The 143,061-nt window shown below is 46.3% G+C and overlaps 3 protein-coding genes and 1 non-coding gene across 6 annotated transcripts; 3 read left to right on the forward strand and 1 right to left on the reverse strand.

Moving 5' to 3' along the window:
* Positions 1-31,220: 31,220 nt before the first annotated feature.
* LOC111151272 (serine carboxypeptidase 1) lies at positions 31,221-63,525 on the reverse strand. Its single transcript, XM_022509150.1, has 13 exons — positions 63,426-63,525; positions 60,061-60,209; positions 55,404-55,493; positions 50,870-51,025; positions 50,478-50,552; positions 45,830-45,902; positions 41,566-41,603; positions 41,075-41,203; positions 40,377-40,470; positions 39,352-39,465; positions 37,236-37,373; positions 35,509-35,672; positions 31,221-31,816 (listed from the first exon to the last, which is right to left on the reverse strand). The coding sequence occupies exons 1-13, from the start codon at positions 63,496-63,498 to the stop codon at positions 31,754-31,756; spliced, it is 1,356 nt and encodes a 451-aa protein (XP_022364858.1). The 5' UTR covers positions 63,499-63,525; the 3' UTR covers positions 31,221-31,753.
* Positions 63,526-68,599: 5,074 nt separating this feature from the next.
* Positions 68,600-85,626, forward strand: LOC111151625 (coilin). Its single transcript, XM_022509737.1, is given in 8 exon segments — positions 68,600-68,799; positions 68,801-68,847; positions 75,971-77,084; positions 77,208-77,294; positions 77,721-77,768; positions 80,079-80,148; positions 82,882-82,970; positions 84,519-85,626. Coding segments are annotated over 8 exon segments (1,737 nt in total). The 5' UTR covers positions 68,600-68,601; the 3' UTR covers positions 84,603-85,626.
* A 28,447-nt stretch (positions 85,627-114,073) lies between these two features.
* On the forward strand, positions 114,074-133,174 carry LOC111151515 (tripartite motif containing 25). Of its 3 annotated transcripts, XM_022509551.1 has the most exons (10): positions 114,074-114,723; positions 117,722-117,817; positions 120,413-120,646; positions 123,368-123,539; positions 125,087-125,152; positions 127,086-127,112; positions 127,441-127,533; positions 127,637-127,735; positions 130,791-131,316; positions 131,650-133,174. In XM_022509551.1, exons 1-10 carry the CDS (start codon positions 114,121-114,123, stop codon positions 131,693-131,695), a joined length of 1,962 nt encoding a protein of 653 aa, XP_022365259.1. In that variant the 5' UTR covers positions 114,074-114,120; the 3' UTR covers positions 131,696-133,174. The 3 variants fall into 3 exon arrangements, with proteins under 3 accessions (XP_022365259.1, XP_022365260.1, XP_022365261.1); XM_022509552.1 differs by having other exon boundaries at positions 130,791-133,174; XM_022509553.1 differs by lacking the exons at positions 127,441-127,533; positions 131,650-133,174 and having other exon boundaries at positions 130,791-131,426.
* TRNAK-CUU lies at positions 118,270-118,342 on the forward strand. Its single transcript has one exon. It is a non-coding gene; the product is annotated as a tRNA-Lys (tRNA).
* Positions 133,175-143,061: the final 9,887 nt, after the last annotated feature.

Below are 143,061 nucleotides of genomic sequence, written 5' to 3' on the forward strand. Positions count from 1 at the left end.
CTGGGTTACCTGCTTAACTTTATCAAAACTGACAGGTTTAGAAAATCCTCTTTTTATTCCCTCCAGTAAACGGGTGACCATATGGTCTCATCGTTCTCTGCCAGATCTGTCCTCTTGATGGTTCCATTGAGGCTCAGCCTTAGGAACAGGGTCTCCTCCTACTGGACAATGATTTCTATCCCTCGTGGCCAGCTCATCTGCAAATTCTTGTGCCCAGCCCAAATCTGGGCCTTTTCTTCTGGGGTATGACATTGTATTAGAATAATTTAGATATCCTGCCAGGTTAAATCAAATATTAGAAATACCTGGTGAAATCCATTATAAACTTGGTTAGATTCTCTTAGTATTGTCCTAGTTGTTGTTTTTACTTGAACCAAATCTGACATGGAAAGTGGGACATGGACGTTAATGGTGCCCATTTCCCCATTTGCTACTTCCTGAAGTAGATACAATCCTGCCTTGGTCTAAGTGGTAGGTATGAATCTCCACTTCTCTGTGTTCTGCTGGACTAGAAGTGGAAGGCTGTGAAGGTTTGTGTGGAGGGGGAGTTACTAGGGGACCTGGGCTCAACTCGCAGGCTTATTTCAATTTTTTCTTCTACTGATTGACTTTCTTGTTTGTCTGACTCAGGTGTTTTCTTTGGAGGGGTAGTCCGCTTAAACTGTCATCATCTGAAACATCCAATGGCGGAGGGACCTGGAATCCTACCAGACACATCCTCCAAGTCTGTTTTGGATCAGGATGCTGACTCAATGGCCTAACAGCCTGAGTCAGTAGGGCAGTTTGGTCCATTTTCCCTGATGCCTATGAAGAAAGGTCTAATTGATAAATAGAACTGAAGTATTGAGGACTGGTTCATGGATCATTTTTCATCATCCTCCAGAGAATATTAAGGCCAGGCATCTTTACAGAGGAAGATGAGATGCTGCTTCTTTAAATCCTGTTGTCCACATGACTCCAATGTGCTAGGAGACAGGCTAAAAGGGGAATCCTCTGGGATCGAGGAAGTTGATCCCATAGTTAATTCCTATAAAGTGAAGAGAGTACTTTAATTAACTAGGAGTCCATTACCAAAATCCCCCTCAGCTTCCAAATGGTGTCCCATCAGGAAATTTGCCGAAGGTTCCTGGGGTTCAGAGTGGCAGGAGGTGTCCCTCTTTCTCAACTGCTCTGACACCTTTTTGCCACTTGAGAAGAGATGCTGACCTCGCTTCACTTCCCTGCTGCATCCTAGGCTACAGTAGAAGCTGGGGAATGGACTGAAATGCCTCAGAGACTGGGGCTGCCTCTACCCATTTTGAGGGAGTTGATATATTTGGTGACCAATGATACTACCCTTCGTAAGCCTCTAGAACTAGTATTAATGGATGCGGTGGAGGCCATCAGAAGGGGCAGCTATTTTATTTTTAAAGATTTTATTTACTTATTTATTTGATACAAAGATAGAGAGAGAGCACAAGTAGGCGAAGCAGCAGAGGGAGAGGGAGAAGCAGGCTCTCCATGGAGCAGGGAGCCTGATGTGGGGCTCGATCCCAGGATGCTGGGATCATGACCTGGGCTGAAGGCAAACGCTTAACTGATGGAGCCACCGAGGTGCCCCAAAAAGGGCCAGCTATTTCATATCATATTAAGCATCATGTCTCTAAGCTAGAGGTACTTTCAATCTGAGAGCAGGATGGAGAATGCTGAACAGATCATGGGAAAGGACAAGTGAGAAACATGAAAAAAACCCAAAGTATGGAACTCCTATCTAATCCAAGCAACTTTCTCATGACCTTTATCCATGATCCGTCCCAGGGGAGCAGTCCCGCCTTGGGTGAGTGCCTCAACTCCGTAATGGCTCCCACTGATCCCTTTCAGGTACATGACAAAGGCTAGGGATAAAGAAGACTTATCTAATCACACCAATGGTCTTGGATTCTCTCCATTGTCCCCATATGGGACACCAAAAATGGTGCAGTACAGTTGAAAGAATTCTTGAGCTATTCTACCGTGCAACTTAGTAAATTTAATTTAAGTGGTACGGAGGCAGGACCCGTGGGCAGAAAGAGCTGCACTTTGTGCTGTATGAAGCTGGTGGTCAGATGCTTTAGTGCCCAAGGAGGAGGACATGCAGGGAATATGTGATCATAAATGTCTTTGAATTTCTACATGTAAAACTACTTTTGCAAGATTTCTCTAGTGCTTATTATTCAGTTTGATATTAACTGTCAGTGAGTTAAGGGTCATCAGACCCTTTAAGAATGCAGCAACCAGCACATATTTGATCCTTATCAAAACTATGCAGGCCATAGGTCAACCTTCTGAACTGAAGATGAACATTTTTCTGCTTCTATCCCTCATATGATACAATATTATTAGCTATAATCACCATGCTATACATTAGATCATCAAACTTGTTAATCTAATAAATGGAAGTTTGTGCCCTTTGACCAATGTCTCCCCATTTCCCCACCCCAATCCCCTGGTGGCTCTTTTTTTTTTTTTAATCGTCAAACACTATTCTACTGTTGGCATGTACCAAGTTTATTTATCCATTCACCTACTGAAGGACATCTTGGTTGATTCCAAGTTTTGGAAATTATAAACAAAGCTGCTATAAACATTCATATGAAGGTTTGTGTGTGGGCATACGTTTCCAGCTCATTTGGGTTAATACCAAGAAGTATGATTCCTGGCTCATATGGTAAGACTATGTTTAGCTTTTAAGAAACTGCCAAACTGTCTTCCAAAGTGGCTGTACCATTTTGCATTCTTGCTTTTTTGGATTCTCATTTTTTTTTCCTTAATGTGCAATGAGAATTCAAAGTCATTTAGAGGAAATCTGAGTATAGACTCCTTCTAAATAATAAAAGTTTTATGTCAGTCATTCACAGTTATCAATCTAATTCCAGTGAATCAGACTCAATCAACCAAATCTAATTCCAATGATATTTTTTACATTATTGAGAAATTCCAAAACACCCAATTTAGAATTTTCTTCTTTTGTCCTTATTATCTTTTGAAAACCTTTTTATTATGGAAAATGCTGTATACAGACTCTTCAAAGAGCAGGTAATCAGTGTAATGAAATCAATGTGTAAACACCACCTAGCCCCACCAGCTGGGAACCAACTTGTGGCCAGCCCTGTCTCATCCATAACCCTGTCCACTTCCTCTCCCATTTTTGTTTTCCAACTGGTAATTTTATTGAGACATCCCTTTATTGAGATTATTTCCTTTGAGGTAATATTCATTTACAATAAACTGTATCCATTTTTGTGTACAATTAAATGAGATTTAACAGATATATACCCCCTTGAAACCACTGCAGTAATCAAAATACAGAACATTTCTATCATTCCCCAAATTCTCTTGTGCCCCTCTGCAGTTTCTTCCCTTCCTCCTTCTGCTGCTAGTCCCAGACCACCATGATCAGACTTTTTTCACAATATATATCCCCCCTCATATTATTTTGGAGCAAATGTCAGATAGCCTATCATTTTGTTTATAAATAATTTATTGATTTTTTAAATAAATTTTTTAATATGCATCTCTAATACATAAGACCTCCTTTAAAAAAAAACCAGCATAGGGTGCCTGGGTGGCTCAGTCAGTTAAGCATCTGCCTTCAGCTCAGCTCATGATCCCAGGGTCCTGAGATCAAGTCCCACATCAGATTCCTTACTCAGCAGGGAGCCTGCTTCTCCCTCTCTCTGTCCCTTCCCCTGCTCATGCTTTCTCTATATCTCAAATAAATACAGTCTTTAAAAAAAAAAAACAGCATAACTACATGTCATTATCACATAACACAATTAGCAATAATTTTTTAATACTATTAAAACACCCAGTGGTAGAGCAGGTGTGCAGCCTGTACACTAGGTTGAAGCCTCCAAAGGCTGGGAAAGGGGAGAAAAGCAGGGATCACGAGCAGATCAAGCCCTCCCCTCTGGTGGCCAGATTTAGGATATAAAAATATGGGATATTGAGTTGAAGAGTTAAATTTGAATTTTAGCTAAGCAATGAATAATGTTTAAGTATGTCCCATTAACACTTGGGACATACTTATACTAAAAAATTATTTATTGTTTATCTGAAATGTAAATTTAATAGGTGCTTATCTGAAAGTTAAATTTAACAGGTGTTTCTCTGGCAATCCTACACCTCCCCCTCCCACGCACACATACATACTGAAAAGATGCTCTTCTAGACCCTAAATACACGTCAGTGTCATGTGACTCTTCAGGTAAACCCACCCATCTCCACAAGTCTATATATAGAACACTGTCAGGAGCCCAGGAAGCATCTAGAGAGGGCTGGTAATTCAGAAAGCTGAGCTCCATCTTGACCAAGGTGGGACTAGATAGAATGAGCTCAAAATCCCCAAAGGAGATAGGACATCTCCTCCCAGTCCCTTCCCTCTTCCCCATCCTTCTTGTGGACAGAGACTGACTTCCAGATTCCTCTCATGTATTTCCAACTGGCCTGGGTCCAGAGTCTCAAACAAAACCCAATCCAGAAGTCCCCTCTGCCTTTCTTTTTTTAAAGTTTGTTTGTTTATTCAAGCAATCTCTTTACTCAATGTGGGACTCGAACTCACAACCCCAAGATCAAGTGTCACGTGCTCTTTTGACTGAGCCAACCAGGCAACCCCGCCCCACCCCCCTCACTCTGCTTTTCTGACAGGCTCAGAAGGATAATAAAGTAAAGCCTAATTAATCTGAGGTATGCAGGAGCGAGCTTTCCCTTGCACTTTTGTACAGAGTTGCACTTTGCTCTGGAAAGCTCCAAGTGGCTATTGCTACAACGTAAATGGGGTCTCACTCTTCAGCAGCCCTTTTAGGAATGATCAGACACGTTGGCTCAAATGGCAAGATGATGTCACCAAGCACTGTCCTCCTCAGAATTTATTTTGGGTCTAATGCACGTTACCATAGTGGTGAGCCAGGATGCAGGTGCACCTCTGTGAGACATTTGTGGAAGGCAAAAAAACCTTCTGCCCCTGTGTCTCTGAAAAAGAGAGCTCTTGACCTGCCATCACAGGCGCCTGCACACCTGGCCAATAACATCCCTCACCACACAATTGCTTGTTACTGTACTTTTATTTATTGTGAACTATGTCATCCATACAGAGGAGCAAACAGAACATATGTACAGTTGCATGTGTCATCATAAATCGGGCGAAGCCACCAGGTCCAGAAGAGTACTCTGCTCCCCAGGAGCCCTGTGGGGCCCATCCCTCCTCACATTCCTCTCTTCCCTTTGGAGATGGGCACCATCCGATTTTTTGCTGTTCTATTCAGTGTATCTGCTCTTTGTGTACCTCTAAGCAAGCCCCTGTTTTTGAAGTTCATGTAATTGGAATTACAGTGTATATATTCTTTGTGACTTGTTTCTTCCTCACAATTGTTCTTAGACTAGCAATGTTTTCAAGCTTGTGGATTCAGGAGTATGCTATCTTCACAAAAATTAGTGGCCTTGATGTCATCCTGACCAGCTTTGTTTGGCCTCCTAGCTCAGCCACTTACTTGCAAACCATGTGACCCCTCTTTTCCTCCTTTGTAAAACATGAAACAGATTATACTGCTGGACATGAGCACCTCAAGACCAAGAAGTGTACTTCAGTTGTCTTTCTCTTCTCAGCAGCTCAGCGCCCACTAGATGATGGATCCTGAATGAGTAAAGGAGTTGGGGGGCACCTGGCTGGGTCAGTGGGTAGACCATGTGACTCTTAATCTCAGGGTGGTGAGTTCAAGCCCTGTGTTGTGCTCAGAGCCTACTTAGAAAAATAATAAAATAAAAATAAAGGAGTAGGGATGAAGCCCTAATACCACCCCTAATTCATTTCAAATATTTAACACATGGTGGGTAAACTCATTATTATGTCATTATTGCCTTTTTTTTTTTTTTTTTTTTAAGTAAGCCCTACACCCAACATGGGGCTTGAACTCAGACCCTGAGATCAGAAGTCGCATGTTCTACCCACTGAGCCAGCCAGGCGCCCCTCATTACTGTTGTTTATTTGAATACACACCTGCCTATGGTAGGCAGCCTCTGAAAGGGCCTCTGAATACTCCTGGTATTCTTATAGTCGTACATCCCTTGAGTATGGCCTGGATTTGCTAGCTCAGTTCTAACAAATAGACTGTGGTAGAAGTGATGGGATGTCAAGTCCAAGAGTAGGTTATAAAAGCCATGACTTCCACCATAGATCCTCTTTCTCACTGCCTCTCGGATTGCTTCCTCTAGAGGAAGTCAGCTGCCATGTCATGAAGTAGTCCTGTGGAGAGGCCCAGGTGGTGAGGGTTCAAAGTCTGCCAACAACCACACAAGTGAGCTCAGAAGCCTGTTTCCCTTCCAGCGGAGCCTTTGGATGAGACCGTGACCCCAGCTACAAGTTGACCGCAACCTTACAGAAGACCTTCAGTCGGAAGCTCCTAGCTAAGCCATGCCTGGATTCCTGATCCACAGAAACTGTAAGATAATAAATGCTTGCTGTTTTAAGCTGCTACATTTTGGGGCAATTTGTTGCACCTGATAGATAAGTCACATACACCCTTCTCTTGGATGAAAGGAGCACTGGCCAGTTTTTAGAGCATGTGACAGACAGGGAGATGCACCGCTGAGATCCCCATTTAAGGAGATCCCAAGTGCCTGATGCCAGGAGTGCAGTTCACTGACAGCCTTGAGGGGCCAGCCCAGTTTTCAAGCCGAGGTCATGCTCTTCTTGGAGTGCTCTCCTCAGCCAATGGGTGAGCTGCAGTAGTGGCACAAGGACCCACCCATCTCTGCCCAAATGCAGGACCCCTTGAAATGGGCAGTCTTTGCTTCAGAGCTCCATGTTGGGCTGGCAGAGACTTTGGTCTGTGCTGGGTCTTGTCTATCTGTGGGTGTCACTCCCCAGTAAACCTCTCTCATTCTCAATCCCATTTTGGCCTGGGTCCACTATAGACTCCACCCTTTCCTCGCTCTGTGTCCCTGGGCGAGTTACTCAGCCTTTCTGAGCTTTTTCTTCTTGCATGTAAGTTGGATGATAAATAATGTGGGGTTCGAGTGAGGTATTTATAGAGTGTCACAGAATGTGGAGCACAAAGTGCTAAATCAAGGATAACTATTGCACGTCCACAGACCACACACCAGCCAGACACTTTACATTTTCTAGAAACTTGTATTGGAAATCAGTTTAATATATTGTGTAGTATATCTATAGTAGATGTTTGGCTTTCATGAGTTCCTTATGGAACTCCAAACTACCAAATGCCCCCATAGCATGTACTGTCACCCATAAAATGAACCAAAGTACAGCTGAAAATTATACATGACTTTTAGTTCCTTAACAGTTCTATAAATAGGGAACTAAACCTTTATAAATCTGTTATGATACGCCAAAGCAATTTGGTGAATTGTTTCTCTTGCATTGGACTTCATCACATCAGAGGGCTGAGTCACCTCTGAATACCGCCCTTTTAATAAACCCAGACATCTGAAATTTAACATGCCCAAACCTGTTCCTCCCACAGTCTGCCTCACTTTGGTGATAATTCCAAATGAGAAAACAGGAAGCCATCTATGGCACCTCCCTCCCTCTCCTTCCCACCTCTGATCCAATAGCATGCTTTGTCTATTTGTTTTCCTTTCCAAATGCCCTAAACCCACGAACCTCCTTCCAGCTCCATGGATGCAACTGGCCTCTTTCTTCTCTTTCAAGAACCTCCTAGCTAGCTTCCTCTTGCCTTTAGAATAAAGACCACAGTCTTTGCCAAGGCTGAGAGGCTCTGCATGAGCTGGGCCCTGCCCCTCCACAATACCACCTCCACTCCCCAAACACACGTGGGTGCCAAGCTCGCTCTTGCTGTCGGACCATCCTGCAGGCCCTTCCTGTGTCTGGAACTCCCCTCCACCTACTCTTGGCGCTGCACACTCCTTTTCCTCTGTCAGGTCTGGGCCTACATGGCACCTATTAACCACCTCCTAAAGTAGGTTCCACCACTCACGGCCTCCTCCCATTACCGTCAATCCTGGCAGCCAGGTCATTTCTTCTTGTTGCCTGCACCCCAATTTGTCACGACATATTTATTTGTTTATTGAAGGCTTTCTCCAGCTCGTTGCAGTTTCTTCGAGCGCACCAGTCTTTCGTACCCCTTTTGTTCATCCAGGGCCAAGCCCAGCGCTGGCCATAACACAGGCTTCGTAAACGTCCATCGGATGAATTTTCCAACTAAGAATATCGATTTTCTCTTTAACAGTCATTTTGCCACTATTGCAAAAGCCATACCTTTCCATTGTAGAAAAGATTATAAAATACAGATTGAAGAAAAGGATAAGACCATGTTACCCTACATTTAGAGCTAGCTACCGTTAGCCTTCACATACATTCTTCTGGGGCAATTGTCATGCACCTCTAGCCACCTGTATAGGGATATATATGTTCCCAAGTCCTTCAGCTTTCTGTGGTCACTCCTTCAACAGCCAAACAGAACATCCTTGGTCCCCATGCACACCCTGAGGGAAATCAAGCCTTCTGGAGGGGCTATAATGGGGCGTGGCTTCCTTGTTTACCAGGAGGAAAGAGTACAGATGGCGGCACTCCGTGACAGCCTCTGGGGAGGTCCCTGGAAGCAGGGGAGGCACAGCTCTCGTGGACAGCAACCCAAAGCTGGAGGAGAAAGGGAAACAGACAGCTCATAATAAATGTGCTTGACTTCGTGCTTTCCATCTTTGCCAGTTTGGATTTCCTAGTGCTTCTCAAGACAACCCACAGTACTTCTTGAGAACTGACCCAGGCCAATTTCAGCCAACCTGCCCGGCAAGATCTAAGCCGAGGCTAACAGCGTGTCCAGACAACACAGAGGGCACAATTACCAACAAGTGAGTTTAACTTCAGCCAAACTTAACCAAATGTGGGAGAAGTCTGAAAAGTCTAGGAGACCCCAGAGCTGTTTAGAATATGTATAGTCAAGTGGAGTGGGGTAGGGGAGCCACTGGGCCATTCCACTGTCAGACCAGAGGGACAGGATGTGTCCAGGCACTTTTCCTGGTAGTACGTCTTCCCAACAACCCTGCAGGGAGGTGGTTTTTACTCCTTTCACAGGGAGGTTAAATCGTGTGACCAAAGTGACACGGCTAGAGGGGCCAGAGCTGGGATTGGAACAAAATCTGTTTGACTCCAGAACCTGAATTCTTTCTGTGGATCAGGAAGATAGATAAAAGCATCAGCATTGCTGAATTCCAGGACGGTTCATGGCATAGTCCTGTGTCGCTAGAAAGTAAAGAAAATATGGGGCACCTGGGTGGCTCAGTGGGTTAAAGCCTCTGTCTTCAGCTCAGGTCTTGATCCCAGGGTTTTGGGATCAAGCCCCACATCGGGCTCTCTGCTCTGCAGGGAGCCTGCTTCCTCCTCTCTCTCTCTGCCTGCCTTTCTGCCTACTTGTGATCTCTGTCTGTCAAATAAATAAATAAAATCTTAAAAAAAAAATAAAGAAGAAGGCACTATTCTATTTGTTTTGTTTTTGCAAATGAGAGGATTGAAGTACAGAGAATCAGAATTATTTGTCCACGTTCGAGTCAATACCTGTGCTAGAATTCACACCCAGAGACTCTTGCTCCAAAACACACTCCTTGAGGCCCCCGTGCTATGCTCCTGCTAACAGAAACAGAGGCCAGCAGCCTTTCGGCCCTCGCTGCAACAGTTCCAAAGGCCCGTCCAGGAGGGACATGACCATTTGGGTAATGGAGACAGGAGCTGTGGAGTCAGGCCTGCTGAATCCACATCCAGCCGGCGACCTCCCCCAGGGGGCTGCCCCTCAGCTCAGCTCCAAGCCTGAACACTTTGGCTGCCTCCTCCTTCCTGCTATTTCCCAGGACTGTGATGTGAACCTGCAGAGGAACGAAAGCACCACAGGCCTGCTGGGACTCTCCTACCTCCCGTGTCCAACACCGTTCCTCTTTTGTTCACCCCATGTCAACAGACCACAGAGCTCAGCACCTCCTCAGCTTCCAGAAATATTGTGTTCACCCACACATACAACAGGGAGCACCACCAATTTGAATGAAAATTTGAAAGCGCAGCTGGGGAAGGGAACCTACAGCCCACGACTCACAGAAAACCATTATTCCATTTTCATTTTTCAACTCTTCTTCCCAGCCTGCTACCCATTTTATGGTCATTCCCCTCTTGGCCTTTTCCCCACACATGTTCCCTGCCCTCTGGGGTAGCAGATGGTGGTCCAGAAAGGCCTTCTCTCTTCCTTATGTCTTTGCTTCTCACTCTCCCCTCACACCCTGGGCACACACAGATTCTTCTTGGAGCTTTGCTTGGATTAGCCACTATCTTTTTTTTTTTTTTTTTTTTTAAACTTTTAAGTAAGCTCTACACCCAATGTGGGGCTCAAACTCAGGCCCCTGAGATCAAAAGTCCCATGCTCTAGTAACTGAGCCAGCCAGGTGCCCCAACCACCACTTTTCTTATACAGTACATCCTTTGGGCCCTCCTTCTAGTCCAAATAATTTGTTCAAGTGTTTGTTCCAAATAAGTGCTGTTCTCTCCCTGCTTGGTATGCTGGTTAATACATGAGCTCCCTCTACTGCCCCCTGCCCTCACAGAAGCTCTTTTAGAAAGAGGACAGTGGAGAAGTCTAGCAGAGCCATGGTGCCTGTGTTGGGGGGTGGGGAGGGGTTGTCCAGCTGCCTTTGCCGGCACCGGCCTTTTCCCCACTTCCTCCCTTTTGAAAGGTCATCGGCTCCAAAGGTCTCAGCAAGTTTGTCCTGAGCTCCTATTTTTCCAACTGTGGGTTTCTAGCTCCTCCTAACAGCAAGAGGGATTTGTCTCTGGTGACGGCTGCCAAAGGTAGTGGCAGGAATCTCTCAGAGAGCAATTACCTTGAAGAACCTTCCCTGGAGAACAGGCTCTTTCTCTTCCAAATTGGAAAATTCTCACATTGTGCCAATTAGTCCAGAGGGCACTTGGAACTTTACCAGGGGAAACACTATCAACTCTTAAAGGGAAAGTGAGCAAGGCACGAAGGCACCCTTCCCAGGGCTGTGACAGCAGGCAGGTGGCTTTTAGAAAGCACAAAATAATAATGAGCCATTATCCTGGCTGAACACACTGGAATATAATGTTAAAGCCCATCACTGATTCAAGTTCAATGTGGGGCTCACTGCTCCCCAAAAGGGTATAGATTTCATTGCCAGTGTCTCCTTTACCCTAGAGGTGAAATATCTATTCTGAAAAAGACTTGCAATACCAGAAACTTCCTAAAGTCCATACAGAAATGGACAGCTGGACCTGCTGAAGGTTGATTATTTATCACAATAAGAGAACGGCCAAGGATGGTTGCATGTTTCTTTTTTTAAAAAATATTTTATTTATTTATTTCACAGAGAGAGAGATCACAAGTAGGCAGAGAGGCAGGCAGAGAGAGAGGAAGCAGGCTCCCTGCTGAGCAGAGAGCCCAACACGGGACTCGATCCCAGGACCCCGAGATCATGACCCGAGCCAAAGGCAAAGGCTTAACCCACTGAGCCACCCAGGCGTCCCTGCATGTTTCTTTTTAATCACACTGGCTTTGGGCTGCATGGCATGATTTCCTTCGAGACAGATTTGCCACCTCCGTTCGGCTTCGCCTCAAACAACACTTACCTTTGTTTGCTTTCCCCAGGTGGGCGGCACCTGACTGGAGTCGTGCAGAGGTGTGCAGACTGGCGGGAGGACCGCTGGCTCGGGCTCACACGCTGCCGTGTGCAAAGTCACAGACTGCACGGCCGCTCTCCAGCTTGCTCCAGAGTGGACTGCACGGTTGTGCACACACCGGACACTTCAGTCCGCGGTGAGTCGGTGGGGGAAGAGGGGATCTTGCAGAAGCTGGCCAGACCCCTCCCATGTGGTTTGGTAGAGGGGACAGGAAGCGGGCCATTTGGAAAAGAGAGAGAGAGACCTCTGTACACCAGAGGACATGCCATTGAGCTAACTTGATGTTCCTATTTAATTCTGGAGAGAATCACCTGGGTGCAGCTCTTTGCTTTCGAGTCTGATCCTGATTTTCACTGCAGACCAGTTCTCCTTTTGGCAGGAAGAGGAAGGCACCAGGATCACTCTAAACATCACAGTAAAATATTGCACCCCCTTCCTCATGCCCACAAATCACTTTTTTTTCTTTAAAGTAATCTCTACACCCAACGTGAGACTCAAAATCACGACCCCAAGATCAAGAGTTGGACGCTTTACTGACTGAGCCAGCCAGGCGTCCCAATAACCATCTTTTTTTTAACTTTTTTTTTTTTTTTTTTTTAGGAACAAAACACCCTGATTCCCCAATCCTTATGTATTTTAGATCTGAGTCCCAAAGTGTGTTTTCAGCAAACTTGATTTACTGTAACCGAAGTACATTCTAACACAACCTTCTTTGGACTTGGCGTTTTACTTCCCTTTTAGATTGGTATTTTTATTTTAAAGTATTTTCTCAGTGGTTTCCTTTTTCCAGCCCAGATAAAAACATGGCTTGACTTGAGCTTTTTAGCAATTAAAACAGGTTATTCTTCTAGGAGCAGAGTTAAATGTGTTCCCAGAGAGATGCCAATTGCCATTTTTGGTTGTAGTTCTCTCAAGAGGGCCTTTTAATAGTTCTTGGAGTGGGGTTGGTAATCTCTGGAAACAAGATAAACCGGGAGAAGATTGCCCTGTCCCAGGTCCTTTCTTTTCCTTTACACTTGAGGCAAATATATTAGAGGTCGGACATCATGAATCTCACAGCTGAATTTGGAATTTCCTGCTGCTGACACTGGCTTTTGCGTTGGGATCAGGAAGACTTAAGAAATGAAACCTAATGCTACGGTCTCAAAATACATTTGAAATGCTTCCCATGGCAGTAACTCTCAACGTCTCCAGGCTTACGAAACAGAGGGTAGCAATGCCATTCCTAGTTTCTAAAACCAGACTGTATTAGAACTAGGTTTGGCTTGCTGTGGTAGAAAACCCAAACCATTAGAGGCTTAAGATAGAACTTTCTTGGGACGCCTGGGTGGCTCAGTGGGTTAAAGCCTCTGCCTTCGGCTCGGGTCATGATCCCAGAGTCCTGGGATCGAGTCCCGCATTGGGCTCCCTGCTCAGCGGGGAGCTTGCTTCCCTTCTTCTCTCTCTGCCTGCTTCTCTGCCTACATGTGATCTGTCTGTCAAATAAATAAATAAAATCTTAAAAAAAAAAAGATAGAACTTTATTTCTTTCCCTTGCAAAGAGGGCAGTGGTGGAAAAGTGGAATGGTGGCTCTATCCTTCAGAGTTCTTAGGGACCCTGGCTTCTTCCAGCTCCTCTCCCCACCATGCCTGTACTTTGGTCCTTATGCTCATTACCCCCACAAGGTGGCATCCACTTTCGAGCCAGTAAAATGAAAGAAAGGGGAAAAAGAGGGCAAAAAACACCTACTGGGGAAGGTTTCTAGCCACTACCAGAAGAACATTTCTGCTTCTATTCCACTGGCCAAAACTTAATCACAGAGTGGCACTGAGCTACAAGGGAGGCTGGCAAATGTAGACCTTTTCTTCTGCATGGCTGTGTGTCCAGTTAAAGATCCAATTTCTTTGTCATATCCTCTAGGGCTTCTATTCTTAAAATTCATCCGTATCTACCAATGTATCTTGAAAAAATTGGAATGCCTCTTGAGATTACTATATGACAACACAAGATGGCATAAAATCAGTATTAGAAATGCCCCACTCAGATGGGCAGGGGGCAAAAAAAAAAAAAAGAAAAAGAAAAAGAAAAAGAAATGCCCCCCTCTTCATACTCTCTTAAAAGTAATTTTGCTTTATGGGGCACCTGGGTGGCTCAGTGGGTTAAAGCCTCTGCCTTCGGCTCAGGTCATGATCCCAGGGTCCTGGGATCGAGCCCTGCATTGGGCTCTCTGCTTGGCAGGAAACCTGCTTCCCTTCTTCTCTCTCTGCCTGCCTCTCTGCCTACTTGTGATCTCTGTCTGTCAAATAAATAAATAAAATCTTTAAAAAAAAAAAGTAATTTTGCTTTTGGTAGTCCATAGTAATTAAATACCTCTAAATACAGAAAAAGTTTTAAACAAAACCATATTCATCACATGGTTATTTATAATCACACACAAAAAAATGGAATTAGAATGCCAAAATACGGGGGATTGAGCACATCAACTATGGAATATGTTCTTAATGAACTACTGTGCATCTGTTAAAAATTAAGTTTACAAAGAGTCCATAGTAAGAGAAAACTGCTTATCCTGTTAAATAAAACTACAGAGATACAGATTTGCAGTATAGTTACAACTAACCTAGAGAGAGGAAAAAAGAAACAAAAACAACCAAATACTGAAAACAAACCCCAATGACCTTTCTGGTTAATGAAACTTCTATTGACTATTTTTTTTTTACATTTCTTTATTTTTCCAATTTTTCTTAATGATTATACTTATTGTTTTATTAGAAATAAAAATAAATCCCATTCTCTGGTCTTTCTAGGTCCCTACATTCTACCCAGTTCATAGGGCTCAATTTAGTCCTTCTTCCTATCTGAAAGCTTCCCCTGATCCCTCCCTCTCTCCCCAGCATCACTGTTAATACCACTTGTAATGGAAAGTCACCACCTTGACTTGTCAGCCTCAAGGGGACTCCTCTGCTAGAGAAGTCTTGGGGTTTGAAGGGGGCTAGACCTCTGCCCTGTCTGCTCCTTGGCAGTTATGGTGCCGTCCTGTGACCCAAGCACACTCATCAAATAAAATAAAGCAGGCATATGCTTTAAAAATAATCCATTTTGGGGGGTGCAGTCAGTTAAGCATCCAACTCTCGATTTTGGCTCAGGTCACGATCTCAGGGCATCATGAGATTGAGCTCCATTTCCAGCTCCAGGCTGAGCCTGGAACCTGCTTACGATTCTCTCTCTCCCTCTCCCTCTGACCCTCCCGTGTGCTCTCTCTTTCTCTGTCTCAAAAAAAAAAAAAAAAAAAAATCGGGGCGCCTGGGTGGCTCAGTGGGTTAAAGCCTCTGCCTTCAGCTCAGGTCATGATCCCAGGGTCCTGGGATCGAGCCCCACATCGGGCTCTCTGCTCAGCAGGGAGCCTGCTTCCTCCTCTCTCTGTCTGCTGCTCTGCCTACTTGTGATTTCTGTCTGTCAAATAAATAAATAAAATCTTAAAAAAAATAATCATAATCCATTTTGGGGGGGCGGAGGGCAGAATAGGTAAAATAAGTTTGTTCATGCGTTGACCATTGTCCGAACAGAGTGATGGGAGCATGGTGGTTCATTATACTATTGTCTCTATGATTGTATTTGTTTGCGATTTTCCATAATATAATTTTGCTTAAAACGGTACCTGGGGAAAAACAAAAAAACAAAAAAACAAAAAAACACAACGATACCTAGGATTTACTCTTTTCTGAAACCGGCTAGCTAGGCAATAGCAACAGTTCATTTAATTAAGCATTAACAACCGCAAATAAGGCTGTGAAATTTAAGGCAGGAGGCAAATATGAATTAGATATCACCTGTATCATTTAGGATTATTTCAGTTGCAAGTGAAGGAAAATCTCACTCAAAATGGTTTAAGCAATTCATCAGATCCCGGAGGAAACGTGGGAGAATACTTCCCCCTTCAGATGTTATTTGACACAGGGCTCAGATATGTCGTTGCTCTGGAACTCTATTTCCCCTCACTTCTTGGCTCTGCCTTGTGCCAAGTTAGCTTCATCTGCAGGTTTCCTGAGGCGTCTCCTGAGGCGTCTCCTGAGGGTCACATCGGCTCTGCTCCAAGTGCCGCAGATAAAAGGTAGCGGTTGCTGTTGGTGCCCCGGAGGGCTCTCCCCACCCAGGCACGAGTGCACACACTATATTGTACACCCTTGTATCCCACCATCATCCCGTGCAGCCCGTGCACGTGGATGGCCTTCAACAAGTGCTTCTAAATGCTCCTTTGAATGGACAACTGTTTGCTAGTGTACAGCCACGGGGTGAGCCGCCAGACTTAGAGGAGGAATTCCCTGCACCACCCTAGGGGAAACGGGCTTTCATTAGGCCTGTCTGGTGACGAATGTCTGTTAATTCCATGGAGGATGACACCATTGGCAGGCCTCCTGAGGGATTAGCCTTTACCAAAAACAAAAACAAAAACACCTTCCTCCATCTGTGGAGTGATAGCAGCTAATGCTGACTGAGGGTTTATTGTATGCCCTTCACACTTAACCATCACAATAACCTAATGATTCATTTTCTTAAAATTTTATGTTTTTAAGTAATCTCTACACCCAGTGTGGGGCTCGAACTTAACAACCCCGAGATCAAGAGTCTCATGCTCTACTGACTGAACCAGCCAGGGACCCCAATTTTTATTATTATTATTATTATTGCTATTATCCCCATTTTACAAATGAGGAGATTGAGGCACAGGCCACCTGAGCAGTAGTGACCTGAACCAGTACTGAATCCAGGTAATCTGCCTATGAGATGATTCTTTTAACTTTCCTTCCTTCCTTCCATCCTTCTTTCCTTCCTTCCTTCCTGTCTTCATTCTCCTCCTTCTTCTCTTTCTTCTTTTTCTTTTTTCTTTCTTTTTTTTTTTTTGTATGATTTTATTTATTTGAGAGCACGAGCAGGGGAGTGGCAGGCAGAGGGATTAGTAGGCTCCCCACTGATCAGGGAGCCCAATGTGGGGCTCGATCCCAGTTACCCTGGAATCATGACATGAGCTAAAAGCAGATGCTTAACCAACTGAGCCACCCAGGCACCTCTTTTCAACTTTTCTGCTTCCTGGTCTTAGAGATGCTTATTTGCAAGCACTCCTGGCTAAACACCAGTTTCAAGTTTTTCCTACTTCTCCAAGTTCTCTTGCAAGTCCACCTTCTCTGCCTGGCTGTTCTGTGTTTCAGGTTCCCATAGGATTCTTCCTAGACCCCTCCCCCTCCTCACAGTCTGGACTCTCCCTGGGCTTCTCATTAAGGCCCTGGGGTTCAGGGGCCGTCAGTAGCCTGGGTAGCATTTGACTACATGCAACAGAAAAAGTGACTATACTAGTTTAACCACATGAGGGCTTTTTTTTCTAGGAAGACTGAAAACACGTGATGGGGGGCTGGCACAGCAGCTCTACAATGTCATCGTTGTCCCAGGGACCCTCATCCTCACGTGTGGCTTGCATTTACATGCTCTTTTTGCCTTTTATCACACGACAGTTGCTCTGTCTCTAGCAAGTTTACATTCTGGGCCAACAGGGGAAAGACAAAAATGCACCCAAGTCTCATCTATCCCTTTGTATAAAGTATCCTGGTAGTCTATCCACCTACTTCTGCTTACCACTCACTGGGCAGAGCTGGCCATTCTGAGCAGCCAGAGGTCGGGGAAGGTATCTTTAACTAGGCACACTGTCCTCTGAACAAATTTAAGACTGATGGAATGGAGAGAACTTACATAGATACAATGGAATATCATTCAGCCTCGAGAAAGAAGGAAATCCAGCCATTTACAACAGCGTGGATGGACTTTAAGGGAACCAGAAGAGAAACACTGTATGATATCACTTACATGTGGAATTTTAAAAAGCTGAACTCATGAAAACAGAAAGCAGAATGGTAGCTACCAGGGATTGGGAGATGGGAGATGGGAGTTGGGGAGACATTTAAGTTTACAAACTTGCAACTAGTAAGTAAGTTCTGGAGAGTTAATGCATAGCATAACTCTCCAGATCATTCAACGATATGAATGAAGCTGTATTACAAGCTTCAAAGTTGCAAAGAGACTAGATCTTAAATGTTCTCCCCAAGAAGAAATGATAATTACATGACATGAAAGAGGTATTAGCTAATGGCTACTACAGTAATCACATCGCAATGTATAAATGTAGCAAGCCAACATGTTGTACACTTTAGATTTACACACTGTTATATCTATTACATCTCCATTAGAAAATAAGAAGAGAATAAATTGGATGGACAGGCAACCAGCATGCCACCGATACACCACTGATCCCAAATTTACAATTCTATTTCAGACCCCTGCACAAACTGAAGGTGAGTTCTGTCCCCTAGTGCCAGAGCATTACTATCCTCAATCTCCTCTACCCTAGACCTACACTCACCACTTTAATTAGGGTCCAGCTTTGTTGATCTTTGACACCATCTGTTATGAAGGCACACATTCTCTGCCCTTTCCTGGAGGGGTCTTTTTGATTCTCAAATACCTCTTCTTTTCTATTGCAAATCAAAAGCTATGGTTCCTAATCCTTCTTTCTTTTTTTTCTTTTTAAGTAGTCTCTACACCCCCCCACACACAACCCTGAGATCAAGAGTAGCATGCTCTACCAACTGAGCCAGCCAGATGCCCCTACTTGCATTATTTTAACAACTCCAATCCGTCCTTCCTTCATTCATTTAAAGTAGGCTCCAGGGGTGCCTGGGTGGCTCAGTCGGTTAAGCGGCTGCCTTCGACTCATGTCCTGATGCCGGGGTCCTGGGATCAAGCCCTGCATCAAGTTCCCTTCTTAGCAGCTTCCTCTCCCTCTCCTTGCTCATGCTCACTCTCTCTCTCACTCTCTCAAATAAATAAATAAATTTTTTTTAAAAAAGAGGGCTCCATAAAAAATATAAATAAACAAATTAATTAATTAATTAAAAGCGGGCTCCATGCCCAATGTGGGGCTTGAACCCACGACCCCGAGATCAAGAGTTGCATGCTCCTGGGTCTGAGCCAGCTAGGCGCAGCTCTCCAGGCATTTTAGATGACCCTGGATGATCTGGTGAAGGATCATAAACTCAGTAAGATAGAGAAGAAAATCACAAGGATTAACATTTCAAAATATTATCTTGCTGTAGATAAAGAATGCTTGTGGCAGTCAATGTAAAGAGAATCTAACATAAAGACAAATGACATAAACCATTGTAAATCAATTTCATAGAATTACTCTGAGTCTAGAAAATGAGAACTGTAAAATTTACATAAGTATCTGGAAAGTTGTTGTTGTTTTATTTACTCTTGCTGATTTATTAGAAAAGGATATGACTCAGGAACAGCCAAATGGAAGGAATGCACTGGGCGGGGTATGGGGTGAGGGGTGGGGAGCTTCCGTGTTCTCCCTGGGTATGTCACCCTCCCAGCATCTCAATCTGTTCACCAATCTGGAAGCTCTAATCACTGGAGAATTTTCTGTGCAATACTCTTCAATGAAAAACAGGGTAGGGCATGAAATAGAAACACATGATGTTTAAAAACATATCAAAATTAAATTTCTGTAGCAATCAAAATCGGACGAGCTTATACTTCATCTCTCTAAACTGATTTCCAAATAGATAAAATGGGACAATTTTTTTTTAAGGTGTCCAGTTCATGAGGTCGGGGAATAAATAAGACAAATAATGCCTGTAAACACTTGGCCAACATTTCATATGGGGCAAGTGCTCAATCAATGTTAGTTGTTAGCACGGTATGGCAGTCAGATATGAAATTTTAATACGATAAGGCAGGAAGGGCAAATTTTTATTTTTTGCAAAATTATTTCAAGGTCAAACATTTTTAAGAAAAAAACAATCATAAGAAACTTGTTTCACTTAATAAAACACCAAAGTGTCTGCTGATGACCTGATCAGAGTCCTATGTATCTCCTGCAAGACGGGACAAGTCAAGAAACAATTCCTCAAGACCCTAATGAGATAATGGAAACGATGCAACCAAGTTTGGTTCCCAGTTAGATTGATGTGGTTTGCGGTGTTGTTGGGGCACGGGACCAATGGCCAAGAAAGAATTCTTGAGACATCTTTGGTGCGAAAAGGTGGTTTTATAGAACAGGACCAGTGGGCAGAAAGAGAGGTTGCTCTAGGACTGTGGGGAGCAACTGCTTATATACTTTGGGGTTGGGTAAGTAAGACAAAGGGAAGCTCTGAAAGGACTTTGATATGCTAAAGAAGATTCACCCGACTTGGGAGCTCTGGCTAAGGTTGTTTTTTCCCTCCAGCAAGGCATTCACGTTAAGATGGTTGGGAGTTCCCTGGAGGAAGGTTCTACTCTGTCTGCCTCAAGTATTTGTCCGTGGGCTACAGGTTATAAGGACATTTCATTTTATCTACATTTCTTTCTGCCTTTGTTTCCCATATCAGGTCATGCTAAAGATCAAACAGGAACAGCTCTCCAGGTGATACAAAGAAGGCGCACCTGGCAGGAGGGTATCCTGAGAGATGGGTGGAAGAGGAGGTATGTGGTTTCTCGTAAAGATGGCCGTCGGTGTCTGGGATGGACTGCATGGAGACGAGAAATCTGACATCGCCAAAGTCCCAAATGACACTGGACACGTATTTCTCCCTTTCTTCCATAGGCTCCATGCTCCAACATGATGCTGACATTTTAGTTCAGTTCAGCACAGATATATCTAGTGTTCTTTGTATCCAGGGACTTGGGATAGAGAGACGAGTAAGAAAACTTCTGTTCCCCTGAAGTGCTCTACAGCCCGCTGGGGGAAATGGATAATGGTGATTGCAGGGAGTCAGTCCTTCGTCAGAAGCTGCCCCAGGTGACAGAGAGTCTTAGTGATCTGGGTACAACATGGAAGGGAAGTCAGAGAGGACCTACCTGTCCCGGTAGTTGAAGTTTTCTAAGATGTAAGACAAATTCATTTTAAGGCAGAGAAAGCTTTTAGTTCTGGCATATTCAACCTGTTATGCCCCAATAATGGGTCCGTGATTAAAGGAGTGAGACTGATACAAAGCGAAGGTCAAGCAAAGCTTTATTCCGCGCCAAGCATCAAGAATCTAACCGAACGTTCGGGGACGCACCTCTTACGAGAGATCGCGACCCTTCTCTGTTTCACAGTCTAGTTTTTAAGGGCAAAGGCCATGCGGTCAGGCCTGGTCACGCACAGGTGACCAATGAGATTTTAACACACACAGGAAACTCCACAGTGATGCTAGGTGACCAATTGAGTTACAATTTACCCTAGTAGACATTTGAACCAGCCTATTACACCTTGATTGGGATTGGCGCCAAAAAAGGCTCCCGAAGGGCGGGGCCCATACTCCTTGGTAACCAGGGAGACAGTATGCATCCCCCCCACTGATCAGATGTCTCCACCTGGCCTGACCCACCCTTGTATCTGGGCTTTGTTACCTGTAGCTGGTTTCCGGGACTTGTCTCCAAGTAAATCCCCTGGGGGACAGGGAGGAGGGACAGTTTCTAAATAGGTCCTTACACAACCTACAACCTGTTGATTATCTACACCCCTGCATGGATATGGACCTCCGTAATGTCCCGCCTAGCAGCGGGAGCTCTAAGTCACAGCGCAGTTCCATGTGAGAAATGCCTTTCTTCTTGCTGTCGCTGAAGTCATTGCTCCCAAGGATCCCACCACGGGGAACCTCATCTGCCACGAGAGCTGGAAAAAAAAGTGGCACATGTAAGGAGCCCAAGTTCCTGGAAGGAGGAAATGTGGCACATTTTCATAAACAGATGAGGCAAAAAGTGGGTATCATCATGGAATGTTGAAATCCCAGCCAAAGCAAGTGAGGTAGGTCGAAGCCTGCAACAGAGCCAACTCCAGGGGGCCAAGAATGCAGCTTGGGGGCCACACTTCACACTCTGGAGGAGGTCCGTGAGCTCCTTCCTCTGTCCCTGCCCTGGAATGCCAGTCAGCCAGCCATCTAATGAACAGGGAAGGCCTGCCCTGTACCGGGGACACCAGGACATCATCACAAGAAGCCTGAGGATTACAGAGTACAGGGAGAGTGCTAGGAGGTCAAGGGAAGGGACTCTTAACCTAGTCTGGGGGACCAGAGAAGGCTTCTGGGAGGGGGTTCTGTTTCTGCTGAGACCTGAAAGGCAAGGAAGGAAGCAGCCAGGTGGGGAGGGGCAAGAGGTGGTTTGGCAAGAAGGCTCGTGACCGTTGCAGTGCTGAGTGCTGGGGTGAGGAGGAGAAATGCCTCTTCCCTAGTTCTGGTTTTAAGTCTTCCCTGAAGACTCCTGGCCTCTGGCCCTCCCTTAGCCCTCCCCAGGGTGGAAGGGTGAGTTATTTGATGGGGATCTGTTTTGCGATGGTCTGGGTGATGTGAGGCCAGCAGCTAGGAATGCCTGGGGGCACTCCCCTGGGCCCCTCCTCCTGCTGTGGGCCTCCCCTCCTCCTGCTGGAGGCCACCTGGCCAGCCAGGCTGCAAGACACACCTCCCACGACCTACAGGGAACCTTAACAAAACCAGGTCTATTACTCACACAAGCCCTGGAGAGGACACAGTGGCCTCAGGACCATGCTCAGAGGTCAGGGGTAAAGAGAGTGCAGCAGATCTGGGATTCTACCTTTTCCGGCTTGAAGATGGGGGCGGAGGGGTTCACGAGTTCACTCTTCACTGGTGAATTTAAAGCAAAGTTTTGAAGTTCTAACTCAGTGCATGGCAATTACAGTCAATTGTACTATAAAGTTTAAAGTGGCTGAAAAACATAAATCTTAACTGTTTTCACCACAAAAAAAAAAATTATGTGACATGACAGAAGTGTTGGTTAACGTTGCATAGTGTGATATATAAATGTATCAAATGAACATGTCGTATGCCTAGAGCTTACACAAAACTGCACATCAATTATATCTTGGTGGAAAAAAGAAAAGGAAAAACTTAAAAAAAAAAACATAAGAGTGAGAATTAGAGCACAGGAAGGGAAAGGCAGGGTCCCTCACGGGGCCAGGTACGTAGGTCACCCAGGGTGCTCTAGAAGGGGAATATCATGGACGGGGCGGCCTGGCACATGCCATCTGCATGTGTCACCAGCAGTGGGTTATTGGAGATGGATGTCTTTGAGAGGGAAGCCTTGAAATTCGAAGCCTTAGTTAATGGCAGGCGCTCCTGTGACAGTCTGAAAAGCTACCTGTCGGGCCCTGACGCTATGGTATCATTCAAAGTTTAGTGCAGGAAGCAGAAAGCTCTCTCAGTGTTTTGGGTAGAAAGGGGTTGACCAGGTATCCATGCTTTCGTCATTGGAAAGACTGGAAGGAGGGGAAGAGGGGCTCAAGGATAAGGTCTCCATGGGAGACTCCAAAAGCCCAGAAGAAATGGCCCACGAGTGGAGCTACTACTTCCCAGCCCTCTGCTGGCTGCTGACTGAACACAGACCTCCACAGCTACAAGTCGGGGACCCGGACACCTTAGTCAAGACGCTGCCACAACAGCCTGTTGTTACGTGCCAAAAATGGGCGCTGGAAGGTCGCTGCAGAAAAGTCTCATGTCTTCACACAATGCCTTGGTGGCAACAACAAAATCAAAAGGGGCTGCCATCAAATCTGCACCCGTTTCCAACCAGAAGCCTTGCTACAAAGGAGCCTATGACTACAGTTTTTGGCTTTCTGAACTCTGTCAGAAAGGAGCCTTTGACGGTGGGCTGGAGGTTGGAAGAGTTGAGCCACGGTGCATCACAGTGGGGTACACACACTGGTCTCCATTTCTTGACTGGGTAGATCCAGTCTAGCATAGGTCCTGGATCTCAGGATTTGGTTTTTCTTTTTCTCTCTCTAGTGGGATGAGTGGGAGGCGGTGTCTGCTCTACACATGCCACCTTTTCCTGAGATGGGCTGGTCCAAGGTCAAGAGTGGGGACTGTGAGGTAGCAAGTAGACTTTGATTCAAACACTGAGCTATGTCCTCCTATCTATTTCAGTCTTCTTACCTGCTGAATTTGTTTGTTTTTTTTGTTTGTTTGTTTGTTTTCAATTGTTTCAGAATGTGGGTAGGGAAGAAGAATACAATTTACAGGGTCCTCCCACAAACCCATCTTCTAATATGCTGCAGTGCAAAGAGCTGGGGGTAGAGAGACAAAACGAGACTGAAGAGGATGATTCTGTTAGGTCTTCTGGGTTTACTTAAGGATTGTGGATTTGAACATAAGGCCATGAGAAAGCATTGGAGAAGCATATCTGAAGGGATGAGCCTAAAGTCAAAATGCATTAGGGGTGCCTGGGTTGCTCAGCCTGATAAACATCTGCCTTTGGCTCAGGTCATGATCACGGGGTGCTGGGATCAAGCCACGCGTCAAGCTCCTTGCTCAGCAGGAAGCCTGCTCTGCCCCTTACCCCTACTCATGCTCTCTCTCACTCTCACTCTCAAATAAATAAAATCTTTTTTAAAATGCACTAAATGGACAAAGAAGCAAAATAAGGAGAAAATCATTGTAGGAAGTACAAAGGGTTGGTTTCCTTATTCTGCCCCTCATGGACTGTGTGACCTCTGGATCTCAGTTTCTTCATCTGTAAACTAGACATAATTAAATCTTTATCTTAGGAAAACAAAAAGGGAAAACTGCTTAGGATGGTGCTTGCCAGAAAAAGGTTGAATCTGAATCCAAATCCGACACTGTAATCACTAATGAAGCAAGTTCACAAAATGAATTTGGATGAAAACAGAGTAACCTAAAGCACCCTCTCTCTGCCAAACCCCCAGCAATGAGTGTGTTGGAGAGTATTTGAAACTTTACACGGTGGTTCCACATTTACATTCGGGAGTTGCCACTAACAGCCATGGGATCTCGGCTAGGTGATGTGATCTATTCAAGCCTAGGTATTTTCTTCTTTAAAATGGCACCAAATTATTGTACTTCACTTCAGAAGCCTGGGGGAATTAGATGTGAAAATCCACACAAAGCATCTGCTATAGAATAAATGTTCAAAGGCTATGAACGGGTTTTGTGTTATCTGTTGTTGATCTGGACCAAACCATCAGCGGAGGAGCAGGCGTGAGACACAGCTCCGCCCTTCACGGCAGGAATGCAGTGTGGTGCAAAGTGAGTGGAAGCAATTGCTAAGGGTCACACTACTATTCCTCCCACCTGTGAGATGGACTGTGAGTCCGGCAGGTGTCAGGACAGACGGAAAACAGCCTGGTGAGCTCACTCTTCCACCACAGGAGTGTGGGGAGTGAGGGGTGTGAGGAGAGCCTGCAAGGCCACACATCACCATGCTTTCTCCATGGACCCTGCTCCTGATAAGAAGTGATCTGAGGTGAAGAACGACAGAAGCAAGTATGAGAAGACGCAGTGTCGACCCACCATGACAGGCAGCTTCTAAATGATTCCCGACAATAGTCCAGCGCCTGGCACCCGTGCTCTTCTGTAATGCCCTCTGCTGCAGTGTGGGCTGGACCTGCTGACCTGAGCTTGCACCCGAGTGCATGCTTGTGATGAGCTGGACTGTCGAGATTAGCTATACAAGACGGTGATCTTGATCTTGCCCGCACGCTGACTCCTCTCTTGCTTGCTCCGATGAAGCAAGGTGCTGCACCGTGAGCTGCCCTCGAGAGAGGTTCCCAGGGCGAGTAACTGGGGGAGGCCCTCAGTCCAACAGGCCGGGAGGAACTGAATCTCGCCGACAACCTCCTGAGTGAGCTTGGAAGCAGGCGCTTCCCCACTGCTGTCTCGAGGTCTTAACCGAAGGCCCGGCCAACACCTTGCTGGCAGCCTCGTGAGAGACCCTCAAGCATAGGACCCAGCTAAGCCATACCCAGGTTCTTGACCCACACAAGCTATCAGATAATACATGTTATAAGTCACAGTCTATGGGTAATTTATTATGCAGCAATACAGAACTAATACACCCAGCAAATAAGTCCCTAAGTCTCTCCTGACTTCGCTTCTTTACCAAAGTGGTTGGTCCATCCTGCAGCAGGAAACACAATGAAATCTGAGTGTTTCTGCCATTAGTAGGCAACAAGGAATATGTTTCCAGTAATTACTGCCCAACCAGTGAGCATCCACTTCCCTCAGGCAGCAGAAACACTAAATGGGTCACATAGATCCACAATATCCAATTTTCCTGGATAAGAGAACTAAGTAGAAAATCTAAGAAATAACCAGATGAACTGGATGGGGAATTAGAGGATTCCCATAACCTCATTCAAACAGATGGAGGCACCAAAAAGGAAACGTGAACATGAGAAACACTCACAGAAACTGAAACTCAAGAAGTTAATGCGAGATACGAAAGATACATGAGGAACATTCTTTTGAAGGTTTGTACTAGGAAAGTCTAAATACTTTGTTCAGTCTCAAGGAGATTAGAGCAAACACAGAGTCCAGGATATAGGAAACGGAGAAGCAGACAAGGAGACTTCGGTCAAAGGTGAAACAGCCGCTGCCATAACCGAGGGAAAAAAGGAGAAAGATAATTACAGAAAACAAAAGCGCTTTAGAAATGTCAAAACTTGACCAAATTTGGGGCACCTGGCTGGCTCAGTTGGAAGAGCGTACGACTCTTGATCTCAGGGTTGTGAGCTCAAACCACAGGTTGGGTGTAGACAGGACTCAAATAAATAAAACGTAGGAGTGCCTGGGTGGCTCAGTTGGTGGAGTGTCTGTCTTTGGCTCAGGTCGTGATCCCAGGCTTTGGGATCGAGCCCCACATTGGGCTCCCTGCTCAGCGGGGAGCCTGCTTCTCCTTCTCCTTCTGTTGCTCCCCCTGCTTGTGCTCTCTCTCTGGCTCAAAGAAATAAAATCTTAAAAAAAAACGAACTTTAAAAAAAAAAATGACCCAAAAAATTGACCAGAGTTTACCAGAAATTGAAGTAGAGATGTTAATGTAGTCTTGTTTTTCCCAGCTCCTTTTTTTTTTTTTATAGATTTTATTTATTTACTTGGTAGCGAGAGAGTGAGAGAGAGAGCATGAGAGGGGAGAGGGTCAGAGGGAGAGGCTGACTCCCCGCTGAGCAGGGAGCCCAATGCGGGACTTGATCCTGGGACTCCAGGATCATGACCTGAGGCAAAGGCAGTCACTCAAACAACGGAGCCACGCAGGGGCCTCTTTCCCAGCTCTTTCTGAGATATAATTACACAGTGTGTGAGTTCTAGGTGTACACTATATTGATCTGATACATTTATAAGTTACAAAATGATTAGCACCATGTTAGCAGGTAGTAACCTGCTGATGGCAGTCTCCATTAAAAGTACCCAGAATGGGGACGCCAGGGTGGCTCAGTTGGTTAAGCATCAGATTCTTGATTTTGGCTCGGGTCATGATCTCAGGGCTGTGAGATCACGCTCCCTGTAGGGATCTGTGCTTAGCACAGAGATTGCTTGAGACTCTTTCACTCCCTCTCCCTCTGCCCCTCTCCCTTCACTCTCTCAAAAAAACAAAAACAAAAACAAAAAAAAACAAAAAAAGCTCACTACATATCAGGCAAAACTAATTAAAAACTATACACATCAGTGTACCATCTAAAGTTACCAATCTACAAGATTAAACAAAGAAGTGTCCAGCATCCAGGTATCAAAATTATCCGTTTACAAAAGTAAAAAGCAAAAACAAAACAAAGAAACCCAAAACCCAAAGTCAAGTTGGTTTCAAATTTCTCAGCAACAGCTGATGCCAACAACGAAGGCGAGATGTGACCCAGGGCTCCGCATCCGGTTAAGCTGCTGCTCACACAGACAGAACAGAAGGGCATTCTCACACGTGCAGATTCCAGCTGTGGGAACTCTGAATCTAACTTACGGAATTAGTCAGGATTCGACCAGAGAAGTGGAACCGTGTGCGTGCACGCGCGCATGTATGTGTGTGTGCATGCGTGTGTGGGGATTTGACTCATGCAGTGTGGGAGCTGGGTAGGCAGCTTCCACAATGTGATGCTGGGGATTGAGGGACACAGGGCTACCAGTCAGGAAGGGACGGTAAAGTAGAGAAAGGACAAGAGCACTCTGGATCCGGTGAGCTGGAGTCCATGAGGACAGTCCCTGGGACAGAAACTCGTGTCATCACAGAGCTAAGCACACTCACCTGGCCCAAGAGGCAGAGACGCTCCAGGAGGATCCAAGGGAATGTGAAGCCGTAGCGGGCCTGGCTGTGGAAGGGCTGAGGCAGCAGAGAAATGACAGCACTTTGAGCTAAAATTGGCTGCTGTCTCATTTCCAGCCTCCAAATCTCCATGAGAATCTCTAGTCTTGTGGGTTGTTCTAATAAAAAACATACAGGAAAGATAGTTCTGGAAAAATATAATTTGGCCTCGGCAAGTGGAAACATTACAAAGACCCCACGGTCCATCCCTTTTCAACTTGGCACCTGGACGTGTTGCCTTAAAGCACACTTACTCTCCACATAAAGACAGTCCAGAACCACACTTGTGTATAACACAACACAATATCCCCCACATGGCCAAAACCACACTGACCTTCTCCCCAGAACAGCACCAGAGTCCCTGGCTTGTCTCTGGAGAATGGGCATTCTTTCCCGAGCTGGTTCATACTCCTTTTTTGACATCTTGATACTTAAATACTTACACAGAGCGTTATTTATTATGAGCACATCTTAAATTAGAAGATAAAGGATTGAGAGATTTAAAAAATTTGGTTAATATTTATTAAAATATGTTCACATCACCATAATGGAGAAATACTCATACTATTACAGTCTTTTCTACAACAGGTCATGAGGTCACGGCTCGTGTTTGTACCTGTCATCATTCACCACTTATTCCTTATTCCTTTGCCCTCAGCAAGCACCTCGGTTCATCATCGTTCCTCACCTGGTGGAATGATCCAAACCTTTGTGGAAGGTGTGAGCCATTACCAGTATAAATTGGGTTATTACTGTTTTCCTTTGACTTGAGTCAGAGGCTATGGGAGTACTATAAGGTACTGCAAAGGATCTCTGGCATTCTCCCTCATTATCCCTACTGTGTAGTAATAACCCAATTTCCCTTTGATAGTCAGGATCAGTCACCCCAGCCTGTCCTTTGCCTGTTTATTCAGTGCCCAAAGACACCAGAAGGCAGCTTCCAACTCCACTTCAAGGCAATCTTTGCTGTGTGTCCTGGTGAAAGCATTTCTCCCTTTATAACTAAGACTTCTAGACCAGTAGAGGCTCAAGCTGTAGGAATGAGAAGCAAAAATTTGACTACTGGATCAACAGGGCGGATAGGGAGAGGAGCAACTCTCATTTTTGTGCCTTGATTCCCAGACTCCCAGATCCAGGGTGCTGGAGAAGCACGATGCCGATGGACAGCATGTACCACATGCTGAAGAACTCGGCCTCAGCCCTGCGAGGGATCCCCACCTAGCTGGTACCGTGGTTACTCACTCAACCACGTGTCAGGGCAGTTGCTTCAGGATGGTGGGGGAACATGGTAAAACTAGTGAATGCCAAGAGCATGAACCCACTTCTGTATTTCGTGTGCTGCAAATACCATGATGGCGGATGACACATTCTCTAAAGCCACAGATGGCAGTTTTGGCAGAGGCATTGTGGGCAGAGAAGGCGTATCTGTGTCCACAGCAAGTGTCAATTCCAGTAAGATCAACCCGCTGCCCTTTTCGTAATGAAAGTGGTCCCATGCAATCAACCTAACAGCGGGTAGCTGGCTGATCCCTCCGGGCACGGGCACCGTGTCAGGGGCTCAGCGTTGTCCCTCGCGCTGGCAGTTGAGGCACTCAGCAGCAGCTGTAACCAGGTCAGTCTTGGTGAACACAAGTCTCCACTGCTGTCACTATGGCCACTTCGGTTGGCACTGAGTCCACAGGTGTTGCTGGGGAAAGAGGCTGTTCCATGTCCATGGAACGGGCGATTCTCGCCATCTGATTATTAAAGATCTTCCTCTACCTTTTGGTGAGCATTCACATGGAACACAAGTTAGCTTCATAACCTGCCACTCAGAAGTCTATCCTCATACCTCTTCCTCAGGCCTTGTGATTTTTCAGTTGTGTTCATTCCAAGTTCAGCTACTCAGCCAAATGATGCCTTGGTGTGGACCCTTTCTTCTGACCATCTCTCCTTTCTGGCAAAATGAACAATCAGGTACCTTGTTCCAAGTTCTATCCACTGGGAGGAGTTTCACTCTGTCCATTCCCAGGTGATACATGCCCACCAACCTTGTAGAACGATCTGTAAATGAAGCCCCAGACCTCCTTCCCACGTGAACTGATCACAGGGAGTTTCCCATGAAGGCATGGCTGTGGGTTGAGAGAGAATGTAATGTAGCAGGAGGAGGGCTTTGGGCATTGTGGAATTGGTGATAGGATCTTTTTTTTTTTTTTTTAAAGATTTTATTTATTTATTTGACAGGCAGAGATCACAAGTAGGCAGAGAGGCAGGCAGAGGGAGAGAGGAGGAAGCAGGCTCCCCGCCAAGCAGAGAGCCCGATGCGGGGCTCGATCCCAGGACCCTGGGATCATGACCCGAACCGAAGACAGAGGCTTTAACCCACTGAGCCACCCAGGCGCCCCTGGTGATAGGATCTTAAGGCAGGAGAAGATTCATTTCCTCAGGCTGGGATGGAAGGGCTGCGTCTAGTGGCAAAAAAAAAGGTCAGAGGTCTCTAGCTTCACTGGAATCTGCCCATGTGCACATCCTAATGTTCAAATTCAGATCCCTTCCCAACTAGTACCCTAATTTCTTTTCCTCCTTTTTTCTTTTTTTAAAAGTTGGCTCCATGCCCAGCATGGGGCTTGAACTTAGGACCCTGAGATCCAAAATCTCGTACACGACTAACCGAGCCAGCCAGGTGCCCCCTAACACCCTAACTTCTATGAAAGTGATCCTGTGAGGTTGGGAATTCAACTGTGTTGTAATTCAGTGCCAGAAGGACTCACAAGATTCAGTAAGTATACTCACAGCTACCTTTTCTTCCAGCAAAGGACCCAGCAAAAGCAGCAGGAGAATATGCACTGGTGGGGTCCAGTGGGACCCAGCATAAGCCTGTCACATTCTTCCATGTCCAAGGGTACACAGGAGTGCTTTCTTCCCAACAGCAAATCATGGTTAAGTGCAGGGTAGCCCTGCCCCAGCGGCCCTGCGTTAATCTCAGGTCTGAGCCCCGGGGAGGGTCATGTAGACTTAACCCACTATTTCTTTTTTTCTAATTTAAATTCAATTAGCTAACATATAGCACATTATTAGTTTCAAATGCATAACCCGCTATTAACACTCTGTTCCACAGGAAGGCTCTGGGTTTGGTTTTCAGTATCTCAGCCCCACAACCACAAGACAGAGTGTTTTTTTCAGGGTTGTCACAGAAGCTATGACCTCCCTTCTGCAGACCATGAGCTGTAGATGAAAACTTGAAAATCCTGACTTTTAAGTTAAAGACATCATTTTCATTTTAAAAAGAGAAGTTACAGTTCTTTGACTAAACCATTGTGCCTTTAGGAATCTACCATACGAAAATAAGGAGGATATGTATAAAAATATAACTGTCAAGATGAATCACCAGAGCACTGTCTCTAGCAGACACACAGGCGCTGCTCACATGAAACCGTTGTGCCTCACGGTACATCCATGAAGTGGAATGCTCAGCAGCTATTAAAAATGTCACAAGAGAACATTTATTGACATGAAAAGGTGATAGGACAATTGGTATGTGTGCCAGGTAGTCAGACAACATACAGTAATGATTCCATTTCTGTAAAAAACATATATGCATATATGGCAAAAAAAAAAAAAAAAAGACTTACAAGGCTGGACAGTAAAAGGGTAACCGAGCTTGTCCCAGGGAAGGGAGTGAAAGGGTGTTTATTCTATTTACTTGTATTTCTTTTTTTTCTCCATAAATCACATCATTTTGTAATGCCAAAATGTCAAACCTATTTCATCGCTTCACTTTGATTAAAACAAATCCGTCGGGAAAAAATGGGAGTTCTTCAGAAGCAGAAATGATTTCCAAGTTGCCGCGGAGACAGCGAGTGTGTTCTCAGGAGACGCGGGCGGGAACCTTCACTCTGACAGGCAGGCGGGGTTCCGTGGGAGATGGGCAGGAGGCCGGTGCCTCCTACAGCGTCAGGGTCCTGGCTCTGCCTCCCATGCTCTGGGGCGGAGCAACTCACCGCCAGTCCGTCCTACTCCTGCTGAGTCACCATCCTCATCATCTTCAGAGCCATGTCCCCTTGGTCAGAAGGAACCTAGGACCAAACAATCTCCTGAGCCCACACTCCTGGTTCTGGGTTCAGGGGCGATATCCTGAGACCCCGCTCCCAGGAGGAGTGCCGGCTCCGCGACAGCAGCCTAGGAGGACATCGCACCCGAGTGCGCCCCTTACGGGAGGGTCCCATCTGTGGAATGAACCCTGTGCAGGACAGAAGCTTGTCAGACTGCAGGGGAAAGACCCTGCTGCTCCATTTGGGGCTGATCTGTTGATTCTTAGGAAAGACCCTGCTGCTCCATTTGGGGCTGATCTGTTGATTCATTTATTTTTAAAGAGAGAGAGAGAGAGAGAGAGAGAGAGAGCATGCAAGGGCAGAGAGGGGTGGAGGGAGAGGGAGAGAGAGAGAATCCCAAGATGACTCTCCAAGGAGGTCAGAGCCTCAGCTGGGAATTGGTCCTAGGACCGTGAGATCAGGACCTGAGCAGAATTTAAGAGTCGGACACTTAACCCACCGAACCCCCCCCAGGAGTCCCTGCTGATTTCCTTATAAGACCTGTGCTTAAGTTACCAGGACCTAGCCTGTTCAAGGAAGAACAGAGATTCTAAACAATTTAAAGGATTCTCTGGGACTGGAGTACAAAATAGCCAAGAGGGAAGCTAATAGCGAATCTGTCAACAATACAACAAACAAACAAGATGCTTTGTTTGGGTGGTACCCTATTTTGGTATTATTGTTATTATTCAATTTTCTTTTGTTTTTCCTTTAGATTTTTCAGATAGGTTCCACACCCAGCGTGGAGCTCAAACTCATGACCCTCACATCCAGAGTCACACACTCTACTGTCTGAGCCCGTCAAGTGCCCCATCCCTTAGATTTTTCAGATAATTCCTTTATAAACTCCCTTCCCATACACCATGGAAAAGGGGAGGGACAGCAGCCTCAGTTTCTCCCCCACAAAGATGGGCGTCCTGTTGATGGTCCCAAGTTCTGAGAGCCCATGGCTCCATGATTCTCCACAGCACACTGCTGTCCCTTAGGTCCCCTGGAGGCACAGGCACAGTGGGGTATACCAAAAAGACATTTCATCAACTAAAGGGGAAGTGGTTGGGGGTAATTTAATAACAGTTTCCAGGAGCTATTTTAAGGCTGCCCCAACTGATGTCTTGCTTCTCTCGGTGACAAGCCAGAGGAAATGGGCCTGAACTCCGGCACACATGCTCTCCTTCCCCTCCCTATCCCCCTTCCCCCCCCACCTGCCCCTGCAGGGCCCTTCTCACAGCACTGTGCCCTAAGACTTCCTACTAGCTCCCTCCCTTGTTGATGCTGAGGGTACTGAGAATACCTAAAGTCACTCAGAAGTCTATCCTCGTACCTCTTCCTCAGGCCTTGTGATTTTTCACAAGTGTCCACCTCAGTGGGGAGCCTGCTTCTCCCTCTCCCTGCCGCTCCCCCCTACTCTCTAACACTCTCTCTCTCTCTCTTAAATAAATAAAATCTTGAAAAGAAAAAACCCCGACAAAATGTCCTCTTAACCCTGGGTGCTGCTGCCTTGTTCATGGTCTCTCCACATAAAAGGGCAGGCTACTACCTCCTTCCGGTTTCTGAGAGGAAGCTGTCTTCCACCCACTCACTGCTCGTTCATCTGCTCCACCCCATCCATGCTGGCTTCCCGGCCAGCCATTGCCCTGAAAGCGCTTGCCACGAGCTCTACAGATACCACTTGGCCCGAATCCCCGCTGACACTTCGCTCCTTTATCTGAGCCAGTGGCAGCTTGGGACACCGCCAGCCCCTGGCGACTTTGCGCATGTCCAGGTCCCTGGTCTCCCTCTTCCTTTTATGGCTGCCCTTTCTCAACTGTCATTTGTATGCCCTTCTTTTACCTCCTGCCTCTTTTTTTTTTTTTTTTCCAATTTATTTATTTGACAGAGACAGAAGGAGCACAAACAAGGGGAGTGGCAGGCAGAGGGAGAGGGAGAAACAGGCTCCCCGCGGAGTAGGGAGCCTGATGCAGGCAGCACTCAACCCCAGGACCCCCGATCATGACCCGAGCCCAAGGCAGACCCCAACCGAGCCACCCAGGCACCCCCACCTCCTGCCTCTTAAATACTGGTGTACCCAGGGCCTGTCCCCAACCTTTTTCATATTCGACTCCCAAATCTCAGTCTCTAAGAACAAAAATTTGACTCCGGATCATATACACACAGTGTATTCAGTTGCCTTATGAGTGTCCCACTTGCCGGTTCTACAGGCAAACAGGTACCAAGTCCAGCCAGTTCTCCCTTCTGATGCTTTATCAGCTCCCTCTACTTCTCTTCCTCCTGGATTACTGTAAGAGCGCCTTAGAGGGGCGCCCAGGTGGCTCAGTTGGTTAAGCATTTCTGCCTTCGGGTCAGGTCATACTCCCAGAGTCCTAGGATCAGCCCCGCTGCATTGGGCTCCCTGCTCAGCTGCTGCTCCCTCTGCTGTTCCCCCTGCTTGTGCTCTCTCTGTCAAATAAATAAATAAAATCTTGAAAAAAAAAGTGCCTTAGATTGGTTCTTTGCCCCAGTCTCATCCCAGGCCCTTGGCTGCTAGAATGCTATTTCTTAGACAAATGTGGCGATTTCACTCCTTTGCTTTAAGACCCTCACTGGCACCCCGTTGGTTTCAGGATACGTGTGAGCTCCCTAACAAGGAATCCCCAGCCTCATCTCTCCCCCCAGTGCCCCTCCTGAGGCTCCGCCCATGCAGTTCTCCTTGTTCCTACACCTCCTCCTTGCCTAGCTAACACCCCTAAGGAGTTGGTTTCTGGAGAGGGCACTTCAGTTCCTGCTGAAATCTCTCTTAGCATCTCCTCAGCCATCCAAGTAAATACACTATGTGGGCTTGATGTACAAATGGAGCTTACAGACGAGTTTTCTAGCCAGACCACAGCCCCTCAGCCCCTTCTCTGTGGAGATTCTGTCCTAAGCACTAGGGGGCCAGGCAGAGAGAGCTTCCCAGAAGGCACCTTACCACCCCTTCCAATGAATCTCCTCCAGGAAACCACGTCCTGGGAAGAAGAGAGACCCTGCATTTAAGCCGCCAGACCAAAGCCTCACTGTGAGGGAAGCACCTGACCCCTTGGGCGCCTGCACAGGTGTCTGCATCCGTACGTGCACACACACGTGTGTTTACGGTGGATTTATCCCTCCAGAATCTCCCTCAGCCTGTGAACAGCCACTAAATCAACCTACGACCTAAGGGGAGATAGTGTATTCACTTGGCACGTGAAGACCACTTCATCTTTGCACACAAAGCCACTTCCAAACTGCAAATCTGGAAGCTACTGCAGCTCAAACACTCCCCCACACCTTGTCCCATGCACTGCAACTCAGCTTTCCAGGTCGCGGAACTTTGGTTTTCTCTCCCCGAAAATGTTAGGGAAAGACAATTTCTCCCTTCTTCCCCCAAGACAAACAATTAAGAAGAAAGTAACATTAAACTCATTTGAACTAAAAAATCAAAGATAGAGAGCCTGGTTTAATGCTCTCAGAAGGATTTAGCTTTTTTTAAATGAGACTCTCTAGAGCCAAAGGAATGAAGCATTAATAGTAGGACTTTAGTAGAGACCTGGAAACCCTCCCCAAACCAAAGCACTTCTTTTAAGACCAATCCAGGCACTGCACTCATGCATCATCAATCACACGTGGCCTCCCTCTCAGGACAGCTAAGAGTCCACGACCAAGGCTGAGGGACACAGCCTTACCATGTGCCCAGCTCTGAGGATCCAGTAGAAAGCCAGGTTCTTGTAGGACTTGACGAAAGCAGACGTTTCCGAAGACTTAGGGTCACTGTACACAGCCTTCCACTTCAGCTGCTTGAATTTGGGCAGCTCTGCCCACTTCAGTTTCCGCACCCAGGCCTCCTGACCTGGTGAGAGGCACAGAGCAGGGCCTGGCATCAACAGCTGGTTGGGGTAGAAACAAAATCTAGATCCCATCGCTTTGCCTTTCCCAAACTGTAACATGCATAGAACCCATCCTGAGATCTGGTTAAAATGCAAACTGGGAGTCAGTAGGTCTGGGGAGGGCCGGAGACTCTGCCTTTCCAGTGAACTCCCAGTGATGCCCAAGATACCCAGAAGAAACCTAAATGCTGAGAAGCCTGACTACGTTTACCTCTGTCTTTCCCACCACTGTATGCTCTGAAGGAAGGAAACTGGGGACCTCTGCAGGTGTAAGACTCTCTGGAGGACTGTGAAGTCTCAGGGTGGGGAGATGCTAACGGGGATCCCCTGGGCAGGTCATGGAAGAAACACAGAACCCTTTCAAAGTGGCCTTAGTGCCCTTGGCTCACAACTGGTGGAAATATTCAATCCCACTGACCTTAAGAGGTGCGTCATAGACCTGTCAGACCAGGTGCCTCGATTTACCTGCTGGTTCTGAGAACCTGTCTCTCAGTCCTTAGCTGGCCCTACTGAAACAGAACCACAAAGGCCATTTCCCTCAGGTCTTCAGGTTTAGAGCCAGCAGGGTTTAGTTTCAGTTCAGCCTGCAGAGCTTACCACCTACTGGGCCCATGACAAAGATTCAACTCAACAGTGCCTTGATCCCATGGCCAGGAAAAGGTCTCCCTTTCTATTTTTGGCAGGAGTAGGTGTAGTGTGTTTCTTAATCATACATAAGGGCCTCAAAATCTGGCAGGCCCAGGCTTCTCTAAGGGGTCACCATGATGAGGGAGCAGGAGGCTAGCCGAGGGCAAGCAGAGGCTGACACCCTGCAAATGCCGCCCCCCCCCCCCCCCCCCGGCAGGATCTGGGACACATTCTTCAGGCACTCCTGGCTGCCTTAAAGCTAAGGGAAGGAAAAGCAAATGATTCCCTAACAGAGATCACAGTCCAGCAAGACCTCTGCTTCCCTCAGTTTACAAATGTTTTCATGATTTACGAGAAAAAAGCATTCTTAGCAATCACCTAACTTCCAGAAGGAAACTCCCAACTGTCTTAATGTTAATGCTTTACTAGAGGGAGAAACACTTGAACTTGACAATAGCAAGGCCTCTAATATCTTGTAGGTCCTCTTTAGCATACAAAAGTTTTGAAAATCCCCCCCCTTTTCCTTACCCCCAACTCCAGAGTATATAATCAGCCACCCCTCAGAAGCCCAGGGCAGCAGCTCATTCTGCCTATGGGTCCTGTCCCTGTACTTTCAGAAAATCACCGTTCCGCACCAAAGATGTCTCAAGAATTCTTTCTTGGTGGTCAGCTCCAGACCTCACCCCACCAAACCTCACCTACATTCAAAAACTGTGTCAACACCTCTGTTCTCTTCAAAGAAGTCATGCAGATGAGCGGAACACGAACTGGCCTTCTTCCTGGCATTTCAATGTCACCAGCCCCAAGAATGGCATGTCTGGGGCCAGTTCCCTTCCAGCTCAACCTACCGAACTGCTCTCCTTGGGCACTAAGGAAAAGCACTAAGAGTGCTTTCCTACCTACGGTGTCCACGATGAGATCGAGCTGTCCATTATAGATGGTCACGTTGACCCCGGCTTCCAGCAGTTCGTCCACGATGCTGATGACCGGCTTCATGAAGTCGCCCTCCATGTTCTGGAAGACATTGGCAGACTGGCCTACACATGGGGAAAGAGAAAGAGGTGAGAGCCCGCAATCTGCCAGCATAAAGGGCACCTTTCAGACCAGAACATCCTGGGCTCCGGCACCCAAAAGTAACCACTGTGCTTCACCTAACAAAGGCTGAGCCCAAGTGCTTCACCAGCAGGGACCAGCCAGTCCAGAAATCCATGCCCTGAGCTGGTCACCTGAAGCCTAGTACCCACGCAGATAGAGCTTGTTAGGCCGGTCTTCTCAGGGAACAGTCTCTGCTTTGGGGCACGTCTTAGTTTCCCTCCATAGCTAAGTAACACCAGGGCCACACTGTAAGTCCTGCACAAGTGGGGCCACCCTACTAATAAACCAAATCAGATCCAAAGCAATGCGGAGCCTCCCTGCCAGGGAGCCACGGGGAGGACAAGCCCCAGGCAAGAGAGGAGATGGTTGGCACTGCACCCCAGGCAGATTCCTGTCATCTGTGACACTGAACCCCACAGTGACACCCCACAACGACGGCAACTACTGCGCATTTCTGTCCGCTCGTCATTGGGTTAAGCAAGCACTTTACAAACAACATCGCATTTTCTCTTCACCAATCCCGGAACATAAGGGGTCCTAACCTGTGCAGTGGTTAAAGCAGACGAGGCTCCAAGAGGCTAAGAAACATGCCCACAGTGACAGAGCTGGTCAGTGGCAGGTGGGGCTGTGGGCACAGGCCTGGCGGGCCCCACAGTGTGTGCGGAGCCTGAACTGCAAACCCGAGCTCAACGCCCTGGGTGTGGGTATCGGCCAGCCAGCTTGTCCTTTCCTAGACACAGCTGGAGGCACAAAGAGTTTTCTCTATCACTCATCGTCTGCCAAAATGTAGTCTCCTTGCCCGTCCAGCTGCACAGGGCAGGGAGGGTCCCCGGAACCAGAGAAGCTGGCGCTGGAGAACCCAGTCACAGGGATCAACGAAAGGGGCAGAGCAGGCTTGACCTTAGCTGCCTTCCTGTGACCTGTAACGGCTCACACCCCTATTCTCAGTGCCACCTGGCTCCCTGGGGGGGGTACCCCCCAAAAGCTCTGACATCGGATTATTTTTATTTGATCTAATTAACTCCCTCCACCCCCACCCCCATTTCTAGAAAACTCTAAGGGGTGAGGCAGAAATGAAGACACCGGAGCTGGGAGGAGTCCTCTGCGAACTGTAATTTGGGAGGAGGGCCCGTGTACCCTGAGGAAGCCAGGGCTGGAGCCGCGTCTTAGCCTCTCCGCAGCTGTCAAGGGGCTGCCCTAGAAAGGCATCGCTTTGGGGGAGCTCACACATAAAGGAAGCCCTCTTCAGCTTGGCCTGTCTCCCCTCCAGGGAGCCCCCTCCCATTGGCTCACAGCCTCCCTATAGGACTGAGTTCTGATCTCTGGTCCTGTTTTCTGAAGACCAATAGTTCCTAATATGGCCCCCAGAACAGAAGGCAGTAGACCCTGGAACCACATCCAGCATGAGGAGGTGGGGGGGGGGGGCGGGGGGGCCGAGAGGGGGGGGTGTGGAGGGGGGCTGGCCAGGGAGCTGGTCAAAACCCACCCCAAAGGATCTTGGTCTGGAAGTCACACCCACAACCCCCGGTGGCTTTAGGCTTGGCTTTTTAATCTCAAGTTTGTTTGTTTTTTTAATTATGGAAAACCTCAAACTGATAACAAACAGTCAGAAGAGTGAGAGGATTCCCAGGTGCCCACAATCTGGCTTCAACAATTATCAACGCCCACCCCATCCTCTCATTCCCCTCCCCACCCACTTCCCTACCAAGGTCTTACTCTGAACCGGCGTTGGCAGGTTATTTACTGTCTCTGCATGTGCTTGCTCACCTATAAAACGTGGCCAGTAATGCGGTCCTATCTGCAACCTGTCCTCACCATCAACAAAGCCCATTCTTCAAATGCAGGCCTCTGAACCCGCATCTCTACTGCCCCACCCCCCACAGAGGGCGCTTTATCAGGTCTCGGAAGTGAAGTACCTACCTCCCCAGGAGCAATCCTCAGGAATAATTTTGAGCTTCTTCCTAATGGGACCATTCATGAGCTGACTCAGGGAGTCCTGCTGGAGGTGTCTCACGTGGCGCTGGTAAAGATGAACTGAAACAAACTGGCACCCGGTGAGCCAAGGGACTGGAAATACCACCCAGAGAATGTCTTCCCCTGAGGCTGGGACAGTGTCTAAGAGGGAGGCTTTCAGCTGGAAGACTGAAAGCGTCACCTTCATTCACCCCAGATGGAGGAAGAAAGCCAGAAAGCCCCTGAAAGTGTCGAGATGCTTTATAAATTTTGATCGCTGCACTTTATGTACTTTGGGACCATTGAGACTATCCAGCACGGTCCAAGGCAGTCAGCTGAGACATGGAATGTAGAGGCTCCTGCAGCCTGCTCCCTATGGAGGGAGGATGCTGGGGCGTTCAGCATCCTCAGCAAAGCTGGCTCAGCTGAAGGACAGCTCAGTCCAGCCTTCAGAAAGACTGTAATGTGCACTGGGCAGAAGATGGTTTCCAAACGTCAAAAACAAGTGAAAGTAAAAATAAATAAATAAATAAATAAAAATAAATAAATATTTTAAATTAAAAAAATAAAAAACTAAAAAGTTTTTTTAAATTAAAAAATTAAAAATTTAAAAAATTAAACAAACAAACAAACAAACAACAACAAAAAAAACAAGGGAAAGAAGCCAGATGCAAAAGACCACCCACTGCATGGTTCCAGTTAGACCAAACTTCCATATCTAGAAACACAGACAGATTAGTGACTGCCTGGGGCTGGGTGTGGGACTGGAAACCAACTGCCAGGAGACACGGGATCTTTCTGGCATGATGGAAATTTCTAGAACTGGACTGTGGTGATGGCGGTGAGCACCTTTGTGAATACACTAAAACCACTGAATCTTACACTTAAAATGGGTGAATTTTGTGGCGTGTAAATTATGTCACTAAGGTTAAAAGAATTCTCTCTTGCATGGAGATGGACACAGGGGTCTCGCAACGTCAAGGTTCACTTACCTAGGGGGCTCTGGGTGAATTCTAGGCTGGACTTCACCACAGATGTGGGAGTGCTTTTAGTTAAGATGTTATAGAAGTTCACGCCATCTGTGTTCTGAAATACAGAATGGTAATTGGCTGTTTGTTTATTTATCTATTAACGAAGCTGCATAATAGAGAGGCAACTGGCTTTCCATCTTATCCGAGAACAGCTTTAAACTTTGTAAATTTGCCAGGACCAGAAAGAAATGCAGCTCCGAGGGCTGAGACCAGCCGTCAGCCTGATCCTGGGGCAGGGGGAGTGAGCAGTTAATCCACATGGAGCTCAGATGCTGGAGAAAACCAAGGGACCACGTGTTATTCTACAGGGAGAACAGGGCTAAGGAGGGTCCTGCACACTCGTCCTCAGCTGTGCATTCTTCCGTCCTGGCTCGGTGGGGGCAGAATGTTGCCTGGCAAGAATTCAAACATTCACTTCTGCAAGACATATCATTTCTCAGGATGTCCATACATTTGGTCAAGGGACAAGCGGGTCTGGCAGGCCTGGGGTGGTTTTCTGACCTCATCACTGATTCATCAGCTTTATTGTGTAGCACGTGACCCTTTTCAGATCTGCGGGGAGTCTCAGAATAGACCCAAACCCTGGTAGCACCAACCAGGGGGCCCTAGCTCCATGTGGGAACAAGGCAAGTGGGCTGCCCCCGAGTGTATCCCATTACCTGTTCAATGACCAATTCTGCTTTCCCCCACAGCTGGGTGGCCTCTTTGTAGAGCCCCTTATTCACGGCATCCAGGACATCCTCTGCAACCTGAGACACCTCCGCCAGGCCTTGGTCATCGAGAAGAGACTGGAATGCAAACCGAGAATGAGCAGGCCCGCTCTACTCAGAGACACAGACCCGGCATCACCACAGCTGGTGACAGGTGACAGAAAGAAAGAGAGCGAAACGCTGGCAGAGTCCAAATGGTGGGTATAGGGGTGTTCATGGGATCTTTCAACTTTTCTGCACATGTGAAAATTTTTCTCATAAAAAGTTGGGGAGATTTTAAACACTATGTTTCTTATACCTGGAGAAACAGGGAACTGGGCTGATGGTTCATTCAGTTTCCCCCAAGGGTGCAGTGTCAACTTCGTAGGCAAACCCAGCTAGCCTGTCTGTCCTGGGGACAGAGCCATGGAGGGTGCCGAGGTGGGGACTCATCTACTTACCATGCTGTATAGGAACGGTCCCCAGGAGAGCACCGAATCTGAAGGAAACCACACAGGTACAAAGTAAGTCCACCGTGGCTCTCCCTTCCAAAGAAGAACCCAACTGGGTTCCCTCCCAAAGTGGAGACAGAAGCAAGAAAGCTGGTGGCTTTGGGGCTATCGGCTCGTTAACTCACTGGTGCCCCTGGCAGGGCACCCCCACTCGGGAGGTGGCATGCTGTGGGGACCTTTCTGTTGATTCAGGGCTAATGACACGTTAAGTTGGCTTGATCTTGGAGCAGCGAGTGAGTCCTGGTCAGTGATGGCATCCCCCCAGGCATGCGGGGTGTGTGTGTGTGTGTGTGTGTGTGTGTGTGTGTGTGTGTGTGCGCACGCGCACGCACACACACACGCACACAGATTCCTCTCTGCTAGACCTCTGGGCTTTCCGACAGCTTAGAATATTCCCCCCACCCTCACATTTCTGCTCTGTATTTGCTCCTCCGGTCTGGGGACACTAGCTTCTGCCGAGGAGCTAATTAAGGAGGAAGACTATGGACTTTGTAATTCAAGCGCCTAGGACTACACTACCAGCCAATTCTTTTCTATTCCACAAACATATTTGAGGATTTACAAAGGGTCTGAAGCCAGCAAGGAATTTTAGAGATATAAACGAGTAAAATAACGCCTGCCCTCAGATAGAATAGTTGGGCTTGGTCTAACAGATTTGCAACTCCCATAATTCTACGTAAGGCTAGTACCACTGAGATGTGCCAACAAAGTATCAAGGACCACAACTTGCACACTGGATATGTCACTCCTTTGCTTAAAAGACTTTAATAGTTCCCTAAGGCCAAGCATCTCAAAGTATGTTTCAAGGAGCTTCAATACTGCAGGAGTTCAGCCTACGTATCAGAGAAGAAAAAACAATTCTTCAGTTAAATATCTCTGAGGCTATGCAAAACAGAGTATTTTTCCCCCCCTGCAGGACTTCTCAGAGCCTTTCACAGGCCTGTGAAACCTTGAAGAGGTAGAGCCAGTACTGAGCCCTGGCAACTTACCTGACCACGAAGCCCTTTGTATAGCACCTCAGTGGTCTGGTATTCTTCAGGGTACACCCTGAGACATGCAGACGTACCAGGGGACCTCACTATCCTTCATCTCTCCAACTTAACTGTCAAGTTTGTGCCTTAGTTTCTTGAAATAGAGAATCGTCTGCAACTTTCCAATGTGCCCATTCCCTGCTGGATCTGGACCAGGGAGGGACAAAACTTTTCTATAAAGGAACAAACAGTAAACATTTTTTGCTTTCCAGGCCAGGTGGCCTCTGTTGCAACTACTTGACTCTGTTGCGGCAACCTCCAAATAGCCACACACAACATGTAAATGAATGGGCGTAACTGTGTCCCAGTAAAAAGCTTCTCTACCAAAGGAGGGTGGCAGGACAGACTCAACTTGTACGCTGTAGTCCGCCAACCTCTGATGTGCAACAGAAGTTTCTGAGGTGATGGAAATATTCTCTATCTATGTGATCCAGGATAACTCTACAGTCATGTGTGGCTACTGGGTGCTTGAAATGTGGACAGTGTAATTGAAAGATTAAAATTTTTATTGTATGTTAATTAATTTAAATTTAGCTACATAAGGCTACGGCTACCATCTTGAACTGTGTAGATCTTCTTGAAGACATGGAGCATGTCTGTGCATCCTTCCTAGCACCTAGCAAAATGGCTACTACCTAGCAAATAATAATTGTTCATATAAATTAACAGTATTTCTCTCTCAAAAAAGAAGTACTTCTGGGATGGTAGGGTGAGTGGATCTGAAAGGAGGGATTCAGATCTGGGCAGAAGATTTCTTTTTTCTTTCTTTCTTTTTTTTAATTGAGAGAGAGTGCGCAAGTGCAAACAGGAAGTGGGGGGTGGGGGGAGGGAGGGGCAGAGGGAGAGAGAGAAAGAGAAAACACGGGGCTTGATCTCAGGACCCTGAGATCATGATCTGGAGCCGAAATCAAGAGTCAGATGCTTAATCCAATGAGCCATCCAGGCGCTCCTGGGGAGGAAGATTTCTAAGGGGAAGTTCGTCACAGTAAGGTGAAAAAAGGTAGATTTTGGACAGGATGAATGGCACTTGTTTTTTGTTGTTGTTGTTGTTTTGGTTTTTTAAACTTCTTTTTTTGCTTTTCATTTATTTGACAGAGAGAGAGAGAGAGAGATCACAAGTAGGCAGAAAGGCAGGCAGAGAGAGAGAGAAGCAGGCTCCCCCTCAGCAGAGAGCCCGATGGAGGGCTTGAACCCAGGACTCTGGGATCATGACCTGAGCTAAAGGCAGAGGCCTAACCCACTGAGCCAACCAGGGGCCCGATGAACAGCTCTTGTAAAGCCTTGTGTCTTGTGTGGTAGGTGCAGCGTCCTGGGTGAGTGCGTAGAGTCTGGAGCCTGCTGCCTGGACACGAATGCTGACTTTAGCTGTGTGACTTTAGGAAAATTGTTCAACCTCTCTGAGCCTCAGTTTCATCATCTCCAAAACTGTGATAATAATAGCATCCATCCCATGGAGCTGTCGTAAGCCTTAAATGAAGTTAATGCATGCCAAGTGGTGAGTGCTGTTAGGAAACTGTGATGAGACCCCAGAAGGCAGCATAAGGCCCATGGCTGTGACTTTGAGTGAGACAGGGGGCCTCAGGCCTCTGATCAAGGCTTCTGAAGCTTTATGTCCTAGGAGGTCTACCCAGGAAGGAAAAACAAAGAGAAGCTCTTCTCCTAATGCTAACTCCAGAGCTCTCACTTATGCCATTTCAGCCCCAGATGACGCCAAGAATAAGGGCAAGAGACACCATTCTCGGGAACCGTCGGGATACCCTGAATCCATTAGAGGCATGGCTCTATAACAAATCGAATCCCCACCTTTAAGGAGAAAAATATTGCTTTTTACAAATTACTATTTTTTTTTAAGATTTTATTTATTTATTTGACAGAGATCACAGTAGGCAGAGAGGCAGGCAGAGAGAGAGAGGAAGGGAAGCAGGCTCCCTGCTGAGCAGAGAGCCCGATGCGGGGCTCGATCCCAGGACCCTGGGATCATGACCTGAGCCGAAGGCAGAGGCTTTAACCCACTGAGCCACCCAGGCGCCCCTACAAATTACTCTTTTTTAAAAACCGAGGCATCATCACACATCAGAAATCATACATGCCAATTCAGACATTCTGATGAATACACACACCCACGTAATGACCACCCCAATGAAGACAGAGAGCACACACAGCCTAGAAAGTTCCTTGGTATCCCCTTCCAGCTCATTCCCCTCCCTTCTCCAGAGGTAACTTCTCTTCTAATTTCCTACTTTGTAGTTTGGTCTTGCCTGTGAAAAGTCACCTTCTGTTGGGTTCGAGTGGTTCTCAACCAGGAACATCAGGAGGAGCGTGTGGGTGTCACACTGGGGTGGGCATACTGACATCTGAAGGGTACAGATGCTGCTAATACCCCACAATGGACAGGACAAGTCCCACAACAAAGATTTATGTGGCTTCAACAGCCCTGAGATTAGAGTTAACCCCACCACCGTGACAACTTCTGACATGGGAAGCCACACCCCAGATGTCTGCATCACAAACCACTTTTATCTGTAGTCCCAAAGTGGACACTCTGGTCCTGAAACAATGAACTTGAGCGGCAGGACCTGATGGTAACATCTCACCACCACTGTGAGCAACAGATGGGAATTCCACCCCAGATGCTCATACAGACTGGGGTTTGAATCCTGATGGGGCCCCTCATGCTGTTGTGTCAGAGGGCAAATTCCATCACCTCTCTAGTCTTTAAAATGTTTTCAACTGTAGGGGCACCAGGGTGGCTCAGTCAGTTAGGCATCAAAATCTTGATTTTGGCTCAGGTCATGATCTCAAGGTTTATAAGATCGAGCCCTGCCTTGGGCTTGTGCTGGGCACGGAGCCTGCATAAGATTCTCACTCACTCTCTCTCGATCTCCCACTGTACCCCCTTCTCTTACTAAAAATAAAAGTCTTCAACTGTAAAATGTGATTCTTTTAGTGTAAGAATCAAATAAGAGAATTAATCTGGCCAGCAGCAATCCATGGTAGGAGCTCTATAAATGAGTTCTCATCCCCAAATTTCTTGGACACTCCTGGGGCAAACACTTTCTGCTTTGACATCTCTAAGGATCCAGAAAATTCTGTTTCCCCGTTTTTTGATCTGGACCACACAGCCCCAAGTCCCAGGGAAGGATGGAGAAAAGGAGTAAAGCATTGAAGGATTCTGGACTTACCAACAGGGGAGATCCACGAGTCACCCAAAGCGACACCGGCAAAGTTGCACTGGATGGTCCCTTGCTGAATGGCCTGAAAGAAGAGCCCGGAAACATTCTTGCCAAGGAAGCCCAGAGACCTTGTCCCTTCTTCAGCAGGAGGGAGCCAAGCCTTTATCCACCACCTTTCCCGAGCACAAAAAACTTCTGCCCATCCTTTCTAAGACTCCCTGGGTATCCGAAGACCTAAGAGACCCAGTGGAGAACCAGAGTAACTCTTTCCTGCTGCCATTTGCAAAATGAGGAAGAATCACTCGAGTTTCTCTCTACTGTTTTCACCAGAGTGTTGGCAGGATGTACGTGGGGTCTGGTGTGGCCCTAGCTTCTTTCCAGGGTCACTGGCACTCTTTCCCCTGAGGTCTGGGATCCTTCACAAGGTGCTGGGGTGGGGAGGACCTGGGTACAGGTCACTGTCCACATGGCAGTTGCTGAAGGGGTGGCGGTCCTCCTCAGGAGGTCCTTGAGGGAGGGAGGGATGCCTCAGAATTATACTATCATTTGTATAAAAATGAGAAAAGAAGAATATTGAGTGGACCCGTGAACACAGATAGGAATAGCACAAGTCCACTTACACACAGATTTTTTTCTAACAAACACAATACAGTAATGTAAATGTATTTCTCTTATGTTCTTCTTAATAGCATTTTCTTTTCTAGCTTACTTCACTGTAAGAATAGACTATATAATATACGTAACATACTTTATGTACTCAGCAAGGCTTCTGGTCAACAGGAAGCTATTAGTAGTTAAGTTCTGGGAGAGTCAAGTTATATTTGGATTTTCCATAGTCCTACTTATATGAGAAAATGAATCACTGTTACACACCTGAAACTAATGTAACATTGTGTGTCAAATGTACTCAGACAAACAAACAAACAAAAAAACGTGTTTAAAAAAGATGTATGTGGGGCACCTGACCTATTATAATATATGCTATCCAAAACTTTTTTTAAAATATTTTATTTATTTATTTGACACACAGAGAGAGAGAGATCACAAGTAGGCAGAGAGGCAGGCAGAGAGAGGGGAAAGCAGTCTCCCCGCTGAGCAGAGAGCTGATGTGGGGCTCGATCCCAGGACCCTGAGATCATGACCTGAGTTGAAGGCAGAGACTTAACCACTGAGCCACCCAGGAGCCCCTCTTTTTTTTTTTTTTTAATTTTATTTATTTGACAGAGAGAGAGACACAGCAGGGGGACAGGGAGAGGGAGAGGGAGAAGCAGGCTTCCCGCTGAGCAAGGAGCCTGATGTGGGGCTCGATCCCAGGACCCTGAGACCATGACCTGAGCCGAAGGCTGGCGCTTAATGACTGAGCCACGCAGGTGCCCCTGCTACCCAGAACTTTTACCTTGAATATATTAGACCTTTGTATCTAACTTACAGTTTCATAGGAAATACAATAGAGAGAGAAATAAGCTAAATAAAAAAACACAATGAAGATGCTACCAGACAAATCCAGAAAAGGAGACAAGCCATGGTCCGGTTTCTTCACCAAATCAGAGTCATAATAAAGGGGCTGCACTAGATGAAAACAGAATTTAGGGACACCGCAGCCAGATGTAATTCCTGCATCTGGGTTGAACAATGGCTTAGACTAACTGGCTATCAAGGACACGCTACTATCATTAATATTTGAGATGAATATCTAAGATGAAAAAGTACTGAAATGGGAAGGTGAGGACTAGCGACTGAAGAAAGAAGGCTGTAGACATTATGCCTAAGATGATCTCATATTGGTTTAAAAGCGTTTTATTACAGTGCAGAAGCAGATGTAAAGGCCATCCACTAAGGTGCTAGGGGGGCGCTCCACCTGGTGGGAAGGTGACGTTTTATTTAATTTGTGCTTGCTGTGGTTTTTTTTTTTTTTTTTTTTTTTTTTTGACAGACAGAGATCACAAGTAGGCAGAGAAACAGGCAGAGAGAGAGGAGGAAGCAGGCTCCCCGCAGAGCAGAGAGCCCGATGCGGGGCTTGATTCCAGGACCCTGGGATCATGACCTGAGCCGAAGGCAGAGGCTTTAACCCACTGAGCCACCCAGGTGCCCTGCTTGCTGTATTTTCTAATTTTCTGTTATGCACATATACTATTTCTTATGAAGTTTCATTTTTTTAACAGAACTAATAAATCTTAAAAAAGTAAAGGTCATACGAGCTCACTGGAAACAAACTGGAATACCGCAGGGGACAGGAGAAAATGTGGCGAACTTTCCCCTCTGTCCCACATGTGACCCCCTGCTCACCGGTCAGCCACAGTTCACATGGCACATACCTTAAACCCTTCCTTTGCTCTCACAAGCTTATACACACACATACATAAAGAGGCATCCATTCTTTATGACGGCTGCAAAGAGTTCCATGGAAAGATACACTTCCTTTACTTAACTAATCCTCTAAGGACAACCACTGACCTTATTTTCAGTTGACGGGCACGTAAACAATAGTGAATTAAACATCCTCTGACTTGGGGCGCCTGGGTGGCTCAGTCAGTTCAGTGTCTGACTCTTGGTTTTGGCCCAGGTTGTGATCTCAAGGTTTTAGGATCGACCCCCACACTGGGCTCCACGCACAGTGCAGAGTCTGCTTAAAACATTCTCCTTCTCCCTCTGCTCCCCCACCACCCCACACTCTCACTGACTCACTCTCTCTCTCTCTCTCTCTCGCTTGCTCAAATAAATAAATAAATAAATGTATGTTAAAGAAAAAAAATCCTCTGACACACACTCATGTAAGAATTCCCAAGGACAGGTTCCTGGAACTGAAACTATTGGGTCCAAGGGCATACAGATTTTAAAAGCTGACAGAGACTGCCAAATTGCCCTTTTATTTATTTTTTAAAAAGATTGTATTTATTTATTTGACAGAGAGAGAGACAGACAGAGAGCACAGGCAGGCAGAGTAGCAGGCAGAGAGAGAGAGTGAGAAGCAGCCTCCCCGCTGAGCAGGGAGCCCGACGCGGGACTGGATTCCAGGATCCTGGCATCATGACCTGAGCCAAAGGCAGTCACTTAACCAACTGAGCCACCCAGGAACACCCCCCCACACCCAAATTGTCCTTTTAAAATGTCAATTTTCATTTCCACCAAAAGTGCAGGAGAGCACTTATTTCCCTGACTTCTTACCAAAACTGGGTGTCACCAATATTTAAATACTTATAAGCCTTATAGATTTGGCTACTAACAAAAGTTGAGCATTTGTCCTATGTTCATGGCTGTTTGCATTTTTTCTATAAATGGCTTGTTTATATTTGCCCATTTGCTACTAGGATATTGTCCTTGTTTATGGTTATCAATATGAATACTTTTTTCTATCATATATTTGTGCACATATACATCTTTTGAAATTATCTATGGAACTCTGAAGTTTAAATGTGCATGGGGTCTAAATATGTCAACCTCATTCTTTTTGGCTTTTGGGTGTTCCATCCTATGACGGAGAGCGTCAGGGGCTCAGTCAGTTGTGTCCAACTCTTGATTTAGGCTCAGGTCAGGATCTCGGGGTTGTAAGATGGAGCCCCATGTTGAGTTCTGCGCTGGGCATGGAGTCTGCTTGAGATTCTCTCTCTCCCTCCCTCTGTCCTGCCTCCTTCTCTGGCTCACGTTCTCTCTCTCTAAATAATAAAAAATAATAATAATAATCATTTAAAAATGAAAAGAAAATTAAAACAATGAAGGAAAGCCTCAGGTTCTCTTACAGTTTGGGGTTTTATGCTTAGATTTTTTTTTTTATGTTTAAATTTTTTTTTTAAAGATTTTATTTATTTATTTGACAGAGAGAGATCACAAGTAGGCAGAGAGGCAGGCAGAGAAAGAGGAAGGGAAGCAGGCTCCCCACTGAGCAGAGAGCCCGACGCGGGACTTGATCCCAGGACCCTGAGATCATGACCCGAGCTGAAGGCAGCGGCCTAACCCACTGAGCCACCCAGGTGCCCCTTATGTTTAAATTTTTAATCTTGAACCAATATTTTATGAGAGAAAGAATTCCACATGATGGTTTTTCAAAGTGAGAGCCGTTCATTTCCATACCATTCACTGAGTATCCTATCTGCTGCCCAATGATTTGAAACGCCATCTTATCATTGCATATGATCATGCCATATGATCCTGTGCACGACACATATATGTTACTTACATACACGTATATACACATCATATCCTGCTACATTTAATCCATTAGTCTGCTGCTGTGCTAGTACCACATTGGTTTACTTGCTGCAGCTTTCTTTTTTAATTAATTAATTAATTAATTACTTTATTTGATAGAGAGAGACACAGCAAAAGAGGGAACACAAGCAGGGGAGTGGGAGAGGGAGAAGCAGGCTTCCCACTGAGCAAGGAGTCCAATGCAGGGCTCAATCCCAGGACCCTGGGATCATGACCTGAGCTGAAGGGAGATGCTTCACAACTTAGCCACCCATGTGCCTCATGGTGTAGCTTTCTTTATGGCCTGTTCCACATCTGCTAGGGCAACCTTCACTGTTCTCTTTGAAACCTTTTGTGGTTATTACAGACTTTATACAAGGTCCCACTCAAAGTATATTCAATATCAGGTGATAGAGAAAGGAACACAATCAGTTTTGTCTGAAACCAAAACAACAGTCCTCTCCCCCGTTACCTTATAAAGTTCTAGACCAATGCCGGCTGCCATTTTTCCTCCGTAGGACTCTGAGAAAATGTAGAATGGAATCGTCTAGCAAGAAAAGGGATTTACAAAGAATTAAACATGCTGAATGCCTTTTTTTTCCCCCCACATGAATTAATTTCACATTTCTACTGCATGTAATGGCCAGACAAATCTCTTTTCTTGGTCTTTTCCCCCATATCAAGCTCAAAACCACTTTTAGAGATGACAGAAACTAGAAGGCCACAACCTGCTCTTGGGTGTAGAAAGGTTTTCTCTGATAACAGCTGGACATTGAACTCCTGGGGAAATGGAAGTTAATTCAGATGGCTACAGCAGTGTGACTGCTACCCCCTTTGCTTAGCCGTCCCTGAGTCACTGTTCACCTGAAATTCCTTGTGGCAATCAAAGAAAGTCTTCAGGAGAACCATCATGTCTGACGCCACGGTGGCGAGGTCTTTGGCATACGCGTCACTCCTGTTCACGTAACTGAACCCAGTGCCCACCGGGTTATCCACAAATAGGAGACTGGCCGACTGGAGCTACATGTCACACAGGAAAGTCAAGTGGTACAATCAGTTAGTCACCAACTGTCTTTCCACCCTCTTTTTAAAATTTATTTTTATTTTATTTTTTTATTTCCACCATCTTCTATGCACTTGAACCCAGGCATATGAAAATATCAGTGAGTTTACAATCCTACTGCTAAAAGGGATTTCTTTTGTTTTTTTTTTAAAGATTCTATTTATTTATTTGACAGACAGAGATCACAAGCAGGCAGAGAGGCAGGCAGAGAGAGAGGAAGGGAAGCAGGCTCCCCACTGAGCAGAGAGCCCGACGCGGGGCTCGATCCCAGGATCCCATGATCATGACCTGAGTCAAAGGCAGAGGCTTTAACCCACTGAGCCACCCAGGTGCCCCTAAAAGGGATTTCAAAAAATAATAAGGGACAGGACAGGCGCCTGGCTGGCTTAGTCGGTAGAGCTTGCAACTCCTGACCTCAGGGTTGTGAGTTCAAGCCCCACACTGGGCCTGGAGCCTACCTTAAGAAAATAAATAAGAAGGGCCAGGAACATAGACTACTAAGGCAAAGAAAGGCAAAGGAAAGAAGAGGTATGTCCATATACATAGGGACCAAAGCATCCTAGCTGTCACTTTCACACAACACAGTGTCCTAAATGTAATCCGTGAGCTCAGGTAGGACCACACAGTGTCAGCAGGAGCCACGGCTCAAAGCAGAGACAGTACATCCCAGGTCTGAACATCACCCATCAGTTTTTTTCAAGATGAATCCAATTTCCACACCAGTCTGGCCTCCAGAACACCATGAGCACAGAATTTATCCTAATACCTTTTCCAAAGAGGCTCAGGGCTATAGACTCTTCTGTCTGGAAGGATCATCCCTGGTGACACAGTCCAGCCATGTCCTTTACCGATCAGGGAATTAAAGTTGAGAAAAGACCCAGGACTTGTCCAAGGAAGGTCACAAAGCTGGACAAATAATAGCAGCACCAGCATGCAGGCCTGGCCTCCTCACTTCTCATTCAGACTCTGCCGAGTCGTACTACGCTCTGAGTTCTGGGAAACTTGTGAACGAGCCAGTGTGGCACTTGGCTACTACACACGGGAGTGGTATTTCAGTCAGAAGCAAGTTCAGGAATGTTCCAGGCCAAGGGAACAGCATGTGCAAAGACCCTGAGGCAAAGGTAAACTGCACTTGAGGAGGACTAGCAGGGAGACAGACCAAGAGAATCCAAGAACTCCGAGGGAACCTTGAGGAAGAGGCGGTCCCGCACTGAGTCTTGAATGATAGACATGAGTACAGGAAGGCAGGAGAGAGTGAGGGGCCAAAGGAATGAGGTCCATGCCAAGGAACTGGCCAGGCAGAGGCCTGAAGGGAGGGTGTACAAAGACAGATGTTGGGACATGGGGCAGGAGATAGGTAGGGACCAGCTTATGCCCAGGAATCTGGCTCTGATCTTCTGGGAACTGGAAGATATTAAACTAAGGAACTAATTGCATCAGAGAGGCGCTCTGAAAGCAGCCACTAGAGAGGATGGGAAAGGGAGAGATGAAGGATGTTAACACACGTGGGGGTCTAACATAGAGTTGCCAGATGACCCAGCCACTCCACTTCGAGGTAGATCCCCCCACAAAACCCAAAACAGGAACTCCTACGAATGTTTGTGCCCCAGGGTCCCCTGCACTCATCATCAGAGCCAAAGGATGGAAACAACCCAGCTGTCCATCAACGGATGGAGAGACAGACAGAATGTGGTCCACCCATACAACGGAACGTTATTCAGCCGTACAAAAGGGGCTCTAGTGGCACATACGACATGGATGTACCTTGTAAATATCACGAGACGTGAAAGAAGCCACACACCGAAGGCCACATACTGTATGACTCCATAGTTACAAGACAGCTTACCCAGCCAAGTCGACAGAGACAAAGGTTGATGAGTGGCGGCCTAAGGAGAGACTAGTGCTTAATAGCTAAGGGGTATGTGGTTTTCTGGGATGGGAGGGTAGTGAAAATGTTCTGAAATTAACCGTGGTAACGGTTGTAAAACTGAATATACTGAAAGCCACTGAATCATACACTTTCAATGGGTGAGTCATATGGTGTGTGAATTTTATTTCAATAAGGCTATATTTTAAGAATTCGTTTTTAGGGGTGCCTCGGTGGCTCAGTCGGTAAGGCATCTGCCTTCGGCTCAGGTCATGATCCCAGGGTCCTGGGATCAAGCCCTGCGTCAGACTCTGTGCTCAGTGGGGAGCCTGCTTCTCCCTCTGCCCCTGCTCGTGCTCTCTCTCTCTCTCAAATAAATATAATCTTTTAAAAAAATAATTCATTTTTAGGTAAAACTGATTGGACAAGCAGGGTGAGGGGCAGGGGAAGACAAGGATGGCTCTCTGGTTTGGTTCAGGCATGTGACGGGATGGTGGGACCATTCGCCACAGCAAGGAACAATGGAGTTGGCTGGTTTTGTGGGTGGGCAGTCCAGTGTACTAATGACTATAGTTTGGGGTATGTTGAATAGGGAATTATGAGAGACATTCACGTGGAAACATCCCAGAAGCAAATGGAGAAAAGTTCTGGGGCAAAAGGTTCTGAGCTAGAGATAAGGACTTAGGAGTCATCACCTTCTATGTGTGATTAAAGCAGTCTGAGAGGACAGGGCTGCCTAGAGAACACACAGAAGAGAAAGTTACCAAGGACAGAGTACGGGACACAGAGTACGAGGCAAAAAAGTCCATGAAAAGAATCCTATGCAGGATCTGCCAGACTTGTGACTGGGAAGCCAGCAGGGCCCTGGGGACAGGCGCTCCAGCAGAGTTATGGGGAGAGAGTTAAGTGGGTTAGGACAGGGCTGCCCAACCTCGTCACGGAGACAGAGATTTGCGTACTCCCTCCTAGGGCTACTATGCATTACGTTCCCTAGCACCCACTCTCACCTGCCCCCAACCCCAGCCCCCAGCCCAGAAAGCTCCAGGTGAAGGCATAAATAGGAGGTGAAGACTAGAGTAGTGAACAGAGGCACACCTCATTTTACTGCACTTTCTATAAATTGAAGGTTTGCGTGCAGTCCCGCCTCGAGCAAGTCCACCGGCACCATTTTCCCAAAAGCACCTGCTCACTTCATGTCCCTGGGCCACATTTCGGTAATTCTTGCAACGTTTCAAACTGTTTCATTATTACTGTACTTCTTACGGTGCTCTGTAACCAGTGATTACCACTCACGGAAAGCTCAGATGATGGCTAGCACTTTTTAGCAACAGGGCCCTTCTTCATTAAGGTATGTACATTGTTTTTTCACACATCACTTCAGTGCCCATGGAACAGACCACAGTATAGTGTAAGCATAACTTGTATATGCCCCGGGAAGTAAAAACATTCATCTGATCCGCTTTACCGTGGGGGTCCGGAACGGAACCCGCAGTATCTCCAAGGTATGCCTATATAAAGAATTCGTTAAGAAAGGGAGGGAGCTGGAGGGATTGGTGTGGTAGGCTGGGGAAAACCCGTGCATGTCCATATCCCAGGGAGAAGAGAGTCTAGAGACAGCACAAGGACAGAGAAAGGTTGTAAATGAGTGGAATCTTGGAGGAAGTGACCTCCACAGAGAGGAGACTCACATGTTGTTCTGAGATGGGGAGGAGGCTAGAAAGGGGTAGAGAGGTCAAACCTTACTAGCAAGGATCGGGGCAGCTGGTTGCAGGGGATGGCTCTGTTCTCCTGGGCAGGCAGGGAGGGGAGTGGAGTTGCAGCACACAGCGGAGGCGGCCCGCTAAGGCCCGGCGAAGCCCACAGCCAGGCGACAGCCCCACCCCGCCAACACTGCCGTGTTGCCCACCAGGGCTGGGCACTTGGGAGTAGGAGCCGAGCAGGGAGACAGTGGGACGGACCCACGCTTGGGGGTGGCAGGGCTATTCTGGGAGAAGGATGAAGGAGCCAGGGGTTGAACACAGAGGGGTTATGGCAAAAAGTGAGACTAAGAGTGAGGGAGGGAGGGAGACAGAACTGGAGATACACCAAAAAGGCTGAGGACAAGGGGTCTGAGGTCTTGATGGAGTCAAGAAGCAAGGCAGGCGAGGGGAGAGGGGAAAGGATTGGGGGTTGTGGCTGGAGGCAGGGACCCTACAGTTGGACTACAGAGATGGCCAAGATGTAGGAAGTAAGGAGGTCCAAGCTGTCAGCTAGAATAGGCTTCTTCTGCCAAGTGGAGAGAAAGGCCAGGGATGTGGGAAGGCGAGAGAGGAAGCCTGTGGTAAGTAGGCAAGGCCCAGGACACACGGGGAAAGGGACTGGACAGAATGGCTAGACTTGCGATCCCACCCAGAATGGGTCAGGCCGGGTGGGGCTGAGCCCTGGGGAGGCCAAAGGGCACTTGCAGTTAGGGGCTATGCTCACGGTACCCAGGTGCTTCTTCGTGGTTTGAGATCACTATCAAGGGGCCCAATCTCCTTGAAATTTCCAAATCCAGTGCTGGAACCACCCGGGCCACCCTGTGGAAGAGAAAATAAACAAAAATAAGCCCAGAGAAAACATGGGTCAAATCATCATTACAACGACGACCACATTCACAACAACATATGATTTAGCGATGGCTGGGGCAATGTTATACCAAAGACCGACTCTGTCTGGACCAACAGAGCCCCCTCCTAACTGTTCAAGCCTTATTAAAGGGAAAAGACCCAGGGACGTCTGGCTGGCTGAGTCCACAGGGCACACGAGTCAACTCAGGTTTGTGAGTTTGAGCCCCATGTTGGGTGTAGAAAGTACTTGAAAATAAAATTAAAATTAGGGCGCCTGGGTGGCTCAGTCGGTTAAGCAGCTGCCTTTGGCTCAGGTCATGATCCCAGGGTCCTGGGATCGAGTCCCGCATCGGGCTCCTTGCTCGGCAGGGAACCTGCTTCTCTCTCCACCTCTGCCTGCTTGTGCACTTGTGCTCTCTCTCTCTCTCTCTCTCTGTCAAATAAATAAATAAAATCTTAAAAAAAAAAAGATTTTATTTATTTATTTGACAGAGAGAGATCACAAGTAGGCAGAGAGGCAGGCAGAGAGAGAGAGGAGAAAGCAGACTCCCTGCCAAGCAGAGAGCCCGATGTGGGACTCGATCCCAGGACCCTGAGATCATGACCTGGGCCGAAGTCAGAGGCTCAACCCACTTAGCCATCCAGGCACCCCAAATAAAATCTTTTTTAAAAAATTAAAATAGTAAATAAGCGAATAAGTAAATAAATAAATAAAGTAAATGGAAAGATGTGGCCATAGAGCCCCAGAGGGAACTTTCCTACTTCCAATCCTCTGAGGTTGAACCCTGGCCTGCCATGGGGTCACTGACCTTCAAAACACCTTGTCCGTTCTCTTTCATTTCCAAGATGAGCAGTAAGGGCCAGGGAAGGTGCATGGCAACGCAGGGTCTGCCAGGCCCAGACCTGGGGCCCTGTGACTCTCCACGCCACCACCCTCTCCTCAGTGTCCCTGAGGACTGACAAAAGACGCAGACTTGATCACGTGGATCCCCAGGATAGAATTTAGCAAATGCAAAAGTCCCAGAGCAGGGAGGACCCAATACTGTTGTGTACCCAGGACCAAGGGTGGGGCAGGATTGTGACCAGAGGTCAGTGCTGGTGCCCAACCATGAGAGGTGGAGGTCCTGTGGGTTGTGAAGGGCTAAGTGAGGGAGGGAGGCCCTTCCGGAGATGATGAGGGAAAAGCATGGTCAGTGCTCTTCTGGACAACGTCTTAGGGGCCAGCTGAGCTGAGGGGATAGGCCTCAAATAAAAGGATACTGTCTCCCTGTACGTGAGCAAGATGGATAGGAAAGAGAGACACAAACATGGAAGGAATAGCTCTGGCAAAACAGAAGCCAGGGCTATCTGTATAGGGAAATTTAAAGAGGAAAAAAAAAAAAAGTCAGGGAGCCTGGGGCGCTCAGTCAGTTAAGGAACTGCCTTCAGCTCGGGACGTGATCTCGGGGTCCTGGGTTCGAGCCTCACATTGGGATCCCTGCTTTGCGGGGAGTCTGCTTCTCCCTTCACCTGCTGTATCCCCTGCTTGGGCACTTTCCTCTCTCTGTCAAATAAATAAATAAAAATCTTAAAAAAAGAGAGAGAGAGAGACAACATAGGGTTAGGGTTCAGGGGTAACTGGAAGAGCCCAGCAGGGAAAGACTGTACGAAAGTATGCAATGTTTTGAACCTACACCAAACTATTATAGAGCTGGGTGGCTATAAATCCCTCTAATTATATGCCCTCTGTATCTTAGGTTTTCCTAATAGTGTGGTAAGACGCCCACCAGCCAGAGGCGCAGCTCATTGCAGCGATGCCTGTAATAGTGAAAGGATGCACCTCCAGTGTCCCTCACTTGGGAACAGGTTAGTAAATTATGACACATCAACAAGACAGACTTGAAATGGCCATTGAGAACCATGAACTATAGGAAACTGTGTGGCAACACTGAAAAATGCTTATAATGCAACATGCAGTGAATTAAGAGCAAGTATGTATCCTCAGGTGAGCGCTGGGCCCCTTTCTCCTAGCTGACTAACTGGGAGACAGGGGGACAGCACCAGAACGAAAGGAGTGAAGCTGGGAATCCTGGGATCCCTACTGGGATCCTTCAAATCCCAATTTCCTGTCCCGCTTTTGATAAGCTGTGGTTGGTCGCGGGTGACGACACTCCTTCCACTGTCCCCCCCCCCCCCCCCCCCCACCAATGGCAACAAGAAACTGGCTGGAGGATGTTTCTGTTCTGCTTGAGAACATTCCAATGCAAAATCCTTTTTCCTTTGGAACTTTGGGATGGGGTGCTGTCATGGCCCAAGACTACCAGTGACTGAAATATGGGAAATGTGTCAGCAGATCAACCAAAAGGCTTCAGTGACTTGCGAGTATACCTAAAATAGCTCACTGCTCCACTCAGAATTACTTCACTCAGGCAACATGACCTCAACTCTCAAGGACCTACCCATAGAACGCAGTATGTGCACCGTCAGCAAGCTGCTAAAACAGATCTCCTTTTAATCTAAATTAATTATTTCTTCCCTAATCATAGTCTTTTTCCTTCTCCCATGGGGCTTTGAGGAAATGAAAGGCAGGCTGGTTAGCTAGCCTGTTGATAACCTTCAAACAGTATCTCAGCTCAGAGGGTAACCCTAACCAAAGGTCACAAACTGGGCAGCCTGCGGGGGCCACGAAGAGTACGCACGGAGCAGAGAACTCAGCTGTGGGCAGAGGGATCCCCTCCTCCAGAAGCTCCTGCCCTGTCTCACGGGGGGCCATGGCCACTGAGCTCTGGCAGAGCAGGGTCAGGCCCCAAGGGGGCCAAGTCTCCTGATTTTTGGAAAAAGGAAAAAAGTATCTTGAATTTAAAATGTTGCCAGCTGGGGTGCCTGGGTGGTGCCGTCTGTGGTGCGTCTGACTCTTAGTTTGGGCTCAGGTTGTGATCTCAGGATCATGAGCTCAAGCCCAGGCGGAGTCAGCTTGGGATTCTCTCTCTCTCTCTACCCCGCCCCCCCAAATAAATAAATAAACCTTTAAAGAAATCCTGGCGAGTAATTCAGATAGAACAACCACCTCACTCTACAATCAACCAAAGGGAAGGTTTGCAGCTTCTGAAACAGAGGAATTTTTACATTCCTGAGAGCTCAGAAAGTGCCTCAGGGCAGCTCGTGACAAAGGGGAGCACCAGGCCTACAGGCCAGCACTTCTGCTTTCTGCTCTGGCTCCGTACATCAGCTTTCACTTGAGGGTAGAAAAAGTCTTGCTGATTAATAAAAAAGTTCAACACCCTCAAAATTCCTCAGACTAAAAAACCAAAGCTCAGAAAACGGAAGTGGGCCACATTCCCCCCCCCCCCCCCCACCGACCCCTACAGCCCGGGGTGGACAGAAGTTCCTGGGATACACACATGGGATCTTTCCTCAGACATTTTCCTATCTCTACCCTCAGGCTGGGCCTCACCTCCAGCCCCCAAGGAGACAGTTGTGATAATGCTACAAGAGAAAGGGCTCTCTCTACAAAGGGCTCCTCTGAGCTCTATCTCACCAGAAACATCTGCAGGGGCTAGCTGAGGAGGCCAAGGCCAGGGCACCAGCAGGGTGCCTGTGAATACTAACATTTTGGGAGAAAGTGACATCTGCACCCCATGGAGAGGAGCAGCAGGACACCTTCTTTACCCATGAGCAACCTGGAGCCCCATCCAGGCCATATGTCCAGTTTCCAGAGGCTGAAGCGGGAGCACATTCCTCCAACCCTCCCTAGACCCTGGTCCTCCAGGTGGTCGTGGGCCACCTCCGGACAGGTATTGTAGGAGGGCAAGAAACGATCCTCTGCCTGCCCCCAAATGCCCTTCAACCAGCTCCCTGCCTTCCATCCTACAATCAGAGCTCGAGATCAAAAGGCAGGGTGCTTGCGTGGCCCACATGGTAAAGCGTCTGCTTTCGGCTCAGGTCATGATCCCGGGGTGCTGGGATCAAGTCCCGCATCGGGCTCCCTGCTCCTTGGGGAGCCTGCTTCTCCCTCTGCCTCTCTCTCTCTTTCTGTCTCTCAAGAATAAATAAATAAAATCTTACAAAAAGAAGATTAAAAGGCAAACACATTCAGGGAGAAGGATAGGGTGCAACATTTAATACTAAGCTACACAAGGCTGAGTCCTTTCAAGATCAGCTTTTCTGCGGGCAAGGAGATAGGGTCAAGGAAGGACTAGGAGAAGAGGGAGAGGGAGGGCTGCTCAGGGTACCTCAACCTTTGCTTGGGAACCTCTGAAAACATTTCTGTCAGCACAGAGTTGAATGTGAATTTAGAGCTTCCACAAAGGCATCCTGCCACTGACTGGGCTTAATATAGGAACACCCCTGCAAAGGCTGGAACCCCTCACTCTCTGATCTGGCCCCCTTGGTATACCATGGCCTTTGCCTGCCTCAGTAGGACACTGAAGCCCCAAGCCTTGGCAACCCCCAACTGGCCACTGGATCAGATTAGTCCTTTACCGCTGAGCTGTGAGTCCTTAAGAGCAAGCGAAGTGGCAGGTGGGGAAAGCTGACCAGGCAGCCCAGCCACTGTTACCTGAAGCCACATGACCAGGGGCAGTTCTGAGAAGTTCTTGCAGGGGTTAGTGGCATAATAGAGCCACCAGAACATGTAGGCATCCTTGCGAACAGTCACATAATTCCATACTTCCTTTCCCTCCTCTGCGGGCTGGTCCGTGGCCACTCCTGAAACAGAAGCACAACGTGATCTTCCTGAAGAATGTGTAATGTCCAGGTAAATTCTAAGCCCACGGAGATGGCCATGATAAACTGGAGATGATTTGGTTTCTATTTTTAGGCACTTTATTCACTCTAATATACTGTAGAGATAAGGAAAAGCACTTCATTTAGGATAAAGCAAACCAGGAGGGCCTGGGTGGCTCAGTCAGTTAAGCATCTCATACTAGATCTCAGCTCAGGTCCTGATCTCAGGGTTGTGAGTTCAAGCCCCGCATCAGGCTCCAGGCTGAGCACAGAGTCAGCTTGAGATTCTCTCCTTCTGCCCCTCCCACCCACTCTCTCTCTCTCTCTAATAAATAAATAAATCTTTTTTTTTTAAGATTTTATTTATTTATTTGACAGACAGAGATCACAAGTAGGCAGAGAGGCAGGCAGAGAGAGAGGAGGAAGCAGGCTCCCTGCTGAGCAGAGAGCCCCATGTGGGGCTCGATCCCAGGACCCTGAGATCATGACCTGAGCCGAAGGCAGAGGCTTTCACCCACTGAGCCACCCAGGCGCCCCATAAATAAATAAATCTTTAAAAAAAAAAAAAAAGGCAAACCAAACTTAATAGTGACATAGGAGGCTGGAGGCTTTCACTTTTTCCTGTGCACCCCCTGTAATATTCAGATGTTTAACAGTAAGCATGAAACACTTTTTTTAAAAAAGATTTTATTTATTTATTTGACAGAGAGAGATCACAAGTAGGCAGAGAGGCAGGCAGAGAGAGAGAGAGGAGGAAGCGGACTCCCCGCTGAGCAGAGAGCCCAATGTGGGGCTCAATCCCAGGACACCGGGATCAGGACCTGAGCCCAAGGCAGAGGCTTTAACCCACTGAACCACCCAGGTGCCCCAGCATGAAACACTTTTATAATTCTGTTTTAGAAAGACAGATTCACATTTCTGGAAAAAAAGGAAAATTGCAAAATACAAAATGCTGGCCTTTATATCTCATTTAATATATGATTAAAGAGGTATCCCAGATGAGAGGGACCAATATTCACTATCTTAGGCTGGGGCAAGTATTAGCTTTTGTGAAGGAGAAATAAAATGCAGGTCCCTACTTGACACTATAAACCAAAATACATTTCAAGTGAATCAAGTATTTCAATTTTAAAATTTAGATATTAAAAATAATACAAAAATATAATTGAGGATGCCTGGGTGGCTCAATCGTTAAGCATCTGCCTTCAGCTCAGGTCATATCTCAGGGTCCTAGGATCAAGCCCATTAGGCTCTTTGCTCAGTGGGAAGCTTGCTTTTCCCTTTGCCTGCTGCTCCCCCTGCTTGTGTTCTCTCTTTCACTCACTCTCTCTCAAATAAATAAATAAAATCTTTAAAATACATATATAAAATTGAATTTTTCTTAATCTCTGGAAGGGGAAGTGATGTAAGCATACCCCAGAGACTATAAAGGAAAAGATCAACAGAGTTGAGGACAGAGACTTGTTATATTTTCTGTACAACAAAATTTATGTACATCAGAAATAAAATTAAAAGGCATACAATAATGATATGCAACAAATACAAAAAAGGGTGATTTTTCTTACTCGTGTGGATCAATTTCAAAAAGGAAGATCCTAATAGTCAAATGGGTGAAGGCTCTGAAGAAATAATTTATGAAAAGTAAATGTGAATGTCTGATAAGTATGTGAGAAAGAGCTAACATCACTAATACTCAGTTATGAAAATCAAACCAATATGAGGTCACACACAAAAAACTGCTTATGTGACAGATTAAAAAAATAATGACAGGTGCCCAATGGCAAGGAGACAGAAGAGCAAATCCTCATCACTGCTGGAAAGAGTGCACACCGGCATCACTTTGGGGGAAGGCAGCTTGGGTTTGCAAATATCAAAAGAAAGATATTCCACAGATCAAAAGCTACATATATATCCTTTAATCCCACATCTCCAATTTTCCCTAGTTAACTCTGTAGCATCTGCAAAATATGTACCCGGAAAAAATAGGTTCAATACATTTTCTACGTCACCTTTGCTAAAGTAACAACTCTTGAGTTACTGTTCTTTTTCTCAAGTACCCGTCTGGGTAAAAGCCTGCCATACAAAGATGATGAGAGGCGATCCTCCATGAGGGGAGTTTCCTGCCTTCTACTTCCTCTTTTCTTAAATTTCAAGCCCCCATGACAAGGATAAGTACAAGAACTGGTCTCAAAAAGAAGAGAAGGGAATAGAGGAGACAGGAGAAGTGAGAAGCGAGAAGGATGCAGATTAAGAAAACCAGAAAGTGGCTTGCGGAGCAAAACAGAGTGGCTAGATCATAGATGTGGTTGAAGATTGTCTGTACAAGTGACCTAAGATTACAGTCTCCTGGAAAATGACAGATATGGTTCAGGTCCCTTTTCACTTAACCGATGGCCCTCCTCCCTTCCCTGGCAGTGACTGCTGTTAAAATGGGGGTGGGGAGTGGGGGCAACGTATTTGACATTTCCCAGACCCAAACTGAAGGGCCAGATGATCCCGAGTTTACACAAGGTTAAGACGAGAACTCTTAAGCACTCTGCGTAAGATCACAAGGCCAGTGTGTGGCCAGTTCGAATTCTCAAATCTTGAATCAGACCACGGAACACTTTGCTGAAAGGCTAAAAATCGATCTGCAAGTCATCCTATTTAACGCGAGTTTGTTTTTGTCAAAAAGGATCGCAGTGAGGGGAGATACTATGCTCCGTTCTGATCAGGAGAGAGAGAGAAAGACCTCATCTCAATGAAACGTCCCATTTGTGGAGGAGCTGGTATTTCTGGGTCCTTCGCCCCACACGTTTCCGCTCAAAATAAAAAGTCCTCATTAACCCCACTTAGCAGCCAATCACCGCAGGAAAAGGGAGGTGGTCTTGGGATCGTGGAAACCTCATTGATCAGCAGTTTCCCCAGTCATGTATTTTGCACAACTTCTACCTCGGGGTAGGAAAGAGAGTACTAGACCACGCAGAGCCAAAAAGGGGTAGAAAAAGCACTTGGCACTTAAGAAGAAGAAGAAGAAGAAAAGGAAAGAAAAGAAAGAGAGAGAGAGAAAGAAAGAAAGGTTCTAAAGCAGTGTAATTACGCAAGGTGGAAACTGGGGGAAACAGATTTGCTTTCAAAAGCACAAACCCACTAATAGACGCTCATCCCTGGAGAGAGGAGGAGGCGCCTGCCGCTGATGCAAATTTTGCCCGAACCTACCGGTGCTCGAACCCAGCTGCAGCAGGAGCAGCAGCAGCAGAGACAAGGAAGATGTCCGGGGTGCCAGCTCCATGGCGAATACTCGACCGCCTCACCAGCCGCAGGCTGGAACCCGAGCCCCACCACGTGACGGCGGTGGGTGGGGCCGGGCCGGGCCGGGGGCGGGGCCGGCGGTCCGGAGGCGGGGCCTGGGCGGCCGCTAGTATCCCGGGTATGCTTTGCTGGTCTGGCGCCCCGGAAGCCGAGTGGCAGCGCTCGGGGTGTTGTATCTGCCCCACCACGTCCTCCTCTGCGGCTTTGGGGATGGATCAGAGAAGTTGCTGCGTTTAATGCATTTGTTTGACTTGGGTCGTGCGACGGAACTGAAACGCTACGGAGAAATAACCACGAGAACCGTCTTTCCTGCCCGGCTCATCCCTTCTTTCCCCAAAAATACGCCTGGTATTTCGGAAGCTACTGCATGACATCCAGGCAGATGAAGCCTGAACCACCTGGTCGTAGAACACTGTGATTCCATTTTTCACAGATTTAGCTTTAAAAGTATTTTAACTATAAAATTACATATATCATGGACATGTTGGAAATTACCAAAATTTTTAGTTCCTGCAAAACCATTGTTGGCGTTATATATTTTTCTCTAGTCTTCATCTTTGTAAGTACAATGAAAATAAGTTTTATTGTTTTTTTCTGGGTTGGTAATTTGTCATTCACATAATTCTGTGTTAACATTGTCTTCGGAACAGTCATTTTATTTATTTTTTAAATATTTTATTTGAGAGAGAGAGAGAGAGCACAAGCAGTGGGGAGGGGGAGAAGCAGACTCCCTGCTGAGCAGAGAGCCTGCCGTTAGGCTCTATCCCAGGACCCCGGGATCATGCCCTGAGCCGAAGGCAGAGGCTTAACAGACCAGGTGCCCCCACAACAGTCATTCCTAGATGGAATTCTAGTTTTGGGTAGGGGAAGGGAGGAAATGAATGGTAGAGGGGTGTGTGTGTGTGTGTGTGTGTCTAAAGGTCATTTTTTTTCCCTTAGAATATACTAAATAACTCACCTCATAGAACTAGGACACAAGATAATACAAGGACAGGTTATTGCTAAATACTGTATTTCAAAAAGTGCTCATGACAGAAAACGAAACTGAAAAACAAAGTCCATGTGACAACTCCTTTTTCTGTCCCCCTCTGTATCCCTCTCCTCCTGACTCTCATAAATGGACAGATGTTTTTATCAGCAACCTTGTGAAAAGAGTCGTGCCAGTGAAGGGCAAGGGCACTGAGATTTGGGCCAGAGAACAGAATTAGGCAACCAGGTTTTCGCAAGCTTTAGCTTGGGTTGGTCCTGGAATGTGTTAAATGCCATAATGAGGGTACTGGGGATAAGCCTCTTCTAAAGGAAACATTTGAAAAATATATACACAGGAGTGACTGGGTGGCTCAGTTGGTAAAGCGGCTGCCTTCAGCTCAGGTCATGACCTCAGGGTCGTGCGATCAAGCCCTGCATCAGGCTCCCCTGCTCAGTGGAGAGACTGCTTCTCCTTTTCCCTCTGCCCCTATCCCCGCCTGTGCTCTCTCTCAAATAAATAAGATCTTAAAAAAATAAAATAAACATGCAACTATCATATGACCCATGCAATTGCACTCCTGGGCATTTATCCTAGGGAAATAAAGTCTTAACGTTTACATAAAAACCTGTCAATGAATGTTTATAGCAGCTTTATTTGTAATAACCCCAAACTGGAAACAATCCAAATGGCCTTGAACACGGCCAAGAGGTCTTCGATGCAAATGTTTAAACAAACGGGGGCTCACCCATGCCACGGGATACTGTTCAGCAATAATAAGGAGCAAACTATGGATATACAACAACCTGAATGAGTCTCCAGAGAGTTATGCTGAGGAGAAGAAAAGCCAATACCAAAAGTTTACATACTTCATGATTTCACTCATCTAACATTCTTGAAATGACAAAATCACAGAAATGGAAAGCATAGTGGTGGCTCTAACAGCAACAGGGAAGATCACTGTGATAATGGAACTGTTCTGTGTCTTGGCTATATTCATGTCAACATTCTAGTTATCACTGGGGGAAATTGGGTGAAAGGTACACGAGATCTCTCCATTATTTTCCACAACGGCATGTGATCTATAATTATCTTATACTTTAAAAAAACTTAATTTTTATTTATTTATTAACTATTTATTTATTTATTTGTCATAGAAAGAAAGAGACAGAATGCACAAGCAGGGGGAGCAGCCCTCAGAGAGAGAAACAGGCTCCCCGCTGAGCAAGGATCCTGATGCAGGACTTGATCCCAGAACTCTGCGATCCTGACCTGAGCCCAAGGCAGACTCTTAACAGACCGAGCCACTCTATTTACCTTAAGTAGGCTCCTCCTCAGTGTGGGGCTCAAAATCATGGCTCTGAGATTAACACCTGAGCTGAGATCAAGAGTCAGACATTCAACTGACTGAGCCACCCAGGTGCGGCCCCCCAAAAGCTTAATTTTAAAAAGGAAAGCACATAGAAGCATAAAACATATGCAGCTCTGCGCCTTCTCTTTTCTCTCATTATATCCTAGGCACATTTCCATTGAGGTATATTTGGAACTAACTAAATAGGGATTTAATTGCATAACTTTTTTTTTTAAATATTATTTATTGGGGCGCCTGGGTGGCTCAGTGGGTTAAGCCGCTGCCTTCGGCTCAGGTCATGATCTCAGGGTCCTGGGATCGAGTCCCACATCGGGCTCTCTGCTCAGCAGGGAGCCTGCTTCCCTCTCTCTCTCTGCCTGCCTCTCTGTCTACTTGTGATCTCTGTCTGTCAAATAAATAAATAAAATCTTAAAAAAAAATATTATTTATTTATTTATTTGACAGATCACAAGAGGGAGAGAGGCAGGTAGAGAGAGAGAGGAGGAGGAGGCAGGCTCCCTGCTGAGCAGAGAGCCCGAATGCGGGACTCGATCCCAGGACCCTGGGATCATGACCTGAGCCGAAGGCAGAGGCTTTAACCACTGAGCCACCCAGGCGCCCCAATTGCATAACTTTTGATACAGTGGAATTCTATACAACCATTTGATGTACACTAATTTTATTCAATTAAATCTGTAGATGGATATTTACTTTGTTTCTTGTTATTTGCTTTTACAGTGTTTCGGGAAACATTGTACAGGAGTCTCTGCTCATTGTATTAGTCTATCTCTAGGATAAATGCCTAGATATGGAATTGCTAAGTCAAAGAGTACATGAAAAAAAAAGGTACATGAATTTATGATTTAGACAAATGTTGTCAAATGACCCTTTGGAAGTTTTTAAAGGATCATTCGACAAAAGAATAATAAGTACTTTCTATAAATTTTTGAAGTCATGAACATTGTAAAATGCAGATAAACACACAGAATTGGGTACCTACCATCCAGTCTTACTAAAATAATGTTAATACCTTGGTTCTGAGTCTTAGATTAGATCTGATCAGATTTAATTGGCTCACACCTAGGACTAGATCTGACTCTTAGATTTACAGTTTGGAATCAATCCTTTATCATCACTCTAGGTTTCCACAGTAAAAGGAATGGTGGCATTTCACCTATCTCCAGGAAGGAAACAATAATAGGCAGGCAAGTACTTAAAAACCACCTGCTACTTAGGTAACTTTCCACTTTTGGAGGACTATGGGCAAATCAGTCCTGAAGAGTACCTGAACACTTTCTTTTTTTTTTTTTCTTTTTAAAGATTTTATTTATTTATTTGACAGACAGCGATCACAAGTAGGCAGAGAGGCAGGCAGAGAGAGGGAGGGAAGCAGGTTCCCTACCGAGCACCCCACTGAGCAGAGAGCCCGACACAGGGCTTGATCCCAGGACCCTGAGATCATGACCTGAGCTGAAGGCAGAAGCTTAATGCACTGAGCCACCCAGGTTCCCTCAGGTGTCTGTTTTTAACATTTCTTTGTTACATTTGAACGATTCTTTGTTTTTAACATTATTGAACATAACTGAATTGTTGGCTGATAGAGTACTGAAAATAATTTTTAAAGGAAGATCCCTAAGTAACTTTAGCATTTAACTTGGCAGGAGTTTAAGGAATTGGCTGACATTGCCAACGACATAATTCCTTCTAGTCTTGTCTACTTACGTAACGAACACATTTTCTTAGGACTTTACATCTACAAAAACAAAAAATAGTTCCAGAATCCATGTAAAGCCCTGTCTCTGTTGCTAAATGAGACACAATATTCATCCAGAGAGACTTGGACTAATTAAAAAAAAAAACCATAGAGCTCTATTTCGTTAATAGATATGTTTCCATGTCCATTTTATTTTCCCTGTTTAATAATTATGTACCAAAATATGTGATATTTTGTGCTATTTTGGTCAGCTGGGTACCACTCATAATAGTAATGATAATTCAATCAGAAGACTTACAGGATAAGGTTAGGAGAAAATAAAACTTACAAAAAAATTTTTTTCAATGTTTCCACTGACTACGAATATTAGCATTTACTAGTCCAGTGATCTTAGGTTAGTAGCTTAGTCTCTCCGAACTTTTTAAAAAACTTTCAGCATGGGAATAGTAATAGCTTATCTTTGTCATGAAAACTAAAGGAATTAATATACTATGTGAGAGAATGGAAATTCAAATGATGTGCAATTTGTGATTTACTTACCTACTGACTAATAAGAGGACTTATTTTTATATTTTAAAGTATGGATGGTGGTAAGTATTATACTGCTCAGGTCTCTAATTAATGGTTTTATTTTAAAACGTCGATATTTACAATATATTAGGAATTGCATCTTTTCCAACTCTTTACAATGAAAAATTTTGTCAATTAAATGTATTGGGAGTTACTGTTTTTTGAAATTCTTTTCCGTATAAAAGCAAATATCTGAGAAGACAGCTACTGAGAAGTGCTTGTTTATTCAGAGAGTTGCCTAAATTCGGACGCTGCACAGAGTTCAGCGGAAAAGGAATTCACGTAGACTCTTTCCTAGCCCAGTGATGAACAGAATTGAATCGAATCAACCCCGCTCCGCGTTCTCGCAGGTCACGGAGCCTGTAGTAGCCACTTGGAGCCAATAGGGGGCATACGTTAAAAGGCCCCAGGGGGCGGGCCTCCGAGCACGCCTCTCGGTAGCCCTGTGGTGTCTCTGGGCTTCCGTTGAGCATCGGGCAAGATGGCGGCCTCCGAGACGGTTAGGCTACGGCTTCAATTCGATTATCCGCCGCCAGCTACCCCGCACTGCACGGCCTTCTGGCTTCTTGTCGACTTGAACAGATGCCGAGTGGTCACGGATCTCATTAGTCTCATCCGCCAGCGCTTCGGCTTCAGTTCTGGGGCCCTCCTGGGCCTCTACTTGGAGGGGGGGCTCTTGCCCCCCCGCCGAAAGCGCGCGCCTGGTACGAGACAACGACTGCCTCAGGTGCGCGCTGCGCGGTGTCGGGGTGTCGGGGTGGGCGGCGGGCCGGGGACGCGCCTGCGCACGCCCGGGGCGCCTCGGGCACCTGGAGGCCGCGCGTGGGTGGGCAGTGGGGGAGTGGGGAGGGGGCCTTGGGGGTGGGCGTGGGGTGGGGCTGTCAAGCTGCACGTTAGTGAATCCCGGAGATGCTGATTGGGCTAGGCAGGTTTGGGGCTCAGGAATCCGCTGGGTAAGGAGCATCCTTTCCCCCGGAGTGCTTCTGAGCCAGGTGATTGGTGACCAAACTTGGAAAGACCCTGATTTTGCGCGTGGGCCCGGCCGGTGTTTCTTTCAGCCCTGGTTCAGCGGGCACTCCCTTAACGAGGCACTGTGTTACGTTCTCATGGCACACATGTGCCTGAGACCCGGCCTTCCCCTGGCGGCTCTCAGGGTCAGGTGCAGGGGACACAGGCAAATGGGAGCAGTCGTTATTTTTTCAAAGGGTGCCGTTCGCCCTACCTACGTGAGCTCCTGCTAGGTCTTCCGAGACTTACAGTGTCGTTCTTGTCATACGTGGGTGTTTTGTGGTTCTTTTAAATAGATATTTGGGACCTTTTTGGGTTGTGAATTGGGAAATAAGATAGTTTTAAATATTTTGGAAGTTAAAAATAATGATACTAAGAGGAGTATCAAGGAGCCATTGTGGTATGGATTGCCCAGGTGTGGTTCATTTGTTTCAATGAAATGGTAAGACATTATCATATCAGTTTGAACTTTTTTGACTAATTCATTCAGGTCTTCTTTTTAAAGCTCAGCTCCAATGAAAAAATTCTAAAGTTATGAACCAGCCTACTTTCTCTGCTTGCTCTTTGTTGAATAGTCTGTTCCTTAGAACATGTCAGATTCACAAGATTTCTTCATAAGATTTCTTCAGGGAATTCAGTTCAGAACAATAACCACATCTGTGTGTGTGTGTGTGTGTGTGTGTGTGTGTCTTAAAATCAGGAGTGCTGTGATTTGTTGAGAATGTTTAGCTGTTTCTAAAGACAATTTGAAATAGTCCAAATTTCAAAAAAAAAGTTCTTTTTCCTTTTTCTTTCACTGTTAACGGCTCTCTATTATTTCTGTAATTCAGGGACTGCTTAAATATTACAATTCAATTGCAAGGACTGCCTCTCCTCCTGTTAACTCTCCTTTCTGGACTATTCCCGCCTAATGAATTAATAACCTGCTGCTCACTAACTGCAGTTATACCTCAATTAATGAATCATCTGGGAATTACACTCTTTATAACGAAGTTAATGTCAAAAGCAAGCCATGACAGCTGTTAGAGGAAATAAATACAGCACAATGGCAGGAAGAATTTGTCCTAAACACTTAAAATGTGTGATTGTGTGTGGTAAAATGGCAGCTGGCTTCGGTGGTAAATGGGGCAGACCTTAGAAAAAAACTGAGTTTGGGAAAATTTTGTGTATTTTTGTGGTTGCCTGTTTTTAATCATTCTGTGTTCCAGCAGATTCACCTTTCTCCAGAGCTACAGAAGAAAGCATAGTCTCTTTTCTTAAAGGTTTCTAGTATTGCAAAATAACTAGTTTCGTGGTTCAGTATATTATCTTCTTGTGTGATGTCAGCAATCAGCCTGGATAATTATAATTAGGTTGTGCTGCTAAGTGCGGAAGATGATGGAGAAGGGAGAGATCATCATGGAACACATGGTCTGGGACTCTCACAGTTCCTTGACGGACATGTTAGAAATGGAAATGCTAGATGGCCCAGGAGAGTTGTAGAGGCAAACGCTAGCCTGACTTGGTGTAGAGATAAGTCTGACTGCAGAAGGAGTCTGTCGGGACTGCCGTAGTACTGAGGAAAGTCTCACGAGGAAAGGTGGAACCAGCTGGTGGGAGGCTTGAGAGGCTGCTTTCCGGTGGCCATTTCCTCACAGCCCATTCTCTCAGGACCCAGAATCTGACTTTTTCTGCTCTGACAGACCAAAAAAAGTTGCACTTCAGAATAGTTCAAGGGAAGAAGTCCCTTATTTCTCTTCTCACATTCTCTTCCCACACCCTACTCTCTAGAAGTATCCTCAGTTAAGTTTGGGGTCTATCTTCCCAGATTTTTTCCATACACGTGCAAACATGTATACTTACCCTTTTTAAATATACATGTTATCGTAATAAACATAGTGTCCTGCACCTCACTTTTTTTTTTTTACCTGACATATCATGGGTATCTTTCATTTGAGTGTACATTATTCTTTTTTAAATTTTTTATTTTCTATTTTTAGGAGAGAGAGAGAGACAGAGGGAGGGAGGGAACGAGCGGGGGGAGGGGCAGAGGGAGAGGGAGAGGGAGAAGCAGGCTCCCCACTGAGCAGGGAGCCTGAAGCAGGACCCTGGGATCATGACCTGAGCCAAAGGCAGACTTTTAACTGACTGAGCCACCCAGGTGCCCCTACATCATTCTTTCTAAATGCCATGTAATATCCTTTTACATGACATGTCAATTTCTTTAACCATCCTCTTACTAATGGACCTTTTAGATTGTTATCTGAGCTCATTTGGGCTGCTATGATAAAAATACCATAAACTGGGTAGCTTATAAACAACAGAAATTTATTTCTCACAGTTCTAGAGGCTGGGGAGTCCAAGATCAAGGGGCCAGCAGATTCAGTGTCTGGTGAGCTTTGCTTTCTGGTTCATAGACAGCACCTTCTCATTGTGCCCTCACTGTGGAAGGGACTAGGGAGGGCTGTGGAGCACTAATCTGGTTTGTGAGGGTTCTGCCCCCATGACCTAAGCACCTTCCAGAGTCCCCACCTCCTAATTATATCACCTTGGCAGTTAGGGTTTCAACGTATGAATTTTTCAGCGACGCAAACATTTAGAATATGGCAGGTTGGTTTTTTTTTTTAAGATTTTATCTTTAAGTAATCTCTACATCCAGTGTGGGGCCCAAACTTACAACCCCAAGATCAAGAGTTACACGCTCCAGGGGCGCCTGGGTGGCTCAGTGGGTTAAAGCCTCTGCCTTCAGCTCAGGTCATGATCTTAGGGTCCTGGGATCGAGTCCCGCGTCAGGCTCTCTGCTCAGCAGGGAGCCTGCTTCCTCCTCTCTCTGCCTTCCTCTCTGCCTACTTCTGATCTGTCTCTGTCAAAGAAATAAATAAAATCTTTAAAAAAAAAAAAAAAGAGCTACACGCTCCATTGACTGAGCCAGCTAGGTGACCCCCTCATGATGGTTGTTTTCTGTTTTTCACTGGTACATACTGCTGTAGTAAACGTTCTTGTACATTCTTGTGTACGTGGGCAGTAGTTCAGCAGGATACATTCCTAGAAGAGGTACTTTTTGGTCAGATTTTAAAAATTGGTGAGTATTGTCAAACTGGCCTCCAGAAAAGTTGTACCGATCTGTGTTTATGCCAGTAATATGTTGAGTTACTTTTGTTCAGTATTGTGTGAAAGGTACGAGAGCAGAGTGATTAAGAGTTCAGGTTCTGGAGTCAGACCCCTAAGTTTGAATCATGGCTCATTAGCTGTGTTCCCTTGGTCAAGTACTTTTACCTCTTTGAAGGGGATAATGTAGCAGCCAGGCAGGAGGGAGGCTGCAGGGACTGAGGGGACCCAAACAGGGTGCAGCACTACCTTTTTACTCTCCTTGTTGCTATTCACCTCCATTTGGTGGGACAAATTCATTAACCCCCCCCAACTCCTGGCCTCAGAGGACTAACAATTATTGTATTAATAAAAATTAGAGTTAGCATTTGGATAGTTCTTGCTCTGAGTCTGGCATTGCTCTAAACATAGATGATAGCTCATCTGAATATTATAATTATTATCACTGTCCCCATTTTTACAAATGAGAAAGATTGAGGTAATATTTAAAAATTTTACTTAAAGTGGCAGAAGAATTTGAATCCAGTCACTTTGACCTTGGCAGGCTGTGGGTTTGGGGTATTAGGCAGTGCAGCTGGGTGTGGCTGTATTTCTGTATGATAGAATCCTAGAAGTGAAATTGCACATTTAAAGGGAGTGCCTTGCATTTTGGGGTGCTTGGACAGCCCAGTCGGTTGAGTGTTGGACTCGGTTTCTGCTTCAGTTATGATTTTATGGGCTGTGAGATTGAGCCCTGCAGTTGGGCTCCAAGCTCAGTGGGGAGTCTGCTTAAAGATTCTCCCCCTCAAAAAAAAAAAAAAAAAAAAGATTCTCCCCCTCTGCTCCCCCCGCCCACTTGCTTGGGCACAGGCTCTGTCTCTCAAATAAATAAATAAATCTTAAAAAATAAATAAAGGGAGTGCCTTGCATTTTGATAATACCACCCAGCTTGCCCTGAAAGAGTTTGCATGAACATTGAAGAGTCTTGTTTTAAAAAAATTTCTTGGAATTAAATCTCTTTTATTGCTAATTACGTAGGTAATTCACTTCTCTTCGTACAAGGACAGCTACATTTATTGTTTGTGATCCAAGAAGAGAAATGAAGGATATTCCTAGGGAAAGTGTATACTCAGGAAGGGATGATAGCTCAGCAGACCCTAACGAACCATTCCTTATCCTCGGGATGGCGGTTTGTCTCTCAGTCTTACTGTGTTCCAAACGGAAATAATTCTCCTCAGGAATAGCAGATAGTGAGTGAGGCTGCAGCAATCACAGGTCATACCTTTATGCCGGTAGCCCCAGATTCGATGTCTTCAGCATAGGTGAGGTGATGCCAGGGGCTGCGTGTTGAAAGTGTGTTGGTGTTGCAGCAGGTACTGTGTTCCAGGGATCTAGTAAACCAGTGACTGAACTGAGAACCTCGCAACCATCTTCACAGTTTGATGGGAAATTTGGTCTGAACTGGTTGCCTCAGGATTGAAGCTTGAATCATAACATTGCTACGAGTAAAACAAATTGATGAAGAATGTCAGGGGACAATCCAATATACTGCAGGTTTCTTAGTAGTTCTTAGATTCACAGGATGCCAGCCTACTTTTTGCCCTTGCTGCTACATGCTAAAGTCCATCCCGGGCATAGAGGGTAATGTGTTTTTATAAATTAAATCCCTGATCCTTCAGACTTTTATTTCTGTCTATCCTGATAGCAGCAGCTTTGATTTTACTTTGCTTTGTATGTGTCTGTGTATTTGTGTATTCTGCAGAATAATCTGGTATGTTTTTTTCAGCTACCACATGATAAATCACAGGATTACTATCCCATTAAAAATTTTTTTAAAATGCCTACATCTTCTTATTCCCCAATTACACTTTTTCCCCCCAAATATGATTATTTAATCTTTCTGTGGTCACTAAAAAAACTTGATGAAATATATAGCTGGATAAAAATGTATTAAAAATATAATGTCTGCTTTTAGCAGGCAACTTTAAGCACCCACTATGCACTTGACTTTCGGGACACTCTCAGCTTTCCATCATTGGACTGCACGTGTTAGAATTAGCTGTTGCCAGTTCATGGAACAACAGAGTTTCTTTACTATGATAATAATTTTGGATGAAGTGTGTTAGGGCTCTCCAGAGAAACCTAGAGTAAAAGATAATAGATATATGAATAGGAACTTGTTTAAGGAATTGGCTCATGAGATAATGGAGGCTGAGGGGTCCCAAGATCCACAGTTCGCAAGCCGGAAATCTAGAAGAACCAACGATAAGGTTGAAGTCCAAGTCCAAAGACTTCAGATCCGGGGAGTCGATGGTGTAAGTTCCAGTCCTAGTCGGAGTCTGAAGGCTGAGGTCCCAGCTCAGACACGTGGGCGAAGAGAGGCCATTCAGGCCTTCAGTGGATTGGATGAGGCGCACTCACCCACTGGGGTGGGCAATCTGTGTGACTTAGTCTACCAATTCAGATGTTAATCTCATCTAGAAACACCCTCACAGACAAACCCAGAACAGTGTCTAACCAAATGTCTGGGCACCCATGGCCCAGTCAAGTTGACATATAAAATTAATAATCACAGAATTGAACTTTATGATGGCTTTTCACTATCCCAGAGAACATAAATTGTTAGAAAAATTTCCCCCAGATTTCAACAGAATAAAAGTAAAATCTGAATTTAAGAAAAAGTTCACATTTATTTTTAAAATTTTTTAATTTTTTTTTTTTTTTTTTTTGACAGAAATCACAAGTAGGCAGAGAGGCAGGCAGAGAGAGAGGAGGAAGCAGGCTCCCTGCTGAGCAGAAAGCCCGATGTGGGGCTCGAACCCAGGACCTGGGATCATGACCTGAGCGGAAGGCAGCGGCTTAACCCACTGAGCCACCCAGGCGCCCCTTAAATTTTTTTTAAAGATTTTATTTATTTATTTGACAGAGAGAGAGAGAGACAGTGAAGAGAGGGAACACAAGCAGGGAGAGTGGGAGAGGGAGAAGCTGGCTTCCTGCTGAGCATGGAGCCCTATATGGGACTCATCTCAGGATCCTGGGATCATGACCTGAACCTAAGGCAGATGCTTAATGATTGAGCCACCCAGGTCCCAGCAGCCTGCATTTAAAAACAAAAATAGAGGGGCGCCTGGGTGGCTCATTGGGTTAAAGCCTCTGCCTTCGTGATCCCAGGGTCCTGGGATTGAGCCCTGCATCAGGCTCTCTGCTCAGTGGGGAGCCTGCTTCCTCCTCTCTCTCTCTCTGCCTGCCTCTCTGCCTACTTGTGATCTCTCTGTCAAATAAATAAATAAAATCTTTAAAAAACAAACAAAAAACAAAAAATAGATACTCTGCATTATCACTATTTGGGATAGGCAACATAATAGAGTGGAAAGATTGTGAACTTTGAGGTTAGACAAACTGGTTTGAATCCCATTTCTGCTGATTATTAGCTGTGGATCTTGGGCAGGTTATGTGTCTGAACTGTAATTTTGTGATCTGTTTTAGAATGAAGGATACCTGCTTCATGGTGGCATTTAGATTAGAGAAAAGGTCTAGAAAATATTTGGGATGCAGAAGATACTCAAGAAATAGAACTAGTCATTAGAAAGTTGACCGTAAGTGATACCATATAGGCCATTTTGTCAAAATGAGTCTTTTGTCCTTAAGTGATTTGACACTTTTTTCATTGCCTGGTGGCAGGGGTAGCTTGCAATCATCTCCTTATATAACTGTGTCCTGGAGACGTGCTTGTCCAGGAGACGTGTTCACTGTGACTTTCTCTCCTGTTTTGATAGAGTTAAATTAGAAGAGAGAGCAGCTGCTGAGGATACCGTGACAGTCAAGAATGGTGATGATAGTCATTTATTACCTAGAAAAGGAAAGAAGAGGGCATTTAAGTTGGAGGACGGTGAAGAAACTGAACTAGATTACAAAAATTTAAAGAAACAGTGGAAGAGGCAAGAGAACAATATTGATGAGAAGACCTTGGATCTGGAACCAAAAGCCGTCACAGATCCAAGTGTGAGGAAAAAAAGCAAGAGAAAAAGCAAAGCCATGTGTAGTGTCATGGATGGTGATGACGAAGGAACCAAAAGAAAATCACCAAAGAGAAAGGAGAAATGTGAATATAAAAAACAGACGAAAAACTCCAGGTCTTCCAAAGCACAGACAGTGAAGGACTGGGCTGCCCCGAACTGTGGTCCTCTGAAAGGCTCGCCTGCTAGAAATAGCCTTGTCAAAGCCAAAAGGAAAGGTGGCACGAGCATTAGTACAAAAGATAGTCCCATTTCCTCCTCAGAGTCTGAGTCTTACCATGAATCAACCAGTGATGGTCTCAGCCATGTCATCTTGGAGGTCAGAAATTCTTCAGAGAAAATACCAACTGAGTCATCAAAGGAAGGACCCTCTACCAAAAACACAGCTGCAATCAAAGTGACCGCCAAAACTGGCTTCAATTCTACGGCCGTCAAGGGCAAGACGACTAGAACATCATCTTCTAGTTCAGACTCTAGCTCAGAGTCAGATGACCAGAGCACGGTGTCCAAGAGCACCCCAGAGCGCGCTGCCGGCTTCTTAAAGCCAGTAGGCCTCTTTGCGGGGCGAGGCTGTCCAGGCCCAGGGCCCTGCTCACAGCCTCCCACTGCTGCCGCCTGGAAGCATTCTGACGCCAACAGTGCCAGACCGGCCCCTCCTGCTCCCCCTCCCAATGTGACTCTCCCCGCTGGTTTGGGAAGAGGTTGGGGGAGAGGAGAGGACCTTCTTTCTTGGAAGGGGGCTAGGGGCCGGGGGATGCGGGGGAGAGGCCGAGGCCGAGGGCAGGCCATTTCCTTTGTGTTAAATAGAAACACGGACTATCAGAAGCACCAGCAGTTAAATGAAGTGGTCACGAACTCATCTACTATTATCCAGGCAAGTACAATTTCTTCTGAGCGTACCTCTTCCCCTTCTCCCACAGGGTGTGTCTGGAGCAGATGTCACGGGTTCGCTTTTTTTCACCAGTAACAGACTCCCATGACTCATGCTGTTTTTCAGAATCCAGTAGAGACACACAAGAAGGACTACAGTTTGTTACCACTGTTAGCAGCTGCTCCTCAAGTTGGAGAAAAGATTGCGTTTAAGGTATATTTTAAAACCACAACAATTACAACAAAAAGATTATCCTCCCTCCAAATAAACTTAATCATTAGCAGCTCAGAATTATATATGCATAGAGACCCTTTTCCAGATCATATCTGCCCTGTTTTTGTACCTGGCATGCAGTAGGTGCCTACTTATTGTTTCGGGAACGAATAAAAATGGCTTAGCCCAGTGTCTGGAACATAGCAAGTGCTCAATAAAAAAAGGGCTCAAATTCATGCACACTCCACCACAATATCCTCCCTCAAATCAAAGAAACCTTTCCCACTGGAACCCCTGTTTTGCCACCAGTTCATGGTAGGACCCCCAGGGTGGTGGGGTGTGCACCCTAACCCGGCATATTCTCCCAGGGGCAGAGGAGAGGAGCCGCAGAATTTGTGTATTTGTGGGCTCTTTCTTCTTTTGTAGCTTTTGGAACTAACGTCTGATTATTCTCCTGATGTCTCTGATTACAAGGTAAGGCTTTTTATTTAAAAATAACTTAGTATATTAAAGAAGCTAAAGTTGTATTTAGTGCTGCTAATATGGATAATTTTGCTTTTTTGGAGTAAATAATGTTGTAAAGTAGAAAATGGGAACATTATCAAAGTGTAAACTTGTATCACTGGAGCCTTCAGCGTCATTTTCCTTGCACTTGAGGGTGAATGCAGGACAATGATGAATTTTAATTTTTTTAAGTCATTTTTTTCTAAGCAGCTTAGACATTTGCACGCTTATTTGAAGCCACTCCCCCAGGATCCTAAACTTTGAAAGGAAATAATGAATAGCTGTTAGCCAGAAAATTTGATTATTTTCATCATAGGAATCTATTTTATATAATTGTGAATTACTGTAGATTCTTATGGTCTAACACAGCCCCTTTTGCATTATCTGTTAACCACGGGTAACTCACAAATATTATCCTTGAAATTTATTCACTAAACATCTGTGTGGGACTTTACATTAGCATGAGCTTTATCATAATTCAGTAAAAGCTTAACTCCAGTGGGATTATAGAATTGCATGTTTCCTTTTTCACCCATTCAAAATTTTGTTAAAATGCATAATTTTTTATTTTGATGTAATATATAGAATATAAGGGCATTTAAAAAATAATAATTGGTAATGTTAACATAGTAATACAGAGAAAGTACAAGGAGATTTGATTTAATCTGAGTTGATACCTTGGAAGACTTTTTTTTTAAACCTTGGAAGACTTTTAAAATCCTGTTAAGAACCTTTCCTCAAAAGCAGACTAGAAGAAGAATTAATTCATGAAGGGGTTTCGTCCGTCAGTTCTGGATAATTAGTATTTCATCGTATTTTTTATCTTAGCCTCTTATTATAAGTAACATATAAGTTATCATCTAAAGCAGGATACTTGTGAGTGAAAAGGATTAATATTATACTAATAACTGTCCTGGAAGGAAATGTAAATGGGCCTGTCTTGGGCAAACCAGGATTTTTTTTTTAAGATTTATTTATTTGACAGAGAGAGATCACAAGTAGGTAGAGAGGCAGGCGGAGAAGAGGAGAAGAGGAGGCTCCCTGCTGAGCAGAGAGCCCAAAGCGGGGCTCGATCCCAGGACCCTGGGATCACGACCCAAGCAGCAGGCAGAGGCTTTAACCCACTGAGCCACCCGGGCATCCCAAACCAGGATGTTTTGTCACCTTATGGTAGATAAGGACTTTAATTCTGTGATATGTGGGGAGATGGATAAATACAGAATTAATGTATGTCCTACAGCACAAATTGTGAGTCTAGATACTGATTTTTTTAAAAATGCATATTAAATCAATGTTGGTCATAGTTATTACCCTGGAAAGCTATTTGCTTACTTTTCCTGGTATTTTTAGGACTTTCTGGAAATTACTTTCAAAACCATTTGCAGAGTGAAAATCAGTCCCAGTTTTTGCTTTGACCTCAAGTGCTGTTATCTAGCTGATCACTGGCTTTATTCCTGAAGCTTGTCTTCAGAAGTCAAATCTGTCTTCAAAGAATGTAGTCTCCTCCACCCCTGACCCTGTCTCATGTGTATGCACCTACCTGCGGGATTTTAACCGATGGAAGTGACTGAGTGACGCCGCAGAAGTCAGTGCAATGGAAGAAGACTTTATTACCTAAATTTCCCGAGGGAGCAGGGAATGCCATATTGTGCAGGCCCTTGGGGGAAAGTACCTGGACCTCACCTGGATCTCATTCAGAGGCAGAAGCAGGAATGAGGAGAAACCGTGTGCCAGGGCCTTTACTGGGGTTTCCTTGGGGTAGGCAAGGCAGGATGGGGGAAACAGTTTAAGATTGGCTACTTTGAATAATTAGCAGGCTTTGGGCTGTAGGGGCTGTCCCTAGTTGTGTGGTATTTGCCTTTGGGATGATTTCGACCAGGGAAAATAGTGGCTTGAGGTATGGGAGTTCTTTTTCTCCTATAGGTGGATTTATTTAAAAATTTTTTTTAAAAGATTGTATTTATTTATTTGAGAGAGAGCATAAGTGGGGGGTGAGGAGGAGCAGAGAGAAAAGGAGAAGCAGACTTCCTGCTGAGCAGGGAGTCCAACGCAGGACTTGATCCCAGAACCCTGGGATCATGACCTGAGCTGAAGGCAGATGCTTAACCGACTGAGCCACCCAGGCGCCCCTAAAAGAAGTTTTAATATTGAGATAAAATTTGTATAATGTAAAATTTACCATTTTAACTATTTTAAAGTATAAAATAATAATTAGGTGGTTTTAATATATTCTTAATGTTTCACATGTTGGTTTTTGACTTGGACTTTTATTTTTGAAAGGAAGGAAAAATACTAAGCCACAATCCAGAGACCCAGCAAGTAGATATAGAAATTCTTTCATCCTTACCTGGTGAGTCTTCTAGAAAAGAATTTGAAAATTTAGGCTCTTCATATCTGCATTGGTTTCTAAATAGCTTTTATACCCAGGAGCTGCTCTCTGCCTTGGCCTCCATGACTAACTCTCCACTTCTCCCGTTGGCACAGTGCAGCTCTGCGGACCCGTGCTCCCCCTTAGTGGAGGTGTATGTCCACTAAGCGTTGTTGGATTTGTTTCCAAAGCCATTAGACAAGTTTTCTTAGTCCTATAATTATGTAATTTCATAAAAATTACATAAACTGATGAGCACTGATTGCAAAAGGAATTATTTCTATGTAACATAAATTGAATGCTGACCAAAGAGTGTAACTAAGAAATTTGTTGGATTATGGATCTGCCAAAAGAGATTGGGAGGAATCTGGTAAGAAATCTAGGAAGATTTCCAACTTAGGCTGCCTTGCTAGTGTTTGCATTCTTGTATCCCTTTAAAAAAAAAAAAACCTCAGAACTGGAAATTGTAGAACTAGCAGACATATATTAAGTATATGGTTTATAGAAGAGAGATAACTGTAGTCAGCAGGCTCCTAAGAACTACTTAGTTCTCTTTCAAAAGAATTGGTAAATGAATATACTTTTGTGTGTTAAGTCAAAATAAAATGTCTAAAGTACATGTGCCATCCACACTCTCACACATTATTTCAAATGCTTCCCTGCTTTATCCCTGATTCACCTCACCCATTATTGGTTCTAAAATCTGGGAATAAGAGAGCTTTCACTGAATATGGCTTCACTTGGGTCATATTGGCCAAAGAGCAGGGGAGATCCCTTTTTCTCTAGCAGCCCCTAAGGCAATTAAAATGTTAAATAAATGACTAGAAATAACTTAAATTGGTTTTCCAGCTTTCTTCTAATTAGGTTTAATTTGAAGAAATCTCCCTTCCTAGGAATGGTGGACAGAGAGGTTTGTCCATGGTCAAATTCATGGATACAGCCTGATCACTGTTTGTCAGGTGATTGGCAGTGAGAACATCCAGTTAGAACTTTTCTTCTTTGGAGCATCTAGAAGTGGCTTTATCTGTTCAGTAATAGAAATACAGGTAGTCCTCGCTTTGCATGGTTCTGATCATACATATATATATATAGGAACTTTTGTTCCCATGGTTTGGTTACATAACACCAGTTCCCAGTGACATCAGGTATGCTGTTAGCTGTGAATAACCACATGAAGTACTGCCAGCTTTTCGGTCTGCAGATCACTATGTCAGTAACAGATGCCCATCGTGATCAGTGACCAATGACATCACTTCCAGGTCTCCCGGTGATTGGTCACTGTGCATCTGTTACTCCATCCCCAGACACACTGCTACACGTGTGGTTTGCTGCCTCCTTGTCTCTCAGGATAAACCCACATGGCATTTTACAAAAATGTATGTTGAGGTAGGGAATTGGTCAACAAACCTGAAAGTACAACAAAAAAACAAAAAGTGATGATTCTGGAGGTGATATGCAAATGGGTTCAAGTGGAGTGGGGTCAGAGGTAACAGCTGACCTTGTGGATGTTGGCCCTGTAGTTCATGTGAACTTCTTGACATAAATGAGGAAGGATGGTGGTGACGAAAGAGCTATTTCATGATGAAGATAAGAGCTCAAAGGATAAAATCCTGAAAGCTGGTGCACACTTAGGAAGGAGTCTGCTGCTTTTGCAAGTGTAGAAAAGACTCTCCCTCTATGTTGTCGTTACATGGCAGGAAGGCAAGCACTGTTTAAACCACTCTTGCTAATAGCTTGTTCTTTTCTTTTCTTTTTTTTTTTTTAAGATTTTTATTTTTAAGTCATCTCTACACCCAAAGTGGGGCTTGAACTCATGACCCCAAGATCTAGAGTCACATGCTCTACTGACTGAGCCAACCAGGTGCCTGGATAAGTTTTTTTATTTTCTTAAGATTTTATTCATTTATTAGATAGAGAGAGAAATCATATGTAGGCAGAGAGAGAGAGGGAGAAGCAGGCTCCCCGCTGAGCAAAGAGCCTGATGTGGGGCTCAGTCCCAGGGCCCTGAGATCATGACTTGAGCTGAAGGCAGAGGCCCAACCAACTGAGCTACCCAGGCGCCCCCTGGATAAGTTTCTTAACAAAGAGATAGAGCACTAATTCTTTCTGGTAGTTGAGATTACAGTGTACTACATGCATAATATTTTTGCTATTTTTCATCTCCCAATAGAGATTTTAATGTTTTGACAATTTTAAAAATGTCTTGAGACCATCATGATTTTCCCCCATTGATTATTCAGATTGTTCAGCCTGCCATGGTCATTTTTATGACCCCTCACTACCGTACAAAGCGAGCACTGCTGTATTGCCGAGTAATAAGTATGTTTAATTTTGAGGACAGAGCAAGATAGACAAATTTTGCAGAATTCAGATTACCTTTCCCAGCTGGAATATATCAGTAGTCTTTTGGGTTATCTAATGGTTACACCTATTCTTCTCTGAGAGTACTAATAACAGTGTATCAAGCTCATTGCTCTTTCGATGAAGGAAAGAGTCTCTCTGATAAATGTCCAGGAAGCTCCCATCTGCTGTTACAGGGCTTTCTCAGGGTCTCCTGTCACCGAGCACCCCATACTTTCATGTGTGTACCCAGCCTCCACATCAATGGACAGTTTGTTTGTGGTTGTTTTTCTAATGATGTAAATTCCCTGTAGAGGAACGTTTTCACTACTGGGAAATGACTTATTGTCTCTCCTTCCCACTGTCTGGTTTCAGCCATGAAGGAACCTGGGAAATTTGATTTGGTTTATCACAACGAAAATGGAACTGAGGTAGTGGAGTATGCTGTGACGCAAGAGAAGAGGGTAGGCGCACTTTGCTTCTTGGGATTGCTTGGTCGTCCGTTCTCTCAGCTGGCTACTGGCAGTCTGGAAGGTGACATTGCAGCTTCCTGAACTGCCTATATTAAAGTCATAAAAGCTCTACGCTCTGGGATCCCTGGTGTGCCTACAGGGTGGCAGTGTCCGTGCCCAGTGCCAAGTTAGGGTGCCGTCTTGGATCTCAAAGAGCCAACAGGACAAGGTGCACAAATAATAGAATCTTACTGAAGATTATAGAGTTGCATTAAAACAACTCTGTAAGGGTTTCATTAGGGAAGAGTAGCATATTTTTAAAACTTCATTGATATATACTTTGAGTAAAGTGTATATAGTATATAGCTTGAAGGATTGTCATAATTGAACATACCCATGTCACCAGCACCTGGGTCAAGAAACAGAACATTAACAGCCCCCCTGGAAATCCCCATCATGTCTCCTTGCAGTCACTACCATCTCCCAAATGTTACCATGATTCTGACTTACAACAGCATACATGGTTTTGAAGAATGACATAAAAGGATGATTCTGTCTTTTGACTTCTGTTTAAATTCTTAAATTGCTATTTTAGGAAATATCTGGCTTAGAGGTTTTAGGCAGTCAGGCTTCTAGAGTTGCTGGCAACGCCTGGCTCATTAGGCTGTGCTAGCATTAAACTAAATAGAATTTATATTTAAAAAAGTGCTTCCTCTTAAGATGTTTATATTTGAAGTTTATGGATATTATTCTGTAACTTTCAGTATTGCAAATTCACATTTTAGAAATGTAAACTTGTAGAAACCCTAACCAGACTATGATTTGCTTTGTCTTTAGGATAGGCGACACTCTTAGGGATTTATTCCAAAAACAAATTTTTAGGGTCTGTGGTAGGATCAGCAGATTTCGCCAAGTCTCCTATACTTCTTTATTTGCAATGTGTGCCTCTTTACTTTTTTATTGAAAGGTATTCTTGGAAACTACACTGGAAAATTAACCTTGGAAGCGTTCCTCTCTATGCCTTATTATACAGGGGCTAGAAGCGGAGCCTGTCATTACCATTCTCTGACACTAGATGGTGCTCATGATTCATCCACGTGGCCCGAGTGTGGGCATTTGTTTGCTCTCTGTGAAACAGGAGCTGCCTTCTAGGTGTAGGCAGCGCAGAGTAGCGCTGTGCAATGGAACATTAGGAGTCCACTGATAACCCTTAAGGGCCACATCTGCCTGTGAAGAGTCCATGGGCCGCCAAGCCACAGAGTCCTGCTGGGCAAATACCCTTGACCCTGGGTAACCAGCTGCCCCACACCCTGGCCCGTCCCATCCCTACCCTGCTGGAAATGAAGGAAAGGTGCAGTGTGTTTAATGTAAAGTGTAGTTGCATTCTAGGTAAACAGTTCTTCTAGCTAATTGGACTCATCTTACTGGGACTCAGGTCATTCCAGGTCTTCAACCGTTCTGCACAAATGGAAATTTACATGACTGAAGTTTTTAACCAAGTGAAACCTGTATGATCTCAAAATGAAGCCCCTAAACCAAATATTTTGTATTTTTCCTCAGATCACTGTTTTTTGGAGAGAATTGATTGATCCAAGATTGATTGTTGAGCCTCCAAGTACCATACCAAGTACAGAGCCTGCTTGAGGATGACCTCTCCATCTCATAGTTTATAAATGTCTTGTTTATGAAAGTGACTATAACCTGAACTTTAAAAAAAAAAAAAAAGATTTGAAAGTTGTATGCATTTTTTGTTCACTTTACTGCTAGGAAAAAAATCTACCTCATCATTTAAAATAACATGGGTGTTGCTTTTTGTAGATCTTTTTTTTTCTTCTTCCAAGCTTAATTTCAGTAACAAAATTTAATACATGACATTCCCTGCAGGCATTGTTACATATCAGTATATATGGTTTCTTCTTTTTTTTATTTATTTTTTGACCATCAAGTAGCCATCGTCAGTAGGAGTTTGTAACACCAAGTACAAGAAAATGCTGCATATCTTGTCTTAGTAAGTTTCATTAAGTAATGTTCTAAAACCTGAAAGCATGTTACTTGACCTAATTTTTTAACATTTGAGTTCCATTAAATATGGAACATCTTATAAATTGCAAGTATTTTATACTTGTAACTGTCAAGAATTAAGTAGCTGGGTTTATTGCAAGCAATGAGTTAGAGAATCCTTTCACATTTTTCTCAACTTTAAAATTGAGGATTTTCAGAGTCCTGTGTAGAGCAGTGAAAATAAGACCTCGTGTTTTTGCCTGGGGTGAACTGGTGTTCCACCTGGGTGAAAGGATTTCCTATGAGTTCAGACCAGGGAGCATGTTGTCTTGCTACAAGATCCTAAGCACCTGGCTGAGTGTGCTGGAGTAAGGACTGAACAGAAACTTCAGTTTCTGTTATTATTCAACACAAAGCTAAAATGGAAAAATGGCTAAATCTATACTGTGAAAATTGCTTCCTTTTACAAAAGATCAGGTTCCTCCTTTAGCTTTGCAGATTTTTAAATAAAATCCGATTGAACTACACCTCCCTGCTGAGTCATCGTGTTTGGTTGAGTATTGCAAATTGCTGTCTTGTGTCACAATAACGCAACAGATACAAATGTTCCGGAACGGGAAGCTTTGCTTTGACTGGAGAGTCTGGTGTTGCACAGTTCAGTCCAGTGAGACTCATCAGATCTAGGAGCTATTGGGCTGGTGATGCTGTCTTCTTTCAACCCGCACGACACTGATGCGCATCAAATGTGGATTTATTGATTTGTAATGAGGAGTATTACTCCAGAAAGTGTGAGGTCAGTGTGAGTAATGGGATCTCGGCACTGGGGTTCTTGTAGAGCGCACTTTCCTTCCAGGGTCTAGAAAACAAATTAAGGTAACTAGCAGGCACCGGCAGACATATGAATAAATGCTCAACATCATCATCAGAGAAATGCAGATCAAAACCACAATGAGCTATCACCTCACAGCTCTTAGAATGGATGTTGTCAAGACAAGGAATAATGAGTGTTGGTGAGGGTGTGGAGACAAGGGAATCCACTGTGCAGCCACTTCGGAAAACAGTATGCCCTCTGTTCATTGCGGCATTATTTACAATAGGCAAGATACGGAAACAAGTGTCCATTGACAGATGAAAGGATAAAGAAAATGTGTTATATATACGTATGTATTTGTTATTCAACCATAAAAAGGAATGAAATTCTGCCATTTGAGGCAACATGGATGGACCTTGAGGGTGCTATGCTAAGTGAAACAAGTCAGACAGAAAATGATAGAATGATCTCACCTATATATGCCATCTAAACAGCCCTCCCCCCGCACCCGAAAAAGGGGAACTTAGATACAGTGAACAGACTGGTGGTTGCCAGTGGTAGGGGGTGTGGGTGGGCAAAATGGGCAAATGGGGGTAAAAGGCACTAGCTTCCAGTTATAAAATAAGTCACAGGCATGTAACATACAGCATGGGGGCTATAATCAGTAATACTGTATTCCATATTTGAAAGTTGCTGGGAGAGTAGATCTTAAAAATTCCCACTACAAAAAGTTGCCATAATTATGTATGGTGGTGGATGTTTACCTACATTTATCGTGGTTATTGTTCTGCAATGGGTATATACAAATGCAGAGTCATGTTGTGTACCAGAAACTAACGTTCTATGTCAATTATACATTAGTTAAAAAAGATAATTAGTAAACATTGACTAGATCAAAGGGAAGTGTTGAACTCAGGGTGTGTTTTCTTTAGGTTATAATCCACTTATGAGTCCCCTTTTTCCTCTAGTGGTGTTTTTCAAACTATAAATAGCAGCCTACTAGAAAATTGGGGGTCATGATCTCTTTGAAAGATGCACTACCATAGAAAAATACTACATCCACTAAATTTCAGTTTTCTTTATAAAACAGAACTTATAGGGGGGCCTGTGGCTCAGTCAGTTTAGCGGCTGCCTTCAGATTAGGTCATGATCCTAGGGTTCTGGGATCAAGCTGCATGGCACTCCCCGCTCAGTGGGAAGTCTGCTTCTCCCTCCCTACCAACCTCCCACCCTGCTCGTGTGCGCATGCTTTCTCTCTTTCAAATAAATAAAACCTTAAACCCCAGAATTTACATATAGCTGTGTGTACAGGATCACCATGTAAAATGTAGCTGTATTTACTCTTTTTTTTTTTTTAAGGTTATATGAGAGTGAGTGAGAGCACAAGCAGGGGGAGCAGCAGAGGCAGAGGGAGAAGCAGGCTCCTCCCTGAGCAGGGACCCCAATGCGACGTGGGGCTCGAACCCAGGACCTTGGGATCATGACCTGAGCCTCAGGCAGACGCTTAACTGACTGGGCCATCCAAGCGCCTCTGTAGCTCTATTTACTGTTGCTTGAAATCAGATCATGGTCCGATGTGGACACTAAACTATGCAGTACATTCCAGGAGTGAGAGAGAAGAAGGGACATGAGGAAAGGGGCTGGGCAAAAAGTACCTGCCAGCGACTAAGTCTTTGCCTCACATGTCCTGGGCCGGTGGTCCTGTTCGAGATGAGGAAATAGCAAGTACTCAGAGACCAGCTCTGAATATTACAGGATTAGCCTGTGGGTTTCAAGTAGTGACGCATCTAACTCCTCGCAACGTAATATTGAGTACCTTGCCAGAGACCACACAGCTAGAGGAGAGAGAGAGAGCTTCCAGTGTAATTTTTCAGAGCAGTATTTTTCCCCAAGATGTTTCAGTGGCTGTCCCAACGCTCTTGTGTCCTGGCCTGACCGTTGGAGTTGGGCGCGCTCCACACCCTTCCCCGACGGCTGCCTGTGTTCTTGGGAACAGAAAAACTTCCTGCTCATGACCTTTCTGCCCTACGACTCAGTCCCGTCCGTCTTCAGACTGTCCGCTCACCATTAAGTTCTTTTTTGTTTTTTAATTGAGTATCTGTTTTTTATTGTTTTTGTTTAGATTTTTAAAATTATTTTAAAAGCGCTTAATTGAGGTATGAGTGATACCCTGGAAACGGCACGTATTAAATGTGTTCCCTTTGATGAGTTTGAACACACGCCCAAGCTCCCGAAACCGTCACCACCATCAAGCTGATAAGCAGCGCCTTCCAAAGTTTCCTTGCGCCTTGTTTTGTTTTTGTTTGTTTTCTGTATGTTTGTCAATAATACTTACCGTGAGACCTACCTTTCTAAATTTTTATACGAGTGGAATCAGGTAGCATTTGTCCCTTGTGCCTGGCTCATTTCACTTAGCATGGCGCCCTTTGGTTCATCCGTGCTGTTGCTAATGGCAGAATGGCCTCCTTTTAGGCTGATAATACTCTGTTGTTTGCAGGTCCACACTTACTATCCATTCATGTGTGGGCGGACATGTGACTTTTTACATCTTGGCTGTTGTAAATAATGCTGCAGTGACCACGGTCACCATTAAATCCTAACCTGCTCTAGCTCTTAAGCCTTCAACTCTGTATAAAAAGACTGTGACCCTTACTTAATCAGTCCAGTGTCCTATAGGATCTTTGTTCCCTTCTTGTGAAAACTGCAGGTTCTCCACTCCCTTTACGTCCCTTGATACGGTTGATCTCCTCTTTGCTCTCCTCATCGGGGGCACCATGCTGCTAGCTTCTTACCGGGTAACTTTTTTTTCCTTTTCTTTTCTTTTCTTTTTTAGCTACTTCCAAACCTGGATTATTTAAAGCATTAATTCCCAACCTTCCTAACTGTTCTGAAGGGATGACATCACAAAAACTCTTCCCAGGTGAGAGATCTATGTACTCTCAAAATATAGGCACTATTTGGTTCTAACTTTTAGTTTCCTTATTTCTACCTGAAAGAGCGGTTGCAGACTTTCTCCTTCAGCCCAGACCCTCCTTCCCCCATGTCAAGTAGACGGTTCTTGCCACTCACCAGGATGAAGGGGACCTGCGGGAAGCCCCTTCCCTTCACAGTAATGACTGTATGGTTGGTTTTTCTTCCTGGGGCTTTGTTCTCAGCACAGGCTTGCAAGGCCTACTGTATCAGCCCAGATCTGATTGGGAGAGAGAAACCGCACAGTAATTCAAAGAGGAAAAGTTTAGTACCCAGAATTACTAACTCTAACAGGGACTGGAGTAATGAAGGACCGGCTAGTAGGAAATAAAGAGGGCACTGATGGAATGGCGGACATGACAAGCAGCTACTCCCTGAGCTGAGACAGAGCCCCCTGGGGAAGAGTCGCCAAGACCCCCGCCCCGGAGCACTCATGATGAGGCCCTGCTAGGAGGTCATGGCCATCCCTCACTGAAGGGGAGGGCGGTGTTTGTGATGTTGCACTGGCAGAACTTGCCGGAAATCTGCCCTCTCCCACACATTTAATTATGTGGTATCTTAAACTCGCATTTACTAATATTGCCAAATATCTCGTCAAACCAGTCTCTGAGTATCGGGGAACTGTCAGCTCACTACAGCAGACACGTTTCCAAAATTCTGATTTGTGCTTGAAAGCTCCCACTTTTTCACTGGCAACTAACACAGTTGCCCTTGAAGGGAGAGCCTCCCTCCATTCATGGTCAAGAAGATGTCTGCAAGACCTGTGTCTGAGCCACCACAGCCTGTCTGCCTGTTGGTATTCTGAGTAGTGACGGTGGGGCACAGAAGGTGTCCGCCATGCAGCATGTATTTCCGCAAGAAAACCACGCTCTCCGGTTTGCAGCAGCAGACGTGCCGTCAGAGGTCATGGTTTCATAACAGTACTGGTCCCTGCTCTCTCGGGGATGTTCCTTTTCCTGCCTATGGCCCATTCGCGGCTGCGTGGTGCCCCCAGCTGGGTTCCCCTGGGTGCCGCACTTTGGGGCTTTCGCACCGTCATCGTGGATGGGACGCAGTGCCAAGACAACACCTTCGTAGTTCGGACCTCATAGGCCCCGAGACCCTCAGGGCTCCACAGATGATGCTCAGAGACCTGCTGGCCTCGTGGAAGAAGACGGGTTTTGAAGTCAGGGTTGGGGGTCCCATCTGAGCCCCAAGACAGAGTGAGTGTCTTCATGACTGCGATGGACCTGCCCCACCCTCGGCTTACAATGAGAAGTCAAAACGATGTTTGGGAAATGTGACACCATTCAGGAAGGCTTGGTCCACTCTTAAGCCTCTAATCAGACTCAAGAGAGGCTAATTAATAAACACCAACTCATTAACACTCAGAAAGAAAAGTCACAACTGAGTATTAGCATGCGATCACCTTGACGGTAGACTTGGTTCACTGCAAAGACGATGTCGATTTAGTCAAAAGGATCTGCTAAGCATGCCTAAAAACCCTGCACCCTGCTGGAAAATGTTCTTGCATCAACAAGAATGTAGTTACAGTTAGCACCCGGCTGTTCCAGCAATCCAGGTGTACCCATGGGAGTGTGGCAGCTATGAAAAGGGACTTGAGGGCAGTTAAAGCTCTGGTTAAAGCCATGAGTCAAAACCATGGGTGCTTACTGGAACCTGAGCACCCAGTCTTGGGGCACTGGAGGTCATATGATGTTAAAGCCCAAGGCACCCTCAGAATAATGAAGCCCAAACCCCACTCCCTGCTTGCCTCCCCACTTTTTTTAAAGATTGATGGATTTTAGCAGGGGAGGGGCAAAGAGAGAGGGAGAATCTCAGGCAGGTTCCGTGCTGGGCTGGGCTTGGACCCTGACAGGAAGTGTGGTCTCATGACCCTGAGATCATGACCTGAGCAGCAATCCAGAGTCGGTTGGGTCTCTTAATGGACTGAACGACCCAGGCGCCCTCTGAATCTCCTTTTTACACTGACAGTGGAGCCAGAGGGAGTGACACAGCAGAGGCAGTATGGGCTTAGAATGTGGGCTCTAACCAGTTATAGATTCTGTCTCTCTCTCTCTCTTTGTGGTCACTCTGCCTTCGGCCAGCCCAGTAGCCTCTGTCAACCTCAGCTTCCTCGGCACGGTGCCCGCCTGGGGGAGTGTGCCAGGCCCGCAGGAGATAACAGCTCGCGGCAAGCATTTAGGGCACGACCAGGCACACAGTAGGTGCCTGTTGAGATGTTAGCTGTCATTTATTCATGTTCCCGTTATGGGGCGTGCCCGAGGTCCGGCTCTGAATTTCAGGCAGAATTTGAATCTCCTTCTTTTGAATTTATCTTAATTTTTAAATTTTATTTTTATCTGTTAGAAGCAACTTGCGCCATCGTTCATATTACAGCTGCCATGTTTAGACGTTCCTTAATTACATCTTTATTTTATTTTATGTTTTAAATATTTTATTTATTTAATTGAAAGAACAGGGGGAGGGGCAGACAGAGAGGGAGAGGGATAAGCAGACTCCCCACTGAGCGCCGAGGCCCTGTAGGGTGGGGGGAGGCTCAATCCTGGGACCCTGAGATCATGACCTGAGCTGAAACCAGGAGTCTGAATCTCAACCAGCTGAGCCACGGGGCACCCCCTTAATTACATCTTTAGGTGGGAGGAAGTGAGTCACCTAATTCCGATTAGTGATGCTTTTATTCCAGAAGGCTTGGGAGATTTCTGCTCTGACTTTGTCCATCCATTATCTCCAAACTCTTGGGCTTATCCTCATGCCCAAGTAGTATAGTTTGCCCCCGGCTTTAGCTACTTAGACACACGATCCCCACTTTCAAAGAATCAATATTAAGAAAACACCTCAGGATTGTGCTTTGTTTGTTTGTTTGTTTGTGTCTGTTTCTCTTCCTCCCCAGCCAACAGGAGGAAAAGTCATTCAGAGGTGAATAGTGAGGGATTACAGCAGAATCAGTAAAATGAAACCTGAGAAAAATGCACGGGGGCTCTGTTGAGACTGGTCATTGGCTCCTGTCCCCTGTCATCTTGTTAACCTTGCAGCAATACAACCCCTTGTGTCAAACAGCTGGATTTGGGGACACCATTTATAGGGTTTTACTATATACAAATGTGGCTACAAGGTAATATATGATTAACTGATTGACTGATTGATTTTTTTTTTTAAGATTTTATTTATTTGACAAAGAGAGATCACAAGTAGGCAGAGAGGCAGGCAGAGAGAGAGAGAGAGAGGAGGAAGCAGGCTCCCTGCCCAGCAGAGAGTCCGATGCGGGCCTCGATCCCACGACCCTGAGATCACGACCTGAGCTGAAGGCAGAGGCTTAACCCACTGAGCCACCCAGGCAGCCCCTTGATTGATTTTGGACCAACCAACCATGAGAGAGTCTAAAGGCTGGGGCACAGGTTGTATTGCATATTTCTGCTGAAACTGGTCAGCTTCGCTGAGATACACCCTCAAGGTCAATGGCAAATGCCAGCCCGTTGGCCGCTGTGCTGTCTGCCAAGGAAGCCTGGTTGAGCCTTAAGGGAAGTCGCAGGGCCGGCTGGACCAGGACCTTGCTGCTCCCGTGGGTCTGCCAATAAGCAGCCTCCACTTCCTGGGAGCTGGTTAGGAAAACAGGGTCCCAAGCCCACCAGACCTGCTGGATTGGAGGAGGTATTAACAGAACCCCACGTGACATGTGCACATGAAGTTCTGGGACACGCTGAGTTAGGGGAGGACACAACTGGGACGCTGGCACAGTTTCCTGCTCATCAGACTAATAACAGTTACTCCTGCTTGACTAAACCTGGTCTCCGTGAGGTTTTTCTTGGGGGCTAACCTGGCAAACCTGAGATTCTCTTTCACTGTAGAAGGAAAAGGGAGTGACACAGCTGCTCCAACAAGGAGCTGGCTCAGGGGTCTCAGAAGGATAAAGGTTTTATACTGTTTTTATTATTTAAAAATGTTTTTAAATTAATTTATTTGAGAGAGAGATAGAGAGAGCAGGGGGAGGAGCAGAGGGAGACAAGCAGACCCCCGCTGAGTACAGAGCCTGATGCAGGGCTCGATCTCACCATCCTGAGAGCATGACCTGAGTTTGAAACCAAGAGTCAGATGCTTAACCAACTGGGCCACCAAGCACCCCTAAAGGTTTTATTTTGATCAGGACTGACATTCAGTTGAGTGCTGTAAGTAGCGCTTCCTGACATTTCCCCTATCAGAGCACACATGGAAAATATTTGCAGGCACACTGGGTAAGCAAATAATGCTCTCAGTAGTCAGAGGCAACCAGCCACCTAGCTTCTGGGTGCACCAGAGCCGGAGGGATCAAAGTCTCAGAACACAGGGAAAGCAAGCCCGTTGAGCACACCAGGGTTTCAGAACCCAGCAGCTAGTTCAGGGTGGGAGCCGGAAATGGAGGCAGCATGCCCTGAGCAGTCCTGAGCAGCCCCAGCACCATGTTGGACTGGTCACCATCCCAGCCCTGCAGGAGCACCGCCCCAGACGGAGACCCCCAGCTGGAGATGAGATGATCAGCGCAAGGAAGCTTTGGAGACTAGAAATGGTAACAAGAGCTATATCAGCTGTTTTTCTAAGCGGTATATGTGTTAACTCATTCACGTAATAAGCTGACGAGTGAAGTCCTGTTTCTGTTTCCCTTTTACAGAGGAGGGAACCGAGGCGCAGAGGTACAGGGCTTGCCTATGGTCGCACGGCGAGCGAACGAAGGAGGTCTACATCCGGTTGTCTGCACCAGACTCTGTCCTCTTGCTGTACCACCTGCCCGCAGCAGAAGATCCCAGGGAAGAAAGAGATGGAATCCGAAGTGAAAAGGGCACCCAGGGGCGCCTGGGTGGCTCAGTGGGTTAAGCCGCTGCCTTCGGCTCAGGTCATGATCTCAGGGTACTGGGATGAGTCCCGCATCGGGCTCTCTGCTCAGCAGGGAGCCTGCTTCCCTTCTCCTCTCTCTGTCTGCCTCTCTGCCTACTTGTGATCTCTGTCTGTCAAATAAATAAATAAAATCTTAACAAAAAAAAAAAAAAAAAAAGAAAGAAAAGGGCACCCAGACCTGTCCGCATCCAGTCAGCCAGCTGAGGCTTCCTCTGCAACCCGGGCTTGCTGGGTCCCCGTCACCTGATTAGGAACAAACAAGAGGAAACAAACGCCAAATTCCACATTAGGAATTGGGGGAAAGGTTTGGAGCTGAATCCTTTCAGAGTATGTTCTTATAAACACTGTTAAAGGGGAAAAGTGAAACACAAGTGAGTTCAAGAATGTGCTTTCAGCCCTCCGCCAGATAATTAGGACCACTTGCTCTTCCTCTGCATCATGAATAAGGCGCCTGGTGGTTTGTTGTTGTTGTTGTTTTTCAAGATTTTATTTACTTATTTGACAGAGAGAGAACACAGAGAGAGAGAGGCAACACAAGGAGGGGGAATGGGTGAGGGAGAAGCAGGCTTCCTGCCAAGCAGGGAGCCTGATTCGGGGCAGGCTTGATCCCAGGACCCTGGGATCATGACCTGAGCCAAAGGCAGGCGCTTAATGACGGAGCCCCCCGGGCGCCCCTGTTTTGTTTTTTTAACCTGTTTATAATAATGACCAATGTGTGCAACTGCCCCTCAGAACAATGTGTTACTTAAACTATAACCCCTGGAGGATTTTACTAGTTACCAAGCACATTTAGATACGGCCTTAAGAAAAACACAGGCTGGCAACAGGTCTTTGCTGGGAGATAGGACCGTGAAGCCGAGCGGCCAGGGATGCCCCGCCCACTTAGGGCGGAGCGAAACACCGCCTGCTTCTCTTTTCCGTTATCGCTCCTTCCTCCTCCCAAAAGCGCCTGTTGTTAGTTAGATGAGTCCTTTGAATGTGCTTGGTTAACTATGAACTTTACCCTCCTTCTTGTTTGTCCACAAGACCTGTGACTAATCTGTGGGCTATTGTTTCTATCTAATAAAAAACGGGACTGAGGAGTTGCTCAGGGCAACAGTCTTTTCTACTGTTGTCCGCAGCCCCCTTTCTCTTGCAACTGACTTGTTTGTGCCTCATTCCTCTCCCGTTCCCCGACTAGAAGCAGCAAGTGGCACCGGAACAGGGACTTGAAACAAAAGGGGAGAAGAAGCCCCAACGTGAGTTTTGCACGGCCGTGCATTTTTCCCGCTGGTGAGTTGTGGGTACTTATCGCAGGGTATGGGGAATCTAGAGAGCACAAACGATTACCGCCCTTACGTTTGCTTACTGAGACGGCTCCTAAAGGCGCGAGGAGCAAAAGTCCGCGAGGGCCAACTTATGGAGCTTTTAAAGGTAATTAAAGAACATTGCTCCTGGTTCCCTATATTAGGGACTTTAGATTTACAAACTTGGGAAAAAGTAGGTCACGAGTTAAAACTTTCGTATACTAAAGGAAAACCAATTCCAATTACTATATGGCCTACTTGGACCCTCATTCGCTCCGTTCTGGAGCCTTTACAAACCCCTGATTCGGAGAACGATAATGAATGTTCAGGAGAAACTAAAAAAGGAGAACCTGAACATGCCATCCAGGAGGAGAAAGAAATTACTAAGGCCACCAGAAAGGAATATATAAAGGAGAAATCTCCTCCTCCTCCTCCAATAGCAGAACAAAAGGTTCCAATGGCACTGTCGCCATCAGCTCCACCATTCTATAAGAAGGCACAATTTAACGAAAAAGATGAAAAATACATGCTATCAGCCATTCAAAAAGACCTCCTTGAAGCACAGCGAGCGGAAGACCTAGATGCCTTGCATTTTAATTTCCCGGTTATTACAGAGCATGTCCTTCCAGGACATGATCCTAACAACCCTAACGGCGTCTATGAGGCCAAGCATGAGCCATTTCCCTTCAAATTATTGAAGGAACTAAAACAGGCAGTACAAAATTATGGAATTAATTCTCCATTTACAACAGGAATCATTCAAGGCATCGCAGAAGGCAATCGACTTATTCCAACTGATTGGTCATTGTTAGCAAAAACAGTTCCATCTCCCAAGTGAGTTCTTGCAATTGAAAACATGGTGGCAAGATCGTGCAGAAACCGCAGCTGCCCATAACAGAGCTCGTAGTGTCCCTATTTCCATGGAACAGCTCATGGGTATTGGGCCATGGGCCCAGGTGCAAGACCAGGTACTAATGAATGATCAAGCTATTGAGCAGCTCCGGCGTTGCTGTTTGAGAGCCTGGGAGAGAACAGGATCCCAAGAAGAGAAGTGCTCTTCTTTTCAAAAAGTGATACAAGGTCCAAAAGAACCCTATACTGATTTTATTGCAAGATTACAAAAGGCTGTCAAAAGACAGATAAATAATCTTGAGTCTGCGGATACCATTCTGCAACTATTGGCTTATGAGAATGTCAATTCTGATTGTAAGAAGTTGCTAGCACCCTTTAAGGGCAAGGGAACATTGACAGACTATATTAAGCTATGCCAAGGAGTACGAACAGAGACCTATAAAGCTGATTTGTTAGCTCAAGCAATGGCTGCACTTAACACAAGAGAAATTACTTACTTTGCAAGCCTTAGTAGAGGAACAGATAGAAAAAGCACATATTGAAGAATCTTAGAGTCCTTGGAATTCTCCAGTTTTTGTTATTAAGAAAAAATCGGGAAAATGGAGGCTTTTAACAGACCTGCATGCGGTTAATTCTGCTATCCAACCCATGGGGTCTCTCCAACCCGGATTGCCTTCGCCTAATCTAGTCCCACGCGAATGGCCAATAATTATCACAGATTTACAGGATTGCTTTTAGACTATACCACTTGCTAAGGAAGACTATCCTCGTTTTGCTTTCACTATTTCTAGTGTAAATTAAAAAGAACCAGCCAAATGGTATCAATGGAAAGTTCTTCCACAAGGAATGTTGACTAGCCCCTCTGTCAGGAGTATGTGGCAAAAGTTATACAGCCGGTTAGAGATCAATTTCCACAGATTTGTCTTAGCCATTATATGGATGACATACTATGTGCAGCCTCTGACAACATGCAATTGCAGGATGCATTTAGAATGCTCCAGTTGCAATTTGAAAAATACAAACTAATTAAAGCTCCAGAAAAAATACAAGTCACCACACCTTTCTCATATTTGGGGTTCATTATGGACAGGACCTCAGTTAAACCCCCAAAAGTTCAAATCCATAGAGATAAAATTACAACCTTGAATGATTTGCAAAAGTTATTGGGAGACATTAATTGGATAAGACTTAAAATTGGAATTCCCACCTATGCTTTACAGCATCTATTTGCCTCTTTAAAGGGAGATCCTAATTTAAACAGCCCTAGAACCCTATCAAAAGAGGCCTTAAAAGAATTACAATTTGTTAAAAGCCAGATTCATTCAATGCAAATGGATAGAGTCCAACCTGAGATACCGTTAGATCTTCTCATTTTTCATACCCCACATACACTCACTGGGTTAATTATTCAGGAAAAGTTCATTGTAGAATGGATTTTTCTCCCGAATAATACTGTTAAAATGCTCACTACCTATATAGAGCATATTGGCAGTATTACTCAATTAGGAAGAAAAAGAATTCGCCAAATACAGGGGTATGATCCGAAGGTTATTTTTCTGCCTTTAAATAAGACACAAATTGAAACGGCATTTCAGAATAATTTAAATTGGCAAATTGCCCTTAATGGCTTTGCTGGAAACACTTCTTCTCATTATCCCTCTTTACCTGTTGTTTCCTTTTTAAAACATACTGCTTTTGTCCTTCCCAAAATTTCTTCTAAAAATCCAATAACAGATGCTCCTACTTAACTTTTCTGATGGCTCTGTCAAAGATAAAGCTTGTTATTATGGTCCTACTTCGAAGGTCATATCTTCTATTGGTCTCTCAGCACAAAAAATCAGAATTAATGGCGGTTATTGCATTGTTTGAAGACGTTTATTCTGCATTTAATCTGTTATCTGATTCTTTGCATACAGTATATGTTTTACAGCATATCAAAGCTACTACTGTTTCTACATCTGATGTAATATGATGACTCTAATCACAGTAACCTTAAGTTTTCCTGGATGTTATGCACAAATACATAACTTTACTTATTGGGCTTATATACCCAATCCTTCCCTGCTCTGTCCAGTAGAGTGGGGAGAAGATAGAATACCAATTTATTTGAATGCCTCAAAATGGGTACCTGGAATTTTGGGTACTAGATTGCCACTATTGTCCTTAGAGGAGGGCACAAATATTAATCTTACCTTTAGATATCAAAATAGACCAATATGTATTGGCAATCATTCCAGTTGTCTTATCCCTGATGATCAAAGATGGTTGGTGGACTTTCCTACTGATAATTCTCTGACTAAAGCTCAGTAACATTTACTGTCCACTAAAGGATTCCTTGCCAAGGAATATCGGGGTCCTAGCTATAACACAGCAGCACCCCCTATTCCCAAATGCAAACTAACACAAATAGGATCTGATGAGGGAATTCGCCCTTTATGGGAGGATTGTCGAGCTTCTTACCCCAGTATTGTTATTAATGATTCCTATGGAATTGTATGGGACTGGTCCCCTAAGGGGATGGCAGTCACCATTTGCACTGGGAGACCCTGCTCCTCTCATCGAAATTTAAAATGGCAAGTTTTTGATGATCCCATTTTACCGCAAACCTTAACCTCAGGAGATGCACCTCTGGTCTGGCTTGGGCAAGGACTTTTTATGCCATCTCCCTTTGTTGATTATCATAAAAGACAAAAGATTTTATGGAAGGTCACCACCGCTTTAAATCACGTAAGAGTTTGGAACGGCTCTACATTCATCAGTCTAATGACTATGCATTTTCTTTTTTCCTTATGGATAAAGAATGGGTAAAAGCTTGTGTTAGAGATCCCTATGTTTTTGTTATTGAAAAAAATGACTTTTGATCATAGCAGTAGAGAAATAGACTGTCTCAACTGTAAAATGTTCACCTGTGTGGATGAGAATGTTGATACAGACAACTCTATCATTCTCATAGCTAGAAGAAGAATAGGCATCTGGTTACTGGTGAAACACCACTGTGTTTGGGAAAGCTCTCCAGATATACATACACTTTCAACAGTTTTGAAGGACTGGGTCCATAGAACAAAAAGATTTCTTGGGTTGCTTATAACAGCTATTTTAGGACTTACAGCCATTACTGCTACAGCTACCACTGCAGGAGTAGCCTTGCATCAAACTGTACAAACCACACGATTTGTACAGAAGTGGCACGAGAATGCTAGCAAGGCTTGGAATCAACAAACGATCATAGATCAAAAATTAGATGAAAGTATCTCTGATTTAGAAACAGCCATGATACATATAGGAGATGATCTTCAAAATACAAAACTTAGACTTCATATTTTATGTGACTGGAATGTTTCTCCTTTCTGTGTTACTCCCCATGCCTATAATGAATCAGAAATATCTTGGAGCAAAATTCGCCAGCATGTTACTAATCATTATGGTGATAATCTAACTTTAGATATTAAACAACTTCAAGATACTATTCTAAGTACTACTCACTCATCATCACAATCAGTTCCAGGGCTGAGTTTTACTCAAAGAATTAATGATATACTGTCTGGTTTAAACCCTTCTACTTGGATCAAACAAACTGGTCTCGGCATTATAAGTGGAATGATTATTCTTCTTTCTTATTCTATAATCTTTTTATGCTTAGTCCTCAGAAGCATGCGAAAATCCCTCCAATGACTGAAGAATCAAGAAACTGCAAAATCAACTTTTCTACTTCTTCACAAACAAAAAGGGGGAGATGCAACTGCCCCTCAGAACAATGTGTTACTTAAACTATAACCCCTGGAGGATTTTACTAGTTACCAAGCACATTTAGATGCGGCCTTAAGAAAAACACTTGCTGGCAACAGGTCTTTGGGGGGAAAGGACGATGTATAGAACTCCCAGCCCACTTAGAGCTGAACGAAACACCGCCTGCTTCCCTTTTCCGTTATCCCTCCTTCCTTCTCCCAAAAACACCTGTTGTTAGTTAGATGAGTCCTTTGAATGTGCTTGGTTAACTATAAACTTTACCCTCCTTCCTGTTTGTCCATAAGACCTGTGACTAGTGTTTGACCTTCTGGGCTATTGTTTCTATCTAATAAAAGTGAGACTGAGGAGTTGCTCGGGGCAGCAGTCTTTCGACTATTGTCTCCTGCTCCCTTTCTCTTGCAGCTGACTTGTTTGTGCCTTATTCTTCTTCCGTTGGCGGACTGGAAGCAGCAAATGTGCAATATTTTAAAAGTTTTATCTCCCTTCAATATAAATTCAAATGTGTGTTATTTTGTGCCTGATCATATTAAGATTTTTAACAATGACATGTAGAATATCCTCCCCTTCCATCCTATTTTTATAAAACAAGTCCTGTGTTGGGGCATCGGGGTGGTTCAGTCTGTTAAGCATCTGCCCTTGGCTCAGGTCATGGTTCCAGAGTCCTGGGATCAAGACCCACATCAGGCTCCCTGCTTAGTGGGGAGTCTGCTTCTCCCTCTCCCTCTCCCTGCCACTTTCCGTGCTTGCACTCTCTCTGTCAAAAAAGTAAATAAAATCTTGGGACGCCTGGGTGGCTCAGTTGGTTGGACGACTGCCTTCGGCTCAGGTCATGATCCTGGAGTCCCGGGATCGAGTCCCGCATCGGGCTCCCGGCTACGCGGGGAGTCTGCTTCTCTCTCTGACCTTCTCCTCACTCATGCTCTCTCTCACTGTCTCTCTCTCAAATAAATAAATAAAATCTTTAAAAATATATATATATAAAAAAAGTAAATAAAATCTTAAAAACAACAATAACAAACTAACATGTGCTGTCTTACAAAAACCCTTGGAATTTCAAACACTTATTCCATTCATGCTATCAGTTTGCCAACCTTCTTTGGACCTCATTTTCAGAAAAATCTTGAGAACCCTTGTCAAATAATCACAGCAATAACAGTAATAAAAAGATAGCTAATAGGCAATTTGAATTCTCACCTTTTAAGCATAGATTTAAATTCTGGAAACAGCCAAGTTTGGTGACTCCTAACCCATTTTTTAAAAAATAGACTTTATTTCTGGAGCAGTTGTCACAGCGAAATGGAGCATAAAGTACAGCGTTCCTATAACTCCTTTCCCCATTATCAACACCCCACACCACAGTGCTCCATTTGTCATAACTGACGAACCCACACCAACACATCATTATCACCGAAAGTCCGAAATTTCCATTAGTATTTGCTCTTGGTATAGCACACTCTATGGGTTTTCCTAAATACACAATAACATGCATCCACCATTATAGTGTTATACAGAATAATTTCAATGCCCTAAAAATTTTCTGTGTGTGCCTATCCATTCATTCCTATCGCTTGGCCCTTGGCAACCAGGGATCTTTTACCGTCTCTATTTTTGCCTTATCCAGAATGTCATAGAGTTGGAATCATACACGTAGCCTCTTCAGATTGGCTTCTTTCACTTAATAATATGAAGTTAAGTTTCTTCCATGTCTGTTTGTGGTCTGATGGCTCATTTATTTTTAGCACTGAGTAATACTTCATGGTTCGGATGTACCATAGTTTATGTGCCCACTCAGCTACTAAAGGACATCTTGGTTGTTTCCAGGATTTGGCAAGTTTAAATAAAACTGCTATAAATATCTGTGTGCAGATTTTCATGTGGACATAAGTTTTCAGCTGCTTTGGGTAAATACCAAGAGGTATGATTGCTGGATGGTACAGTAAGAATGTATTTAGTTTTGTAAGAAACTGCTAAACTGTCTTCCAAGTGGTTGTGCCATTTGCATTCCTTCCGACAATAAGTAAGAATTCCTGTTGCTCCACATCCTCACCAGCATTTGCTGTTCTCAGTGTTCCAGATTTTGGCCATACCAATTGGTATAAAGTAATATCTCTTTGTTGATCTCATTTGTAATTCCCTGAGGACATATAAAGTAAAGCATCTGTCCATAAACTTACTTGCCATCTATTATCCTCATTGGTGAAGTACCTGTTCAGATCTTTTGCCCATTTTTCATTTGAGCTTTTTTTCCCTGTTAAATCTAGAGTTTTTTGTACATTTTGAATAACATTCTTTTGTTAGTGATATATTTCGCACATATTTTCTCCCATCCTGTGACTTATCTTCATATTCCCTTGATCCGAATCCATTTTTAAGATTGGAGACAGAGTTGGGGGCACCTGGGTGACTCAGTTGATTGAATGTCTGCCCCTTGATTTTGGCTCAGGTTGTGATCTCAGGTTCGTGGGATCAAGCCCCGTGTTGAGCTCTGTGCTCAGCATGGAGTCTACTTGGGATTCTCCTCTCTCCCTCAGCTCCCCCCAACCACTCTCACTCACTCTCTCTCTTAAAAAAAAAAAAAAATTGGAGACAGAGTGAGAAAAAAATGAAGAAAAAAAGGAACAGGAGACAGGGTGGTACTAGAGTATCCAAATACTGGGCTAGACCCAAGTTCAGGGCACCAGGAAAAGGATTATCAGAAACATGAGAAACAAAATATTTTGAAAGAATTTGATATCAGATAACACCCACCTTTGGCTCTAACAGAGTCCTTAGTACAAGAACTGCCCACCCACCGAACAACTACAAAAGTGAATAAAATATGCAACTTTTTTTGAGCATTGGGCAAAAAGTAGTGTAGGACTTTGATCCTGCAGAGAAGGGAAACATGTGATGTAAGCCTTACAGTCACCCTGAACTTCTGCGGTATGGGAGGGAGGTTGGTCACAAGTGGAGAGTTATCTCGCTGAGCTGAGGGGACAGAGATTGGGTTAGTAGGATACTGAAAAATAAAAAAATTAGGAAGGTTACTGAAGAAAAGGAAGCTGTGGGGTGGGGGGAGTGGATTCCAGAGGACCCTTTGTACAAGAACAAACAAATTAAAAAATCAACAGAACAGATTCCCAATTCACCCAAATGTTGGAACTATCAGAAAGGATGTTCAAGTAACTATTATAAATATTTTTAAGGACTTAAAGGAAAATATAGTCCAAATTGGTGGATAGATGGGAAATCTCAGCAAAGCAATTGAAACCGTAAAAAAAGAACCAAGTGGAAATCCAAGAATGGAAAAATAAATACCTGAAATTACAATGTAACTGTAGGATATTCACAGCAAGTTGGAGACTTCAGAAGAAAGACTGAATAAGCCTGAAATCAGATCAGTAGGAATTATCTCTTTATTTTTTTAAATGCTTTTCTTTCTTTTTTCTTTTTTTTTTTTAAAAAGACTTTATTTATTTATTTGACACAGATCACAAGTAGGCAGAGAGGCTGGCAGAGAGAGAGGGAGAAGCAGGCTCCCTGCCGAGAAGAGAGCCTGATGCGGGACTCAATCCCAGGATCCTGAGATCATGACCTGAGCCAGAAGTCAGAGGCTTAACCCCCTGAGTCACCCAGGCACCCCAGTAGGAATTATCTTATTTGAAAAATAGAAAGAAAAAAGATTAACAAAACTTCAGCAAACTGTGGGATAATATCGAGCAAGCTGACAGTTAACTGGAGAGAGAGAATGAGACCAAAAATGTTGAAGAAACAAAGTCCAAAAAATTACCCAAATTTGGAGAAAACATTGAAGTTACAAATCCAAGAATCCTAGCAAACTCCAAGAAGGATTAAAAAAAAAAAAAAAAAAGACACCCAAGGACATAGTTAAAATGCTGAAAATTTTAAGGAGATAATCTCAAACCTCACGAGAGGAGATAAAATACCTGCAGAGAAAGACCAGTACAAATGATAGTTAATGTCTCATCAGAAAAATGGAATCCAGGAGACAATAGAATGATATATATATATATATATTTAAAATTGATTTATTTTAATCCACTGAGCCACCCAGGCGCCCCTAAAATTGATTTATTTTAGAGAGAGAGTGCAAGCAGGGGGAGAGGCAGAGGGAGAGGAAGGGAGATCATCCTCCAGCAGACTCCTCACTGAGTGTGGAGCCCAACATGGGGCTTGATGGATCCCAGGACCCTGCGATCGATCGTGACCTGAGCTGAAATCAAGAGCCAGCTGCTTAAGGAACCGAGCCCCCCAGGGACCCCTTGAATGACCTCTTTATAAAGAGCTGGAAGGAAAGAAAGTCAACTTAGAATTATATATCCTGTGAAATTACCCCTTAGAATTGAAATGAAAGAAAGGCATTTTCAGATAAACAGAAGCTGTAAGAATTCATTGCCAGATGGTCTGCCCTCCAGGATATGCTGCAGTAAACTGCTGTCTGTAAGAAGAAAGGAAGAGCCCTGGGATTGGTAAATATGTGGGGAATTTGTCTATCTTTTTATATGTAAACATATTTTCTTCTTTAATTTTTTAAAAAAATTTTTTGGAAGTTCACTGACTGTTTAAAATAAATGTAATAATAGAATGCTGTTAAAAGAGAAACCAAGGCACATTACATTTTTGAAGAGTTCATTTGAACAAACATTTATTTGTATCAGGCAGTGGCAGACCTGAAGTGGTTACGGGTGCTCTATTGGCAGGAGCTGGGAGAAAGTTTGTGTTATTTAATTATAGCTTAAGCAGTTGCCTTATTTTGGAAAGCCTAGTTCACTGTTTGTGACTGATTGTTTTTAAGTTTTGCTTTCCTAACCTCAAGGCACTTACAGGAATGGACTCTGGCATAGGTTTTGGCTGCTAATGTTGGCTGCCAAAACATCAGAGCCATCCCACCCTAATGACTTCCTTGTTTAATGACTTTTACAATAGTTGTGGGGTTTATGATGTAAGTATATATGATGTATATGGCAACAACAGCAAAAGAACGACAATAGCCAAAGCCGTGATAAATGAAATTTTAATGTAATAAGATTCTCATATTTTATATGAATTATTAATGCAATATTCTAAGTAGACTGTGATAAGCTAAAAATGTATATTATAACACATAGAAGACTACTAGAAAAATAAAAAGTATAGGTAAAAGGCTGCTAAGAAGAAACAAAAATGAAATGTATAGTATATATATATATATATATATATATATAATATTTTATTTATTTGAGAGAGAGAGAGAGAGAGCCCAAGTGGGGAGGGAAAAGCAGAGGTAAAGGTAGAAGCACACTCCCCACTGAGCAAGGAGCCTCATGTGGGCTTCAACTCCAGGACCCCGGGATCATGATCTGACCGGAAGGCAGATGCTTAACTGATTGAACTTCCCAGGCACCCCTGAAATGTATAGTATATTTGATCAATGTGAAGAAAGACTGGTAAAGAGGGAAAAAACCCAAAGAGATAACTAAAAAGCAAGTAGCAGTTTGGCAAACCTAAAAATCAGTATGTACATTAGCGGCATGTGGGTGGCTCAGTGGGTTGAAGCCTCTGCCTTTGGCTCAGGTCATGATCCCAGGGTCCTGGAATAGAGCCCCACATTGGGTTCTCTGCTCAGTGGGGAGCCCGCTTCCCCCTCTCCCTCTGCCTGCCTTTCTGCCTACTTGTGTTCTCTCTCTCTGTCAAATAAATAAATAAAATCTTTAAAAAAAATCAATTTGTACATTAATTACAAATGGACTAAATACTCTAACTAAAAGGTTGAGATTATCAGGGTGGACAAAAAAGCAAGAACCAACTATGTTCAGTCTAAAAGAGACACTCTTTAAACATAAAGACACAGAGAAGTTGAAAGTGACAGGATAGAAAGCTATACCATTGAAAGAGTAAGGTAATAAATCTGGTGTGACTCCTGCTATGAGACAGAATAGATCTTTTTTTAAAAAATATTTTTATTTATTTATTTGACAGACAGAGATCACAAGTAGGCAGAGAGGCAGGCAGAGAGAGAGGAGGAAGCAGGCTTCCCGATGAGCAGAGAGCCCGGTGTGGGGCTCTATTCCAGGACCCTGGGATCATGACCTGAGCCGAAGGCGGAGGCTTCAACCCACTGAGCCACCCAGGCACCCCCAGACAGAATAGATCTTAAGAGAAAGATTATTTTGAGAGATATAGGAGGACTTCTCTTTTTCTTTTTCTTTCTTTTTTTTTTTTTTAAGATCTTATTTATTTATTTGACAGGTTAGGCAGAGAGGCAGGCAGAGAGAGAAAGAGAGAGGAGGAAGCAGGCTCCCTGCTGAGCGGAGAGCCCGATGTGAGCTCTATGTGGAGTTTGATCCCAGGCCCCTGGGATCATGACCTGAGCCAAAGGCAGAGGCTTTAACCCACTGAGCCACCCAGGTGCCCCTCTTTTCTTTTTTAAAGACTTTTCTTTTAAGTAATTTCCACACCTAACAAGGGACTTGAAAACACAACCCCGAGATCAGAAGTCGCATGCTTTACTGACTGAGCCAGCCAGGTACACCAAAGGGGGACTTTTCATGATTATAAAGGGTTTAAATAATAAGAAATACATAAAATCCTTAATGGTGTGTACCTGTATTAATTTCCTAGGGTTGCCATTATAAAGTACCACAAACTAAGTGATACAAAACAACAAAATTTCATTCTCTCATGGTTCAAATTTAAGGTGTTATGCTCCCAGAAGGATGCAGGCTCCCTTGGGACTTGTAGGAGGGACTCTGCTTGCCTCTCCCTAGCTAAGAAACCGACACGTTCATTATCATATTGAAGAAATTAACATCTCCTGTCAGAAATTGGTAAAACCACTAGACAAAAGAAAGATTGGGAAAGATACAGAAGATCTGAGCCTTGATATAATTGACATTTATACATTCAATAAATGGAAAACACACTTTTTTTCAAGTACACTAAGAATGTTCATTAAGATAGACCAAATGCTGAGCCATAAAATAAGTCTTAACATATTTCAAAAGGCAAGTGTCTGAGATAGTAAAGCAAAGATTGCATTAAATTAGAAATCCATAACAATAATATATCCAGGGATGCTCCAGATACTTGGAAATGAAGCCATATCCTTATAAGTAGCTAATGCATCAAAGAAGAAACCATAAAGGAGATTAGACAGTATTTTGAATGGAATGATAATGAAAACACACATATCAAAACTTGTGGAATATAATGAAAGCAGTGCTTAAAGAGAAATTTATAGTTTTTTTTGTTTGTTTGTTTTTTTAAAGATTTTATTTATTTATTTAACAGACAGAGATCACAAGTAGGCAGAGAGGCAGGCAGAGAGAGAGGGGGAAACAGGCTCCCCACCGAGCAGGAAGCCCGATGCGGGGCTCGGTCCCAGGACCCAGGGACCATGACCTGAGCTGAAGGCAGAGGCTTTAACCCACTGAGCCACCCAAGCGCCCCGAGAAATTTATAGTTTTAAATGTCTTTGTTAGATAGGGAAAAAAGTTTAGCAATAATAATCTAATCATAAGTTTGAAAAAGAAGAGCAAATTAAACAAAAAATAAATAGGAGGAAATAATAGATAAGAGAAGAAGTCAATGCCAAAAAAGAGTATATACATGACAGAGAAAATTAAAGCCAAAAGTTGATTCTTCAAAAAAATCAGTAAAATTAATAACAGATAGATTAATCAAGAGAAAAAGAAAGAAAACAAAAATGGCTTATATCGTGAATGAAAGAGGGGTTATTACTACTGACATGGTGACATCAGCAAAAATGACAGAATAAGAATCTTTTAGGGTTCCTGAACCTAATTCTGATATGGGTGGGGAATTCCCCCAACAACACCAAGCAATTCTTGGACACCAGCAGGGTGTCTGAGAATTCAACTCAGCTCTGACACTTTCTACCTGGAGATAGCACCAGATTCTATAGGTTAGGGGTTCAGTTCTCTAAGACTGCTCCCCATCTGTAACGTCAGTTGCCAGTCACAAGTCTCAGACTTTTCCCTGCACTTCTGACCAACCGGCTATAGACTGGAGGTTCCAACAAGCTCCTCCTTAAGTTTGATTAATTTGCTAGAGTAGCTCACAGAACTCAGGGGAATTACTTACTTAATGTCTACCGGTTTATAAAAGAATGTGATAAAGGATATGACTCAGTAGTCAGATGAAGAGATACATAGGGCAAGATCCCAAACAAAGGGGCTTCTGTACCCTTGGAGCTTTGGGGCCTGGCTCTGTGATACGTGAAAGTGTTCTGGTTCCCCAAGCATGGAGGCTCTCTGGAAAGGACAAAAAAGCTGCTCTCTTGGATTTTTATGGAGGCTTCGTTGCACAGTCATGAATGACTAGGTCACTGGTCATTGGCTGATTCAACTTCCAGCCCTCTTTCCTCTCTGGAGGTGGAGACAGCGGGGACTAAAATTTCCAACCTTCTAATCACTTGGTCCTCTTAGCAACCATTCCCCATCCTCGGGTGGGGTCCAAAAGTCCCTTTTGTTAATGACAAGCCACCCATTTCACCTTTATGATTCTGAGGTGTTTTCAGGAACTGGGTGAAGATCAAATATATCTAGAAATATATTTTGGTCACTTGAATGGCCAAATAGATATTTCTTATGATAGATGTTTCTTATAAATCATTATATTGTGAAGGACCTCTGAAAATTCTTCTTCCAAAAAAGAAAACTAACAAAATTGTCAGGATCCAGGTTTTCAGAACCCTGGAAATTAGTGAAGAACTTGCCAAATTCAGGGAATGCTTATTTAAGAGAAGTGGCTTAATCCTGGTGAAGACAGCAAGTTTGGGTGTTTTAACTGGCTCTATTCTATTCTATTACCCCCACCCCCAGCTCCATGGTACTCTTAAAAACCAATGGGCTACAAACAAGTCTGAGCCCTTGGAAAATATTGGAAAAATTATTGGTTCTAGGGATTTGTGGAAATCTCCATCCAGTCATTAGGTGATCACTAAGCCAACTGAGCTGGGACTCGGTATATAGACTTTATGGAATTAATTCCAAAAAGTCACTAAACAAAAACAGTGACAAACAGCTATAACAACAAATCCTGGGGAGGGGGAATCCAGTGTCCACAGTGCCACACTGCATTATTTTAAATGTCCAATTTTGAAAAAAAAATCACAATACAAAGAAACAAGAATGGCCCATATAAGAAAAAAATCAATAGATATTGTGTCTGAGGAAGTGCAGGTGTTGGACTTACTAGATAAAAACTTTAAATCAGTCAGCTATTTTATTTTATTTAAAGATTTTCTTTTATTTATTTGACAGAGAGAGAGAGATCACAAGTAGACAAAGAGTCAGGCAGAGAGAGAGGGGGAAGCAGGCTCCCCACTGAGCAGAGAGCCCGATTTGGGGCTCGATCCCAGGACCCTGAGATCATGACCTGAGCCGAAGGCAGAGGCTTAACCCACTGAACTACCCAGGCTATTTTAAATATCAGCTATTTTAAATATGTTCAAAGAGCATTAGGAAAACACGTCTAGAGACATCATTTTCATACTTCACTGTATGAAGTGTATACAGTGAAGTATGAAAATGATGTCTCTCTCAATAGAGGATCAGTAAGGAGATAGAAAAAATATTTTTTAAAAAAGATTTATTTATTTGAGAGAGAGAGAGAGAGAGAGAGAGGTGGGGAGGGGCAGAGGGAGAGGGAGAGACAGTCTTTTTTTTAATTTTTAATTTTTTTATTAACATAAAATGTATTATTAGCCCCAGGAGTACAGGTCTGTGAATTGCCAGGTTTACACACTTCACAGCACTCACCATAGCACATACCTTCCCCAGTGTCCATAACCCCACCACCCTCTCCCTACCCCCCTTCCCCCGGGCAACCCTCAGTTTGTTTTGTGAGATTAAGAGTCTCTTATGGTTTGTCTCCCTCCCAATCCCATCTTGTTCCATTTGTTCTTTTCTTATCCCCCAAACCCCCCACGTTGCCTCTCAACTTCCTCATATCAGGGAGATCATATGATAATTGTCTTTCTCTGATTGACTTATTTTGCTAAGCATAATACCCTCTAGTTCCATCCATGCTGTTGCAAATGGCAAGATTTCATTTCTTTTGATGGCTGCATAGTATTCCATTGTATATATATACCACATCTTCTTTATCCATTCATCTGTTGATGGACATCTAGGTTCTATCCATAGTTTGGCTATTGTGGACATTGCTGCTATAAACATCTGGTGCACATGCCCCTTCGGATCACTACATTTGTATCTTTAGGGTAAATACCCAGCAGTGCAATTGCTGGGTCATAGGATAGCTCTATTTTCAACTTTTTGAGGAACTTCCATGCTGCTTTCCAGAGTGGCTACATCAGCTTGCATTCATGCCAGCAGCGTAGGAGGGTTCCCCTTTCTCCACATCCTCGCCAACATCTGTCATTTCCTGACTAGTTAATTTAGCTATTCTGACTGGTGTGAGGTGATATCTCATTGTGGTTTTGATTTGTATTTCCCTGATGCTGACTGATTAGGAGCACTTTTTCATCTATCAGCCATCTGGATGTCTTCTTTGCAGAAATGTCTGTTCATGTTCTCTGCCCATTTCTTGATTGGATTATTTGTTCTTTGGTTGTTGAATTTGATAAGTTCTTTATAGATTTTGGATACTAGCCCTTTATCTGATATGTCATTTGCAAATATCTTCTCCCATTCTGTTAGTTGTCTTTGGGTTTTGTTGACTGTTTCCTTTGCTGTGCAAAAGCTTTTGATCTTGATGAAGTCCCAATAGTTCATTTTGCCCTTGCTTCCCTTGCCTTTGGCGATGTTCCTAGGAAGAAGTTGCTGCAGCTGAGGTCGAAGAGATTGCTGCCTGTGTTCTCCTCAAGGATTTTGATGGATTCCTTTCTCACATTGAGGTCCTTCATCCATTTTGAGGAGGGAGAGACAGTTTTAAGCACACTCTGTGCTTAGCGTGGAGCCTGACGTGGGACTCAGTTTCACAACCCTGAGATCATGATCTGAGCTGAAACCATGAGTTGGATACTTAACCCAGCTGTAACAGGTGCCTCCCACCCCCTCATTTTTTCTTTTTTTTAAAGAACCAAACGGAAATTCTGGAGTTGAAAAGTAAAAGAAATGAAATGAAAAATTCACCACAGGAGTTCAATAGCAGATTTGAGCAGGTGGAAGAAAGACTTTGTGAATCTGGATATACAGATCAATTGAGATGATCCAGTCCGAGAAACAGAAAGGGAAAAGAATCAGGGAAAATGAACAGAACCTCACAGACCTGTGGGACACCAACAAGCATACCCACATACACAGAATGGGAGTTTCTGGAGGAGAGGGGAGAGAGGGAGGGCAGAAAGAATATTTGAACAAAGGAATAAAAATAGTACACTAGAAAATATTTAGCACAAAGGAAGGCAGTAATGGAGAAGCAGAAGAACAAAAAAAGATATAAGACATAAAAATCAATGGCAAATGGCAGATGTAAACCCTACCTTATCATTAATTTAAGGTAAATGGGTTAAACACTCCAGCGAAAAGGCAGAGATTGGCAGGATGCATAAAACAAAACAAAACAAAACAAAGCAAAAACCCCAAAAAACATGATCTGACTATACGCTGTCTACAGAAGCCACACTTTAGATTCAAAGACACAAATAGGTTAGAAGGACAAAGACGGGAGAAGAGGTACCATGCAAACAGTAACCCACAATAGAATAGACCACATTTAGGAAATAAAACAGTAAATTTTGAAAGATTGAAATAATCCAAAGCCTATTCTCTAACCACAATGGGATGACTTTAGCATCATAGTGATATAGGCAGGCCTGGTCTGAGGACCCACTGGGGGCCCTCACAGGACCAGTCAGGAGGGCCCTTGGATTCAGACAGGAGAGAAATCAAATGTGAGCCAGGAGGAAGTGAGCACAGGGTTTATTGAGTAGGGATATGGTCTAGTAGACGGAGTGTCTGGGAGACTCAGAAAAGGAAAAGTGAGTCTCCTTGTCACTTGTGGCTAGGGGTTTATACAGGAAAGTGGTCCAGGGTACATGTCCCTCCAGGAATTCAGGTAGGGGTCGATCAAAGGGCATGTCAGGTGAACAACAGGTGTTCTCCCATTCATCACCGAAGGCGGGGATATTGATGCCAGTGTGGGCCGAGGTTTGTTCAAAGCTAATGTTTGGGACCCGGTTCTTCTCAGATGTTATCAGGTGTTTAGGGGCCAGGATGAAACTCAGAGAACAATTCTGTTCCTTGCTTCCCCCTTGGGAGCGGGAAGTTAGCTTCTTTGGTTTACCCAGACGCAAGGTGAACTATAGAACGTGAGAAAATGGGGCCTTTCTTCAGCTTCCCTATCTCAGTAGGTCTTAGTAAATATCTACTTCCTGGAATTTGATAAACAGACTATGTTCCTCTTCACTCACTAGCCCTTCTAAACTCTCAGAAAATTCTACAGACATTCTGGCTGAGTCACCAGGCTACCTCACCCACAACAGCTAAGTCATAGGGTGTTTCATGACATTTACTTCCTGTAAACGGCTCCATCCCTCCCTTTGGGAAGCAACATCTTCTAGTAGGAAATGTTTGGCTTCTAGAATGGGATAGGCTGCATGCCAGTATCTGCTGTTTTAGGCAACAATTATTTCTCTTCTCTAAGCCTTGGTTTTCTCATCTGTAACATGAGATAATACCTACCTTAAAGATTTAGTGTGAGGATTAAATGAGATACTATACACAAAGCTGATTTCCTAACCCCTCCTACCCTTTTGCCTTCCTCCTCCCCAAGCAAAGAACAGCAACACAATACAGAGGAGAACAAATGGGGTTAAGAGTCTTGGAGGAACAGAAATGAGAAAACCAGGAATTAGAATTTTAAGCAGAGCAGTCCTGAGTTTGAATCTCAGCTGTTTTGTATAAAATAAGTGACCCTATTCTGGGCCCCACTTTGGGCAGAGAGATTACTTAAAATGTAATTTTAAGTTTAAAAGGATTACTTAAAATGAGGGGAGGGTCCCTGGCTGGCTCAGTCCTTAAGCAGCAGACTGTTGTTGATCCTGAGTTTGAACCCCATGCTGGGCGGGAGATTACTTAAAAAAACAAAATACAGATCCTCATCTATAAATGGACATAAATAAGTTCTGTCTTCTAGGGTTTATAAGGATTGTAAGAGGTAAGGTATGTGACTTGTCTTGAACCGAGCAGGAGCCCCATGAGTGGTAGATTTTACTTTAAGCAGTTAAAACATTTACCTTTTTATGTTTGCTGCTCACCCTGTCCAACACGAACTCCAGCAAACTCTCCCCAAAACCCTACCTCTCTTTTCTGCCCCCACCCCTCCCAATACTTCTCCCCTCCTGTATACCCACTTTTCCTGTGCCCAGGCCCCGGGGAACAGAGCTGGATGAATGAAAGGAAACAAATCTAAATAAACAATTTTGGGAAAAACGTTTGTTTCAAAATTAGTGTGTGTGTGTGTGTGTGTGTGTGTGTGTGTGTGTGTGAGAGAGAGAGAGAGAGAGAGAGACAGACAGACAGACAGAGAGAGAGAGAGAGAGAGAAAAACCTTTGTTTTCTAGGATATTGGGTGCCTGGGTGACTCAGTAGGTTAAGCGTCTGCCTTTGGCTCAGGTCGTGAATCCACGGTCCTGGAATCTAGTCCAACAGGGGGCTTCCTGCTCAGCGGGGAGCCTCATTTCCGCCTCTTGCTCCCCCTGCTTCTGTCCTCTGTCAAATAAAATCTTAAAAACAAAACAAAACAAACAAACCAACCCGGGGCGCCTGCATAGCTCAGTGGGTTAAGCCTCTGCCTTGGCTCAGGTCGTGAACTCAGGGTCCTGGGACCCAGCCCCACATCGTGCTCTCTGCTCAGCAGGGAGCCTGTTCCCCCTCTCTCTCTGCCTGCCTCTCTGCCTACTTGTGATCTCCCTCTCTGTGTCAAATAAATAAATAAAATCTTAAACAAAACAAAACAAACAATAACAAAACCCCTAGGATATCTGCAAAGCCCAGTAAAGTAGAACGGAAATTAAACACAAAACAAAACTGCATGTTCTACTGGTTGATATGGAAAGAAATCGCCAGCTTTTTTGTGCCAAGGAGCTCCGGCCTTCAGGGACCATATCCCCATGAGCCAGAGCCCAACCGGGGAGGGGGGGGGGGAGAAGGGCTTATAAACGGGGCAAGGAGGGGCAGCTTCTCGGTTCAACACCTAGGTCTTCAAGACGAGGACGGAGGGCGCGGAGGGGGCAGCGCGGGTCCCGGTGAGTTCTGCGCAGAACGCACCAGCTGCAGGCGCTGGGGCAGGAGCGCCACCCCGGCCGGGGTTCCCCACCTGCAGCGCAGGTTTCCTCCTCCGCCTGGGGGTTAGGGGAGCGCGGACAGAAACCGCTGCAGCTCGTGGGGACGAACTGAGACCCAGAGCCCGGCGCCCACGCCCACTCGGCGGAGCAGTCGGGGCTCCCAGCGCGGCTGCCTAGCTCCGCGCTCACCACGACCCGCGGCACCCCAGGGGAACCCCGCGCGGCCCGCCCCGCCCCCCACGTGACTTCCTGGAGGCCCGCGGGGCCCGCCCTTCCCGCCGCTCAGTTTCGTTTCCTCGCGGGCCTCCGGCGGTCGTGTGTCGCAGTCGTGGCCGCAGTTCCAGCGCGTCCCGTCCAGTCCCCAGGAGCGCCATGGCGGAGCTGGACCCCTTGGCCGAGGAGCTGTCGTGCTCCATCTGCCTGGAGCCTTTCAAGGAGCCGGTCACCACGCCCTGCGGCCACAACTTCTGCGGCTCGTGCCTGGACGAGACGTGGGCCGTCCAGGGCCCGCCGTATCTGTGCCCGCAGTGCCGCGCCAGCTACCACGAGCGGCCGCAGCTGCGCAAGAACACAGTGCTGTGCGCGGTGGTGGAGCAGTTCCTGCAGGCTGAGGAGGCCCGGGCGACGCCCCCGCCCCCCGACAACTGGAAGCTGCCCACCCGCGCCGCCGCGCCCAGCCCTGCGGGCCCGGTGGCCTGTGACCACTGCCTGAAGGAGGCCGCCGTCAAGACGTGCCTGGTGTGCATGGCCTCCTTCTGCCGGGAGCACCTGCAGCCGCATCTGGACAGCCCCGCCTTCCGGGACCACCAGCTGCAGCCCCCCGTCCAGAACCTGATGCGCCGCAAGTGCCCCCGGCACAACCGGCTGCGGGAATTATTCTGCCCCCAGCACGACGAGTGCATCTGCCACATCTGCCTAGTGGAGCACAAGACCTGCTCACCTGTGCCCCTGAGCCAGGCCAGCGCCGACCTGGAGGTAGAGGGTGGCGGGCGAGGGCACAGGGCGGCAGCCTGGGACTGCTGGGCGGTGCGGAGGGAGCCGCTGTGGGCATCGTGGTCCACCAAGGCTCACCGGGGGCAGGATGGGTCTCGCCGGGCCCAAGAACCGGGGCAGGGGTGTCCCTGATGTCAGAGTGCAAAGGGGCAAGGAGATCATAGAGCCCTCCTCCGTTATCCGTGGCCCACCGTCTTCCCCCTCCTCCCCGTCTTACAGAGGGGACCACTGAGGACAGCTGAGGTTGCTTGCCTTAAGTCTGTAGAGGGTTTCCCACGTCGGATATGAGCCCTGGAGGCTCCCTCGGTTCCCTCGTGGAATCTTGGCATCATCCCAGAGGTGGATATTATTCGGTCCATGGTACAGCTGAGGAAATGGAGGTCCAGAGAAGTTAATTTAGGGTGAGCTACTCCAGTAAGTGGCCAAGCAGGCACCGGGAGCGTGGCTGGTTGGACTCTACAGTTTGCTGCTTGTCCCCATGACCAGCCTGATACCCGAGTTCATGGAGCATGGGATATTCCTGGAGGCTTGAGGTCAAGCAAACAAAAAGTTGGGGTGAGCCAGAGAGTTCCAGTGAGCCGGGAGGGTCGTTATGAGCAGAAGCGTGGGCCAGGTGCCAGATAGCTCTGGGTGCTACCCACAGGCTGAGCCAGACTCTTGTAGGCAGTGCTCTCCACCTCTGCGGTAAGACTTCTGGCACAGCTTTGGCCCCTGGGCCCGAGTCTTCATCGGTAAAGTGAGGAGGTGGGACCAGGTGGCTCCCTAAGGAGACTTCCAGGTCTGTGATGATTTTAGTGGTTTGGGGGAGATCATCACTTCCCTCGTACTTGTTTGTCACACACGCTTGGCTTTGTAATCCTTGTAATAGGCTTGACCTTGCCACCTCCCTGCTCCTCACCATTGTCTTGGCTTGCCAAGTCCCTTGATCAGCCTCCCCCTCTAGCCCTGCTGCTGCTCCCTACTCGGACAGAGCCAGCCCTATCTGGGCAGTGCCCCAGCCCTGAGCGGCTGGCTTGTCTTGGCCAGAGTCCACCCCACACTCGGGACTTTGGAGCCTCCCACATCCTCATGGAGAACTCAGGTCTTCAGTCTGTGAATAGATCCTCCACTTCAGAAAGTTCTCTACCCTCGGTGAGGGGACTGTTGTCTCTCGAAGTCCTTGGGCCACTTTCCTTTGTCTGGAGTCACATAGGACCCTCTCTCTGCCATCAGGGGACTGTCATATATGCATCTCATTCATGGTGGATAGAATTTTACCAAACATAGAGTTTTGGGGTGCACTGCTGTTGGAGGTGGAACAGTCGGCAGTCCCCGGGTTTTCTGAGTTCTCTTCTAGCACTGAGACCTGTGAGTCCAGATCTGCCTTGGCCTGGCCTTCTGCCTATGACCCAGTTTATCTTGGCCACTGTTAGAGGTCAGGTCAAAGGGCATTGTCACAGAGGTTGAATCTGAAACACCATCAGTAACTTGGACTTTCAGGGTCAAGTTAGTGTGACCTTGATCCCTGCTTCCAGCCCTTAATCTCTGCTTCCAGCCCTTATAGTTGACTGTCATTGGGTTGTTCAAATCCAGATTCAAGGTCAGGTTTAGATCTGAATATCTCTAGTGGAGTGGGAGAGGCAGGAAAGTGGAGGGGGCAGGCTGGAGGGTGTGGAGCCGGCTCGTTAGGGGAAGTAAGTGTTTTTTCCTGGACATTTCCTGTGTCCTCAGTGCTTTAATTGTAATAACACCGGGACCTTGTAACACCAGTTAACAGTGATGTGAGTCCATTCTTCGAAAGGATGGGCAACTTGCACCTTACAGTGTTGTTCTTAGCTTTCAATAAGTTAACACCTGTAAAGCACCAGCACGGGGCTCAGCTTGCAGTGCGTATATAAGAAACGCTAGCTGCTCTTATTCTGGGGCTGGGTTTTTTTCCCTTCCCTGTTTCTGTGCCCCAGCATGTCACCTGAGCAGGGATGGGGGGTCGCTCCCGATACGGATTCTGAAAATTTATAGAAATACTAAGAGGCCCCAGATGATACTGTCTCCCTTCATGCGTAATTGGCCTTGGTTCCTGGAGGTGACTAGGGACTTAACAATTCTGAGTCACCTTAGTTCCGTTTCAGGGATTTTGCCGATGGGGGGCTGGGCTACCGCTTGTTCATCCTTATTCCTAGAGTGTAGCCTGTGGAGGTCCCTACCCTTGGAGCCAAACAAATGAGCCTTGGACCCTGACTCTTGTCCCCCTGCTTCCCCGAGGCTGACAGTGACTCTTCCAGCTGTCTTCTGGAATTGGCAGATGGTTCTGGGAGAGCAACCCCAGATGCCAGGCTTATCTCTCTAGATGGCCGTCTCCCGGCTCTGGGCTCCGTCATCCTTCCCTGCTTAATTAGCTCTCCGATTGTCAGTAAGCAGATTTTTCTTCCCTGCAGTTTTTGCTTTTCTCATTGTTTGCAGTGGGAGAGCTGGCTCCAAAGACCTCATCTGCCATCCTTGAAACAACCGTTCCAGCTTGTTCTTGGCTCTGTGTGAGCTCAGCCCCCTTGCTGGCCTCCTTGCCTCTGTTTCATTGTCTGAAAAATGGGTGTTAATGAAAAAGCTCCTGATAATAGAAGCGGATGTTTGGTTTGTCCTTACTAAAATCCTGGCACTGTGCTGAGTTCATACGTTGTTTCAGTTAATTCTGCTACTGGCCCTAGGAGGTGGAAACATTTGTATCTCTTTCTTGGCCGAGGGCACAGGTGAGAGATGCTGGGACAGCTGGAAACAGGGCCTGGCACACTAGTCGGTCTGTCTCCAAAAACTGTGCTCACAACTTCTTTCTTGTACTGTTGCTCTAGAAGTTTGAAGGGAGGCCATAAATATGAGAATGCTTCCAAAAGCTATAGGCAGGCAAGACTCAGGGTGGCAGAAGCACCTGTGGGATAGATGCCAGGGCGGTCCCTGGTGTTGGGGGCTGGGCTCCAGTGATCTCTCATGCTGGTTGTTTTCGCTGCAGACCAAGCTGAAGCATAAGCTGACCATCATCTACAGTCAGATCAATGGGGCCTCGAGGGCTCTGGAGGACGTGAGAGCCCGGCAGCACAATGTGCAGGTGAGTGACCGGGCTCTGCGGCGACCTCCGCCCCCGGGCTTGGGTTGGTTTCCCTCACAGAGTCAGGAAGAGACCTCCACCTGTCAAGACATCCAGAAAGCTGCGTCCCCAGGAAAGATTCTTTGTCGCCCTAAACTGAGTCCATGAGCTCTGACCTTGGTGTGGGGAGGACGGGGGCAATCATTAGAAATTAGGGCCATAGGGGCATGTGGGTGGCTCAGTGGGTTAAGCCTCTGCGTTCACCTCAGGTCATAATCTCAGGGTCCTGGGATCGAGCCCCACATCGCGTTCTCTGCTCAGCGGGGAGCTGGCTTCCTCCTCTCTCTCTGCCTGCCTTTCTGCCTACTTGTGATATCTGTAAAAAAAATAAAAAAAAATCTAAAAAAAAAAAAAAGACATAGAGGGAAATTAAAAAAAAAAAAATTAGGACCATGAAGTAGTCATAGAGGGGCGCCTGACTGGCTCAGTTGGTAGAGCATGTGACTCTTGATCTTGAGGTTGTGAGTTCGAGCCCCACATTGGGCGTAGAGCTTACTTAAAAAAAAAAAAAAAAGATCGTGAGAAAAAAAGTACTGATCTAAAAAGTGGTTATGATTTAAATGGGAAAAAAACAGGAAACAAAAGTGTATACCCACTAGAGTTCTATTTATAAAAAGCAAGTGTGTTGGTTTTCTAGAGCTATCCTAACCAGTTACCCCCAGCTCAGCTTACAGAGACAGAAATGTGTTCGCTCACAGTCCTGGAGGCCAGAAGTTCAGAATCAGTCAGGGCCACACTTCCTGGTTCAAGGGAAGAATCCTTCCTTGGCTCTTCCAGCTTCCGGAGGCTCAGGCGTTCCTGGGCTTGTGGCTGGTGTCACTCCAGCCCCGGCCTCTGTCTTCATATGGCCTCCTCTTTCCTCTGTGTCTTTTCTTCTGTCACTAACAAGGACCTTTGTCATTGGATTTGGGGCCCATCTGGGTGACCCAGGATAATCTCATCTCAAGATTCCTACCTTATTACATCTGCAAAGACTTTTGCCAAGTAACCTCACCTTCTCAGGTTCGGAAATCTGCACATATCTTTGTGGGGAGGGTCATCATTCAACCCATTACAGGAAGTGTAGGAAAAAAGACTGAAAGGAAGTATAGTAACAGAAGAGTAGCAGAAGCATTGGATGAGTAGAATGAGAGATTTTTGGGGGTCTAGTTTTTATAAGTTTTGTAAGGTTTTCAATATTATATATTAAAAGAATACATATGTATTTTATATGTATAAGTAAAAAAATATAAAACATATAAAATATTATATATAATATAATATCTATATGTGTTTTAAGTTTATTTATTTATTTGTTTGTTTGTTTTATGTTTATGTAAGTAATCTCTGTACCCACTGTGGGCCTTGAACTCATGACCCCAAGATCAAGAGTCGCATGTTCTTCTGACTGAGGAAGCTAGGCGCCCCTGAAGGAATATATTGAAAGAAGATTTGAGTTTTAAATATCCTGCTCTAGAGCTGTAGCGTCTGGTTTTATGGTGGCAGCTGTGGTGTAATTAGATGAGTTCTGAGTTAGAATACCAGCTGTGTTACAAAATAGCCTGTGATACTTGCCCGCTGTGGGCAGATCTCTGAGCCTCAGTTTTTCCAGCTGCACAATGGAGTCACAGCTTTTCCCCGATGGTGGCCTTGTGGCTTAGGTGAAGGCATGTACGGGAAAGCATGTGTACTGTTTGGAGGGGGCGGGCTAAACTGTTGACAGAGATTACCCCTCAACACCACCACCACCACCAAATTCAGAGTCTTAAATAAAATAGAAGTTTCTTTGGCTCCGTTTGGCAGCTCAGTGCCAGATGTGAGCCGCCTGGACAAGCGGGGGTGTCTCCGTTCCACGTGATTGTGCAGGATTCAGAGTCTTTTCTTACTACCCCATACTGCAGGGGGTTTCTCACCTCTGGTTGGAGCTGGGTCACCATGACGTCTTTGTTCGAGCCTGCAGAAGAGGGGACGGGGAGAAAAGTGTTGTGCTCATGCTGCACTGGGAGCAGCTTAGTCCCGTGGCCGCATCTAGCTGCAGGGGTGACTGGGGATGTCATCTGTGGCGGGATAGCCATGTACCCTGGGAAACCCCGGGGGTGTTCTCTTCCTAAGAGGAAGCCATTCTCTTTGTTCCTAAGCTCTACATAAAAAGCATCATGCCCGAGTTGTCTTCTGCACATTGTTTTTTCCCTCGTGGAAATTTGTCCGTGCCTTGCCCTAGTTCATTAGTTTTCATTACTATTTAATATCCTATTCTATGAATAATTTGAAGATTTGTATCTTACTGATAGATGTTTGGTTGTTCTCAGGGTTCTGCTAATGCAAGCAGTTCTTCTAGGAGCGTTCTTGGGTCTGTCTCTGGGGCAGGGGTCTGAGTGTTTTTCTAGAGCTATTGCCTGGGTTGGGGAGGAGCACCTTCAGATTCATTAGACATTGCCAAAGTCCCGTGCAAAGCAGTTGTGCCCATTTGGTCTCCCACGAAGCACAGGAAAGAGTTCCTGGTGCTCCACATCTCACCAGCACTTGGTACCGCGGGCTTAACTTCCTGGGCTGTCCACTGTGTCTTGGCCCTATTAGGAGGCTACGAATTGGAGGATGGAGCAGCTGAGACAGGAGTACATGGAAATCAAGGCGCTCATCGACGCTGCAGAGGCCACCTCCACACGGAAGATAAAGGAAGAGGAGAAGAGGGTCAATACCAAGTTCGACAACATCTACCAGATCCTTCTCAAGAAGAGGAGTGAGATCCAGAATCTGAAGGAGGAGGTTGAACTTGCCCTGACCAAGGGGGACGAGTTCGAGTTTCTGGAGGTAGGTCTCAGTGAAGACGGTTGAACGCGCTTCCTGCGTGCCATGACCCTGGTGACGGCAGGTGCTGTAGGGGTGGACGGGGTCCCTGGGAGCCGTCCCGAGACTCACGCGGTGTCCGTTTGCTGTGCTCTGTGACAGCTTACCACAAACTTCATGGTTTGGAAGAGTATTTTATTTGTTCCCTCACCCCTTCCGAGACTTAGGGTCGGGGCATGGCTTAAGGGCTTGCCGTCTGAGGGTTGGCTGGGCTGCATTCCTTTCGGAGCTGCGGATTGTCTTCCAAGCTCACGCGGTTGTTGGCCGAATTCGGTTCCCGTGGTGCAGGCCCCAGGGCCTGCTCTCCCGCTGGCTGTCGGCAGAGGTCTGCTCTCAGTTCCTTGGCGTGGTGGCCCTCTCTCCGCTTGCCAGCTACTTCTTCAAAGCCGGCGGAGAAGGAAAGCCTGGTCCCTTTTTCTTTTTTTTTCTTTTTTTTCCTGTGTAGATTACTTAGATTATTGGTCTTCTCTTTCTCCTTTTTAGTTATTTATCTATTTTTAGATTTTATTTATTTATTTGACAGACAGAAATCACAAGTAGGCAGAGAGGCAGGCAGACAGAGAGGGGAAAGAGGGTTTCCTGCCGAGCAGAGAGCCCGATGCGGGGCTCGATCCCAGGACCCTGGGATCATGACCTGAGCCGAAGGCAGAGGCTTTAACCTGCTGAGCCACCCAGGCGCCCCTCTTTCTCCTTTTTAAAATAAATTTCAATTAAGTAGGCTGCACACCCAATGTGGGGCTTGAACTCACGACCCCGAGATCAAGTCACATGCTCCACCAATTGAGCCATCCAGGCCCCCCCCCTTTTTTTTTTAACATTTTAATTCCAGTATCTAGTTAACATGCAGTGTTACATTGGTTTCAGGTATACACCAAATTCAGATTCCACAATTCTGTATACTTGGTGTTCATCATGATAAGTGTACTTTTAATGCCCATCACCTTGTTCCCCCATCCCGCCATGCCCCTCTGGTAACTACCAGACTGTTCTCTAGAGTTCAGAGTCTGTGTCTTGGCTTTGTCTCTCTTACTCACTCTCTTTCCCCTTTGCTCATTGTTTTGTTTGTTAAATTGCCATAAGTGAGTGAAATTGTGTGGTATTTGCCTTTCTCTGACTTAATGTTGCTTAGCATGCTGCTAGTCTCCAGATCCGTCCATGCTGTTGCAAATGGCAAGATTTCATTCCCTCTTACAAGCCTGGTCCCTTTCAATGGCTCCCCCTTGGTAAATCAGGTCCACCAGGATACTCGCCTTTCTGATGGACTCAAAACCAGCAGATTTCGAATCTTCATTACATCTGTAGCATTCCTGCAGTTTTTCCGTATAAGGGAACTGAGTCACGGGAGTGCTAGCCTACCGTATTCACAGTCCTGCCCATACTCGGAGGGAGGAGATCATACAGGGTCCTCACCCCTGGACGAGGCGGGCATCTTGGGGGCCATCTTAGAGTGTTGCCGACTACAAATGCCTCCGTCCCCTTCCCTCCATTCCTCCTCCCCGTGGACCCTGGAAGTGTCTTTCTAAAGGACCTGGGTGACCTGTCCTTGTCAGCAGCCTCCTCTCTTGCCAGTCCCTGCCCCGCCCATGCTGTAACCACAACAGGGCACCCGCCATTCCCCAGACACCCTGGGCATTGGATGGGAATGCCGTGCCCGACCCTCTCTGCCTTGTAAATCCTGTCCTTTCTCCAGGGCCACTCCAGCTTCCCCCCCATCGTCCTTGGATCCCGTTGCTCTGCCGTCACTGGTGACTGAGCAGGTCGCACTGCTGTAGCACTCAGCGGCCTGGTTTTCGATCTGCTGGTTGTGTGTGTTCGGATTGCCGCTCCTTCGGGAACCCCATCCCTTACTACCACCCCCTTCTCCTGGCACACAGCGGGTGTTCCCCGAGCCCCATCGATGGGGAAACGTCATCTCAGAGGACCGGAGTCCTTATGTTGGTCTTGGCGAGAGTACAGCAGTGGCTGGGAACCTTCTCTTCTCCTCGCATGGACTTCTTTCCATGCCTGGATTGGGTACCACTGACTTTCATCTCAGTGTTCCTTCCTCTTTGTTGGCCTGGCTGCCTAGAGCTTTCTGAGAAGGATTCTAAGTCCCTACCTTGGGCCTTTTGATGCTGTATGACCCGATTTTATCGCAAAGTGTGGCACCCTCTGGCAGCTCCTTCCTTTTCACTGGATGTGCCCTGGCTGAACCCTTTGCCCCTTGAGGTGTCCCCATCCAGTTTTAGAATGTGTGTGCAGAGCTGGTCCTGGAGGGCTGCAGACTGGCCTGAGGCTTCTGTGCTTGGCCGGCCATGGTGGGAGGAGCCGAAGAGCATTATCCGCCGGGGGGGTCAAAGATTTGCGTGTCCCAACTCTGTCCTTGCCACTAACTGGCAGAGTTCCTGGCAGAATGCTCGTTGTTTACTTTTTTTTTTCTTTTTCTTTCTTCCTTTCTCTTTCTTTCTTCCTTTCACAAGTGTTATTTCTTGACTTCAGTTTCTCCGTTGCTAGGTGAGTGGCCTCTGAGGGCCCTTCCAGGTCCAGAGAGCTGTGATTGAAAGTGGCCCGTTAGCCCCCAGCAATCTCTGGCCTGTCACTTGAGCACGCATGGGCACACGGAAGGTCCTCCTGGGGTTCGTGAGGCCTGAGCCCGGGCCCTGGCTTCCCTGGAGCTGCCCAAACTAACGCCTTGGCCTGTTTCAGAAAGGGCTAAAGCTGCAAGGAGTGTCCACAAAGCCGGTCTACGTCCCCAAGGTGGAGCTAAATCAGGAGCTGATAAGGGGTGTCTGTCAGGGCACCTCAGACCTCAAAGATGAGCTGAAGCGGTATATCAGGCAGTCCCAGGACAAGAAGCCCGAGGAACCCACCGGCTCAGGTAACCATTAGCAGTCCCTGTGCTCCCCTCCTGGGACCCCTGAGATGGGGGTGTCCCCTTGGGGTTTAGGGGTGGGGGAGGGTCTCGGCCCACAGCACTGGGGCTTGAGTTGCATCTGCCTTCCATCTGGGAGGTCGCGGGGAAACATCTTGCATTGTAGCCATCCTTCTGAAAACATTTCTGGGCGCCTAGATGTTAAACGATGGGACTTTCTGGACAGGCTGTTCTTGGGTGTGACCGAGAGTCTGGCTCAGGTGGCTTTCGGATGGACTCTAGGTTATCAGTGTCTTTGGTGGGGAATGGCTAGTTTTGGGGTCAGAGAAACCTGGCATTCCCCTCTGATACCCCCTTTCTTTGCCCATTGTATCCAATCTAGGACCAGATTTTACTTCTCAAATTTCTCCTGACTCAGTCCACTGGCCCCCCTGCCAGCCAACACCTGCCTGCTTACTGTTGCCCCCATCTGTGTCAACTTTCTAGAAAGTCCTTCTGCATCCACTCCTGCTGCAGCCAGAGAGAGCTTTTCAGGGTGCAAATCTGATCTCCTGGGACCTTCTCCCCTCACCCTGTACAGAGAATTTCCATTGTTTTTAGATCTCCGACCACACTGTTGACACTATTGTCCAGGCCCCTCCCTAGTCAGGCCCTGTCCGTTTCACCAGCCTTGAAGCGCCCCCTCCTCCCACACATCTCTGTGCATGCTCTTCCTTGCATATGCCAAGCTTCCTGCCACCGGGCCTTTGTATGTGCCCTTCCCACTGCCCAGAAGGCTCAGACTCCACCATCCTCACCAGTTCACTCCTCTCACCATTCAGAGATCAGTTGAAATACTGTATTTCTCAGTCAACCTCCCCTGTCACCACCACTCCCACTCCTCAGACTAGGTCCCAGGATCCTTATGATCCCTTTGCACAGGAGCCTTTGCACATCTGTCATTTTGTTCTTCCCCCACTAGATTACAGTCTCTGTGAGGGCAGGGGCTTGGTCTGTTTGTCATCCAACTCTCTCTCCCCAGTGCCTAGCACATAGCGAATCTTCCAGTGTAATCCCAGGGGTGGGGCTTGGAGAGCTGAGTGTCCTTGCGGAAGGGCCTCTGAAACCGGCATGGCGTGCTTTGTGCAGAGGGGATGGCTGTTGATGAGCTGGCCATGCATATATTTGTTTTCCTGCTCCATCAGTAATTGCTGGTCTGGGGCAGGGTGATGGAAAAACCAGGGGGTGAGGAATGAGGCCTCTTGGCCTCTTTGCCACAAGCAAAGGGCTTGTCCCCACTGACGCCAGAAGATCCAGAACCTCAAGAGAGGCTCCAAAGGTCATGGAGCAGGGCGCTGACAGAGAAAACATTGACCCCAGCTACATTTTCAGCCAGAGAAAAGAGGGACACACCAAACCCTTTTCGTGCCCTTGTTTCTAGCTCTTGTAAAGGATTGGGTAGGGAAGGTCAGTGGAGATCACCTTTGTAAACCCTTTCTCCGCCTGCCCCTGGCAAAGCTGGCCCCAAAGCTAGGGTTGCTTTGGAAGAACTAACCCCTTCTTCTTTGGCACAGGGAACTCTGGAGAGCATGGCCCAGCACCCACGCACAAACCCACCCACTCTGCGAAAAAGGCCCCTAGTAAGTAACCCTGCTGCTGTTCTGGGGCTCCTGTCAGCCCGTCCCAAATGGCTGGGGGCGGGGGAGGGCGAGTGCCTCTGCAGAGGAGTCTGGCTAGAGGGGCTATTGAAGGGACTCCCCTGGAGTGCTCAGCAGGACCGGCTATGCAGGGGCCAGCAAGGTTACCAGCACCTGCTCCTCTTGAGAAGTAGTTGCTGACACCCAAGTTTTGGCCCTTGGGCAGAGCGCCCCCTGGAGGAGCCTGACGCAGGTCCCGAGGCGCAGTGGCTCCCTCCTCACCCGGGAGGGAGTTCTGAGGGAGTTCGGAGCGGTTCCCTCTGGAGTCATCCTGTGCTGCTGCTCTCAGAGCACTTCCCGACCTGTGCCTGTCATCACTTCCCTGAAAAGTCAGCGTTCCCCGAGGCGTGCTGCCCCTGGGAGCCGGGGGAACTCTGGGTCTGTGCTCCCGCTGCTTGGTTTTCGAGTTTAGGCAGCCTTTGGCAGACAGATGTGTGGTATTGGTCTCCGAACGGAGTACAGAGCCAGGGGCAGAGGTGCCTGGTGTGGGTAGAGCAGGTGGCCCCCAGCTCAGCGAGCAGATGTGGAGGGGCACCTGGTGTGACCAGTGAAAGGAAAAGTCAGTGAACAGGCTCTGGGCACCCATGTCCGCAGATCACCCCCCCGCCCCTCTCCCCCAGATATGCCCCAGATCACAAGCGCTGCTCTTAGCAGGAGTGAGCTGGGGATGCTGGCTGAGACGGGACAACAGGCAGGGGAGGAGTGGACAGATGTCACAGCGTAGATGAGACTCAGGACAGCCCTGAGGGCCAGGGAGGGGGCTGTGCCCTAGGCAGCGGCTCAGCCTAGGGTCCTCCCAAGAGGCTTGTCCTGCGGGAGTGGGCAGGGCAGGAGGCGATGGGGCCGGAGTGAAGACAGCATCTGGACAGAGGACTTGGAAGTGGGAGGAAGGGAGAGTGGAGGGGGGGAGATGGGTGTCCTGTGGGGCTGAGTGGGGGCTGGTGGGGAAGTAGAGGATGATAGGAGAGAGCAGCGTTTGTCTGCGGGCAGGGGTAAGATCCACAGCACCCCTTTTCACTCCAGTGGTAGGGATGGTGGTGGAGGGATCCTGAAATCTAGCTTACGTAGACTTGAGTATGTTTCAGACCCACCAGGGGTGTGTAAAACACGGGTCGCTGGGCCCCAGGCCCGGACCGTCAGAGTCAGCAGGGTCCTGGGTGGGGCTCAAGAGTGTACATTCAGTTTTCATAGGTGCATGTTCCAGAGAATTTTTTAAAGACTGTTGTGCTAATTTGGCAAGCACATTTCTTTGCTGATTCCCTTTTTTTTTGGGGGGGGGGTTGGAGTATTTTTTCTTTTCTAGAGATATAATTTATCTGTAGTACAATGTGCAGATCTTAAATATGCACTTTGATAATTTTGACAGGCGTGTATGTGTGTGTTACTGTTACCCAAATCAAGTTAAAGAGTTAATTACCCCAGAAAATTCCTTCATGCTCCTCCTTGTCAGTCCCAGCCCCCAAAACCACTGACGCAGGTTCTGTCACCACAGATTCATTTGCTTGTTTCCAGGGAAAACATCCTAGCTCTATTTGTATGGGTCACATTCATGCAAATGATTATTATAATGGCGGCTTTTAAAAAAGATTTTACTTATTTATTTGAGAGAGCATGCACAGGAGAGCACAAGAGCATGAGCGGAGGGAGAGGCGGGGGGGTGTGGGGGGCAGAGGGGGGCAGAGGGAGCCGGAGAAGCAGGCTTCCCGCTGGCATGGGGAGCCTGACATGGGGCTCGACCCCAGGACCCCAGGGATCATGACCTGAGCTGAAGGCAGTCGCTTAACCACTGAGCCACCCCAGCGCCCCTGTTACGGTGTTTTGAAAGTATCACTGTGCTGTGCTTCATAATATCAATTTGGAAAATGTTCTTTTTCAGAAGAAGAAAAGAAACCCAAGAAACCTTGTAAGTTATGCATTTGTGCCTCTTACTGTTTCTTGGGATTGCCCGAGTGTGGAACCGACGGCTGGCAGCAAAGGCTGACCTCTCCGGTCGGGGTTCTGTGATTACGCTCTGGGGTGGCGGGTGGGCCTGAGGTTGGGGGTAAGCACGCGTGCACGTGAGCAAGACGAGTGATGAGTGCAGCCCTGTCTGGACTCGGCTGTGTCGCTCTGGCTGTCCAGGTGTGTGCGTGGAAGTAGTTCTTGAAGATCAGTGTGGAAGGGAGGACGGGCCATCGGGCCACTGTATCATGTGTCCAATTCATGTTTCTCCTCCTCCTGTTCATCCCCAGCCCCTGCCTCAGCCTCCAAGATGCCCACCTTCGGAGCCCCGGCCACCAAGATGCCCACCTTCGGAGCCCAAGGAGAGTTCCTGGATCCGGAGGGTGAGTCCTAATTCCTAAGTCCTGGGCCAGCCTGGAGTTGGGGGCAGTGTGGGGTGTCCACTCTGAGTTTGTTCTGAAAACGGCTCTCCTTGTCCTCACCCAGGTATAGTCAAAGCCCCCACTGCACAGCCCAACGCGGCGGCTGTCAAGGCCAAGGTGCTGGAGACCTTCTTAGCCAAGTCCAGGCCCGAGCTCCTGGAGTGTGAGTAGCGTCGGCTCTGAGGAGCGGTCCTGTTGGCTGTCAGGCTCTTCTGTGGAGTTCTACTCTCTGATCTCTACCCTCGCCTCTCTCTGGACATCCAGCTTGGTTCCCCCTTCCCCTTGTTAGCCACTGGCCTGTCCTCCACTTTGCCACAGCCTTGCTCGCTCCCCTTTCAGCACGTCCTCCCCACCCCCCCCAGCCCCGCCACCACCAGCTCAGCTCGCCCCTTTCTCTGGGCCCACACCTGCTGCCCAGCCCATGCCTCGGGCATCGCTGGGGGGCCACTGCCAGCACCCCCACTCCAGATTTCTCCGCAGCTCTCCTGCCATTCCAGAGGCTTCCAACTTGTCATAACAGGTCCTCTCCCTGTCCCACCTACCTTCCTCCGCTTCACAGAGAAGAGGGGCCCCTCGGCCTCTTGTTGCTGCCATCTCTCCTGCATCTCCACTTGCTGCCTCCCCACCATGCTCTCCTCCCCACGGCCAGTCTGGCTACTCCTGCTCTGTCTGCGCTCACGCTCTCAGTCAGGCCTTCCACACCGTCACCGGCTCTCCTGGGGCCCGCCCCCCCCCCCCCCCCGCAACAGCGTGTTTAAATTCCTCTTTTTGCAAAAGCAAAAGCAAAACAAACAGGAATACGAAAGCCGCCAGTGCAGACAGCCTCCCTTTCACCTAAATACTGGGGAAAAGTACAGATTCCTGGGCCCCAGGCCAGGGCTGCAAGGTCAGGCTGCTGGGGACCAGCCCAGAAAGCTGGGGGGTAATCGCCTTTCCTCCATGATCCTTCTGAGGGAAGTTGGAAAAATACAACCACATTGCTGTGGCTGCCTGTCAGAACCCCCTGGGGCCTTGACCCCATCCCGCTGCTGCCCAAGCTTTCCTGGGACTGTGGGGGGACAAGAGCTGCAAGTCTGGCCTCTGTCCCTGCCCTGCAGCAGGCCAGCTCTGGCCGAGGGTAGTGGCAGCCCCCATGCAGCTAAACGTCAAGGACGCCTTTCAACCTTCAGTGTGCTGGACCTCTCAGCCGCATCAGTCCTTCTCTAAGGGAACAGTCCCTGGGCTCCCCTGGGCGCCACCTGCACCTCTGTTCCTTCTTAAGCACATTTTCGAGCCTGTCCTTCCTTGACCGCCTGGAACCGGTTGGCAGTCCTTCAGCGCCGGCTCTAGGCTCCTCCTGTTTCCCATCTGCACCCACTTGGATGCAGTACACGAGACCTCCCGCTGCAGAGGGCGCCCTGGCCCCCCTTTTTCCACAGGTGCAGCGGGCTGAGCTGTCTTGGGGGTGTGGGGGAAACTTCCTCAGGGCCTGCCTCTCCAGAGCTTCCTGCTGTTCCCACTCCCCTGCAAGACCCAGGCTTGGTGCGGCTGGGCTAACCACCGTGGGGCCGCTGGTGGCTCACTGAACCACAGGTTTCTGGAGCCCTGGGCTCCTGGAGAGTAGCCACGAGAGCAAAGAAAGGGAGTTCCAGCAACGCAGGACCGTAGAGAACATTTTCCCTCCTCTGTTTATTTTGTCCCCCTGGGGTGTGGGGTGGGGGGTGGCTCAGGCCTCCTGGAAAAACATCCTGCCCAGAGCCATCCAGCAAGGGAATGGCAGGCCATGGTGAAACCCCCAGGTCTTGGTTTCCAGGTTCCCAAGCTAGGGATTTCCCCTCCCCCGGGCTGTCTGGGGAATCTGTCTCCCACAGTTGGAGGTGCTCCTGGGAGGGGAAGGGCAGAGATGGGTGTGTCCCGGGAAGGAGTTTCAGCGTAGGGACAACACACAGCTGAGCTCAGTCTTCGAATCTCCTGGAACTGTTGGAAGTGTGCTGGGAAGGGTGGGGAGGCCATGTGAGTGTCCCAACCAGGAATACTCAGGTAATTTCTGTGTTGGGCTCCCTCTTGTCCACCAAGTAAAGTCTAGACCCTTTAGCTCTCTGCCCTGTGTCCCCAACAAGTCTCCCTTCTCCTGCTAGGCCTCTCTCCCACTGCCTAGCCTTCTCTGGTCCCAGTACGTGCCCACCCTTCCTGTGACTCCAAGCTTTGCTCTCGCTCTCCCCTCTGCCCGGAATGACCTCACCCCATGCTGCTTTGCTTCTGTTTAATATTTCTCAGCTTCCTGTGCTTGGCGCCAATTCCAGCCTACCTGCGAGATATTCCCCTGTGCGCTCCCCACCCTCCAAGTAGAGCCACTGGTCCCTAGAGCGTGCGCCAACTCATTGAGCAGAGTGCCACCTCACAGTGTTGTCACTGATGGGCTGGCCTTGCCCTGAGGTCGGGTACCATGTCTAGTCAGAGTCGTGCGTCTTGCCCAGAATCAGGTGCTCAGTCAGTGGCTTTGGGTGGATGAATGGTCACTCATCTGGGTCACTGATAGATGGACAGTTGGCTGGATTGATGGATAGACAGATGGACACATGTCTGGCTGGCTGGACAGAATGGATGGATGGATGGATGGATGGATGGATGTGTGTATGGATGATGGACAGATGGATACGTATATGGATGGATATATGGGTGGATGGGTGGGTAGATGGATGGATGATGGAAGGAAGGAAGGGTGGATGAGTGGGTAGGTGGATCGATGGAAGGAAGGAAGGAAGGGTGGATGAAAAGGTAGGTGAATGGATGGGTGGGTGGATAGATAGGCGGATGGATGGATGAAAGGAAGGAAGGATGGATGACTGGATGGGTGGGCAGGTGAGTGGATGGATGGACTGATGGACGGGATGGAAGGATGGATGGATGGATGGACTGATGGATGGGATGGAAGGATGGATGGATGGATGGACTGATGGACAGGATGGAAAGATGGATGGATGGATGGATGGGTGGGCAGGTGGATGGAGATGGTTGGATGGGTGTAAGGGAGGAAGGAAGGGAAGGGAAGGAAAGAAGGAGGGAAGGGTGGATGAGTAGGTAAGTGGATGGATGGGTGGGTGGGTAGATGGATGGACAGGTGGAAGGATAGATGAATGGGTAAAATAAATGAATAAGTACTACCAGTTGGGGAAAGGTTTATACGTGAGAGCACTTTGGGCTCCTTGTAACTGATTCCTTGGGTCATGCCTTCTTAGATGCCATTAAATTCAGCCTGGACTACAACACGGCCCACAACAAGGTGGCGCTGTCGGAGAACTACACGGTCGCCTCTGTGGCTGAATCACCCCTGAACTACCAGCCGCATCCCAAGAGGTTCATGTACTGCTCTCAGGTGCTGGGCCTGCACTACTACAGGAAAGGGATCCATTACTGGGAGGTGGAGCTGCAGAAGAACAACTTCTGTGGGGTGGGCGTCTGCTACGGCAGCATGCCGCGCCAGGGCCCCGAGAGCCGGCTCGGCCGCAACAGCGCCTCGTGGTGCGTGGAGTGGTTCAACACCAAGATCTCTGCGTGGCACAACAACGTGGAGAAAACACTGCCCTCCACCAAGGCCACGCGGGTCGGCGTGCTGCTCAACTGTGACCATGGCTTCGTCATCTTCTTTGCCGTCTCCGACAAGGTCCACCTGATGTATAAGTACAAAGTGGACTTCACGGAAGCGCTGTACCCAGCCTTCTGGGTGTTCTCTGCCGGTGCCATGCTCTCCATCTGCTCCTACAAGTAGGCAGGCCACAAACGTGGGCCTCTGCGGGCCCCAGCTTGTGGCGACGGAGCCACAGGTGGACCTCTCTGCGGGTCTCCTGTGATTCCCCGGGGGTTGAGAGTGTTGGGGGGTGGGGACTGGTGGGAGGTGGGGGTCGGGGGATGGGGTAAGAGGAGAGATCCGGCCAGAGCAAGGGGTGGGGGTGATGGCATCACGGGCCAGGAGGTATGGCCACGTCCTTGTGCCTGTCAGGGCAGGGTGAGCTCCTCCTTGTTCTGGTAGGTCTCCAGCTGCTGGCAGCTGGACGGGGCTCTGAGGGGTAAAATCCTGAGCGCCCTTCTCTGTTGCAGGGAGTCTGCAGCCACTGCGTGCTCTTCCCCAGGCAACGTGGCGTGAGCTCCTTTGCTGCCTGGAACAGCCTTCGGATCTTAGTGTTTTGATTACTTCCATAAGGCTATTCAACGCAATAGATTTTTTAAAAAATTCCAAAATAACTGAATTTCAATATTATTCATCAACCCCTAACGTGGGGATTTGGGTATTTTAAGAGAAACTACCCATGGCAGATCTCCACCCAGATCAGAGTTTCTGGAAGGTGTGTGTCCTCTCTCTCCACTTGAAAATAGCCCTGCTCCCCTTCCTCTCCTCCTACCTCACACACCCCGTCGATGGTTTTCAAATGTTCAACGCAACAGGAAACTTTTCAGGCTAAGGTTTCGAACCATGATCTGGATCAGCCTCTGTGGAATTTGTGATTCAAGGTCAAGGTGACCCAGGTCCCATGGATGGAAACCCCTCCTGTTTCCCACTCTTGGCAGACATTCTTTGGCTGTACCCAGAGCTTGGGGGAGGCCTTCTTCCTGTAGCTTAGGCTTTGGGGCAAGGAACTCCATGGGGCAAGAGCGACCCTGCTCTGGGTTGACAGAGTGTGGTGGTTTTGCTCCTACTAGAGTGTCATCTTGCCCTCCTACTGATGACTGGACTCCGTGATAGCCTTTCTTCCCCAGGACTGAGATCCTGGATTGGCTGGTGGAGAGACCACGGTGGCCAGCACAGGACAACTAGGCTTTCTCTCCATAGCCTGTAGTCACGCGGGCGGGTCATGCAGGGCTGCCTCCGGGACCACACTAGCTCACCTGCTGGGGTGACTACCTGTGGCCCACAGCGTTTCTGGCAGATCCCTGGGAAGCAAGAGCATTCCTGTTTATCCCCGGCCACAGGCTGCACGCCCAGGGCTGGCCCTCATGGGAGTCAGATGCCCGTCACTCGCTCTAGCCCCTGCTCTTTTCTCCTTTGAGCTAATTCCAGATGTCGGGCTTGACCAGGCTAGGGGGCCCAGAGACTTTAAGGGCCAGGGAGAGAACGCCCCACGGGGCTCAAGCACAAGGGGCTAATTTTCCTGCAGCATTTCTGTGCAGTGAAAATAACCCCAGTCTGCAAAGAGGAAGGAGGGAATGGACTGCCAGAATTTCCCGAGCTCCTTATATCCTGATGTCAGGATGTAAATTCCCAATCCAAAGTGGGAGGAATTTAGCCTCCTGTTGGTGAAATGAAGCCTGCTCTGGACACTCCTAAATGGGGGAGGGGGCTCAGATCAGGCTCTTTGTGGTGTTAAACAGAGGTCATCATTGGGGATGTGGGGACCCCAGACCTTTTCTATGAATATATGAGAATTTAACACATCTGTGGTCTCATGCTGGAATTCCGGGGCACTCCAGTCAGGCCCGGAGCCCTGGAAATTCCCGACAGGTGTGAAAGGACTTCCACTTCCTTGGGAGGGAGATCCTCTTTGTAGGGAAGAGATCCCTACAGTAGGGAAGATCCTCTTTGTAGGGAAGGGATCCCTACAGTAGCCAAGATGTGTGTTTTTTTTTTTAAAGTTTTCCTCCTCTGATCCTGAGAAGAAGAAGAGTTCTTTGGTGATTCTTCTCTGCTGTTGGCCCAGGTCAAAAGCATCTTCATTGATCTTTGAAACAAAAGCCTGGTCTGAAGCCAGTTCCCACCTGGGAGACAGCTGGGCTGAGAGGAGGGGAGCGCTGCAGCTGAGCTGGGGGTCCTGCCCTGGCTGTCCGCTGCAGATCTCAGCTCGGGAAGCGAGCTCCCCTCTGTGTGTGAGGGGCAAGTAGGTAACCCAAGCTAGGCTCTGGGCAAGGTGCTCTGGAGAGGCAAACCCTTGCTGTCTTGAGCCATTCTCTGTGCAGCGGTGACACTTAACGTTCCCTCGCCACTGCCCGACCCAGATTCCTCAAGGTCAGGCCAGCTTTGTGTTCGTTTGAGGTCTCGTTTTGCAAAGTAAATCAGAGGAGATGGTATTGGGTTCCTCCGCTCACTACTCTGGCCATCCCATTCTGGAGGGGGTGCCTCCTAGACGCCCCCTGGTGCCCTGGGGAGGAGTCAGAAGTCCCTAGAAACACAAAACTACCGTCCCAGACGGGGGTGTCAGGGACTGACTCAGTCACTCTGGAGTGAGCAGGTCACGGTCAGCTTTTTGTATTACCCAGGACTGGCCGGTGCCTCTGTTTTCATTCCTCTGAAATGGGTCTGTGATCTCCAACTGATACTGGGACATCATCTCTTTATTCTCCCTCCCCCACTGTTGATTTTAGTGAATTCGGAATATTTGAGCTATTATTTCATGAGCTATTCTTTTTAAGGAGCTAATTCTTCAGGAGATACTTGGGGCTGTAGACACAGATCTTTTGAAACCCATGAGAACTACTAGGGCGGAGACTGGCTGACCTGCCTTCTAATCTGTGAATGTAACAAAGCAGTGTCTGGTGCTCGCTTCTGCAGCCCAGATGTTGTGCACATGTCTACAAACGCTGAAACGTACAGCAGGTCTGAGCATTGTGAGTTCTCGTGAATTCCTTTCCCTTTCCCTTTCCCTTTCCCTTTTCCTTTCCCTTTCCCTTTCCCTTTTCCTTTCCCTTTCCCTCCCTCTCTCCCTCCCTCTCTCTGTCTCTCTCTCTTTCTTAAGTTTTCATGAATTCTTGAGCCCGAGGGACGTTCTCTGCCATAGACTGGACGTTTGTGTTGCCTCAAAAATCATATGTTGAAGCCTAACCCCCAATGCGATGGAAAGGGGTGGGGGATTAGTTCATGAAGGCAGAGCCCTCATGAATGAGATTAGTACCCCTATAAAGAGACACCTGTAGAGCTCCCTCGCCCCTTCTGCCTTGTGGGGGACATAACAGGAAGGCAGCTGCCTGAAGTCCTCACCAGACTTGGAATGAACCAGTGCAGGATCTTGGCTGGATCTTCTAGCCTTCAGAATTGTGAGAGGGGCGCCAGGGTGGCACAGTGGGTTAAAGCTTCTGCCTTCGCCTCAGGTCATGATCTCAAGGTCCTGGGATGGAGTCCTGCATGAGGCTCCCTGCTCAGTGGGGAGCCTGCTTCCTCCTCTCTCTCTCTGCCTGCCTGCTTGTGATCCTTCTCTGTCAAATAAATACCTTAAAAAAAAAAAAAGAAGTGTGAGAAATAAATGTTTGTGATTTAAGCCACCCAGTTTCTGGTGTTTTTGTTACAGCATCTCAGACTAAGATCCCGTGTGACTGCAAAACTGAATAAAGGAAACCTCATTTAAAATGGAGTTGGGGGGCACCGGGATGGCTTAGTTGGTTAAGGGTCCAACTCTTGGTTTCAACTCAGGTCGTGATCATGATCTCAGGGTCATGAGATTGAGCTCCACCTGGGCTCCAGGCTCAGCACCGAGTCTGCTTGTCCCTCTGTCCTCTCCCTCTGTACCCCCCATCCCCCGCTCATGCTCCATCTCTCTTTCTCTTACAAGTAAATGAAATCTTTTTTTTTTGAAAAATGGAGTTGGGAGGCTGGCAGGGGGCGCTCTCATGCTGTACCACTGCTTGCAGCCCTTTGCAGACCCAATGGGAAGAGAGTACCTTGCCGGAAGAAGCCTACACTTTACTACTCCATCAGGAGGAAGGGAGATTTTCTCCTGCCCTGGCAACAGCCCAGCCAGTGAGAAACCATTACAGCTCAGCCAGGAAAAAGCCACTACACTTGAACTCCCAGTTTACTCCAACGGACTGTAACAGCCCTCCCAACCACCCCCCACCACCTTTCCTCTATAAAAGAATGTTCCTCCTCTTTGTTCTCAGGATTTGTGTATGGTTTTGCCATGACTTGCATTTCCTGAATTGCAATTCTCTGCTATTCCTGAAGAAATCTATTTTTGCTGCTAATACACTTTTAATTTTCAAGGTTAGCGTTACCTTCTGGGTTTGCCAGCCAGAAGTGTCGGTGTCCTGGGGACCCCGGACGTGTGGCTGCTGTCTGGAACAGGTGGTGCTCCACACACTGGGACAGTGTCCTCCAGCCTGTAGAATCCAAACTCCAGACTGTCAGCAGAATTGTGTCACAGTGCGCCAGGTGCCGTCAGCATAAAGGTGGTGGGATCGCAAGCTTTTTTTTTTTTTTTAAAGATTTTATTTATTTATTTCACACGGGGGGGGGAGGGGCAAGACAAGCCAAGGAAGCAGGAGGCAGAGGGAGAGGGAGAAGCAGACTCCCCACTGAGCAGGGAGCCCCATGTGGGACTCGATCCCAGAACCCTGGGATCATGACCTGAGCCCAAGACAGATGCTTCACCGACTGAGCCACCCAGGCGCCCCCATCTTTTTGGTTCTTTATGAGGAATTCCAGTTTGCTTACAGCACCCATCTTTCCTGTATGGCATGTACTTTTTCTATTAAAGTCCTTAGCTAATTAATGCCAGTTGTTTTCAATTCCCAGTCGGATCATTCCAACATCCCTGCCATGTGTGCCCTGTCTCTTCAGATTGTGCTGTTTGCCTTTCGCTCTGCGTTGTAACTTGCTGGCTCGCCCCATGTAGTGTAGTAGGGGAAAGGAATTGCTGTAGATAGGCCTTTGGTGTTGGGGGAGGAGACATGGTCCGTAGTCCTGTGACAAGGTCTCAGACTTGGGTAAGCCTGTGCCGCTGGGCCGTGAGCTTCCCAGATATTTCTCAGTTTTATTCTCCTCCCCTCAAATAGGACAGGACGGCTAGCAGGGACTGGAATGGGGTGTTTCTCTGCCCCCAGATCTGCCAGGCTCTGACAAAACCCCAGCTGGGCTGGCGGTGGTTAAGCGGTTTCTCCTGAGGGCAGGCCTTGTTACCAAGGGCAGAGGGCTCCGCTGTGTTTAAAAATGGTTCCTCGGGACGCCTGGGTGGCTCAGTTGGTTAAGCAGCTGCCTTCGGCTCAGGTCATGATCCCAGCATCCTGGGATCGAGTCCCACATCGGGCTCCTTGCTCAGCAGGGAGCCCGCTTCTCCCTCTGCCTCTGCCTGCCATTCTGTCTGCCTGTGCTCGCTCTCTCTCCCTCTCTCTCTCTCTCTGACAAATAAATAAATTAAAAAAAAAAAATCTTTAAAAATGGTTCCTCTTCCCCTCCCTCCCGGAAGCGCAAGAGGATTTTTCTCCGCTGCTGACTGAGTCTTGGAGGGAACCCTCACAGTATGGTGGGAGTCCCCGTATGATGGGGTCCCCTTGGAGTCATTCACACAGAGCCTCCAGCAATGCAGCGGGTACACTCCAGGTGTTTCTACTCCAGCCCTGGCTCCCCTGGTGAATCTCTGCCTTCAGAAGTCATGATTCCTTGTGATGGTTTGCCGGGCTGTGTCTCCAGTCTTGGGGACAGCAGTTTGCCGCGTCCTCCCCTCTTGTGTGTGTCCAAGAAGAGTGGTTGGTCATTCAACGTGTCAGGTTTTACTTATTGTTGGGAGGGAATTGCAACTTCCAGACTTCCTACGTGTGGAACTGGAAACTGGGCCTCCGTGTTTCATTTTATTCAGTTCAAAATACTTTCAGTTTCCCTTATTTCTTCTTTGACCCATTAGTTATTTAGAAGTTTTTTTGGTTTTTAGTTTTTACATAGTTGGTGGTTTTCCAGATATCTTTCTGAGATTGGTTTTTAATTTACTTCTGCTGTGGTCTGAGAATCTACTTTGCATTGTTTGAATTGTTTGAAATTTATGAAGTTCTGACTGATGACTCAGAATGTGATCTAGCTTGGAAAATGTTCATGTGCTCTTGAAAAGCCTGGGTGGAGTGTTCTAGAAATGTCAGTCGGTCAAGTTAGTTGATAGTGTTGTTCAAGCCTTTTATTTATAACCTCACTGATTTATGTCTACTTGTATTAATTATTGAAAGTGGTGTTACCAATCTTTGACTAAAACTGTGGGTGTATCTACTTTCCTTTTTATCAGTCTTTGTTTTATGAAATTTGAAGCTCTCCTATTAAGTGCAGAAATACTTAGGATTTTTATGTCCTGTTGTTGAAGTGACCCTTTTAGCCTTATGAAGCAACCCTTTATCTCCCTTCTAAAATTCTTTGCTCTGAAAACCACTTATCTGATATAATATAGACCCTCTAGCTTTCTTTGGATTAATATTAGCATGGCATATCTTTTTTTCCACCCTTTTGCTTTTAACCTATGTCATTACATTTGAAGTGTATTTCTTTTCTTTCTTTCTTTTTTTTTTTAAGATTTTTATTTATTTATTTGACAGTCAGAGATCACAAGTAGGCAGAGAGGCAGGCAGAGAGAGAAGAGGAAGCAGGCTCCCTGCCGGGCAGAGAGCCTGATGTGGGGCTCGATCCCAGGACCCTGGGATCATGACCTGAGCCAAAGGCAGAGGCTTTAACCCACTGAGCCACCCAGGCGCCCCTCCCAGAAACTAAATTCTTAAGATGCCAAGCAAAATCAATGCTTTGTTAACAGAAATTGCTTCTTTGAGAAAAAAAAAGGCTGAGGAAGACCTTCCACTTTATAAAACACTCACTTATAGAGGATTGACACCTCTTCATGCAACACCTGAAGGAAAGGAATGCAGTCTGTGCTCTGCTGCTTTTCTGGAAAGTTACTTTATTTACCATAAAGATACAAAGGTAGTGACCTGAGGGGGCACTGCACCCAAGTGTTTATAGCAGCAATGTCCACAATAGCCAAACTATGGATAGAACCTAGATGTCCATCCACAGATGAATGGATAAAGAAGATGTGGTGTATATATATACAATGGAATACTATGCAGCCATCAAAAAACAAAAATCTTGCCATTTGCAACAACATGGATGGAACTAGAGGGTATTATGCTGAGCAAAATAAGTCAATCAGAGAAAGACAATTATCATATGATCTTCCTGATATGAGGAAGTTGAGAGGCAGGGCGGGGGGTTGTGGAGTAGGGAGGGAAAAAAATGAAACAAGATGGAACTGGGGAGGGAGACAAACCATAACAGACTCTCAATCTCAGGAAACAAACTGAGGGTTGCTGGGAGGTGGGGGGAGAGGAATAGGGTGGCTGGGTTATGGACATTGGGGAAGGTATGTGCTATGATGAGTGCTGTGGAGCGTGTAAGCCTGACGATTCACAGACCTGTACCCCTGAAACAAATAATACATTATATGTTAATAAAATAAAAAATGTAAAAAATACATATAAATCAAAATTTGCTAATGATGTAAGAAGTGCCAACTATCTTTAATCAGAAATATAATTCCACGACATGTAAACAAGAAAGCTTGCATTTGCTTCCCTGCTGTGGAGTGGCTGCACCATCTTGTACTACTTCGTGAGCAGACCTCTGCGTGATTACCAGGAGTCCCTCCTGTTAGGTGGGGTGGTTTCTGTTTTGCTTTTGTATTCCTTAGTGACTCATAAGGAGACATTACTCTTCATGTCTAACAATTGGATATTTCTTTAGCATTTCGGGCAGTGACACAGAAGTGAACTTTCATTGTCACCTCTCTTGAAGGTGGCCAATAACCAGGAACTAAGTACAGTATTAGGTGCTGTTAGATATTTAGGAAACATCAGGCTTTGCCCTGGGGTAAAGGAGAGAATACTAGAAGCGACCGTCCCCACCTTTTTAAAAAATTATTTTTAATTTTTATTTTTTTAAAAGATTTTACTTATTTATTTGACAGAGAGAGATCACAAGTAGGCAGAGAGGCAGGCAGAGAGAGAGGAAGGGAAGCAGGCTCCCTGCTGAGCAGAGAGTTCAGTGTGTATGTGTGTGTTTATGTGTGTATGTGGTGTATGTGGTGGCATAGATAAGATGTTCAGTGAAGTCCCCTCTGATGGGGCAATGTTTGACCAACATCCAGAATGAAGTGATACAGAGAGTCAGATCACATGAAGCTAAGTTCACGGAGAAGAGCGAAGGCCCTGTGGCAGGAATGTGTCTGTTGTCTGGAGGACATTGAGGCAGAGTTTTGGATTTTATTCCAAGTGTGAGCTAACACGAAGAAAGCTACACTTCCCTTTAGTCTCCCTCTCTCATTTCCCTCCAGAAAGCAAGCTCCCTGAGAGCAGGAGTTTTGTCCCTCTTGTTCACAACTATTTTGTAAACACGTGTTTACAAATCTCTGGTCTAGGAGAACACCTCAGGGGGCATCGATAAATCATCCATCTGGGCTTTTTGTGTCCAGTTGGGCCCCTTTGAAGTCCACTAAGACAAGAGGAGGAACATTCACTCTGCAGCATTCTGCATGGCAGAACTTTCCCTCGCATAGTTAGTTCTCATCTCCTCGGCTTGCATCATACTTCACTGCCCCTTTCCTTTCCTGGTTATTTGTCATTTCATCCTCGATTGTTTCTATCTGTCCAATCCCCCTTAAAGTTGAGTGTCCAGGATCCCTGCTAGTCTCACCTTAGCATTCTGCCCTCCAGGAACCCACCATCCCCACCATCATCACCCCCACCACCCAACCACCACCATCATCATAGCTAACATTGATTTCCACCTATTATATTCCCAGTAATGTACCAGACTCTACACACATATTAGTGAGAATGTTGCTTTTTTTTTTTTTAAGATTTTATTTATTTATTTGTCAGAGAGAGACCACAGGCAGGCAGAGTGGCAGGCAGAGGAAGAAGCAAGCTCCCTGCCGAACAAGGAGCCCGATGTGGGACTCGATCCCAGGACGCTGGGATCATGACCTGAGCCGAAGGCAGCCGCTTAACCAACTGAGCCACCCAGGTATCCCGAGGATGTTGCTTTTGATGCTGATGAGCAGAAAACCCAGTTTTCTAAAAATTGGGAAATTTTTCATCTCACATACCGAGCAGTCCCAAGGGAAGTCATTTCCAGTGTTGACTGACTCAGGGCCTCGACACTGTCATCAGTGGGTCTTTCCTTCCTTCCACACTGCCATCCTTGGAGTGTTGTCTTTGTCTGCAGGTTTGCTTACCTTGTGGTTAGAACGTGACCGCAGTGGTTGTAGGCATTTCCATGTGGTCATGATACTGTGGACCATAACACGTCTTATCTTGCACATCTGCCAAGCAATCTTGAGAAATGGGTTCTAGTCTTTTTTTTTTTTTTTTTTTTTGTAGGTGAGGAACACGGGCTCAAGAGATCACGTTAGAACCCTGGAAGCATTATGCTATGTGAAGTAAGCCAGACACGAAAGGACAAATAACGTCTGATGCTATTATACGAGGTACGCAAAATAGGCACGTTTGTGAGGCTGGAGGGGAGCCGAGTGGCTCGCAGGGGCTGGGAGAAGCAGGGAATAGAGAGTTGGTGTTTCATAAGTAGGCGGTTTTGGTTGGCGAAAATGAAAAGCTCTGGAGATGGATGGTGGCACAACAATGGGAGTGTACTTATGCCACTGAATTGCACACTTAAAAAATGGTTGTGGGCGCCTGGGTGGCTCAGTGGGTTAAGCGTCTGCCTTTGGCTCGGGTCGTGATCCCAGAGTCCTGAGATCGAGCCCCACATCGGGCTCCCTGCTCAGCGGGGAGTCTGCTTCTCTCTCTCCCCCTGCTTGTGCTCTCTTTCTCTCTCTCACTCTTTCTCTCAAATAAATAAATAAAATCTTTAATAAAATGGTTGAAATGATACATTTCATGTTACATGTATTCCACCAACAGAGAGAGAGAGAGAGAGAGAGATTCCCTAAATGGCCATAGCCCTCTTTCCATTCCCACATGCTCTTCCCGAACCTTCCCACACCTTCACTAAGAGGCAGAGCCTATTTCTCATTTTGTGGAGGCTTGACAGTTTTGTCACCATCTTGAAGACAGAAAGTGATAGGAGTGACACCGTGCGACTTCTCAGGCGAGCTCACTATAGGAGCTAGGGCTTCTGTCTGGCTCTCTCACTCTCAGACGCTTTCCTGGGAACTCAGACGCCACATGTGAGGAAGCCCCAGTGCCACCAGAGTCCCGACCCGTGGGCTGTGTGACCGAGTGAGCTCTCGCCACAGTCCTGGGCAGAGAACCAGATTCCTGTGGGAAATGAACAGAGCCCCGCACAAGCTGCAGATTCAGGAGCAAAGTCAATCTTGTTACTTTAAGCCACTAAGTTTTCAGGTTATTGGCCACACAGCCATGGTGACTGGAATGCACATGTAGTGAGTGACAGAGCCAGAACCCAGGACCTGGAGCCGAAACTCAATTCCACCCCACTTATCCGCCAAGGATGCACACATCTGTACATGTGCTTCTGGCCAGGCCTGAGCAGTCCTATGTGCCTGTCCTACTGTAACTTCACAGTCTTTATACAGAGAGTATCTAGAACCACGCTTATCCTCTGTTGCTCAAAACCAGCCCTCCCTCGTGTAGAGGAACGACTCTGCTGAGCTATCATGGCGTCCTTGGTCTAATCCACTAAGGCCAAGGCTTGAACACCCCCCTTTGCTGAATCTTGGCAGGGTTCCTTGTGATCCTCACAGACACGAGAGGATGGGAGGTCTCCAAGGAGCTGGTGCAAGGCCATCTTCTGTTGGCCTCCTTATCTCTCCTGGGAAGATGTCATGAGAAGGTTTCTCTTTTCTCTGAGGTCCTGGCGAGGCGTGGGTTTCAGAGTTTCAAACCACTTCCCTGTGGGGTTGAACTGTTTCCTCAGCTGTGGGCTTCTCCCGCTCGCACTGTGGTCTCCTGGCCCCTTCGTTTTGCAGGTGTGCCTTTTGGGGTCTGAGGCAAAAATCACAGGGAGCTTGCAACTTTGGCTTCTTCTTGTTATGGTCCTTAAGTAACGAACGCTTTGACTCTAAAAGTGACTCCTTGTAACTTCACTGCTTGAATCAGTCAGGCCTTGGCCTTAGCCTTGTATGTGTGACCTTGAAATCCTGCACGTCCCCATTCCTTCATTTGTTTATTCACAATCCATATTTATTGAACAAATTCATTCTTCCAAGGCTGGAAATCTCAAGACAACTTAACCATTTCTTTGAGGTATCCTCCATCCAGACCTGTCATTTTTCCTCTATAAATGTTCTCATTTCTGCCTCTGCTCCCATCTGTCCTCTTCACCCGAATTCCAACCCTCCTCTGTTCACTCCTACATTGTAGTAAAGTCCCTGGAACTAGGCTTCCTGCTTCTAATCCTTCTCCTTGTAACTCATCTTCCATGGCACTGCCCTGGTAATGTCAAGATGCCATTTCATGCGTGGCATCCCAAGGTTTACAGGCTTAAAGTCGACATGCCCTCAAGGGTTCTGTTCAAGCTTCTTGTTCAAGGCTCTCCGGTTTTTCTGTATCTCCAAATTCATCTTCCATGAATCCTCCACACTAACCTTTTCTTCTCACCAGCTTGGCCACCACAGTGTTTTCTGAATATGCCAGATAGCATTTCCCCTGACGTTCAGGCTAAGTACCACTTTCTTCCTTCCTGAAGCCTTCCTCTACCACTAGCTCTTCTGAACTCATGTGCCACTGAGTTCTCTGTGGTACTCCATGGCTTTGTGATTGAGCCCAAAAAGAAAATGACTAGAGACGGCAGAGGATAAC

This window comes from Enhydra lutris, unplaced genomic scaffold (genome assembly GCF_002288905.1).
Source record: "Enhydra lutris kenyoni isolate GAN:26980312 unplaced genomic scaffold, ASM228890v2 scaffoldscaffold26, whole genome shotgun sequence".
Classification (NCBI taxonomy): Eukaryota; Metazoa; Chordata; class Mammalia; order Carnivora; family Mustelidae; genus Enhydra; species Enhydra lutris.

What these genes read in the sequence shown, in the direction of transcription:
- LOC111151515 (XM_022509551.1), top strand. Translation starts at nt 114,121, where the DNA reads ATGGCGGAGCTGGACCCCTTGGCCGAGGAGCTGTCGTGCTCCATCTGC. An exon ending in AGAGTTCCTGGATCCGGAGG is followed by an intron (nt 127,534 to 127,636) that starts GTGAGTCCTAAT and finishes GTCCTCACCCAG; the next exon opens with GTATAGTCAAAGCCCCCACT. An exon ending in CAGGCCCGAGCTCCTGGAGT is followed by an intron (nt 127,736 to 130,790) that starts GTGAGTAGCGTC and finishes ATGCCTTCTTAG; the next exon opens with ATGCCATTAAATTCAGCCTG.
- LOC111151272 (XM_022509150.1), bottom strand. Translation starts at nt 63,498, where the DNA reads ATGGAGCTGGCACCCCGGACATCTTCCTTGTCTCTGCTGCTGCTGCTC. An exon ending in AACCACGAAGAAGCACCTGG is followed by an intron (nt 51,026 to 55,403) that starts GTACCGTGAGCA and finishes TGTGACATGTAG; the next exon opens with CTCCAGTCGGCCAGTCTCCT. An exon ending in TGAGGATTGCTCCTGGGGAG is followed by an intron (nt 37,374 to 39,351) that starts GTAGGTACTTCA and finishes CCCCATGTGTAG; the next exon opens with GCCAGTCTGCCAATGTCTTC.